Source organism: Vitis vinifera, chromosome 13, assembly GCF_030704535.1.
Source record: "Vitis vinifera cultivar Pinot Noir 40024 chromosome 13, ASM3070453v1".
NCBI classification, from domain to species: domain Eukaryota; kingdom Viridiplantae; phylum Streptophyta; class Magnoliopsida; order Vitales; family Vitaceae; genus Vitis; species Vitis vinifera.
This window is the reverse complement of record NC_081817.1, coordinates 26,873,286-27,009,038: the sequence shown is the minus strand read 5'-3', so window position 1 is coordinate 27,009,038 and position 135,753 is coordinate 26,873,286. Positions and strand designations below refer to the sequence as shown.

The following is a 135,753-nucleotide window of genomic DNA, read 5'->3' as shown; positions in this document are numbered from 1 at the left end:
AGATTAGACACCTCTTATAAATCAAATTCTTCATTTGCAAATAAAGTTTTTTTAACGGTTTAAAAGATTCTACAATAAGCAAAGCCTTGTATAGTTAATTTCAAAAAATACATTGAGAATATATTAGGACTTACTTGATTGTGGAAGTACTAGGGACTATTTTATTTTATTCTTTTAAATGCTAAAATTACTATTTTATTATAAAAGTAAGATAAATCCCTTTTCTACCCATTATTGAATTTTCTTTGTGGATTCTTAATCCTAAAAAGACTTCGAGACATTTGTTGTACTAATAGAAGCTTTAATATAATCAAAGATAGTTCAATAATATAAATATAAAATGATTTACACAAATGTATATGATATTTTAATGCAATTCAGTACTTACGTCTATGGATAAGAGAGAATCTTTTTATTATATTATTGGTTCCCAAAATATCTCATATTTCTCATTCCTTGTATCCACACGACCATAAGTCCCCTCACTCCACATTTCCACTCTTTGTATCCACACTTTGAACCACGAGCCCCTCGCTCCGTCGAGTGTCTTGTATTATTCTCCACATCTTTATCCACCTTTAGTCTCTACAAGCTTATTTCCATATCATGAGATTTCCTTCTTATAACTTAAAATATTTATAAAGATATTTCTAATAACTTTTCTTATTTTATAAAAAAAATATAATATAACTTATGAAATAATTTATACGGAAAGATTTCTTTCTCTCACATGCTACTAGTATTGTGATATTCCAAATTCACTAGTATATACATTATTCCTGTCATATGGCAACTAAGGAAGGAAAAATATTAATTTTTATATGAAAGTGGATCATACTTTAATCATCTAAAACGGTGGATTTTCTCGCCTAATCTTTTGGATTATTCTGCAAGTGGATTCTCATTCCCTTACCTAATGTTTTAACTAATATTTAAGTGACCGGCTATAAATAAAAACATAAATACATAAGCCAACTCAATTGGCTAATTTTATAGGTTACATGACATAGGTAATGAAAGACACCTCTTCTTTTGTTCCTTAGTTACCTAATCTTTGAGGGTTGATTTTTTTTCTATTTTTTTCTTAAATCAGTAATGATCTCGTTACCCTTCCCACAATTAATGTGATATCCTACAAAAAGTTCTTTATATTATAATTGTATGAGCTCCTTTTAATTATGTAAACATATTTTTATTTTTATTTTTATTTTTTATTTTAATGGATAATATTTTGTACGATTAAGAGTAAAGTTTTACAATTAAAGAAAAGAAAAAATTTAATAAATTTAATTTAGGTGGCATACCTTCACATTGATAAAGAAAATGAAAATCAACTCTCGGACTCAATGGTTGTTTTCTTTTTTGTTTACTTAATATAAGTAGCACCGGATATTTGGAGTAGGTATAAAAAGGTGTAATTTGACAATTTTTTTGAGGGAAAGTTGATTTATACTTAAACCAAAATCAAATCAACATTTTAGTGATGAAAAAAAGTAAACATTAGATATTTGATATTTATAATTAAATATCAGAAAATTACAAGTAATAAAGTATCATGGTTTTCAAAACCATAAAAAAAAAAAAAAAAAAAAAAAAAAAACCCTTCAAAATCAGTCATTTTTATAAATCTTTCAAAAAGAAATAAAATTAGGAAAAATTTATTTTCATTTTCACCATCCAATGAACTACAAATACCTCCTAAAATTAGGTTAATCCCTTTTCCACTGAATTTTCTAGCATAGATTCTTAATCCTAAAAAAAAAAAAAAAAGGAATTAGGGATAAAATAATATTGAAAATTTTATTCTCGGAAAAACCAATATCTAGTTTGATGAAGATTTTGATTTTGTTTTCTCACATAATATTATGATTTATCTTCATTCCCACTCAATATTATGATATGCCAAATACACCCATATGACATTCCAATGATTGTCAAGTGGCAACCAAGATAGGAAAAATGTTAATTGTTGTATGAAAGTGGATCGTATTTTAATGATCTAAATGGGTGGATTTTCTTACCTAATATTTTGGATTGTTGTTCAAGTGGATTCCGATTCTGATTCCCTTACCTAATGTTTTAAATTGTGGCCGGCCATAAATAAAAACATAAATACATAGGCCAAATCAATTGGCTAATTTTATAGGTTACATGACATAGGCAATGAAAGACACCTCTTTTTTTGTTCCTTAGTTACCTAATCTTTGAGGGGTGACTTATTATTTTTTTTTATTAGTATACGTCAATCTTATCGCCCTAACTCATAAATAATGTAATATACTATATGGGATTAGGGAAAGTATAAGCTCATAGTAATTGTCTAAACATGTTTTTGTAGGTTTCGAACAAAAAATATTTCATTGATTAAGAGGGAATCATACAATTAAAGAAAGAAAAAATTGAACAAAAGTGAATTTTAGGTACCTGATTTGTACATTGGTAAAGAAAATGAGAATCACAATGGTAAAAAATGGTTGTTTCCCTTTTTGTCTATTTTACATGGGTAGCACTAAATATTTTATTAATATGATTTAGTAGAGGTTTATTTAGAATAGGCATAAAGAGGTGTGATTCAAGAAACGAGTATGGTCGCACCAAATCCACCTTTTAGTGATGAAAAAATTAAACCAAACCAAACTTGATAAAAGTTTAGTTTAGATGATTAATACATTGGATGCAAGTTAATTTAGATTTCAAGTCTAATTTGATTTTAAGAATAATTGAAATTAATTTGGATTTGAAATTCAAATTATATTTAAAAATTTTAGTCGAAAATGTAATTGATGCATTTAAAAATTAATTTAATCATAATCTAAGAATAATAACTTATTTTGGTAAAGCTTTGTAAAAAAAAGAAAAAAACATCAAATATTGAATAATTATATATAAGTTTGATTGTCATTTTAGTTAAGTTTTTATAATTGAAAATCTACCAACAAAATGAATTTTCAAAATTCATCAATTAAATCAATCTTTATAATTGTTGAAAATTGAACAAAATTGATCAGTTATTGTTCCATTGAATTGATTTCGCCGATTTTTTGTTTTTATGGGTTAAGAAAAGTAAACAAGTAGAAGTAAAAAGAAGAAAGCAAAAAATTGAAAGGACAAAATCTTAGAAGGATACAAGTCTTATGCAGTTAAAAAGCATAGCTTATTCTAATAAGAAAGGTTAAAAATGGTCTATCCCTTTTGCATTGAGAAGGAAAACAAATCCTTGAAATGAAGTTGAGACTTCTCTAATTTAGTAGCTGTTGAGGAAGGTACAACCAAAGAGATGTTTGAGAAGTCAGTTTAGTTTAGCTTCTTGATTTAATATGATTTATTTTAGTTATTAACATTTGGTTTAGGATAAAATAAAATATTCATATTTTTTATATTATTACTATTATTTTATATAAAAAAATATAATGAATTGAAAAACTTATTAGTTGTTTGAAAATGAATTTGAAAATTGTTTTCAAAAAATAGTTTTTGAAAACAATTTTATAATGTTTTTTTGAACAAAAGTTTGTTTGAAAAATTAACATTTTTTTAAATTCTTTTTTTATATTTTTAAAAATAAAATTTATGTGTAATGTTTTATTTTCAATTATTATTTTTTAAAGCGGTCCTTATAAAATAACTAAAAATAACTAAAATATGTTTTCAAAAGTCACTTTACTTTCCTTTTTTAAGAACAAAAAAATTGTTTTATGTTTTGTAATTATCAAACATATTTTTTCCCTTTTTATTCTTGAAAACAAAAAAGACAATTGACAAATAGATCCTATTCTACTTTAATGTTAATCCCTTCCTCTAAGGTTTGAGTTAGAATATAACATAATTTTATATGTAAATGATATCGTTTTTCTTTTGTTTATTTACAATATTACCCTATCTTGATGGAGATGAACAATTTGCTAGTTAGAATATTACTCTACTATAAGATTTGCTCCAAATATTACTAGTCCAAAACCATATACTTGGATTTTTTATTTTATTTTTTTTATTTTTTATTTACCTTGAAGAGTCATTTTATTTGGAGCAAACCTTATAATAATAAGAGGGCTTCAATCTACATAAATGGATTTTCTCAAGCAATCTTTTGGATGATTCTGCAAGTGGATTTAGAGTCCCATATCTTATGTTCTAAATAGTCTTTAAGTGGTTGGCCATAAATAAAAACCCAAGTACACAACCCAAATTAATTGGCTACTTTTTTTTTATTTGTTGCATGGAATGGGAAATGAAAGGCACCTTTTCTTTTGTTAGTTAGTTACCTACCTAGTCTTTGAGAGGCCAATTTTATTGAGTTTAAGACCAAAATAATATATTTGTAAAAAAAAATGATAAGAATAGTATCCATTTGAAAATATTTGTCAAAGTAGTCTTCTTTATCCACGTAAGCAATCCACATGGATTTTAAGTGTAAAAAACCACCGTTGGTGACTGTGGTTTTAGAACTTACAAAAATTTCTTTAAAACCATAGTTACAAACTGTGGTTTTACAATTTCTCTTAGAACCACAGTTACTAACTGCGGTTTTAAAAGAAGTTTCCTTAAAACCACAGTTACAAACTGTGGTTTTACAATTTCCCTTAAAACCACAGTTACTAACTGTGGTTTTACAATTATTTTTAATCCGTCCCCATTTTAATGGTGTTATAATTTTAATATTATTTTTAAAATATTTTTTTTATCAAAACAACCATAAAACCACAGTTACTAACTGTGGTTTTACTAACAGTGTTGTAATTTTAATATTATTTTTAAAATAATTTTTATCAAAATAACCATAAAACCACAGTTAGTAACTGTGGTTTTACAATTATTTTCAATCTGCATCTATTTTAATGGTGTTGTAATTTTAATATTATTTTTAAAATATTTTTTTATCAAAATACCCATAAAACCACCGTTAGTAACTGTGGTTTTACAATTATTTTCAATCCGCATCTATTTTAATGGTGTTGTAATTTTAATATTATTTTTAAAATATTTTTTTTATCAAAATTATAATTGTGTTGTAATTTTCACAAATATTTTTAAGGAAACTCATATATAAAAAAGTATGGGATTTTAGAACTTTGCTTTTCACAAATTTTTTTGTTACGACTCTTTTAAAAATATATATATATATATATATATATATATATATATATATATATATATATATATATATATATATATATATATATATATTATCTTTATTTTTTCATATTTTCCTTGAAAATTTGAGAAAATAATTTGGTCTACATGCATTCCCATAAAAAATTTATATATTTATAGGAAATAAAATATTTATTTGTTTTACAAATATTTTCACATATGAACTAAAGAAAATTATTTATTCATATTATTTTTAAATTTTAAAATAACTAAAGAAATTGTTTATATTATTTTAAAATTTTATATTTTCATATGAAAATTAATGCCAATGATTATGATTTTAGGTTATTTATTATTAAGTATGATTTGAACTTATGTCTTGGTTAAAATGTATAATTTTTTAATTATATGAAAGAAAAATAGGTAATGGTTGTAATAATTTATTTAGTTAGAATTTCTTTCATTTAGACTTTAGGATGCATTTCAGTTTTATTTGTTTAAATTATCAAGGAAACATGTGAATAACATAACATCACTAATTTGAATTATAACACCATTAGTAAAACCACAGTTAGTAATTGTGGTTTTATGGTTGTTTTGATAAAAAAAAATATTTTAAAAATAATATTAAAATTATAACACCATTAAAATGGGGACGAATTAAAAATAATTGTAAAATCACAGTTAGTAACTGTGGTTTTAAGGGAAATTGTAAAACCATTGTTTGTAACTGTGGTTTTAAGGAAATTTCTTTTAAAACCGCAGTTAGTAACTGTGGTTTTAAGGAAATTTTTGTAAGTTCTAAAACCACAGTCACCAACGGTGGTTTTTTACACTTAAAATCCATGTGGATGCTTACGTAGATAAAGAAGACTATTTTGACAAATATTTTCAAATGGATACTATTCTTATCATTTTTTTTACAAATATATTATTTTGGTCTTAAACTCAATTTTATTAGTGACCTTGAAATCAACACCGATCTTGTCGGCCATAATTGAGGGAAGAAAAGGCCAAAAACAAGTCAATTTAGGTGGCTGGTCTTTTTATCAATGAAGAAAGTGAAAAAAAAATCTTTTCTTTTACCAAATAAAAAAAAAAGAAAAAAAAGAAAATTGTGTTTTGGGTGCGGATGGGCCCAAAAATTAACATTTGATCCTCAAATCACCCATATTTAAGCCCAATGATATGAGATAGTAATTGACAAAAATACCCACTTGACTCATTTTTGTCTTTAGTCTACTATTTGTCACTCTTCTTTCTTATTTAACCATTTTTGAATTTTTCATTTTTTTAAAACTCTTTTATAAATAATTGAAAAATTACATTATTTTTTATTTTTAAATTATAAATAAACAAAAATTATATTAATGATTCAAATACTATTTTGGAAAATACTTTCTAAAAAAATATTAATTTAAATAAATAAAAATTGTCTTTTACATTTATTTTTATCGTTTACATTTTAGAAGTAAATAATTTAATGATTAAAATACCATTTAAAATAAAGATATTCACTATTTTAATTTTTTTTATACTAAAAAGTATTTTAAAGTTTTTTTTTACTATTATAAAATAAAAAGTTCAATTTTTTTTTAATCTTCTTCCTTTCTTATTTTAATAACTTTTTGAAATGACTTATAGTAATAAGTTATATGAAATGCTATAAATTTGTTTATTAAGGATTTTTTTTTTTATGATTTGAATTAATTGAAAATTACTAAAATAAGAAAAAGAAAAATAAAGAAAGGGGATGAATTGAGAGTTTTTATTTTAAGTACTCAATTAAAATATTTTCATATGACCTAATTTTAGAAGTGAATTATATCAATACATAGTAGAGATTGATTTTTTTTTTATATATATATATATAAAAGGGTTGAAAGTTATATTTACTTGTTTTAGATGAAAACAAGTAACTAAAAATTATATAGATTATATTTGAGTTTGGTTTTAAAATATTTTTCTAGTTTTTATTTTTATTTATTTTTGTTTTCTATATTGTCTCTTTTTGAAAATAAGTTTAAGTTATGAAAAATATGAAATTTGTGTCATTGTACAAGGGTATTACACTAATTGTACAAGGGAAATGTGCTAAGTGTACAAGGGTGTACAAAGCTCCTGATAGGTTTTGTACGATTTTTAAACAGCTTGAATTTGATATTAAGACGATTATTGATAGTTTTTTTTTTTTTTTTTTTTATCAAACTATTTCATTAAGACATTCCCTATAAAAATTAACACATAAGAAATAAAATTTTGAGTTATTTGAGTTATTGTACAAGGGTATTATACTAACTGTATAAGACAAATTTACTAATTGTACAAGAGTGTACACGACTACTTTTTGTTAAGGATTTCAAGTGATTTTGAAAAACTTTCCTATTTTTTTCCACTCAGATTTTCCCCCCACTCAAATTCTCTCACTCAAGAATTGTTTCGAATTTTATTTTTAAATTTCATCATCAAAATTTTGTAATTGTATATTTTGTTTTTATAGTTTTAGCAATGTTCTTTCTTTTCACTATTTTTTTTGTGAAATTTTATCCAAATTAATCTATATTTAAAATTATAATCATATTTATCAAAATTTTTACTAAGATTATCTTTAATTCTTTTAATATATTTATACTCATTTATTTAAAAAATGAAAAACTTTTTTTTTTTTTTTTTGTAAACATGTTCTATTGTCTTTCAAGTAAAAAATTAGATAAGTTTAAAAGTCAATAAATAAAAAAATTAAATACCGCTTTCAATAATTTTTAGATAAAATTTTATATAATATATTTTATTTGAAACTTAATTTTTAAAGTTTAACTAAAAAATTGTATTGATAATTTTCTTGTTGTAGGTCAAAATACTTTGCATTAGTCTATCTAGATAAGAAAAATTATTAATATAATATTAGAACTTCATATCTTAGTTATTTTTTTTCAACAAATTTATCTTTTTAAAATTTTTAAAATAAAAACATTAAAAATTAAAAAGCTAAAAAGATATATATATATATTCTCCAAACCCATATTGCTGAATTTGTCTGCATTATGCTTAATTTTAACAGAACCAGTTTCTATAAGGACTGCTTCATAAAATTCTCTTGTTTTTAAAATATCACCAGAGGGATAATGAAAATTTTCTTGAAAAGCTTTTGCAACAATTTCTCTGGGGTTTTCAGAGAAAAATTCTCTTTCAATAACCAAAAGAGGTTGATTTAAATCATTTTGCCAATATCTTGATTTTGTTGAAAGAGGTGTGGGGTTGGCAGCCACCACAATTTGCTTGTTTGAAAAAGAGGAGCTTGATGCTAATTCCTTTTGAGAGGGATTAACCTTAATGACTTGCTTGAAGGTCTGAGACCCTGAAATGGCTGGATACTGAGTGACCTTGACTGGATTAGCTGGATCGGAATGATCATAGTACAAGGTCATCATCTTGTTAAGCATAGGTTTAGAAGAATGAAGCCTTGCTTCTTCTTCTTCAACTTGTTGGCTCCATAGCATTTTATGGGGAGAAGGAGCTTGACTGGGTTGGGTTTTCTGGCTAGGAGCTTGGGTATTCTTTTTAGGGGCCATGGTCTCGTGAACCCTGCAAATTTCATGAGTTGAGTGATTAGGAATGAAACTTTCTCCTTTAATAAACTTGATTTGAAAATTAGGGTTTAAAATAATCCAATCAATTAAATTATACTTAAAAACTATATACTTAATTGTTTTCTCAGATGTGAAAACAACTTTTAAAATTCCTTGGTTCAAAATATCAGTTTGAAATTTTGAAATGCATAAAGGAATGCTTAAAATATCATTTATAATGAGATTATGAATGAATTGGGTACCTAATATCTTAGGTGGATCATCTATTCTAACAAGATTAATTTCTTGATCACAAAGAGTGACGTTTTCAACAGGATTAGCAAATTCAAAAAGAATTTCCTTATCAAAAAGCTTTGTTCTTATACCTTGGTTATCTACCCATAAGGGATAAATAGAGCTTAAGAAGGGTATTCCTAGAAGGGCTTTTTCCTTAAGATCCTTAACAAGGATAAATGTTTGCTTAATACAGATGTCATGGTTACGGATATGAACATCTGTTAATTTATACTTAATGGCAAGTCTTTTGCCATTGGCTCCAAATAGAGACTGACTAGTCTCTTCGCATAAAGGAATAGGTACAAGACCTTCTTGAAGACAATTTTTAGCTGCTCTTGAATCAATCAAAGCAATCCAGTCAAGGCCACTCAGTATCCAACCATTTCAGGGTCTCAGACCTTCAAGCAAGTCATTAAGGCTAATCCCTCTCAAAAGGAATTAGCATCAAGCTCCTCTTTTTCAAACAAGCAAATTGTGGTGGCTACCAACCCCACACCTCTTTCAACAAAATCAAGATATTGGCAAAATGATTTAAATCAACCTCTTTTGGTTATTGAAAGAGAATTTTTCTCTGAAAACCCCAGAGAAATTGCTGCAAAAGCTTTTCAAGAAAATTTTCATTATCTCTCTGGTGATATTTTAAAAACAAGAGAATTTTATGAAGCAGTCCTTACAGAAACTGGTTCTGTTAAAATTAAGCATAATGCAGACAAATTCAGCAATATGGGTTTGGCATTCTCCACCTGCCATATCTATAAAATTCTTACTGTCAAGCAATGGGGAGGAAATCCTAATCTTTCAAGGGAATTTTCTGAACCATCAAAGCCAAGGTTTTTTAATTATTGGGATTATCAGAGAGCATGGTTTAATGTTTTTCTGATCCAGAATAGGGACTTCCATTATTCATGGATATTCTATTTTCCATCTAAGAATCAGCTTTCCTCTTTCCCATTTTGGTTCTACAGTTGGTGGAATTATTATGGTTCGACTATTAAGATTCTTCCTAAGCCCATCCTGGATGGCTTTGAGCTATTCAGAAGTTCTTTTGATATCCCTAGGAAACTTTCAGCTTTTCCCCCTTCACTATTCTTCTTCAGCAAATTTGGCCTTGCTTGGATAGTCCAGTGGGACTATATAATCATTATAGATGAATCAGCAGCCTTTCCATCTCTGGGAAGGACCTTTAAAACTAAATGGTGGGATGCCTTAAAAAATGATGCATCTATTGATATAGTTAAGCAGTATTTCCTCCAGAACCCCACACAAGTCTCAGCCAGTGATGATATGTCTCAGTTCCTCCTTAAAAAGCAACAGTTACAAGCCATGCTCGCAGCAGCCAAGACCCCTCAAGATTTCCAGAAAATCCTTGAAGAGGGAAGCTCAAGTTTCTCCCAAGAAAATTCTTATGCAGAATCTGATGATTCAACAAGCTACCTTCCAGACAATGGTGATGACTGTGAAGGAATCCTTCCTCCAATAAGAAGATCTAAGTAATCATCAGCCTTTTGTCTTCCATCAAGAGTATTTTACAAGCTTTGCAGTTTCTGTTCCAAAAGGAGCAAGCATGTGTCTACACAGTATAAAGCAACTTGCCAGAAGTCTTCTCAGCCGAAAGAGGGTTTTTCGGTATAAAAGTGAATCTTATTATTCACTATTCACTATTCAAGCACGGGTCTACTGTTCATGGTTACTATTCAAGATTCCTTTTTGCCTATTTAAGGAGGCAAGGTCCTCATTTGTAAGAACACTTAAATTTTCTCTCCTAAGCTTATGCTCTCCCTTCTCTCTTCTTTCTCTCTCATCATGTAAGCCCTTCAAGCTTTCAAGCTTTCTTCAAGCTTTCCTACCCCTGTCCATTGTTAGATATTTCTCCTTATGTATAATATAAGTATGTTTTGATTACCTCCTATATGGATGGTTTTTTAAGTTTTGTTTTTCATTTTATGTTCTTGTACCGCCTACATGGTCGGTTTTAATTAAGCTTTGTTTTTAATTTTATGTTTTCATTTTATACCGCCTACATGGTCGGTTTTAAGCTTATTATGAACTAACAAGTTTTTTGGTTCCTTCTCTTTAAATTTCTTTGTTGGATATCTTTTGTATTTTCTAACCCTCTTCTTTGTTTTGAATCATGGCATAATTTATGTTTTCATTGCATATGACCTTGTCCTGGGTGTCTATGGTATCAGAGCCATGTGGGAGGGAAGTTGGGTCTTGTTTTGGGTGTTCTTGGCCTATCCTAGGATAGGTAGCAGTGTGCCTGGGAGCGCGAGCCCTGCCGGTTGAGCCGTTGTTAGCCGTGGATAGGCGTTTGTTAGGCTGTAAGAGGGTTGGGGTGACGTCTCATAAGGTCTGTCAATCTGCTATTAGGCTCTAGATCAAAAACCCTAAAATGAGTTCAATTTTCAGAACCATGTCTAGGAGATCCAGTGATTCTCAAGATACTGTTGTAAACAGTGAACAGATCAATTATCCTAAGATCCAAAATGATTTAGATGATTGGAAGTTACCCAAGGTGTCTAATCAAGAAATTTATAAGAAAGGAACCTTTAAGTTCTTCACAGATTATACCATTAAGACCTCTAAAATGTCAGTCAACTTAGAACAAGACGACCAAGTCATAAGACTTTTAGATAACAGATCCATTGATAAGCATAAGAGAGATGGCTATAATTTCATACACTTTGGTATGATTCAAGTAGTAGCTAAGCCTTTGACAAGATTAGGTTTAAACACCTCTATTGTCATGTGTTTAAGGGATAATAGGCATCTCGAATATCGAGATTCTATTATAGGCGCAGTCCAAGCTGGACTGAATGATGACCCAGTCTATTTCCAATGCTATCCTAACTTCACAGTTAGAATAAGAGATGCAGACATCTTAGATTCCGTTGTCTTGCATATTAAGACCCATGGCTTTATATATAATAAAGTGAAGTGATAGTTTTTAAATTTTTTTAAAATATGGTTAATGTAGAAAATATAAAAAATAATTAAAAATAAGAGAAAAATATAGATGAAAGGGTATATAAATTTAAAATAAAAAATGAAAATTAAACTAAAAGATAAATACAAAAAGATAAAAAAATATTTGGATGAAAAATCCCAAAATTTTTATCATTGCTTTTAATAAGAGCAAAAAAATTTAATATCTTTAAAAATGAAAAATAAAAAAATATTATTGCTTTTTATTTGACATAAAATAGAAATATATATTCAAAATAAAAAGGAAAAAAAAAAGTTAGAAATGAGTAATATTTAATAGGGAATAGAAAAGGAAAACAAACACAAAAAAAATTAAAATTCACACTCACTTGTAGGCATATAAGGGATAAGGGTATTTTAGGAATTAATGAAAGACAATATCCTTCATCTTAATTTTCATACTTTGTTTGGATCTTGGGCTTAAATATGGATGGTTGGAGGACCAAATGTTAATTTTTGGGCCCAGTTGAGCCTAAAACACAATTCTCCCATAAAAAAAAAACTCTAGGGTTTTACTTTATAAATATTCCAACATGTGGCATGATGGTCACATACACCTACAATTCCATATTGTTGTGATCTTGCCAAAAAAAATCTCTATATTCTAAAACCAAATCCTTATCCAAAAAGAGCTAGTTAATCATGTTCTACCACATTGTTGCGGTGATTCCTCATCCATGACATGGTACGTCACATTATTAGTCAAACCTAATAGTTACCACAATCTTCGCTTCCAAATCCTTTTAATCTATGTCATTCATTTCTTTTAGTTGCTTTCTACATAATGTCTTTATCACATCTTGCTATACTAGCAAATCCTTACCCCTCCTAAGTCATAGATCGAAATTCCTAGATCCATCGAGCTTTACTATGTCAAACTTCACAGAAGAAATCCTACACATCGAAACCTGGTGCTCTGATACCAATTGTTGTAATTCTTGTAGCAATTTCTAGTGAAGAAATTTTTAAAAATAAAAGAAAAATATATAGATTTAACGTGATTCGACAAAATGTCTACGTCCACGGGAATAGGGTTAAAGATTTTCACTACTCTAAAATTAGGGTTACAAGAAAAGGTATTTATATTAATCCTCGGATATTAAAAACAATATCATCACACTACTCTTAATTGCTAACATCACCTCCAAGGCTCCAACACTAGCATTAGGGCCACTTCCGCAATGCTAGCATCCATTCTTAATTTGTATTTATACAATTCAACTTGGAATTTCAGAACATTGACCACACCAACACAAAATTACAAACACCAATACCTGGCACTGGTCGTAGCAGGACAATCAACACCACGAGGTTTGGGTCCCTAGGAGAGTTCTAAGGGCTTGGCTATGGAAGGTTCCTCAATTATTAAAAATAAAAAAACAAAATGAATTTCTAAATGATTTGTTGACAATAAGAGGTAGCTTTACTCAGTCACTCGTGATAAACACAATGAACAACAAATCCAGAAACCATGAATGATATAGGCAAAACTTGCTTGTGTTTTACATTAAGAATTCAGTGGATGACCCTCAATACTCCAGCAATGTCTCAAGTCAACATCATCAGACAAATAATATTTCACCTGTTTTGAGTGTGGTTTGATATGCCTTTTTCTCAAGTTCTACAAGTAATCTGGTCCTCACGTTTTTGAACTCCAAATTTTCTATAAATTCTCTTCCATATTCATTCTCAGCAACCACCTTCCTCTGGACTATTGGATCACTTGTCTGATAGAACAGCAGGTTGTAACCCATATACATATGAAAGCCCTGTTTTTATACTTCTTCATGATTGGCTTTCCACCCATCTGATAGAACTCTAGGATAGGCATACAATATGCAATGACCTGTTTGGGAATTGGGATTTCACAGGGGACATATATAGAAAAGCACTCCAGCTTTGGGGTTGTGACTAGCTTCCAAAAGCATGATCTACAAGACAGAACTGAAATGTGAACTTCTTTAACTATCAAGTAAGAATCCTAGAGACTAATGAGAAATGATTAACACTAAAATGTACATGCAGAGGACAGATATTACTTACTTCTTCACATTTTGAGGTATTACATCGTGATCCTTCCAAGTTTACATGAAAACATCAAAACACGACCTTCATTTAGCTTCAGTGACTTTCATGTGTCTGTATGAAGCAAGCCAGCACTCAGTGATTTACGTTACTTCAACTGTGAACTGAATATAAATATATATGGCAAGAGACAAATGATTAGATTAAAAAAAAGAGGAGGAAGGCGACATTCTAATCAGATAAATTTCTTTACACTGCCGGTTTCAGCTTCAAAAAAGTGTAAAAAACAGAGGGAAACATAAATGGCTCCAAACAGGCAGAACATTCTGAATCATTACCCCTCCTCTCACCCACTATAAACCTCATCTTTAAGATAACTTAGGGTTTGATTGAGGACCCCATGGAATCTTCAGCTTTGTTCTAAAAACTGAAACAAGCCCATTTTACTCACAATGGTCAAAATGAGGCTACTTTAGTTGCAAATAGAAGATCATTTTAGAGATATAAGATCTGACATGCTTTCATTTAAAATAATTTTACACTGGTATGCCAAGATGACATATTTTTTTTATCTCCCACAATCCAGGGTATGAACATGTTCCCTGGGAGGGTCTAACATATTGGTAAACTCAGGTAAAAGGGGAAGAAAATCATTCAAGAATGAATCACAAATACACTCAAACAAATATAAATGAGGGAATAAAACTCCGATCAGCACATCAGTTTTGTTGGCAGAAGCAAAGAACAAGTTGTAGTAATCTACTTTCATCACAAAATACTTAGTTTAGGAAAGATAGACCAACACCACAGATTTTTCATGCCATTGCTTGAAAAATGTTACCTTCTCAGGCTGTCAAAAATGGAAGTAGATTTCAGTCTCGATTCATCATCTTCAGTAAAAAATGCGCAAGCTCGTGTCTATCCATCATTCACAGAAACCCCAAAAAGCAACCTGCCCTGAGTAATGACTTTTACTTCTCAGCATAAGCCACCTGTAGAGGTCGATGAAAAAATCTTAGTCTAACATGATCGCTATGGAAAGCAGGGTCCCATTTATTTATTACCGTAAATGCTATCAGCTTCTGAAAGCTAGCAACAGTGACTGAAGGAGGGAATGTTCCTGGATTATGTTTTGTTTCACCAAAGGATCACTTAAGCTTTAGGTCAGAAGAATTTGCTACCATAAGGATACCTCTTAATCTACCCTAAATCGGAAGAAACTAGAAAAAGAAATCATCTGAACCTTTCAGTGATTGATCTCCAAACCAACACCAAAGTGGTTCCTTGGCCTTCATCACCCTATCATATTTCCAGCATATGTCTGTAAACAAAAAGAAATGTTTGGGATATTGGTACACTGGGTTCAAGGATTTAAAGAGAAACTTATGCATTCCAACATAAACCACCAGATTCCTAACATTTGGGGTCTGCAGAACACTAAAGATCCATAATTTCACATAGAAAAGGATTTGAAATTTTTTTCAAATGAAATTGCACAATACTTTTTGTTAAAATCTTTCTAAAAACAAAATATTGAGGAAAAAGAAAAAAGATAAAGGTTCTCCAATGATATGCAAGAGATCAAGTCTGAAAGTGTACCAAATTGACAGGGGAAATCACCCATTCACCAGGAATGATACTACCAGCTTACTAAAAGCATTTTGTATTACAAGAAGGAAATGCTTCTCACCCCTGCATGTGAAGCCAGGTCAGGTTACTGGTGCTTCAATGGATTTTGTGAGAGATCAAGGACAACCAGTTTGGACAGCACTAAGAGCTCCAATGGTATTTGGCTGGAGAATCTGGAAGATTAGTGGTTTAGACTTCTTAGACTCAAAAGCTGGACAACTCCAGATGGGATCTTAGAGTAACTGAAATCATTATAAGAGAGATCAAGCCCTTGAAGATGCACAAGATGGAAGAGGGTGCTGCTGCAGTTGATAGAACCATAGAGACAGCTGCTGGCAAGGTTAAGGCCAATCACATGGTCAGTGTCCTTGTCACACTCTCAGCAATCACAACCTTTGCCTTCACATTTCCAAGCTGCAACTTTTGGATAAGCAGAAGGATCATCAGAAGCATGCTGACCAGTCAGAAAGCCCTGGTTGAACTTGAGCAAGACAGAGCTCTGATTATTATAACATAATGGCTGTGTAGAAGAGGAAGACTTTGTCACCATCAGATGAAAACACGAGAGTGAAATCAGTGACTGCATCAGCATCAAGAAATACAAAGATGAGACCATAATCTAGAATTACCTGCTGTAGAATTCTTGGATAACAAAGAACTTGTGAGTGGTGAGGTTTCTTAGCCAGAATTCATCTTTTGCAAGGTGTTGGCTTAATTTGATTCAAGCTCTCCCTTCCAAGTCTTCCACAAGTTGAAGAACATGTCAATGAAAGGACAAAGAATTAGATGGATCTTAACAACCATGAAGCCTTTTTTGATAGTAAAGAACTATTTATACTTTCATTATTCTGCATGAAGTACCCCTTTTTCAACACCAAACACCAGTGTAGAGTTTTTAAGTGCCAAACGTCAAGAAACATACAAAAGAATTTTTGCCCCTGCATCTACTTGAAATCAAATGAAATGCAAATATAGCTATTGAAAACTTATAATGGAAGTCATAAAATCTTCCTCATGCATGTGTAATGAGAAAAAGTAAATGCCATCAGAACACATTATACAAATGAAGAAGCTTTAAAAAGGTAAGAATGATCATAGCTCATTGTATCTCAAGATGCAGATTTCGTTTCTTCAGAATCACATGAGATGGTAATTTGTGAGCCAGCAAGACTCCTGCAACTTTGAATTATTTAAGTGTGCTGTATAATTCAAACCAGAAAATTATCTACAGATATAACAAAGAGGTAGAAATTTGATGCTTACATTAACTGAGGAAAAGACCAAGAAGAAGAACAATTAGAGAAAAGGCTAATCCTGACTTATTGTAAGAAGGAATGTAATTAAAAACCCCAAGAAAAACAAGTTACAAAGAGAAATATCCAATTCCAAATAAAGATGCAGTGCAATCAAGAGAACAAAGAAAAAAGTGATATCTAACCATTTGTATTCTTTATCACTCACTTGAACAACCTGTAAGTTGAACAAAGATCATGTTGATAAATGGAAAATTATAAAGACATGGTAGAATCCTGTGATGGAAAAATGTGAAGTCATAGGTTTAAAAGCATTAAGAACACGGCCTATGTTGATAAATGCACATCTATGAATACGTAAGGAAAAAAAAAGGCAGAATTTTATACAGAGATATATGGAAAAAGAAAGCTTATTGAGGACAATGCAATTGAGATGCACAATTTGCATTATCTTCTCCTTCACACCCTACATGCACGAAATGGAATTCCTTTAAAATGAACATTTTGAAACTAATTCTTAAGAACATAAAAGTTACTTATAATGAATGGGCGTACTTGATTCTAATAGAAAGGGAATTAATAGCCTATGTGTGTTGTGTAGATATGCAATCTAATGACAGGCATGGATAGCAACCAGTCATTGTTGAAGGAGAATGTTTTCCATTGGATGAGTTTCAACTGTGGAAGACATGTGAGACAATTCAATTAAACAAATGAAACAAGTAATTGTGGCAGATTGAAGAAAAATACCAAGCATTTATATATAGTGGTGGTCTCTGCGTTCATTTTGCTGCAATCCCAACTTCTTATTGCTCAAGGATCAATTTGCCATCAATTTTCACACAGGGGATGTGGGCAAACTTGAGCCAATGTTCCCCTTTCTCTTTGGAGAACCTTTGAATTAGGAGTGGGCAGTCTCTTATATACAGTTCTGAAAGCATGTCAGCCAGCCCATCCCTTGGTATAAACGACTGGAGCTTAGGACATTGGAAGACATATAGCTTTCTAAGAGAGGTGAGCGTTTGGAGAGACAGGAAGGCCAAGGATTCCAGATTCTGGAAACTTGAAATGCAAAGCTCAACTAGAGTAGTAGGAAGAAGAAACAAGTGGTGGTGGTGATGATTAGAAAAGGAGGTGGCTTCCTGAAATATGCCACCAATAGTAAGAGTTCTAAGAGAGGTCAACCTGGCAAGGCCCCATTCTGATAAGGGCACTTTGATATTCTGACAATTAGTGATCTGAAGTGATGCAAGAGAAGTGAGGTTTCGCAATAGATGAGGCTGCAAGTCCAGATTCTCACATTTTTCAATCCGAACATCTTTGAGGTTGTAGAAGCAATCTGGTATGATTTTAAGATTAGGGACTCTCGAGATGAACAACTCTTCAAGTGCATTATTATTACAGTGAAACATCTCCTCTGAAATTGGCTGCAACTGTGCACAATTATCCATCGTAATAGATTTACGGGTAGAGGGAAACTTGCCAGTAGAAAAGGATGCGAGAGATGAACCTTGAAAGATATCCAAGATTTGAAGACCGCAATTGGTTGTGTTGTTGGAATGGTGATGCACTATTCCTTCTGGTAGAGACTGATAGACCACAACTGCACCAGCAACAGAACTCAACAAAACCAAGATCACTCAAGAACTGTGCAAGTAGTTGGGAATCTGGTAATGTAGTTTGAACTGTGCAAGTAGGAGTTTGGTAACGTAGTTTGTTACAGTAGAAAATATAAATAGCAGAGTAGAGAACCTCTCCATGACATGTAATTTCTTCCTCTTAATATACAGAAACTAGATTTTCATCTTCCTGATACAAACTTTCAGAGACTAGCTTTTTACAGCCCACTATCCTTTTGGAAAACCAATGAGAGATGGACAACTCTTTATAATTAACTATTCAAGGGAACACACATCGATGTCTTCTGGAAGAGACACTAGATTTTCACAATGGATATGAATAGTCGCCTAAGGGTGGTGGGTAACCGCCCTTGTGGAAAGCAAATAAGAGATGGACACTCCTCTATCTCCAAGTATTCAAGGTGACACACGTTGTTGCTGCTGTTTCTCATCATCATCCTATCAAGTAGACTACTTAGACTTTCACAATTAGAAATAGCAAGACCTCTAAGCATTATAACTTGCTCGATGATCAACTCTGCAAGAGATGTATTATAACTTGCTCTTCCTCCTCTCCAAAGGATACAAGTCGTTTACAACCCAATATTCGAAGACCAGAGAGGTTTCCTATTCCCAAACCATCCTTCCACAAACATTGCAACTGACCAGAATTGTCAATTTCTGGAAGTTCAAGCCTCAGCAGGGACGGCATAAACTCCGGCTGAAGTCTGGAAAGCCCTGATATTAAGCTCCCCTCAGTAGCATAATGAGAAATTCATGGTTGTAAATTGTGGCGTCATTTCTGGGCAATAATAGATATTGAGCTCTTCAAGAGAAGGCAAGTATGTTGGAAGTGGAACCATCATTTCTGGACAATTCTCAATACTGAGCTTTACTAGAGAAGTTGGGTGTGTGGGTGATTTCTTAATCAATCTTGGACAATTTTTTATCTCCAACAGACGGAGGCGAGAAAATGACTTTGTTGACCAACACCAGTCTTCCCATTCCTTCATGTCCTCAAACCACAAAGACTCTAAGCATTGGAAAGGCTTAGCATGAAGAGAAACTTGGCCCTCAAACTCCAGCCCCACACTTTTCACTCCATCCATTCTTTTGATGACTAACTTCTTGAGGAAGGGTAGTTGCCCAACCGAAGGTACTGATATGCATCTTATACAACCAATAAGACTTAACTCCACCAATTTAATGTAAGAGGGATCACATATCCAGTTGGGGAATTGCCGACCACCGTAACCTTCAATATTGAGTTTCTTCAAACTAGTATGAGGTTGTAGAGAGAGAAGGACTTCCATTTCAGCGTCTTCATCATGTGAACCATCCAATTCTTTACTCCAAATCATACTCAACCTTTCAACATTGAGCTTAGCTTTTAGATTGGCATCTCTAGCATCTTGAACATCCACAACATTTTCCAATTTTGAAATACATATCTCCCCCCGCAGATGTGACAAATCCTTCAACTCCTTTATTCCCAAAAATTCTCTTTTGGACACAATAAAATCAGACAATGTTTGCAATTTCTTTAATTTGCCTATTTGCTGTGGCATCTCTTGCAATGAACAACTAACAACATTGAGATGTCTAAGGCTAATTAAATTTGGTAAGATGCTCACAATTGGATAGTATCAATGTTTGTAAATAATAGAGGTTGGTCACTGAATCTGGCAATAATTTGATTTGGGTGAAAGACAAATTCAAATAACGCAGATGTTTTAATCCACCAATAGAATCTGGTAGCTCAAATATCATACATTCACTCAAAGAGAGGACTCTTAACTGTCGAGATTTTGGCACCAAATGATCTCACACCAAACTAGTTACAAAAGATTCTGTAAACGTACCATGAATTGGTAGAGCCACAAATGTCCGTAAATGTTCAAACTCTTGAAAGGCTTCAAATTTCTTGAACACATCGAATTTTCCAAGAATGAACGATGAATGACGAGTCTCTTTAGAAATTGTGGATTGTCGATTACTTTCCAAGTTATCTTCCAAACAAAAGCATATTTCACCAAAGCAAACTGCGCGAGCGTTCTTTCCCACCCCACCCATTCCAATAATGGAAATGAAGCCGACATCGTTTTCATAGGGCTCAACCTTGCCCAGCAAATCGAGGATCACTTTTTTATCCTCTTCCGTGCCATAAACCCCAGGTTCGTACGCTATAGGTGTAGTGGGTGGCGACCTTTGCCAAGCGGAAGTAGCTGCTGCTGCTGTCACCTTCTCTAGGCCAAGTCCAGCTTTTCTGGCCGAAATATCTTGTAATGTGCTGGTGATATCTCTAATCTTGGATCCCGTCTCGACATTACGCACCACATGAGTTGGATTGAAACTAGTACAGCAACTAGGAATGAACTTGCGTACTTTGGTTGTGCTGGCTTCTTCAGCTTCCGCTCCCATCAGCTTTCTCCTCGTCAATTCGTAAGCAAACTCGTCCAAGATATCCTCCGTGTCATATCCCAAAACCGTCATATCAAACAGCCATGATTTGACAGCCTCCTGTGTGATCTGCTTCTTCTCCGCGTCGTTGATCTCTTGCCGGATGCTCTGCAACTGCTTCTCCCATTTCTTGAGGTCGGTGTGGACATGCTCCTGCCGTGCGAGCTTAATCAGATCAGAGCAACGCAACTTGTCAAACAACGAGCCAAAGGCAGCGGAAAGAAGAGCCTCTCCAACAACTGCCATGGTGTTCAGCAAAGGCAAACAAAGAGCAGAGAGTAGAGAAGGGAGGATGGAAATTGTGTGGTGTGAAGACTTCAGCAATCCGAAGTAAACGGGTCAACACGCGTAGGATTCCAAGGTCGTCATGGCCACGGCTCAAGTAAAAGCAAAGCATGCCATTCATGACAGCTCTTCATAATTATTGGAGCGCCGCACTAAGATGCTGTTTGGATGGTTTATTTATTTATTTATTTTTATTTTATAAATATTAAACACATTTAATACTTGTGAATTGTGATTTTCATTATTGATGATTTTCTGAATAGATTTCTGTAATTTTAAATGTTGATAATTTAAGAAATAATATTATTAGCTTAATATTAACTTTTATTTTAAAATTTTGTTTTAAAGCATTTAAAATAAAAAGCTAAGTAACCCTTTCAATATATTTTCTATTTTTTAAAAAATTACTTTAAAAAATTATTAAGATAAGAGAAAATAAAAAAATACACATTAATTTTTTAAACCCTTTTTAAGAGAATTAATTTTTTATTGCAATTCTTAAAAAAAATTATTGTATTTTATATAAAAAAATTTATTCTTTTTTAATTTTAAAAAAATAAACAACAGTAAACTATTCTTATATTTTTTTAAAAAAAATTTATTTCAAACTTTAAAAATGAACCTAAAAAAAATAATTAAACGCAACCAAACGATGTGAGTTTTTCTTTTAATTTCTTCTTTTTAACTTACAACCAAACAAAATTATAGAGCACGTGAATATGAATTTCCAATTGAAGGTAAATGATTTGTTGGCAATAAGAGCAATGTCTCAAGTCAACATCATCAGACAAATAATATTTCACCTGTTTTGAGTGTGGTTGATATGTCCTTTTCTCAAGTTCTACAGGTAATCTGGTCCTCAAGTTTTTGAACTTCAAAATTTCTATAAATGCTCTTCTTCCATATTCATTCTCAACAGCCACCTTCCTCTGGACTATTGGACCACTTGTCTGACAGAACAGCAGCTTGTAACCCATATACATATGAAAGCCTTGTTTTTATATTTCTTCATGATTTGCTTTCCATCCATCTGATAGAACTCTAGGATAGGCATACAATATACAATGCCCTGTTTGGGAATTGGGATTTCACCAGGGACATATATAGATGAAGCACTCCAGCTTTTGGGTTGTGACTAGCTTCCAAAACCATGATCCACAAGACACAACTGAAATGTGAACCTTTTTAACTATCGAGTAAGAATGCCAGATGCTAATGAGAAATGATCGACACTACAATGTGACCCTTCCAAGTTTATGAGAAAACACAACCTCTGTGCAGCATGCAAGCACCCAGTGATTTGCATTACTTCAACCATGAACCTCACATATTTTTTATGCAATTGCTTGAAAATGGTAACTTCGCAGGTTTCAAAAAGGGAAGTAGATTCCAGTCTCCAGTCATCACCTTCGGTCTAAAATGCTCGAGTTTAGGTCCATCCATCCCACACAGAAACCCTGAAAACGAACCTCCCCAGAGTAATGTCTTTTACTTCTCTGCATAAGCCACCTGTAGAGGTTGATGAATTAAATCTTAGTCTAACATGGTCACTATGGAAGCAGGGTACCATTTATTTATTACTGTAAAAATTGCTGTCAGCTTCCTGAAAGCTAACAACAGTGACTGAAAGAGGGAATGTTCCTGGATTATGTTTGTTTCACCAAAGGATCGCTTAAGCTTTAGGTCAGAAGAATTTGCTACCATAAGGATACCTCTTAATCTACCCTAAATCAGATGAAACTAGAAAAAGAAATCATCCCAACCTTTTAGTGATTGATATCCAAATCCACACCAAAGTGGTTCCTTGGTCATCATCACCCTATCATATTTCTAGCATAAGTCTGTTAACAAAGAGAATGTTTGAAAAACTGGTACACTGGGTTCAAGGATTTGAAGAGAAATTATGTATTCCAACATAAACCACCTTATTCCTATTATTAGGGGTCTGCAGAGGATTTAAAAAAAAAAATCAAATGAAATTGCAAGATACTTTTAGTTAAAATCTTTCTAAAAACAAAATATTGAGGAAGAACAAAAAAATATTAAGGTTCTCCAATGACATGCAAGAGTGATTGAGTCTGAAAGTGCACCAAATTGACAGGGGAAATCACCATTCACCAGGAATGCTACAACCAGCTTGTATTGCAACAAGGAAATGCTTCTCACCCCTGTATCTGAAGCCAGGTCAGGTTACTGGTGCTTCAATGGATTTTGTGAGAGATCATGGACAGCCAGTTTGGACAGTTCTAAGTAAGAGCTTCAATGGGATTTGGCCGGAGCATCTGGAAAAGGGGTGGTGTAGACTTCTTAGACTCAAAAGCTGGACAACTCCAGAAGTGATATAGAGTAATTGAAATCATTATCAGAGAGATCAAGCCCTTGAAGATGCCCAAGGCGGAAGAAGGTGCTACTGAAGTTGATAGAACCAAGAGACGGCTGCTGCCAAGGTTAAGGCTGATCACATGGCCAGTGTCCTTGTCACACTCTCCGACATCCCATGAGCAGCAGTACCTACCATCTCCTTCAGATTTCCAAGCTGCAGCATTTGGATAAGCAGAAGGATCATCAGAAGCATGCTGACCAATCAGAAAGCTCTGCTTGAACTCAAGCAAGACAGAGCTCTGATTATTATCACATAATGGCTGTGTAGAAGAGGAAGAGTTGGTAACCATCAGATGAAAACATGAGAGTGAAATCGGTGAGTGCATCAGCTTCAAGAGATACAAAGATGAGACATAATCTCGAATTACCTGCTGTAGAATTCCTGGATGAGAAAGAGCTTGTAAGTGGTGAGGTTTCTTAGCCAGAATTCGTCTTTTGCAAGGAGTTGGCTTAATTTGATTCAAGCTTTCCCTCCCACGTCTTCCACAAATTGAAGAACATGTCAAGAAAAGGACAAAGAATTAGATGGATCTTAACAACCATGAAGCTTTTTTTTATGGTAAAGAACTATTTATACTTTCATTATTCTGCAATGAAGTACCCCTTTTTCAACACCAAACACCATTGTAGAGTTTTAAGTGGCAAACGTCAAGACACATGCAAAAGAATTTCACCCCTGAATCTCCTTGAAATAAAATGAAATGCAACAATAGTTATTGAAAACTTATAATGGAAGTCAAAAAATCTTCCACATGTATATCTAATGAGAAAAAGGAAATGCCATCAGAACAAGGAAATGCCATCAGAACATATGATACAAATGAAGAAGGCTTTAAATATGTAAGAATGATCATAGCTCATTGTATCCCAAGTTGCAGATTTCCTTTCTTGGGAATCCAAATGAGATGGTAAGTTGTGAGCCAGCAAGACTTCTGCAACTTTGAATTATTTAAGTGTGCTTTACAATTCAAACCAGAAAATTATCCACAGACATAACAAAGAGGTAGAAATTTGATGCTTACACTAACTGAGGAGGAGACCAAGGAGAAGAACAATTATCCTTTCCTTCTTCAATTGCTGCAACAGCATAGTCGAATCTTGCACTTAAAGAGCACATAATTTTCTCTACTATTTGTTGATCATCAAGCTTTTCACCATTAACCTGTATTTGGTTAACAATGGTTTGTACCTAATCAAAGTAATCTGAGATAGATTTAGAGTCATTCATGCAAAGAGACTCAAATTCACCCCTTAATGTTTGCAACTTTGTTAAAAATAAAATTTTATTACATTTCACTTTTCAACATAATAACAAGCCTATTTACAATAAACTAATTATACTTGTATTAGGACTTCAATTTCTATTAGACCCAAGTCCTGATTAACATAAGAAACTTAAATAAATAACAATTCCTAATATTTCTCAAATTCCTAAAATTCTTCTAATTTGACTTTAAGTCAGATTATAATTTCAACAAAGGGAGATTGTGATAGTTCAACTGCAACGCACCAAGAATCTCACATTCCGCGCTTGACAAATCCCACATTTAGCTATTCAATACGCTTTCCCATTCGGCTTCCCTTTGCTTTGAGCGTAATCGACCAGCAAGCTCTTTTGCTACTAGTGGCAATCCACCACATTTGGCAACAATTTTCCTACCAATGGACTCCAGGTTCGGATGATCATTGATATTTCTATGTTCAAATGCATGCTTCTCAAACACAGACCAACAATCGTCTTCGGATAAATGGTTTAGTTCATGAACATTCTTGGCAGCTCCCATCATCAATGCAACATTTTTATTGCATGTTGTAACTATGACTTTGCTTCCTTTTGCCACTACACTCAAAGGAGCCCGCAAACGATCCCAATTACAATAATTTTCGTTCCACACGTCATCTAGAATGAGTAAAAGAGTTTTCCCTGCTAACGTGTCTGTCAATTTCCTTTGAACTTGTTGGAAGTCCAAAGACCCACTTGCATCAGAATTTAACACCGAATTGAGAATTGCCTTTGTTATATTCTCCAGATCAAACACATCAGTCACACAAACCCACGCTTTTAGTTCAAAATTTTTGGCCAAATCATCATTGTAAACCAGCCGTGCGAGCGTAGTCTTGCCCACCCCGCCCAAGCCAACAATGGAAATAACGCTGACATTGTTTTCATTGGGCTCAACCTTGCGCAGCAAATCAAGAACCAGTGTTTTATCTTCATCCCTGCCATAAACGTCAGGTTCGTATGCTATAGGTGTAGTGGGTGGTGGCCTTTGCCAAGCGGAAGTAGCTGCTGCTCCTCTTAATTTTTCCAGGCCAAGTCCAGCTTTTCTAGCTGAAATATCTTGTAATCTGCTGGTGATCTCTCCAATTTTGGGCCCCATCTTAACATTACGCACCACATGAGTTGGATTGAAACAAGTACAGAAACTAGGAATGAACCTGCTCACCTTGCTTGTGCTGGCTTCTTCAGCTTCCGCCCCCATCAGCTCCTTCTCATGATCAATTCGAAAGCAAACTCGTCCAAGATGTCCTCCATGTCATACGCCAAATGAAAGAGGTTTTGTGCTGTGAAAGCTTCAGCAATCAGAGAGTAAAGGGGGAAACGCGTAGCATTCCGATGGCCGCCATGGCACACGGCTGAATAAAAAGAAGAGCAGGGCGTCCGTGACTGCCTCCACAATTATCGAAGCTCCGCACTAATGTGCCGTTTGGATGGTTTTTTTAATTTTATAAATTCTAAACACATGGGTTGTTCTTTGGTACCCACTCTTTATTTCGGGTTACCACCCACATTTCACCCCTATAATAAAATGACACGTATAAAATGCATGTCATTATAAAATTTACAAAAACTTATTAAACCCAAAAAAAGTAACCTATTGATGTTCATACATATCCAAATATTAAGACTTTTTTTTTCATAATTTATTATTAAATATCAAATATAATTTGTTATTTAATGAACTACCTAACTCTATCTAAAAAAATCTTATCAACTACCCTTATAATCTCATTATTCATATATACAAAAAAGTATTATCTAATTTAATATGAAAATTAAATACTACCATATTACAAAATATGTGGGATGTGTTTTGATAAATCAAATTTGGAAGAAAATTTAAAATTTGTATTCTATGAAGAAGATGAAGGATTTCAAGTGACTACAAGTGTCAAAGGTAATATTTAATAATTTTTTATTTAAATATAAATTTTGTAGGTAGAAATATTATGTTAAATACCGAATATACAATGATTTATAAAATTTAAATTTTAGCATTTTTATGAGTTTATTATTAATCAAATTAAGATAATTTAATCTTTTTTATAGTATTTTTATATCATTTCTTTGTGTGTTCATAGATTAAATTTAAAGATGAAGTTTTATATATCTTGAGGAAGATGATTATAAGTGTTAAAAGGTAATATTTGATTTTTTTTTTCATTTAAATATAAATGTTGTAGGTAGAAATGTCATGTTAAATGACATTTAATTATGTAATGATTTATAACATTTAGATTTTTGAATTTTTTTATGAGTTATTATTAATCAATTTGACACAATTTAGTCATTTGTTATGAAATCGTCATCAATATTTTTATGTTATTATTTTGTGCATTCATAGATTAAATTTGAAGATGAAGTTTTATATATCTTGAAGAAGGAAAACAATAATTTTTGTCTCTTGAAAAGATATTATATGAAGGATTCCAATTGATTACAAGTATTAAAGTTAAAATTTGATTTTTTTTTATTTAAATATAAATTTTGTAGGTGGAAATGTCATGTTAAAGAGGGTATAAACAATGTGAGAAGAATGACAAACAATGTGAAAAGAGGGTACGAATAATGTAAAAAAAAATGTACAAATATTGTGAGAGAGGATACGAACATTGTGATAGGGTGTACGAACAATGTGAGATGGGGTACAAAAAATTGTTAGAGATGGTACGAACAATGTGAGAAATGGTACAAAAATTATGAGAAAATGTACAAACAATGTGAGATGGGGTACAAACATTGTGAGAAAGGGTACAAATATTATGAGAGAGTACGAATTTTGTGAGATGTAGTATGAACTTTGTGAGAAGGGATACGAACTTTTTGAGAGGGGATACAAACATTATGAGAGATGGTACGAACATTGTGATATGTGGTACGAACATTGTGAAATGTGATACAACATTTGTGATAGTGGTGTACGAACTTTATGAGATGGGGTACAAACTTTAAGAGATATGGTACGAACTTTGTGAGAGATGGTACGAACATTATGAGATGATGTACAAACAATGTAAGATGGGGTACGAACATTGTGAGAGGGGTACGAACATTGTGAGAAGGGGTGCGAACTTTGTGAGATGGGGTATAAACTTTGTGAGATGGGGTACAAACTTTGTGAGATAGGGTACGAACTTTATGAGAAATTGTATGAACATTGTGAGATGAGGTACGAACAATGTGAGGGGGTACAAACATTATGAGATGGGGTACGAACATTGTAAGAAGGGGTACAAAACATTGTGAAAAGTAGTATGAAGAATATGAGGATTTCTCACATTCTTCAATCATCACATTCTTCATACCCTTCCTCACATTCTTCGTACTTTTCCAATTTTTTAATGTTTTAATTTTTTAAAATTTTTTTTAGGATAATTTTCATCATTTCTAAGCTTAATTAGTATTGATAGACAATATTATTGTATTTTTAAGTGGAAAAATCGAAAATTTGTCAAATTTCAAGAGTATAAAGAATGTGAGAAATGGTATGAAAAATGTGAGGAAGGGTACGAAAAATGTGAGAATTTCCTACATTCTTTGTACCCTTCCTCACATTCTTCGTACCATCTCCAAATTTTTAATGCTTTAATTTTTTTAATTTCTTTTAAGGGTAATTTTCATTATTTCTAAGCTTAATTAGTATCAATAAACAATATTATTGTATTTCCATATGGAAAAAAAAAATTGAAAAGTTTGAAAATTTGTAACATTTTCGAGGGTAAAGAGAATGTGATAGAGGGTGCTAAGAATGTGAGGATTCCTCACATTCTTTGTACCATTCCTTACATTATTCGTACCTTCTACAATTACTTAGTGTTTTAATTTTTTAATTATTTTTGAAAATAATTTCCATCATTTCTAAGCTTGATTAGTATCAATAAACAATATTATTTGTATTTTTAAGTGGAAAAAAAATTCTAAAATTTGTTAAATTTCAGTATACGGAGAATGTGAGGTAAGGTATGAAGAATGTGAGGATTGCTCACATTATTTGTACCCTCTACGATTACTTAGTGTTTTAAATTTTTTATTTTTTTAAAAATAATTTTCATCATTTCTAAGCTTAATTGGTATCAATAAACAATATTATTGTGAAGAAGGGTACAGAGAATCTAAAGATTCCTCATAATCTTCATACATTTTCTCACATTTTTCGTATCCTTCCTAATTTTTTAGTGTTTTAATTTTCTAAATTTTTTTAAGGATAATTTACCTCATTTCCAATTTTTAATTTTTTTAATTTTTTTTTGTAACAATTCTATCAATAATAACTTAAAATAATATTATTAAACTATGTTATTGTCATTTCAAGTTAAAAAGTAAATCTAAAATTTTAAAAATATAAATAATTTAGGGTACGAAAAATATGATAAATACTAATGTTTTTAGAACTAGACCGGTCATCGAACCGAAAAAGTTACCGGTTCACGGTTCACTGATTGGATTGGCGGTCGAACCAGTATATATATATATATATATATATATTATTAAAATTATAAATAAATAAATAAAAATAATAAATTATATCTAAAATTTAATAATATCTATTGATTTTTTTTATAAAGTTTTTCTTATTGTCAATAACCCAATATTTTCAATAATTTCAATAAATTAAAATTTCAATGTGAAATAAATAAAATAAAAATGAAAATTTTTAATATATATATATATATATATATATATATATATATATATATATATATATATATATATATATATATATTAATTATTAAAATTAAAAATAAATAAATAAAAATAATAAATTCTATCTAAATTTTATCATCAACAACCCAATATTTTCAATAATTTCAATAAATTAAAATTTCAATGTGAAATAAATAAAATAAAAATGAAAAATTTAAATATTAAAGCTATCATTACAATTATAATCTACAAAAAAATTAAGAAATTAAATATTAAGATATTAAATATAAAACATAAAAATTAAATTTTTAAAAACAAAAATGGAAGGAAGGCAAGATTGGAAGGGGGGGGCTTTACAGCGCAGGGAGGTGGGGGGGTTTACATCCGGGAGGGAGGGAGGTTACAGCCTGTCGGAGAGGGTTTACAGCTGGGGTTCCAGCGGTAGGGGGTGGCTTGCCAACTCGCAACAGCGTGACGGGGAAAATGCGACTCAAGCGACGGTGATCTTGCAAAGGCCGGTGGAGGGAGACTTTGCACGATGAAACGACCAACAATGGGAGCCTATCGCGGCGTGTTGGGGGCGGGCTGCAGCTGCAGTTTAGAAAGGGAGGGTTTGGAGAATGAGGCTTTATATCCTCCAAAACGACGTTGTTTTGATGTCAAAAGCATTAATACTGATTCACCGGTCGGACCACCGGTTCAACCGGACCGATCCTGGTTCAATCGGTTCAATCCTGGTTCAATCTATTTCCAGTCTAATTAACCAAACCGGTTCGGAACCGTGACCGGCTATTGTTTGAACCAGCCAGTCCGATCTCATTTTTAAAACCATGATAAATACATGTTTGGTACTTTAATCACATTTTTCATATTGATTTTTAGTTTTCAAATTTTTGAAATTACAAATTTATTTTCTAAAATACTATCATTAGTAACTCAAAAGAGTATTAGTAATTTATTTTATTGTAATTTAAATTTAAAAACCTTAAATTCAAAAAATGTAAAATTTTGAGAGTACGGATAAAATTAGGATGATGTAATTACCTAAGCTTTACATATGATTATCTAAATGTCGAATTTTACTGAAAATACTTATTTCATATTAAGATATTATCATATTCATTTTTATGTTGAATTTAAATGTTTAATAATTTGTTAAAAATAAAATAATGTAATCATGATATATGATGATTTTTTTATTAATAAATACGTTTTCAAATTTTATATCAATTTTATTTTTATTTTTTTCCAATTCTATTTTTATCTCAATATTTATCTCAGATTTATTTTATTTAAATCCAAAATTGTTGAGAATAAAGGAAGAAATTAAAGGAGACGGTGGAAGGCCACAACCGGTTCTTCCCTTAACCGGTTAAGTGGAATTTTTATTTCAAATTTAAAATGGATGACCAAGATGTAATCTTGGACATCCAATGGCTTAAAAACTTTTGGGTACGATACCATAGGAAGTACCCTAGAATTTTCCCTTAACACATTTAATATTTGTGATTTTTATTATTAATGATTTTCTGAATAGATTTCAGTACTTTTAAATGTTGATAAGTTGAGAAAATAATATTATTAGCTTAATATTAATTTTTATTTTAAAATATTGTTTTCAAGGAATTAAAATAAAAAGCTAAGAATTTATTTGGACGTGTGGTTTAAAAGCAGTTTTCTATTTTAAAAAATAGAAAGCTGTTTTTTAAATTTTCTAATAATGTTTGTTAATTGTTCTCTAAAAGTAATTTTTAAAAATAAAGTAAAATAAAAAATAATTTTAAAAAAAATTGTTTTCTCAATTTTTAAAAATAAAAAGAAAAAATGACCCAATTAACCATGTTTTCTTAAATTTGTTTTTAAATACAAGTTTAGGCCATTTAATATATTTTCTATTTTTAAAAAATTATAAATATCTATATAGAAGTAGAACACTTTATATTTATATAAATTTGTCTTATATTTTTTAAAAATTACTTTTAAAAATATTAAAATATGAAAAAATACAAAAATAAACCTTAATTTTTTAATACTATTAATTTTTTAAATATAATTTTCTAAAAATTCTTGTATCTTATATAATTTTTTTTACTTTTTAATTTAAAAATAAAAAATAGTAAATTATTGTAAAACAAAGTGAGAGAAGAAAAAAAAAAAAAAATAGAATGCACAAGATAACTCTCTACAATTTCATTAGGGGTCTCTCCCTTTTATAAAGAGTTATAAAAGATATTTATGGATGATCATCCACAAGTTACCACAGTAGTATAGAATCTCATATTTTATAATATAAATGTATTTAAACAATACTAAATTATTCTTACATCTTTTTAAAAAAAATTATATAAAAATTTAAAATAAACCTGAAAACAAATTTAATCGCAACCAAACAATACGAGTTTTTCTTTCAATTTCTTCTTTTTAACTTACAACCAAACAAAATTATAGAGCACAAGAATATGAATTTCCGATTGAAGGTAAATGATTTGTTGAGAATAAGAGGTAGCTTTGTGATAAATACAATGAACAACAAATCCAGCAACCATGAATGATATAGGCAAGACTTGCTTGTGTTTTACATTAGGAATTCAGTGAATGATCCTCAATACTCCACCCATGTCTCAAGTCAACATCATCAGACAAATAATATTTCACTTGTTTTGAGTGTGGTTTGATATGCCCTTTTCTCAAGTTCGACAGGTAATCTGGTCCTCAAGTTTTTGAACTTCAAATTTTCTATAAATGCTCTCTTCCATATTCATTCTCAGCAACTACCTTCCTCTTGACTATTGGATCGCTTGTCCCACAGAACAGCAGGTTGCAACCCATATACATAAGACAGCCTTGTTTTTATATTTCTTCATGATTGGCTTTCCATCCATCTGATAGAACTCTAGGATAGGCATACAATATACAATGCCCTGTTTGGGAATTGGGAGTTCACAGGGGACATATATAGATGAAGCACTCCAGCTTTGGGGTTGTGACTAGCTTCCAAAAGCATGATCTACAAGACACAACTGAAATGCGAACTTCTTTAACTATCAAGTAAGAATCCTAGATACTAATGAGAAATGATTAACACTAAAATGTACATGCAGAGGACAGATATTACTTACTTCTTGACATTTTGAGGTATTACATCGTGATCCTTCCAAGTTTACATGAAAACATCAAAACACGACCTTCATTTAGCTTCAGTGACTTGCATGTATCTGTGTGAAGCAAGCTAGCAATCAGTGATTTACATTACTTCAACTGTGAACTGAATAAAAATATATATGACAAGACACAAATGATTAGATTAAGAAAACCGAGGGAAACATAAATGGCTCCAAACAGGCAGAACATTCTGAAATCATTACCCCTCCTCTCACCTACTATAAACCTCATCTTTAAGAAAACTTAGGGTTTGATTGAGGACTCCATGGAATGAAATTATGAAGGTTCCTTCAGCTTTGTTCTAAAAACTGAAACAAGCCCATTTTACTCACAATGTTCGAAATGAGGCTACTTTAGTTGCAAATAGAAGATCATTTTAGGGATATAAGATCTGACATGCTTTCATTTAAATATTTTTATTTATTATTATTGTCCACAATCTAGTGTATGAACATGTTCCCTAGGAGAGTCTAACATATTGGTAAACTCAGGTAAAAGGGGAAGAAAATCATTCAAGAATGAATCACAAACACACTCAAACAATTATGAAGGAATAAAAAAAAAATCCTCAACTCCAATCCAGCACATCAGTTTTGTTGGCAGAAACAAAGAACAAGTTGTAGTAACCTACTTCCATCACAAAATATTTAATTTAGGAAAGATGGACCAACACCACAGATTGTTTATGCCATTGCTTGAAAAATGTTACCTTCCCGGGTTGTCAAAAATGGAAGTAGATTCCAGTCTCAATTCATCATCTTCAGTAAAAAATGCTCAGGTTCAGGAAAAGGAACCTGCCCTGAGTAATGACTTTTACTTCTCAGCAAAAGCCACCTGTAGAGGTCAAATAAAAAAAATCCTACTCTAACATGATCACTACGGAAAGCAGGGTACCATTTATTTATTACTACTGTAAATGCTGTCAGCATCCTGAAAGCTAGCAACAGTGACTGAAGGAGGGAATGTTCCTGGATTATGTTTTGTTTCACCAAAGGATCGCTTAAGCTTTAGGTCAGAAGAATTTGCAACCATAAGGATACCTCTTAATCTACCTAAATCAGAAGAAACTAGAAAAGAAATCATCTGAACCTTTCACTGATTGATCTCCAAATCAACACCACAGTGGTTCCTTGGCCTTCATCACCCTATCATATTTCCAGCATATATCTGTCAACAAAAAGAAATGTCTGAGATATTGATACACTGGGTTCAAGGATTTAGAGAGAAAAACGTGTATTCCAACATAAACCACCATATTCCTAATATCAGGGGTCTGCACAGAGGAGGATTTGAAAATTTTTTCAAATGAAATTGCACAATACTTTTAGTTAAAATCTTTCTAAAGACAATATTGAGGAAAAAGAAAAAAGACAAAGGTTCTCCAATGATATGCAAGAGATCAAGTCTGAAAGTGTACCAATTTGACAGGGGAAATCACCATTCACCAGGAATGATACAACCAACCTCCCAAAAGCATTTTGTATTACAAGAAGGAAATGCTTCTCACCCCTGCATGTGAAGCCAGGTCAGGTTACTGGCGCTTCAATGGATTTTGTGAGAGATCGAGGACAACCAGTTTGGACAGCACTAAGAGCTCCAGACGAGTGGTTTAGATTTCTTGACTAAAAAGCTGGACAACTCCAGATGGGATCTTAGAGTAACTGAAATCATTATCAGAAAGATCAAGCCCTTGAAGATGCACAAGGTGGAAGAGGTGCTGCTGGAGTTGATAGAACCACAGAGACGGCTGCTGCCAAGGTTAAGGCCAATCACATGACCAGTGTCATTGTCACACTCTACCAAATCCATGAGCAGCAATCACTACCTTCGCCTTCACATTTTCAAGCTGCAACTTTTTGATAAGCAGAAGGATAATCAGAAGCATGTTGATCAATCAGAAAGCTTCGCTTGAACTCAAGCAAGACAGATATCACGAGCCTAGAGTTCCAACGCAGCGGCATGGCCCATGCGGCAACCCCATGGGCAAGAATCAAAGGGGATCAGCCTGCACACCATGCATTTCAATCCCACTATGCTGACTGGTTTCGTCCTGCCATGGACTCATCAGGGGAACGGCTCCAACTCCCGACCAGTTTGTGTAGGAGATGGCTAAGGTCTTCTTCATTGTCAAGTCTTTAACTAGCGACAAGCTCCCCAAACATAACTGGGTCGGCCTGCCTGAACTTTGAAGAAGCATTCCAACATCACATACACGCCCTTTCCCTGGAGCAATTCCCATTACATTCAGCTCAAACAAGTCAACATAGTATTCTTGATCAGCACCTTCACTACGGTAACAAACACCAAACAAACAGTCAGTGACACAAAGCTCTGATTATTATTACATAATGGCTGCATAGAGGAGGAAGAGTTGTCACCATCAGATGAAAACACGAGAGTGAAATCAGTGAGCGCATCAGCATGAAGAAATACAAATATGAGACCATAATCTCAAATTACCTGCTGTAGAAGTCTTGGATAAGAAAGAACTTGTGAGTAGTGAGGTTTCTTAGCCAGAATTCATCTTTTGCAAGGTGTTGGCTTAATTTAATTCAAGCTCCCCCTTCCAAGTCTTCCACAAGTTGAAGAACATATCAATAAAAGGACAAAGAATTAGATGGATCTTAACAACCATGAAGCTTTTTTTTTATGGTAAAGAACTATTTATACTTTCATTATCTGCATGAAGTAACCCTTTTTAAACACCAAACACCAGTGTAGAGTTTTAAGTGCCAAATGTCAAGAAACAGGCAAAATAATTTTCACCCCTGCATCTACTTGAAATAAATAAAATGCAAATATAGTTATTGAAACCTTATAATGGAAGTCATAAAATCTTCCTCATGCATGTGTAATGAGAAAAAGTAAATGCCATCAGAACATATGATACAAATGAAGAAGCTTTAAAAATGTAAGAATGATCATAGCTCATTGTATCTTAAGTTGCAGATTTCCTTTCTTCCAAATCCACATGAGATGGTAATTAGTGAGCCAGCAAGACTTCTGCAACTTTGAATTATTTAAGTGTATTGTACAATTCAAACCAGAAAATTATCTACAGATATAACAAAGACGTAGAAATTTGAGGCCTGCATTAACTGAGGAGAAGACCAAGAAGAAGAACAATTATTTTTTAGAAATGGCCAATCCTGAATTATTGTAAAAAGGAATGTAATTAAAAACCCCACGAAAAACAAGTTACAAATAGAAATATCCGATTCCAAATAAAGATGCAGTGCAATCAAGAGGACAAAGAAAAAAGTGATATCTAACAATCTGCATTCTTTATCACTCATTTGAAAAACCTGTGAGTTGAAAAAAGATCATGTTGATAAATGAAAAATTATAAAGACATGGTAGAATCCCGTGATGGAAAAATGTGAAGTCATAGGTTTAAAAGCATTAAGAACACAGCCTATGTTGATAAATGCACATCTATGAGTACGTAAGGAAAAAAAAAGGCAGAACTTTATATAGAGATATATGGGAAAAGAAAGCTTATTGAGGACAATGCAATTGAAATGCACAAAGTCAAAAAAGATCATAAATGAAATACAGTATACTCACGTTAACTGGCTGACCTGTGGTTAGAGAATTGGATTCCATTTGCATTATCTTCTCCTTCACACCCTACATGCACGAAATGGAATTCCTTTAAAATGAACATTTTGAAACTAATTCTTAAGAAGAAAAAAGTTATGTATAATGAATGGGCGTACTTGATTCTAATAGAAAGGGAATTGATAGCCTATGCGTGTTGCGTAGATATGCAATCTAACGACAGGCATGTCATGAGGCCCCAGATAAAGTTCTGACTCAAACAACTACAAAAGCTTTCAAGAAAGTTTTATCTGCAATTTTTTTGCTAACATTGACTCCAGTTTCTGCAACAAAAAATCATAATGTGATTAAGGGTGATGGATCATTCATCTCTATGATAGGGTGATAAAGGCAGACCATATAGTCTTGTTACAACTAGTGTCTTCATGAATTGTTCCCTTACCTTTTTGATTAAATCTGTTCTTGTTGTTGTTGTTTTGTCAATGAGATACTGACTTTTTAACCTTCATAACCATCAAGCATGAGACTTTATAGCATGGATGACAAACCAGTCATTGGTGAAGGAGATTTTTTTCCATTGGATGAGTTTCAACTGTGGAAGACATGCAAGACAATTCAATTAAACAAATAAATTTGGAACAATAAATTAAACAAATGACAAAAGGAATTGTGGCAGATTGAAGAAAAATACCAAGCACTTACATATAGTGGTGGTCTCTGCGTTCATTTTGCTGCAATCTCAACTTCTTATTGCTCAAGGATCAATTTGCCATCTATTTTCACACAGGGGATGTGGGCAATCTTGGGCCAATCTTCCCCTTTCTCTTTTGAGCACCTTTGAATTAGGAGTGGGCAGTCTCTTATATACAGTTCTGAAAGCATGTCAGGCAGCCCTTCCTTTGGTATAAACGACTGGAGCTTAGGACATTGGAAGACACCTAGCTTTCTAAGAGAGGTGAGCGTTTGGAGAGACAGGAAGGCCAAGGATTCCAGATTCTGGAAACTTGAAATGCAAACCTCAACTAGAGTAGTAGGAAGAAGAAAAAAGTGGTGGTGGTGATTAGAAAAGGAGGTGGCTTCCAGAAATATGCCACCAATGGTAAGAGTTCTAAGAGAGGTCAATCTGGCAAGGCCCCACTCTGATAAGGGCACTTTGATATTCTCACAATTAGTGATCTGAAGTGATGCAAGAGAAGTGAGGTTTCGCAATAGATGAGGCTGCAAATCCAGATTCTCACATTTTTCAATCCGGAGATCTTTGAGGTTGTAGAGGCAATCTGGTATGGTTTTGAGATTAGGAAGTCTCAAGATGGACAACTCTTCAAGTGCATTATTATTACAGTGAAACATCTCCTCTGAAATTGGCTGCAACTGTGCACAATTATCCATCATAATAGATTTACAGGTAGAGGGAAACTTGCCAGTAGGAAAGGATGCAAGAGATGAACCTTCCAAGATATCCAAGATTTGAAGACCACAATTGGTTGTATTGTTGGAATGGTGATGCATTATTCCTTCTGGTAGGGACTCTAGCTTTTCACACTCTCCTATCCAAAGCTTCTTGAGAGTGGGGGGTAGCTTACCTTTTGGAAAACCAATGAGAGATGGACACCTCTCTATAATTAACTGTTCAAGGGCACACGCATTGATTTCTTCTGGAAGAGACTCTAGTTTTTCACAATTGGATATGAGTAGTCGCCTAAGGGTGGTGGGTAACCGCCCTTGTGGAAAGTAAATAAGAGATGGACACTCCTCTATCTCCAAGTATTCAAGGTGACACACGTTGTTGCTGCTGTTTCTCATCATCATCCTATCAGGTAGACTACTTAGACTTTCACAATTAGAAATAGCAAGACCTCTAAGCATGAGTGGGAAACCCTTCTCTGGAAATGACACCAGTTTTGGGCAATCCTCGATGATCAACTCTGCAAGAGATGTATAGCTTTGTAATCCACGTGGAAGCTTCTCCAACTTATCACACTTACGTATTTCCAAATGCTGAAGATTGTAAGGCAGCCCTTGCTCTTCCTCCTCCTCCTCTCCCAAGGACACAAGTTGGTCACAACTCAATATTTGAAGACGAGAGAGGTTTCCTAATCCCAACCCATCCAGCCACAAACATTGCAACTGACCAGAATTGTCAATTTCTAGAAGTTCAAGCCTCGGAAGGGACTGCATAAACTCTGGCTGAAGTCTGGAAAGCTGTGATATTCCACTAACTTCCAAATAAATATGTGAGGTGATGCCAATTGCACTTCTACTTGCTCCCCTCAGTGGCATAAGGGGAAATTCATGGTTGTCAAATTGTGGCGTCATTTCTGGGCAATAATAAATATTGAGCTCTTCAAGAGAAGGCAAGTCTGTTGGAAGTGGAACCATCATTTCTGGGCAATTCTCAATACTAAGCTTGACTAGAGAAGTTAGGTGTGTGGGTAATTTCTTAATCAATCTTGGACAATTTTTTATCTCCAACTGATGGAGGCAAGAAAATGACTTTTTTGACCAACACCACTCTTCCCATTCCATCATATCCTCAAACCACAAAGACTCTAAGCATTGGAAAGGCTTAGCATGAAGAGAAACTTGGCCCTCAAACTCCAGCCCCACACTTTTCACTCCATCCATTCTTTTGATGACTAACTTCTTGAGGAAGGGTAGTTGCCCAACCGAAGGTACTGATATGCATCTTATACAACCAATAAGACTTAACTCCACCAATTTAATGTAAGAGGGATCACATATCCAGTTGGGGAATTGCCGACCACCGTAACCTTCAATATTGAGTTTCTTCAAACTAGTATGAGGTTGTAGAGAGAGAAGGACTTCCATTTCAGCATCTTCATCATGCGAACCATCCAATTCTTTACTCCAAATCATACTCAACCTTTCAACATTGAGCTTAGCTTTTAGATTGGCATCTCTAGCATCTTGAACATCCACAACATTTTCCAATTTTGAAATACATATCTCCCCCCGCAGATGTGACAAATCCTTCAACTCCTTTATTCCCAAAAATCCTCTTTTGGACACAATAAAATCAGACAATGTTTGCAATTTCTTTAATTTGCCTATTTGCTGTGGCATGTCTTGCAATGAACATCCAACAACATTGAGATGTCTAAGGCTAATTAAATTTCCGATCTTGGAAGGCAACCTTGTAAGATGCTTACAATTGGATAGTATCAATGTTTGTAAATTATAGAGGTTGGTCACTGAATCTGGCAATAATTTGATTTGGGTGAAAGACAAATTCAAATAACGCAGATGTTTTAATCCACCAATAGAATCTGGTAGCTCAAATATCATATATTCACTCAAAGAGAGGACTCTTAACTGTCGAAATTTTGGCACCAAACGATCACACACCAAACTAGTTACAAAAGATTTTGTAAACGTACCATGAATTGGTAAAGCCACAAATGTTCGTAAATGTTCAAACTCTTGAAAGGCTTCAAATTTCTTGAACACGTCGAATTTTCCACGAATGAATGATGAATGACGAGTCTCTTTAGAAATTGTGGATCGATGATTACTTTCCAAGTTATCTTCCAAACAAAAGCTTATTTCACCAGAAGCAACTCGAGCGAGATCACAGATAAGATCATGCATCACAAAACGGGATTCATCATTACCTGATGATTGAAAAAATGACCTTGACAATAATTCACAAAAATAGTTGTCTCCTAGATCTTCCATTGTCTGGCTGTCAGCGTTTGGTTGCTGAATTAAACCTTCAGCCATCCACAGGAGGACCAAAGTTTTTGAGTCGTACTCATAGTCCTTGGGGAAGATTGCACAGTATGCAAAACACCCCTTCAAATATGAAGGGAGATAGTGATAGCTCAACCGCAACGCAGGAAGAATCTCACATTCCGCGCTTGAAAAATCCCAAATTTTGCTATTCAATACTCTTTCCCATTCTTCTTCCCTATGTTTAGAGCGTAAGAGACCACCAAGGGCTTTTGCTGCTAGGGGCAATCCCCCACACTTGCCAACAATTTTCCTCCCAATGGACACCAAGTTTGGATGATCTTCCATATTTCTATGTTCACATGCATGCTTCTCAAACACAGACCAACAAGCGTCTTCTGACAAGGGGTTTAGTTCATGAAGATTCTCGGCAGCTCCCATCATCAATGCAACATTTTTATTGCGTGTTGTAACTATGACTTTGCTTCCTTTTGCCACTACACTAAAAGGAGCCCGCAAACGATCCCAATTACAATAATTTTCGTTCCACACGTCGTCTAGAATGAGAAAAAGAGTTTTCCCTGCTAACGTGTCTGTCAATTTCCTTTGAACTTGTTGGAAGTCCAAAGACCCACTTGCATCAGAATTTAACACCGAATTGAGAATTGCTTTTGTTATTTTCTCCACATCAAAATCCTCAGTCACACAAACCCATGCTCTTAGTTCAAAATTTTTGGCCAAATCATCATTGTAAACAAGCCGTGCGAGCGTTGTCTTGCCCAGCCCGCCCATGCCAACAATGGAAATGAGGCCAACATTGTTTTCATTGGGCTCAACCTTGCGCAGCATATCAAGAACCAGTGTTTTATCTTCATCCCTGCCATAAACGTCAGGTTCGTATGCCATAGGTGTAGTGGGTGGTGGCCTTTGCCAAGCGGAAGTAGCTGCTGCTCCTCTCAATTTTTCCAGGCCAAATCTAGCTTTTCTAGCTGAAATATCTTGTAACCTGCTGGTGATCTGTCTAATCTTGGACCCCGTCTTGACATTACGCACCACATGAGTTGGATTGAAACTAGTACAGCAACTAGAAACGAACCTGCGTATTTTGCTTGTGCTGGCTTCGTCAGCTTCCGCCCCCATCAGCTTTCTTCTCATCACTTCGTAAGCAAACTCGTCCAAGATGTCCTCCATGTCATACGCCAAATCCCTCAGATCGAACAGCCATGATTTGACAGCCTCCTGTGTGATCTGCTTTTCCTCCGCGTCGTTGAGCTCTTCCCGGATGCTCTGCAACTCCTTCTCCCATTTCTTGAGCTCGGTGTGGACATCCTCATGCCGTGCGAACTTCATCAGATCAGAGGAAGCCAACTTGTCAAACAGGAATTCAATGACAGTGGAAAGAAGAGCGTCTCCAATAATGTCCATGGTGTTCTGCAAAGGAAAACAAAGAGCAAAAGGTAAGAAGGGAAGATGGAACCAAGTGAAAGTGGTTCTGCGGTGGGGAAGGCTTCAGCAGAGGGTAAAGGCATCGAAACCCGTTGGGATCCAGTAAAGGCATCATTCAAGGCAAGCCTTGAACTCTACGCTAAGGTCTCGTTTGGCTTGTTTTTACCTTTTTATGGTATTAATTCTAATATTCTTTTTAGGGAATTTATGTTTACATCCGTTCAATTTTTCTTCATCTATCTTAATAATAATAATTTCTTTTGGGACAAAAATATCCTTATCGAAATAACCAAACTACGGAGATGTGCACACATTCATTCCCCACCCCCTTAAAAGTCGAATATTTTTACTCTTGCAATCTTTTTAGGAAATATTTTTATTAAAAATTTTCAATTATTACAAAAGCTTTTACCTTTCATGTTAAAAATATTATAAATATTTTTTAAAATTAATATCAAACATAGTTTTTACTTAAAATATTTTTAATAAAATGTTTCTTTGAAAAACATTATAAATGATTTTTGATATTATAAATAATTTTAAAAATATTTTATAAATTTTATCAAATACTTAATTTTTATTAAAAATAATTTTGAAATAATGTTTTTTAAAAACACTCTCAAATGCACTTCAAGATTTAACAAGATTTAATATTTATTGTCCAACCATCAAAATATAGTCCAACCTTCCTAGTCTAGATCACTCCTTGGCACATTAAGTTGAAGTATTTATGTGATATGGGAATGGCTTTTCCAGCTTCAAACACAACGAAATGAGGGTTTTTTTTTTTTCATTTTTCTTACATTTTCTTTTTATAACTTTTCACTTTTAAATTATTTCTAAATTCTTCCTAATCATTTTTTAATTATTTTTATAAGTTTTTTTTTATCAAAATTTACATAAAGGATAAGCCTAAAAAACATTTTTTTTCTTAGGGTATTTTGTTAAGAAGAAAAAGATTAAAAGAGAAAAAAAATAAAAGAAAATAAAATAAAAGTTGAATGTGGAAGAAAAGAATGAGAATATTTTAGGTACTTCAAAAATTTGTAAATTGATGTATTGATAAGGCTAGTTATTACTTTTTTTTTGTTTTTTTCCTTTCCTTGGTACTCTCCATCCAACCATGGCTCTGATGGTTCCTTTGCCACCCACTGTTTTATTAGTAAAGTAGCATTGTGCCACCAACTTGAATTGGTGTATGCTAAGGACCAGTGATGAAAAAATCGGAAGAATCTCACATTCCGTGCTTGACAAATCTCTCATTTTGCTATTCAACACTTTTTTACACTTGGCTTCGCTTTGCTTAGAGCGTAAGAGACCACCACACCCTTTTGCAGCTAGCGGCAATCCACCACATTTGCCAACAATTTTCCTACCAATGGACACCAGGTTCAGATGATCATTGATATTTCTATGTTCAAATGCATGCTTCCCAAACATAGACCAACAAGCACATATATTCAGATAAAGGGTTTAGTTCATGAACATTCCAGAGAGCTCCCATCATCAATGCAACATTTTTATTACGTGTTGTAACTATGACTTTGCTTCCTTTTGCCACTACACTAAAAGGAGCCTGCAAACGATCCCAATTACAATAATTTTCGTTCCACACGTCATCTAGAATGAGTAAAAGAGTTTTTCCTACTAACGTGTCTGTCAATTTTTTTTTGAACTTGTTGGAAGTCCAAATGTTGATATGGGGTCAACTAGAGTTAGATCTTCCTTTTGTTGTGCCACTCAAAGCCTCTACCTAGTGACAATGGACTGAGTGATGATGAGGATTAACCTTTAAAGAGGAGAGTGAATGGGCTAGCCCTTTATTCTTGCGTACATGGGTTTTGCTTGGGAGGGCCTTTTATAGTGCTTAGGATGGAACCACTGTAGTGTTGTGTTGGCGCTTTGACTTTTACTGCAATAATGGCTATCTTGTAGATGGTAGGGTAATCATTGCAATTTAAGGTGGATAGTTGGTGCCATCAGATGGTGTGTCCTGATATATTTGCTCATCACTTCAACCTGCTAATGTGTGATAATCTTCTGACACGGATGTGAAGATCAGGAAAAGTCCCATCATCCATACTTTTGTCAAGAGGAGAGAGTCGCAAGCTATACGGAAAACGTTGTCAACTTAGGAAGTCTAATGTTGCTCAGCTACCAGCCTATATGGCCCGGATGGGAAGCTCCGGATACTATGGTGACCATCCGTACAATACTGAGAGGAGTGCCACATGGACCATCATACGGACTGGCACGTGGGGAAGGCCCCCACAATGCCCCTTTTTAACACGAGTGTCTTTGTCCGACAGAGACGAACGGGTTTAAAAATACCCCCTGGAATTCCCCAATGTGTGTGGGACATGTGTCAATTAGGGATTTAAATGAGGGTTGTTTTTTATCGAGGGCGCTGTCAAGCGGCATGTCGCTTTGGTGCGCGTTCCCAGGCGACCTGCTTTTTGGGATCCCTAAGGTTTTGGTCCCCTATAAATAAGGGACTCCAGACCCCTTGGGGTACCTTTTTGGATGTTTCTGCCTTTGGAGCTCTTCTTCTTCCTTTCTTCTCCCGTATTTTCTTTGCTGCAACTTCAGCTGCCACCGTTTGTTCTGCACTCCGTCGCTTCGTCGCTCATCATTTCCGATGACTTTACTGTATTTCTTATCTTATTTTTGGTGAGCGTCATTTTATGCTTATACGCGCACATTTTAGACTATGGTAAGCCCATTCTTCTTCCTTCTTCTGGTTTCAATTTTTTGTTTATCGAGTTGGTTAGTTTGCTGCCTTGGAACTATTTTTGCAATTTTGGGGCTTTTTGGGTATGAAATGGACGTTGTGAGGTCCATAATGTAGGGCTTTTGAAGTTTTTATGGCGAAGACACTCACCATTTGGGGAATAAGTAGCGTTTGGTAGGGTTAAGGTTTGCTTTCTTTTTGTTGGTTCGTTGAGGGGTGTACATTGGCCTTTTGGCTTGGGGTCACTATGAGAGTATGGTTGAGCGAGATCTTGGTTAGGGTTTACCCTACAGGCTGGGCCAAGTGCTTCTCCTAAATGTGGATTTTAGGCTTGGGTAAGCTAGTTATTGTACATATGAGGCACTGTCTGTTGTCAGAAGGACTGGGCGACTATTTTATGACAATCGGTCGTTGTGCTATGTAGGTTTCTCACGACCCATTTCTTCATCATGTCATCAAGAGGGGATATGGCTTTTACCAATGGCTAGTAAGGGCCAGAAAGTTGTCCATACAAGAGCAGGTTCCGACCGTACTCATTCGGAAAAGCCTATTAAACTCCTTATTAAACGAGAGTTTCAAGAGCGTTTCTACATTCCGAACATCTATGCTTACTTAGTGGATGGAGCCCCTACATCTACTAAGAAAGAGTCTCTTAATGTCATCTTCTTTAGCAAGGAGCAATTCTAGTCTCAATTCATCATCTTCAGATTTTTTATGCCATTGCTTGAAAAATGTTACCTTCTCAAGTTGTTAAAAATGGAAGTAGATTATAGTCTCAATTCATCATTTTTAGTAAAAAAAAATGCTCAAGTTCAAGAAAAGCAACCTACCCTGAGTAACATGATCAGTATGGAAAGCAGGGTACCATTTATTTATTACTGTAAATGTTGTCAGCTTCCTAAAAGCTAGCAACAGTGACTGAATGAGGGAATGTTTCTAAATTATGTTTTGTTTCACCAAATGATCACTTAATCTTTAGGTTAGAAGAATTTGCCACCATAAGGATACCTCTTAATCTTACCTAAATAAGAAAAAACTAGAAAAAGAAATCATCTGAACCTTTTAGTGATTGATCTCCAAATCAACACCAAAGTGGTTCCTTGGCTTTCATCACCCTATCATATTTCTAGCATATATCTGTAAACAAAAAAAAATGTTTGAAATATTGGTACACTAGGTTCAAGGATTTAAAGAGAAAAACGTGTATTCAAACATAAACCACCATATTCCTAATATTAGGGGTCTACAGAACACTAAAGATCCATAGTTTTACAGAGAAGAGGATTTGAAAATTTTTTCAAATGAAATTGCACAATATTTTTAGTTAAAATCTTTCTAAAAACAAAATATTGAGGAAAAAAAAAAAGGTTCTTCAATGATATGCATAAGATCAAGTCTGAAAGTGTACCAAATTGGTAGGGGAAATCACCATTCACCAGGAACGATACAACCAACTTCCCAAAAGCATTTTATATTAAAAGAATGAAATGTTTCTCACCCCTGCATCTAAAGCCAGGTTAGGTTAATGGCGTTGTGCTTCAATGGATTTTGTGAGAGATCAAGGACAACCAGTTTGGACAGCACTAAAAGCTCCAATGGGATTTGGCTGGAGAATCTGGAAGACGAGCAGTTTAGACTTCTTAAACTCAAAAGCTGGACAATTCTAGATGGGATCTTAGAGGAACTGAAATCGTTATCAAATAGATCAAGCCCTTGAAGATGCACAAGGTGGAAGAGGTGCTACTAGAGTTGATAGAACCATAGAGATAGTTGTTGCCAAGGTTAAGGCCAATCACATGGGCAGTGTCCTTGTCACACTCTATGAAGATTTTAGGGGAAAAATGATCATCCATCCTATTGAATAAGCTGCAAATTACAAATAAAGATTTCTTCTAAGAGAATCTCAACACCCTAAAAAACTGGAACATGAAAATAAGAACAAAGATAACAACCTACTAAATATCTAATCTGATAAAACAAAGGCTATGAATAATTAAGGAAAATACCCAAAAGGGGGGGTGAATTGGGTTTTTCAAAATCTTTTTCCACACAACAATATATGCACAAAATAAATAAAGGAAAGAGATAAAGGTAGAGAATTCAAACTCAGATTTATAGTGGTTCGGCACTCCCTTGCCTACGTCCACTCTCCTCAATCTCCTAACCGAGTGAGGGTTACACTAGCTTGAAGCTACAATCAAGCTTTCAATCGTCTTACACTTGGATTCCGGCTCCAATGGGCTCTTACACAATCTCTTCAAGATTTGAACCACTTGAAGGCTTTCACACTCAATTTACACAAGGATGAAACTCTCAACCTAGCTTAAGGAAGGCTCAAGTACAAGAGAAAGCTAGGATGAATTGCAAGAGTGCACTAAGAATATGCAATTGATGGTTTAATGCACTAAGAAAGATGATGAGAGCTTTTTTGATCAAGAACAGGTAGGTAGGCTTTGAATGCAATTGTTCTCTTAGTCATAAATGAATAGGAGCTCTCAATTTATAGGTTTCTAAGCTCGGGAGACAAAAACAGCAGAAAGTAGCCTCGACCGGACGAGCAAAGGGTCGACCGGATCACTAGCCGTTGGAGCATTTAATGCATAGCAGGTTATCGTTGCCTCGACCGGACTTCGACCGGACCTCGACCAGACCTCGACCGGACAAAGGGTGAGGCTCGACCGGGAAGAGGAAGCTACTGGGAGAGAGAGAAAGTTTTTGTGTCTCCCTCGACCGGACCTCGACCGGACAAGGGAAACCGGTCGACCGGTTCCCCAACCGGTTGAGCCGGTTGGCCATAGCCTCGACCGGATGAGCCTTTTGGCCCTGAAAACCTATCCTTTTTTATTTCTTTCTTTTCCAATACTTAGGCAAGGTCTTTAGGAGAGTTAATATGTCAATTTTGAGTCAATTTGCCTAAGGTATATTTGATAAAACTCGGGTTTTAAAGAAAATCAAGTTTTAAAGAATAAACCGAGTTTTCTAAGATGCATGAAAATGTATGAACATCCTAAGTGCACTCATGCTATCATCTTACATTCATTTCCTATGATCACAAGTCTTCCAAATGGTCTTTATCCCGTATTCGTTTGGTCCTTGAGATTATACCTGAGATTCTTAACAATTTAAAGCAATTAGTCACTTAACCACGGTTTGTTATCATCAAAACCTGATTAGGAGAACCCTTGGGCTAACATAATCAATAGATTCTGATATTATTAAAAAATCTAAACTAAAAAACCTATCTTTTTTACACTCCCCCTGAAGTTGAAGCATAGATATCTATCATACCTAACTTGTTGATTAAATGCTCAAAATTAGGTCGAAGAAGTACCTTTGCCAAAATGCCAGCAGTTTGCTAAGTTGAAGGAACGAATAGGAAGCAAATGATGTCATCTTCAAGTTTCTCCTTTATGAAGTGTCGATCAATTCCACATGTTTGGTGCGGTCATGTTTGATAGGGTTATATGCAATGCTAATTGTTGTCATATTATCACACCATAACTTTATTGGATGTTTTGCTTCTTGTTGTAGCTCCTCCAAGACTCTTTTTAACCACAATAGTTCACAAACTCCATGTGTCATTACCCAAAACTCGACTTCAACACTACTTTGAGCTACCATGCTTTGCTTCTTACTTCTCCAAGTCACTAAATTTTCCCATAAAAAAGTACAGTACTCAAAGGTTGATCTTCCATTTGTTACTAATCCAGCCCAATCTACGTCTGTGAACACCTCAATATTTCTTTGTTCGCTTTTAAAAAAGAATAATCCTTTCCTTGGTGTATTTTTCAAGTACCTGAGAATTCAGTAAACTGCTTCAAGATGATCTTCATAAGGAGCATGCATAAATTGACTAACCACACTGACTGCAAAAGCGATGTCCAACCAACTATGTGACAAGTAAATCAACTTGCCTACCAATCTCTGATATCGAACAATATCTACTGAAGTTTCTTTGCCTTCTTCCCACAAATTCATGTTAAGATCCATTGGAGTATCAATAGGTCAACAACCACTCATTCCCGTTTCTTCTAAAAGATCCAATACATATTTCCATTGCCTTCTTAGAATGTGCAACTTCCATCCCGAGAAAATACTTCATTGAGCCCAAGTCCTTTAGTTCAAATTCTATTGCCAAGCAACTCTTCAATCTGTTCATTTCTATCACGTCATCTCCTGTTAGAATAATGTCATCAACGTAGACTATCAAAACTGCTACTTTTCCTCTCTATTGAAAACTTCATGAACATAGCATGGTCAATTTGGCCCTAAGTGTAACCTTGATTCTTTACTGACCTTGTGAACTTCACAAACTAGGTTCTCGAAGACTGTTTGAGCCCATATAAGGACTTTTTTTCTTTTAACTTGCACACCTTTGAGCCAAATTTATCTTCAAAACTTGAAGGATAATCCATGTAAACTTCTTCTTCTAGATCTCCGTTGAGAAAAACATTTTTTTTGTCTAATTATTGTAGTGGCCAATCCAAATTCACGGTTATTGAAAGGAGTACTCTTACTATGTTTAGCTTAGTCATCGGTGCAAATGTTTATGAGTAATCTATGCCATAGGTTTGAGTAAATCATTTGGTAACAAGTTGAGTTTTATATCTCTATAGTGACCCATTATAGTTGTATTTAACTGTGAACACCCACTTGCACAACTTCCTTCCATTCGGGAATAATTAGAGCATCCTGCACACTTTTAGAAATTTGTACACTATAAAGTTGTGAAGTGAATGCAGCAAATGAGGGAGATAACCACTTATATGACACAAAATTGGACAAAGGAGGTTTAGTACAAACCTAACACCTTTCCTATTGGCAATTGGAACACTCAGATCATGTTATGACACAGATGGGAAAATGGAAGTATGAAGATCATATTCGAAATAAGAGTTTTTATCTAACTCATGTCTTTTTAGATTATCTGTCCTCGGATTGGAGTCATGGCCTTCCAGTAAAGTGGAATCATCATTTTTTTGTGTCAGGTTCCTCCTTGAGTAAACAATCAATTCTTTACCTGCATTTGTATCAGTATTTATTTCTCTAGTGTTTTGAACATTTTTTTGCATGTTAGTAGCCTCCCCCTCACTTTCAATACCTAAAATATTAATTTCTAGACTTGGTTGTGGTTGTTCAATATTTTCAGCACCTAAATATTAATTTCCAGACTTGGTTGTGGTTGTTCAATATTTTCTAGAGGTGATCTACCAATTTCTAATGTAGGCCTTGGGTCTTGAGAAATATGTATCATATTCTTTCCACCACTCGTGCCTATCTCCTCATAGCCCGAGCCTAAACCCAAACCGGAACTTTCACCACAACTAGATCCATTGTCTAATTCTTCACTGTCTAACAACTCTAGAAAACTCATAGGATCCGAATCTTCACATGATCTCTCCCCCTGAAAATGAGCCTTATGGAAGAAAGATCTTATTTCAAAAAAGGTCACATCCATTGTAACATACATTTTTATGGAAATTGGGTTAAAACACTTATATCCTTTTTGTGTGGGAGAATACCCAACAAACACGCACTTTCTAGCCCTTGGATCAAGTTTTTCACAATTATGTTGATGAATGTGAACAAATGTAGTGCAACCAAAGATTTTTAGAGGTAAATCAGAGGAAATTCATGATGTGGGAAAAAAAAAAGTTTTGAAAACATCAAATGGAGTTTTAAATTTCAAAACTCATGTGGGCATCTTATTAATCAAATAAGTTGTTGCCAAAATTGCCTCTCCCCACAAATACTTAAGAATTTTTGTTGAAAACAATAACGATCCATCAACTTTTAAAAGATGTTTGTTTTTTTTTTTTTTTCAACTACTCCATTTTGTTGTGGTGTATCATTACAAGAGCTTTGATGTACGAAACCGTTTTCAAGAAAATATCTTCCTAGAATTTTTTTTAAAAAAACTCTTTCCCATTAGCACTTTTGAAAACCTTAACATTTCCTTGAAATTGTGTTTGAATCATCTTATGAAAGGCTTTGAAAACTTATTCTACTTTCGATTTGCCTTTTAATGGATGTACCCAACAAATTCTTGTGTGATCTGTAGACACCCTTCATTTTGTCCTTTTAGCATATATCTTTAAGTTCACTTCCAATGTTCTACAATGGTTCTTTAATGGCTCATTACTACTCGTGTAGCTTACCATTTCTGAGCCACTTTAGAAACTTTGGTTGAGGGGTTTATCTGGCCCCACATTCAGACCTTGGTTATCCTTCAAGTTTAGATTAAGTTTCACTTAGGTGCACTTTAGATTAGACTTAGTTAGGTCCACCTAGCCACCCTAAACTCATTAAGCACCCTCTAGGTCTATGTAGATACACATGGCCCATTAAGCACTACCTTAGGCCCGCTTAGACACTTCATTGGGCTTAACTTTTTATATAATCTTTTTATTATTATTGCATGCATTTGATGATCATATTTATTTTGTTTATTTACTTATTCTTATTATTATTGTTATTTTTATTTTATTTATTTATTTTATTATTATTTATCTTTTTTATTTTTATTTATTTATTTAATAGAAATTTGCTTGAATTGTTTAGACTTTAAAGATGTTTGCGGCCTCTTATTAAATGATGGAACTATATAATCTAGTCTCCTTTCTTTCTTTTTTTTCCTTTTAATCATCTTATATTTCACTATAACTCACATAATTTTCATTAGTTTCTTTTCTTTTCTTTTAAATTCCTTTCAATTTTATTTTATTCTGTTTTGCATGAGGAGAAAAATTGCATGAAATTTTTTATTATCGGGGAGATTATGAGCAAGGCAAAGGCATACATGCAACGATGAGGATTCGAGAAAGCCATCTGTAGAATATTTTCGTAAATCATTAGTTGGGAATTTATATCCATCTCTAGTGTGCGTCCCAGCATCACGTGACCACCATGTTTCGGTCCCAGAAGGCTTTAAGAGGTTGTAGACACATGCGTTTTGGAAGGGTACTACACAAGCATTTATAGGATGAGCAAGGTGACGTCACAAGAAACCATCATTTTTGGGTTTTGGAGTATTCTAGGAGATTGGGGAGGAAAGAACAAGAGGAGTTAAAGAAAAGTAAAAATGAAAAAATGAAAAAGGGTGGACGCATGGCAACACTATCAAGGATTCTCCATTTTATCACAGGTAGCTTGGGCAACGCTGCTTCAATGAGAGTTGCGACTACCGCCGACATTTCCTCCTCCTGCCTTCATGGAACCTCTCCCCGCCGAGTTTATCCTTGGCAAATACAAACTCAGCTGCCTTCTCGGCCGAGGCAGCTTCGCCAAGCTGTACCAGGCCCTTTCCATCACAGACGGTACCACCGCAACCGTCTCACTGAGGCAGCGACGCGCTGTTACTTCCAGCAACTAGTATTCACCCTCTTGTTCTGCCATCAGAACAGCGTGGCTCACCGCAACATGGAGCCGCGGAACCTTCCCCTAGACTAAGACGGTAACCTCAAGGTCTCTGACTTCAGGTTGTTCGCGCTTCCAGATCAACTTAAGAATAGCTTACTCCACACCGCTTGTGGCACACCTGAGTACACAACGCCGGAAGTCGTTTATCAAAAAAGCCATGACGACGCAAAGGCGGACGCGTGGCCTTACGGAGTTATACATTTCGTCTTTCTTTTCAAATTTCTCCCGTTTGATGATAATAATCTCGTGACAATGTACCAAAAAATCTATCGACGGGATTACCAGTTTCTACCTTGGATCTCGAGGCCGGCATGATCGATAATATCACAGTTGCTCGATCCGAATCCTAATAAAATGATGAGCATCGAAGCGCTGAGGAAATCTGCTTGGTTCAAGAAACCAATGCCGAAGGCAAAAGAAGAATCCATAGCCAGACATTCACCATGGGAAAAGAAGATGAATCTTTGTTCGTCGATCTTGGATAAGGCCCTGCAATGTCCAACCCGATCACTCCAATCCATGGCCGATGGTGCGATTACTAGGATTTGGACACTTACCAAATAGGACACAGGGTTGCATCCTTGAGGGAGTCTCTAAGTGAGCCATATATATGCACTTTCCATATATCCACGGGAATTAAAAAAAGAAACAGAGTATTCCATGGAAATGATAGGTTGCCATATAAATAAGAGAGGGACGAGAATAAAAAGTTGGAATATATTTTTTTCTTGGCAGAGAAAACACCTGAGAGGATTTTTTTTTTGGCAAAGAAAACACACAAGAACAATTTTGGGTTTTTTTGGAGATCAACACATGAGAGCAATTTTTAAAAAAAGGACACGCGCAGATTTTGAGAACAACAGAGGACTTCAGACAAGGATTCGGTTGCCACTTTGACTTATCAAGAGGATTTTTTTGAGTAACACGCACAAGAGCCATGCATCCGAGAGGGGCATCGGCGACACGAGCTAGGTAAGTTCCCGTTTTTTAAAATTTCGATATAATTTAGTTTTAATTTTATTTTTTGAATTTGGATGTGTTTTTGATTTTACTTCATTAACTTAATTAATTATGTTAGATAAAGTTCACTTTTAATTCGGTTTTAGTTTAGTTTTAATTTATTTTTTTATTTGGATATATTTGAGATTTTGATTTGTGAGTTTTATTAATCCTGTTAGATAAAGTACATATTTTTAATTTCAGTTTAATTTATTCTCTTAATTTAAGTGTGCTTGTGTTGTTAATTCCTTAGTTTAAATATTCCTAATAGATAAAGTTCATTTTTTTTTTAATCCAAAATTAGTTTCTTTTTAATTTGTCTGTTAGTTTAAACATATTTGTGATTTTAATTCATTACTTTAAATAATTTTGTCAGATAAAAATTATATTTTTCAATTCTGAATTAATTTAGTTTTAACCTACCTTTTTAGTTTGAATGTGTTTGTGGTTTTAATTCATTAGTTTAAATAATCTTGTGAAATAAAGTCTATATTTTTAAATTCGGGATTAGTTTAGTTTTAGTTTGAATGTGTTAGTGATTTTAGTTCATTAGTTTAAACAATTTTATTAAATAAAGTTTGCGTTTTTAATTCTTGTTAGTTTGGTTTTAATCTGTTTTTAGTTTAAATGCATCTGTTGATCTTAATTCTTTAGTTTATATGATAGTTTAAATAAAGTTTGTGTGTGTTTTTTTTTAATTCTAGTTAGTTTGGTTTTAATCTATTTTTAGTTTAAATGCGTTTGTTGATCTTAATCCTTTAGCTTATATGATAGTTTAAATAAAGTTTGTGTTTTTTTAATTTCAGTTAGTTTGGTTTTAATTCATTTTAGTTTAAATGTATTTGCTAATTTTAATTCATCGATTTAAATAATCTTATTAAATAGAGTTTAATTTCAATTTAGTTTGATCTTAATTTATTCTATAATTTTAATGCGTTCATGATTTTAATTCAATTGTTTGATTAACCTTCTTAGATAAATTTCATGTTTTTAATTTCAATTTTAGTTTAGTTTTAAATTGATGATTTATTTAATTATTCTAGTTTAAATATATTTGCAATTTCAATTTGATAGTTTAGCCAATCTTATTAAATGATGTTGATTTTGTTAATTCGAATTTAATCTAGTATTAATTATGTTTTAGTTTGAATGTATTTATGCGTTTCTGATTTCGTTAATTTTGATTCTAATCCATCTATATCCAATTTTGTAGTTGATTATAATTTTAGTTAATTAATTTAGTTAATCACGTGTTATTATTTTCATGTCTTATGTATGGAAATTTTAATTTTGATCCATCAATATCCAGTTTTAATGTTTTAAGAGTTTCAGTTAATTAATTTAGTCAATCACATGTTATTATTTTTCATATTTTGAGTATGACATATTTTGGCTTTGATCTATTAATATTTAGTTCAAATTTTTTAGGAGTTTTGGATAGTCAATCTAATTAATTGCATGTTATTGTTTTCATATTTTCAAGATTGCTAAATTTTGGTTTTTGATTTATCATATTTTGTTAGAATGTTAATTTACCTTAATTAATCCCACATTATTATCTCCACATGCTAAATTTGTTAACTTTAATCCTTGATTGGTTTTTCTTATCTTAATTCATGTGTTTCTTGAAATCTAGATGTTAGTCTTAGATAATATTTTGTTTGTTTGTTTGATTAGGAAGTCATAAGTTTGTTGTCATAATGATTGTTGGTCAAATCTTTTTTTGAAGGCCATTGGAAACCCATGAAGGTTGACCTTACTCTCACCAATTTAATTGGCATGATTGTCTAAATCTTCATTTTGTGATTTTCGTTTCCTTTTGTTTTGGTTGGCATTTTGTTTTCCATGTTTTGTTATTTTTAAAATTAATTTCTTTTATTTTAAAACAAAACACTTTTTCTCAAAAGATTCCTTTAAAAAAAAATCTATTTAAAAAGAAAATTCATTTAGAGTCTTTAGAATCAAAATCTCTTTTTTTCAAAATAATATGCAACCATATCTCGATCGGTTTGCATCATTTTCAGTTTTCAATGAAAATTTTGGTTTTGAACAAAACATGAATCAATGCTTGTGGTCCCAAATAAATGGGATAATTCTAGGCTAAATTCGTGTATATCAATTGGGGAATTGGTGAAACCCCTACATAAGAAAATCTTTTCAAAACTTATTTTTGCTACCATCCTTGCTATTTGTTGTAAATATATCTATCTATTTTTTAGGAATTGTATACAAAATGTGTGTGACGATTGATGATTTAATATACTTTGATCATTTTTTTTTTCTATACTAATCAGATAAGCGTGTTAGGATTTCTTATTTTATTATTTATTATCTAACCCCTCGCCCCCCATGCCCTAAGAAAGCGAATTACGAGTTATCTATGCTATCTAGGTATGCTCCCTAACACCTATTTTCTGAATTCTGTAAATATGATTGTCATTGTGAACTATGTCTATGTTTGATAGTGCTTAAATGTCTTGATATCTGTTTCATAGTTTGATTATTTCTGATAAAGTGCATATTGGGTGATATATTATTCAAACTAATCATTGATGTTTTATAATAGCGCTTAAAAAGTGGTCCAGGTACGCACCTTAAATGTTCTTTTGAAATCACCTAGCTCACTTAGGTATCCATAATTAATCAATTAATTGTCACATTCCCCTTAACTTAGTCAGTAGAGACCTTTATAAGGCTTAGAGAGGTGCTATCTCATAGAGGTACCTTCCCAATAAGTAACCTAATCTCCAGACCTAGACTCGGATTTTTTAAAAACACATTTTTCCAAAAAAACTATGGAGTCATTTTTTAGGGTTTTATTTCTTATTTTATTTTCCCTTTAAAATAAAATAAAATAAGTGGCACTCCAACTTTTTCTAAAACTAAATTTTTTATTTAATAAAAAACGAGTCTCGTCGATTGAGTGAGAACACACATGAAAAATGCAGGTCCACAGATCATCATTAAATGTAACAAACCATCTCTTACCCGTAATAGTATTAATCCTAAATTGCCCCCAAACATCACTATGAATAATTGAAAATGGTTTAGTGGGTTTGAAGGTTGTAATGGGAACGATGCACAATGATGTTTTGATAATTCACAAATTTCACATTGAAACAAAGATGGATCTTTATTCTTAAACAAACTTGGAATCAAATATTTCAAATACTAAAAGTTGGGATGACCTAATCTAAAATGTCATAACACGATTTCATTGTCAAGAGAAATAGATATCAACTCAAAACAAGTACGTTGTGATTGTTTTCTCAAAACAAGATTTGTAACATGAAGGATGTTGTGAAGAGTTAATGAGGAAGAAATAGTTCTTGACCCTTTTCCTGCTGTGGTCGATAGAGGACCATTGGCTATTTTTATTTTTCTATTTCCTGTACAGGGAGTATAAGACGAAAACAATTTTGATGAACCTATCATATAATTCGATGCACCTGAATTTATGATCCATGGGGAACTGGAATTGACACAAGTAAGTGCAGTGGAATAAGAGTTACCTTTCTAGGCCAATGAACATGAAGGAAACTTATTTGGGATCGAAGGAATTTGCAGAATTGCTCTAGTTGTTTCTTAGTGAGAGAAAAAATTTCTAAGGAAGTTTATGTCCCTTGGTCATCACTGTTAACTTGAAATGCACGTTCTTCATTGCTGGATTTTTTATCCACATTTTATGGCTTGCCATGTGTCTTCCAGCAAGTCTCCTTTGTGTGCCAGGCTCGTTTGCAGTAGTCACACCATGGTTTTTCTAACCACTTATTATTTTGCTTATATCCTTCAAGGATAAAAGTATTGGTAATCATGAATATATATATATTCCAAAATATCTGTTAATATATCCTCGATATATCTGATATATCTATAAAATTGAAGTACCGATACATATTTGATATATATAAACGTCATAAAAATGTAATTAAAAGTATAATTGACATTTTAAAGTTGTTTTATTAAATAATTTAATATATGTATAATATGATTTATCATATTTGATAATAATATTGAATGAATCGATAAAAAAATATGAATTTTATAAGTGTACATTTATTATTAAATTACATCAAATATTATTTCATAATAATATTGTGATATTTAATTATAATATGTCTAATTTTAAAATATATTTAATATTAAAATTATAATCTATTTAATTCAATTGTATTAAATGATATAAAATAAATTATAATATATATACAATTTTTTAATATTTAATTAATTTATTAATGATATTAAAAACACTATGAAGAAAATTATTATGATAATTTTTATATTTTTGATAATCAATTAAAAGAAATTTTTGCATTTAATTATAAAATAGTTATAATTAATTTGTTCTCTAGAATATTCTTTTAATATTTTGTTTATATGATGACTTTGAATATATATGTTTGGTGTAATATATTTAACAAGAAGCAAACTTGCCCCGGTGGTAAGCAAATTGCAAATTGCAAGGCATTTTTGAGGGAGCACTGTAGCTGGTTGGTAATGCAGCGTGTTTGACCACATTGTAGCGCATATATCGATAAATATCGATGATTTTCGACAATTTTCCTCAAAATTTCGTCGAAATGATATTTTCCCACATAATATCGTTTCCATAATCTCCTATACACAATATATCAGCAATATATAAAGAAAATTTCATCCGTGGTCTCCTTCATGTTCGAATCTTCTAGAAGCAAGAGTAGAACTTTCAGATTCAGTTGTATGCTTTTGATCAGCATCTTTGAGCATCACTCTCCGTTGAGCTTCTTCTCGCCTAACTTTAGAAAACACTTCATGAATATTTGGCAAGGGTTTCCTCCCAAGAATTCGTTCCCTGACCTCGTCCATTCTTTGTTAAGTCCAGCAAGAAAAACATATGCTCTGTCATTTTCCTCTCTTCACGTGTCTTATCACTAGTACAATCCCATTGGTCATCATAGCACAAATCCAATTCTTGCCAAAGAGTCAAAATCCCATTGTAATACTCCGTCACATCTCGATCTCGTTGCTTCAATTGCCACAACTTTGTTTTCAATTCAAATATCTGAGACGAGTTTTCCAAATCCGAGCATGTTTCTCGAATTGCATCCCATACATCTTTGGCAGTTGGAAGAAACATAAATGGTTTTCCATTGAGTTTATTAACCCGGCTATGATCATAGAATTTTCGGACCTCCATGGTTTGAATTTGGGATCTCTTTCTGCTGGTTTTGTCACTTCACCAGTGAGATAGCCAATTTTGCCTTTGCCATCTATCACTAGCTTCATCGATTGCGCCCACTCTACATTATTCTTGCCATTGAATCTGTGAACAGTTATCTGAAAAGTGTTGGAATTTTCATAATTGTTGAATAAGACAGCAGGGCCACTCTACACTTCCTCTGTCGTTTCCTTGGTTGAGTTGGTGGGTCTAGTTGCACCGGTCATGGCTGTATTGACCATTAAGAAACCCTAGCTGAGAGTCGTAGCTCTGAAGAAAATGATCATCCAACCTATTGAATAAGCTGTAGATTACAAGTCAAATAAAGATCTCTTCCAAGAGAATCTCAACACCCTAACAAATAGGAACAGAGATAACAACCTACTAAATATCTAATCAACAAATTATGATTTTATTAAAAAATCTAAACTAAAAAACCTCTATCACTACCTTCGCCTTCACATTTCCAAGCTGCAACTTTTCGATAAGCAGAAGGATCATCAGAAGCATGCTGATCAATCAGAAAGCTCTGCTTGAACTCAAGGAAGACAGAGCTCTGACTATTATCACATAATGGTTGCATAGAAGAAGAAGAGTGTGTCACCATCAGATTAAAACATGAGAGTGAAAACAGTGAGTGCATCACCATGAACAAATACAAATATGAGACCATAATCTCGAATTACCTGCTGTAAAATTATTGGATAAGAAAGAACTTGAGAGTAGTGGGGTTTCTTAGCCAGAATTCATCTTTTGCAAGGTGTTGGCTTAATTTGATTCAAGCTCTCCCTTCCAAGTCTTCCACAAGTTGAAGAACATGTCAATAAAAGGACAAAGAATTAGATGGATCTTAACAACCATGAAGCATTTTTTTATGGTAAAGAACTATTTATACTTTCATTATCTGCATGAAGTACCCCTTTTTAAACACCAAACACCAGAGTAGAGTTTTAAGTGCAAAACATCAACAAACATGCAAAAGAATTTTCACCCCTCCATCTACTTGAAATAAAAAGAAATGCAAATATAGTTATTCAAAACTTATAATGGAAATCATAAAATCTTCCTCATGCATGTGTAATGAGAAAAAGTAAATGCCATCAGAACATACGATACAAATGAAGAAGCTTTAAAAATGTAAGAATGATCATAGCTCATTGTATCTCAAGTTGCAGATTTCCTTTCTTCAAAATCCACATGAGATGGTAATTTGTGAGCCAGCAAGACTTCTGCAACTTTGAATTATTTAGGTGTGCTGTACAATTCAAACCAGAAAATTATCTACAGATATAACAAAGGTAGAAATTTGATGCTTGCATTAACTGAGGAGAAGACCAAGAAGCAGAACAATTATTTTTGAGAAAAGGCCAATCCTGACTTATTGTAACAAGGAATGTAATTAAAAACCCCAAGAAAAACAAGTTACAAATAGGAATATCCAATTCCAAATAAAGATGCAGTGCAATCAAGAGGACAAAGAAAAGACTGATATCTAACCATTTGTATTCTTTATCACTCACTTGAAAAACCTGTAAGTTGAACAAAGATCATGTTGATAAATGGAAAATTATAAAGACATGGTAGAATCCTGTGATGGAAAAATGTGAAGTCATAGGTTTAAAAGCATTAAGAACACAGCTTATGTTGATAAATGCACATCTATGAATACGTAAGGAAAAAAAAGGCAGAATTTTATACAGAGATATATGGAAAAAGGAAGCTTATTGAGGACAATGCAATTCAGATGCACAAAGTCAAAAAAGATCATGAATGAAATAGAGTATACTCACTTTAACTGGCTGACCCTGTGGTTAGAGAATTGGATTCCATTTGCATTATCTTCTCCTTCACACCCTACATGCACGAAATGGAATTCCTTTAAAATGAACATTTTGAAACTAATTCTTAAGAACAAAAAAGTTACTTATAATGAATGGGCGTACTTGATTCTAATAGAAAGGGAATTAATAGCCTATGTGTGTTGCGTAGATATGCAATCTAACAACAGGCATGTCATGAGGCCCCAGATAAAGTTCTGACTCGTACAACTACAAAAGCTTCCAAGTAAGTTTTATCTGCAATTTTTTTTGCTAAAATTGACTCCAGTTTCTGCAACAAAAAATCATAATTTGATTAAGGGTGATGGATCACTCATCTCTATGATAGGGTGATTAAGGCAGAGCATATAGTCCTGTTACCATTGGTGTCTTCATGAATTGTTCCCTTACCTTTTTAATTAAATCTGTTCTTCTTCTTCTTCTTGTTCTTCGGTCAATGAAATACTGAATTTTTAACCTTCATAACCATCAAGCATGAGACTTTATAGCATGGATGGCAAACCAGTCATTGGTGAAGGAGAATTTTTGCCATTGGATGAGTTTCAACTGTGCAAGATACGTGAGACAATTCAATTAAACAAATAAACTTGGAATAATAAATTAAACAAATGACACAAGGAATTGTGGCAGATTGAAGAAAAATACCAAGCATTTACATATAGTGGTAGTCTCTGCGTGCATTTTGCTGCAATCTCAACTTCTTATTGCTCAAGGATCAATTTGCCATCTATTTTCACACAGGGGATGTGGGCAATCTTGGGCCAATCTTCCCCTTTCTCTTTGGAGCACCTTTGAATTAGGAGCGGGCAGTCTCTTATATACAGTTCTGAAAGCATGTCAGGCAGCCCTTCCCTTGGTATAAACGACTGGAGCTTAGGACATTGGAAGACATCTAGCTTTCTAAGAGAGGTGAGCATTTGGAGAGACAGGAAGGCCAAGGATTCCAGATTCTGGAAATTTGAAATGGAAAGCTCAACTAGAGTAGTAGGAAGAAGAAACAAGTGGTGGTGGTGATTAGGAAAGGAGGTGGCTTCCAGAAATATGCCACCAATGGTAAGAGTTCTAAGAGAGGTCAATCTAGCAAGTCCCCATTCTGATAAGGGCACTTTGATAGTCTCACAATTAGTGATCTGAAGTGATGAAAGAGAAGTGAGGTTTCGCAATAGATGAGGCTGCAAGTCCAGATTCTCGCATTTTTCAATCCGAAGATCTTTGAGGTTGTAGAGGCAATCCGGTATGGTTTTGAGATTAGGGTGTCCCGAGATGGACAACTTTTCAAGTGCATTATTATTACAGTGAAACATCTCCTCTGAAATTGGCTGCATCTGTGCACAATTATCGATCGTAATAGATTTAAGGGTAGAGGGAAACTTGCCAGTAGGAAAGGATGTGAGAGATGAACATTGCGAGATATCCAAGATTTGAAGTCCACCATTGGTTGTGTTGTTGGAATGGTGATGCATTATTCCCTCTGGTAGAGACTGTAGCTTTTCACACCCCCATATCCAAAGCTTCTTGAGAGTGGGAGGTAGCTTACCTGGAAAACCAGTAAGAGATGGACACCTCTTCATAATTAACTGTTCAATGGCACACACATCGATGTCTTCTGGAAGAGACACTAGCTTTTCACAATCGGATATGAATAGTCGCCTAAGGGTGGTGGGTAACTGCCCTTTTGGAAAGCAAATAAGAGATGGACACTCCTCTATCTCCAAGTATTCAAGGTGACACATGTTGTTGCTGCTGTTTCTCATCATCATCCCATCAGGTAGACTACTTAGACTTTCACAATTAGAAATAGCAAGACCTCTAAGCATGAGCGGGAAACCCTTCTCTGGAAATGACACCAGTTTTGGGCAATCCTCGATGATCAACTCTGCAAGAGATGTATAGCTTTGTAATCCATGTGGAAGCTTCTCCAACTTATCACACTTACGTATTTCCAAATGCTGAAGATTGTAAGGCAGCCCTTGCACTTCCTCCTCCTCCCCTCCCAAGGATACAAGTTGGTCACTACTCAATATTCGAAGACGAGAGAGGTTTCCTAATCCCAACCCATCCAGCCACAAACATTGCAACTGACCAGAATTGTCAATTTCTAGAAGTTCAAGCCTCGGCAGGGACTGCATAAACTCCGGCTGAAGTCTGGAAAGCTGTGATATTCCACTAACATCCAAATAAATATGTGAGGTGATGTCAATTGCGCTTCTACTCGCTTCCCTCAGTGGCATAATGAAAAATTCATGATTCTCAAATTGTGGCATCATTTCTGGGCAATAATAAATATTGAGCTCTTTAAGAGAAGGCAAGTGTGTTGGTCGTCGAACCATAATTTCTGGGCAATTCCCAATATTGAGCTTTACTAGAGAAGTTAGGTGAGTGGGTAATTTCTTAATCAATCTTGGACAATTTTTTATCTCCAATTGATGGAGGCAAGAAAATGACTCTTTTGACCAACACCACTCTTCCCATTCCATCATATCCTCAAACCACAAAGACTCTAAGCATTGGAAAGGCTTAGCATGAAGAGAAACTTGGCCCTCAAACTCCAGCCCCACACTTTTCACTCCATCCATTCTTTTGATGACTAACTTCTTGAGGAAGGGTAGTTGCCCAACCGAAGGTACTGATATGCATCTTATACAACCAATAAGACTTAACTCCACCAATTTAATGTAAGAGGGATCACATATCCAGTTGGGGAATTGCCGACCACCGTAACCTTCAATATTGAGTTTCTTCAAACTAGTATGAGGTTGTAGAGAGAGAAGGACTTCCATTTCAGCGTCTTCATCATGTGAACCATCCAATTCTTTACTCCAAATCATACTCAACCTTTCAACATTGAGCTTAGCTTTTAGATTGGCATCTCTAGCATCTTGAACATCCACAACATTTTCCAATTTTGAAATACATATCTCCCCCCGCAGATGTGACAAATCCTTCAACTCCTTTATTCCCAAAAATCCTCTTTTGGACACAATAAAATCAGACAATGTTTGCAATTTCTTTAATTTGCCTATTTGCTGTGGCATGTCTTGCAATGAACATCCAACAACATTGAGATGTCTAAGGCTAATTAAATTTCCGATGTTGGAAGGCAACCTTGTAAGATGCTTACAATTGGATAGTATCAATGTTTGTAAATTATAGAGATTGGTCACTGAATCTGGCAATAATTTGATTTGGGTGAAAGACAAATTCAAATAACGCAGATGTTTTAATCCACCAATAGAATCTGGTAGCTCAAAAATCATATATTCACTCAAAGAGAGGACTCTTAACTGTCGAAATTTTGGCACCAAATGATCACACACCAAACTAGTTACAAAAGATTCTGTAAACGTACCTTGAATTGGTAAAGCCACAAATGTTCTTAAATGTTCTAACCCTTGAAAGGCTTCAAATTTCTTGAACGCATCGAATTTTCCACGAATAAATGATGAATGACGAGTCTCTTTAGAAATTGTGGATTGTCGATTACTATCCAAGGTATCCTCCAAACAAAAGCATATTTCACCAGAAGCAACTCGAGCTAGATCACAGATAAGATCATGCATCACAAATCGGAATTCATCCGTGCCTGATGATTGAAAAAATGACCTTGACAATAATTCACAAAAATAGTCGTCTCCTAGATCTTCCATTGTCAGGTTATCAGCGTTTGGTTCCTGAATTAAACCTTCAGCCATCCAGAGGAGGACCAAAGTTTTTGAGTTGAACTCAAAGTCCTTGGGGAACATTGCACAGTATGCAAAACACCTCTTCAAATATGAAGGGACATAGTGATAGCTCAATCGCAACGCAGGAAGAATCTCACATTCCGTGCTTGACAAATCCCAAATTTTGCTATTTGACACTCTTTCCCATTCTTCTTCCCTCTGTTTAGAGCGTAAGAGACCACCAAGGGATTTTGCTGCTAGGGGCAATCCCCCACACTTGCCAACAATTTTCCTACCAATGGACACCAAGTTGGGATTATCTTCCATATTTCTATGTTCAAATGCATGCTTCTCAAACACAGACCAACAAGCATCTTCTGATAAGGGGTTTAGTTCATGAAGATTCTCGGCAGCTCCCATCATCAATGCAACATTTTTATTGCGTGTTGTAACTATGAGTTTGCTTCCTTTTGCCCCTACACTCAAAGGGGCACGCAATCGATCCCAATTACCAAAATTTTCGTTCCACACATCGTCGAGAATGATTAAAAACTTCCTTTCTGTCAAGGCATCTCTCAATTTCTTTTGAACTTGTTGGAAGTCCAACGAACCGCTTGCATCAGAATTTTCCACCGAGTTGAGAAATGCTCTTGTTATATTCTCCACATCGAACACATCAGACACACAAACCCACGCTTTTAGATCAAATTTTTTCGCCATTTCATCGTTGTAAACCAGCCGTGCGAGCGTTGTCTTGCCCACCCCGCCCATGCCAACAATGGAGATCACGCCAACATTGTTTTCATAGGGCTCAACCTTGCCCAGCAAATCAAGGATCACCTTTTTATCCTCATCCCTGCCATAAACCCCAGGTTCGTATGCTATAGGTGTAGTGGGTGGCAACCTTCGCCAAGCAGAAGTAGCTGCTCCTGTCACCTTTTCTAGGCCAAGTCCAACTTTTCTGGCCGAAATATCTCGTAATCTGCTGGTGATTTTCCTAATCTTGGGCCCCATCTTGACATTACGCACAACATGAGTTGTATTGAAACTAGTAAAGCAAGTAGGAATGAACTTGCGTATCTTGCTTGAGCTGGCTTCGTCAGCTTCCGCCCCCATCGGCTTTCTTCTCATCAATTCGTAGGCAAACTCGTCCAAGATGTCCTCCATATCATACGCCACAACCCTGAGATCGAACAGCCATGATTTGACAGCCTCCTGTGTGATCTGCTTTTCCTCCGCGTCGTTGAGCTCTTTCTGGATGCTCTGCAATTCCTTCTTCCATTTCTTGAGCTCGTTGTGGACATCCTCCTGCCGTGCGAACTTAATCAGATCAGAAGAAACCAACTCGTTAAAGAGCAAGCCAACGGCAGCGGAAATAAGAGCATCTCCAACAACTTCCATGGTGTTCTGCAAAGGCAAACAAAGAGCAAATAGTAGAGAAGGGAAGATGGAAAACAAGTGAAAGTGGTTCTGCGGTGGGATGGCTTCAGCTGAAAGTAAAGGTATCGAAACGCCTAGAGTTCCAACAGCTTCCATGGTAGCCTTCAAATGTCATAGCTTTTCCCTTTTAAGGAAATTGATTCTTGACTTCTATCTTAAAAATAATTTCTGTTGGGAATAACCCTGTGGAGAAATACGCACATCCATTTCCCACCCCCTTAAACCTCCAACATTTTTACTCCTACAACAACTAAGAAGTGTTTACCAATGATTTCACCAAATATTTTTATCCCTTCTAATACTTAATAATAAAAATTTTCATTTCTTACAAAGTGGCTTTTTATCTTTCAATTACAAATACTCATTCTTCCAATACATATATAATATTTTTATTAAAAATATTTTTAATAAAATGGTTTGTTAGGAAATATTATAAATAATTTTTTAATATTATGAATAATTTTAAAAATATTTCATAAATCTTATCAAATATTTAATTATTTTTAAAATAATATTTTTGAAAAATACTATCAAATGAACTTTATGATTAATATTTGTACAGTGTCAAACCTTCCTAGTCTAGACCACTTTTTAGTATCTAGTAAATTGGGTCAGAGTATTTGCGTCATGCGGCTCTCCAGCTGAAACACACAATAAATTCTTCCAAATCATTTTTCAATTATTTTTACATGTTTTTTTTTTTTTTTTTGTTATTAAAATTTACTTAAAGAATAAGCCTCAAAGACGAAAAAAAAAAAGATGGATATGGAAGAAAAGAATAAAAAGGGTATTTTAAGTATATTAGAAATTGTAAAGGATGTACCGATAAGGTTTGATTTTATTATTTTTTTTCTTTCTTTAGTAATCTCCAACCAAACGTAGCCTTAATTTGGCAGACATCAATTTGATGCATGGGGTATTAGGAATTCCTTTGTCACGCACCGCTTTTATTGGTAAAGTAGCATTGTGCCACCAACTTGAATTGGTGATGCTATGGACGCATGACCTACATTACCAACCCTTTCTTGTCCATACTAAACTAATGAAAACCATTAGGACTTGAGATTTGAGAATTTATTGGGAGTTTGAGACTAGAGGTCATTTAAAATGTTGGAAAGACATTTTTGCATGGTATTAGAATCTATTAGTCATTCATTTTATATCGAGATTTTATTTTATTATACACTTTAAAGACTTAGTGGTGTTTTATTTTTTTATTGAATAAAAAAAATTAAAATATCTAATTTTTTGTATTCAATTAAAAATAACTTGTTGATATCTATCAATATAATTAAATTGAATTTATTATCACAAACACTATTTTAGTTCATCAGTTTGATATTATCAAATCAATAAAATGATTTTTTTTCTTTTGATTTAGTCAATGATGAGAACCATTTTATTATTTTAAATTCCAAAAAATTAAAAATATTAAGGAAAGAGTGATTAGTGTGTTCTCAAAACCCTTTTTTTGAAATATTTTTCAAAAAACTAGTCAATTTTTAAATGGAGGTTAGACTTTTAGAAAAACCTCCAAGGAAACGACCTTCCCACAACTACAAGCATCCCTAAAACTCCCTTACAAAATCTGTGGGGTACAGTACGGAGAAATGAGGTTGGAACCAATGAAACTCTTTGAACCCTTTAGAGAACCTTCCAGGAAAAGACCTGCCCACAAGCATCCCTAAAACTCCCTTACAAGATCTGTGGGGTACACACTACAGAGAAATGAGGTTGGAATCAATGAAACTCTTTGAACCCTAAACCTCTTTATAATCCTACAATCAATTACAGACTATTTCTAATGTTTCTTACAAAAAAGGGAATGGCATAAAATACAAGGCATATATAGAGATACATTGAGTCCAGCATTACAAGAACACATTCAGACATGTACCCACACAAGGCATTCTGCTAAATTTCTGGTCAGAGAATAGCGGGTAGAGGCTTTCTACATACAGACACTCTATATCCAAAGAAGGTTCTACCAATGAAATTTGATGGTTCAATCGTATCACCATCATACCTCTCTCAAACTAGTGTCATAGCAGGCTATTTTTTGACATAAATATGAAGGGTTTAGACCTTGGAGACAGATCAGACATCTTATACAGCAGTAGCAGCAGCAAAAGAACTGATTATGTCTTTCAACTCAAATATCCTCACACACCCAAAAGGCAGAAGACTTCTTTTCCTTTATTTTTTGAAAGGAAGGAGGTGCCAGCAAGTAGTGTGAAAACCATACTGCAAGTACTCTGTGTCACTTCTCAATAAGCTCTATAACAGACCCACTCTAGTACTCACTACTCAATAAGCTCCCTCCTGTTGGATCATCTGTCATCATTTTCATTTTCTAACCGTGGCATTGTCAGTGATAAAACCCTTCAGTTAATCATACAAGCAACTGAAAAGAATGCTTTTTATGTTGCATTCAATCCATTTTATTTTAAATTTATGATTTGTATCATGTTTTTTAAATTGGATTTAAAATTTAGTGTTTTTATTGACTTTTTTTTTTTCCTCTGTACAAGGAATTGAACTTGGAACCTCCCCCATTCCCACCCCATGCCACCCTAGGCAGGCTGCATGTTCAACAGTCTGCATGTGTGCAATTTAAACAGCTATCTTCCTTGATTTCCTTTCAACATGCAAATTTCAGGAGAATATAGACTTGATAAAGAAATGAAGCACACAAGGATATGAAATGATCCTTTCAATAAACAAAGCTGTTCTTTAAATCTATATCAAGCTAACCTAAGTTACTTTGCAGAACAATTGTGACAACCTTCATCTGATATTTTTGGTCCCTACTCAAACTTAGTTGATCAAAGGTATGTATTAAATTGCTCTTGCCCTATGATTTTGATTTTCAAAGGTGTTTCATCCAATGTTTTATAATTTACCTCTAACCTGTATAATGCATACAATATTAAAGTTTTAACTCAGGTTAGGGAACCAAGCCATGCATAAAACATTACAACAAAGAACAAACCAACTTAAATCAAGCAGAGTCTCCAAAGCTTCATTGAAAGGCAAAAGGGGGTTAAATAAACAGCTAATATTAGGAGGGGTTAAACAAAATGAAAAAATGCAAATAACTGCACTATCACAACGACTGTTAATATAAAAAAGGAATAACAGACTAGGAAGCAAGGAAACACCCCCCCCCCCCAGTTGACAGTTGTTCTTAGCTCGACTTCCTGCTTTTTACAAAGTTGTAAGAGACAAACAACTAGGAACTTCTATAAATGAACCTTTCTCATTGGGTAGTCACACTCTTTGCAAGATTCCGAGGTTGGTCGACGTTGTAACCACGTAGGACAGTAAGATGATATGCCAACAACTGCACCGAAAGAAAATATTGACAAGGAATAAGTGACAACTTAATTTTGTTTAAAACCTAACTGTAGAAGATAACTCCAGCTTTTGGAAATAAAGGTGACAAATACATTTCATCTATATCTCCTTTGAATGCACATGCATATAACAAGAACTTCATATTGAACTTGAACTTAAAACTGTCTCAATCACAATCAAAGTTTTGTGACTCAACCAACTAGTAAATATTCTATCAAGGTGCTGATCCAGAACCACAATTCGAGACACTGTTTATATTTTTAGTCTAGGAAAAATGAAAATTCTAAAATGCCACCATTAAACCACAAGCAAGATATTCATGCATTTAAGTCTTTCTACAAGTTGCTATTATCTCTTTTATCTATCAAAACAGGAATTTCTTTCATGGAGTTGCCAAATTAAAGTACGAGAAGACATGAAAAAATGCTAGGGTGCAAAATCCTAGATAGAAAAATGTATTAACTATTTTAAATTTGAATTCCCACATTCCAAATAAAACATGAAAGAGTCAAGTGACATTTCAACAAGACCATGTATCTTTATAAATTGACCAGTATTTACTTAGTATTGCACAAATGTGGAAAGATACAGCATATATATTCAATGAGGTAGTATCAAAATACCTGCAGTGGAACCACATTAATTACAGGCTGAAGACAGTCCTCAACCTGTGGAACCTCAATAACTCGGCAAGATCCACCAGGACACACAGCTGCTGAATCTCCTTTCGAACACATCATTATCAAGCGACCTTTGCGAGCATGAAGTTGCTGGATAACTGACTGCTGCTTGCTGTCAGCATTAGAAAATGTCAATACAAAGCAAGAAGAATGTCAAACAACTTATTAAGTCTTTCAATAAAAAAATAAAAAATAACTAACCTGAAGCAAGCATCACGGGTAGCAATAACAACAATTGGAAGATTTTCATCAACTAGAGCCAAAGGACCATGTTTCATTTCACCTGCAATTATTCCTTCACTGTGCATAAGTGCCACTTCCTTTACTTTCAAAGCACCCTCAAGAGCTGTTGCGTAGTTGTAACCTCTTCCAAACACAAGAAGGGACTGCTCAGCAATCAATAGTTTTGCAAGATCCTTCATTTCCTGGTCAAGCTTCAAAACCTCTCTGACTTTATCTGAAGAAAAAACACATAGTAAGTTCAACTATTTAGTAACATTGGAACTGGTTTTGTGCATGTTCCTCATTTAGCCAACTGAAGGACTTAGAACCCTGGAATACATGAGAAAAGGCAACCGAAACATACTTGGCAAGTCAAATAAACCGTCTATTATAGACTCTCTCCTTCCTAGACTAGAACTTGTGTCATCTCCAATTGCCAGAGCTAACATAGCCATTACTACTATTTGACTTGTGTAGGCCTGTTTATAAAAACAATAACAAGATAAAACTCAAAATAGAAGACATTAAAAAAAATACAACAGAAAAAAAGAAAAGGATAACAAAAGAAAAAAAGGAATATCTTTACCTTGGTACTTGCTACACCTATTTCACAGCCAGCATTTATGTGAACACCACAGTGTGTATTCCTTGCTATAGCACTACCAACAGTATTCGTTATACCAACACATAGTGCACCATTTTCTAAAGCATATTCCAAAGCGTGTAAAGTATCTGCAGTTTCACCAGACTGACTAACAAAAACTGCTGTATCTTCTCTGTATATTGGCCCCTGCCTATCCAACAGATCACTAGCAACTTCCATTGTAACAGGAATACCTATGTTTTCCAGATCAGGGGGAAAAATCAGTACAAGAAAATGTCAAATCTGCAGAACCCAACAGTCATTCAGTAATTACCTGAAAGTTCTTCCAAAATGGGTCTTGCAGCTAAAGCAGCATTATAACTTGTGCCACAACCAATAAAAACAATTCTCCTGCTTCTCCTAATAGTTTTCAGGTGATCCTTCAGCCCACCCAAAAGAACAGTCTTGGATTTCGACGAACCTCCACGTATAAGCCTTCCCCGCATCGTTGTTGTTAAAGACTCAGGTTGTTCATGGATCTCTTTCTGCATATAATGCTCATAACTTCCTTTATTTATTTGCTCAACCTCCATCTCAAGAATGGATAATGCACGTTGCACAGAAGAAGGTCTAGAAAGAGCACCGCTATGTTTTCCCTTGGAATTGTCAAACTTGAGGATTGACACACATCCATCCTGAAGCAATCACTATCAAGAATTAGTGGAGTTTAATATTAACAAATACATATAAATTTTTAACTTTTGGAAACAAAAAGCCAGTTTAACCAGGAAAAAGGAAATTGGGATCAACAATGTAGTAGGTATATGCACCTTATTTAGTAGAATGACTCTTAAGAGATCTAACAAATATCTTGCATCTTCTCAGATGTAGACTTACCAAAAAAAAAAATCTTCCCAGATGTAGACATCAAATTCACACTCTTACTTGATTTACTCAAGCTAACAGAGTTCAAAAATTAATAAACTATTGCTTTTGGCAATAACATTAGTATCTTCTGCTTTCAATAGTATCTTCCGTCTCCTTTTAAACATCTATTTCATTTGGCAAGAGAAGCAATTGGGTGTAATGCTGATGAATCCCAGATAGACCGGCCAAAGGCTTTCTTTGGTATAACTTTAGTGTACAAAATTCTACTGCACCTTGGAACACATCATTAGGAATTTTATTTTATTTTTTTCCTCTGTTTATTCACTGTGGTAGATGGATTCCCCCCATCCCCCTCTCCATTCCCAACCTCTTGCCAAATGAGCCAGAGTTCACCATTTAGATTATTTGGTCCTGGCTAAGAAATATCATCCCTATTCTCAACAAGGTCGATAGAACATGAAAACACTTTTATGACTGACCTCATTCTTTGATATAATAAAATCATAAAGCAACTTGAATGGACTATAGATTTCTCAACCTTTTCCCATTCTTGTTAGAAACTTTGGCAAAGCCTGAACTAGAGATTCTAACATAAGCATGCAATTTGGGTTGCAAACTGTAACAAAAGAGGACTTATCTTAGTCACTTCTTCATGCAACAACTTTGGATCTTTTGGTACTGGCAGAATATAGGCCTCCTCGCTTGATTGCTCATCAGAAACAAAATTATTCTCTGATCTTCCCACAATATTATTTTTTATTCCATCATGTCCAAAGGGAAACACGACTTATAGGGTTGAGTAACCATTATGACCAACAACTTTCACAAGAAAATATGATGGAAACCACATATGTAATAGCATATGAAACCTAAAGGTGATGTCGTTCGAATAAAATGGAATGGATGATATTACTAGTTTCATTAATTACCATTGTTGTATTCAGGACTACCTAGTGTTGTCGAAGGAAAAAGGCATAGCGAAGGTGGTAGAACCCTATTTTGCCCAAGGCAGAAGCCCACAAATAAGTGATAGCCTAATTGCTTTCATTATACTAAAGAAAGCCTAACGTGAAAGGCAAATCATCTTCCTCATATGGAAGGATCTTCACCATTCTTCCCATTAGCCAGCCATTACTTTCGCTAACATCTCCCAATGAGGTGGGATAAATAAGATCACACCTATCAGACCATGCTTTAAGAGCATGATTATATTAACTAAATAAATAAATAAAAGTCAAGTTTTCCATTGACCTTTTGGTCCTACTTTAGTATGCTTTCCAGGGGGGAAAACTTCATCACCTCAACCTCAGAGAGGTGCTTACCACACTATCTCGACACCTTGCTGGGGGCTGCAGATCTTCAAAAAGCTATCAAGATTCACTCACCTTGCCTGGTTGCTTACACAACTAAGCAACCTGGGAAGCCCTCTCTGATAACAACTACTGCTGCCAACATTCTATTTTTAGTGTCACTATCAATTACATTCTAACAACCTTTCAGCTATAGTATGATTCTAAAATTTCACCACAACAGAAAACCTACTGACCAAACACCATTCTTAAATCAAATCTTCAAACTTGACTTTTGATACCAAAATTGAAATGATATCATTTAAAACCCTAGGCTATAACTACAAGGATAGAACCCCCCATTTTGGACTCAAAATTACTAAAACTAAATAAACCTAAACCAACTAAAGTCGTAACAAACCAAATCTTTTACTTTTTAACATCCCAATGATGGAAAAGAAACAAACAAAGAACACATCTCACTTATTATACTAATTAAACCCAAACTTTGGCTTCTTTAAAAGTAAAAAGAGGATATATAAGAATCTTCCAATTTCTATGCCCACCTCTTTGGCAAGATAAGTAATCGAGCATAGTGCAGGTGTATCTAAGATGCATAAATATCTTAGGTGTTGTATCCATGCATGCCTTCACAAGATGCCCCATTTACATCACACTTTCTTTGGAACCGAGAGAGCCTTTTCATGCAAAAATATCTTCTGTGAATCAAGATGGATTAACAGTCTCTAACTTTTGATGCAAGCATAAGTACGTAAGCACATGTGCATATACTCACACACACACAATAGATAGAGTTATGTACATGTAAGTAATGCTTCTTAAGATCTTCAGACATGTCAATATCTCCATCAATAAGTCCTAGTAGTAACAATAACTTTGTCAACATTGATACTAAGACTTCAGAAAGTATTTATCAACATATTAGATAATCATCAACATACTAAGAAAAAGGTCGGTACACCCCACCCAGGGAAATTTCAGTACTATAAACCGGCCACACAAGGACATGATGGATCTCAGCTTCAAATCCAGGCCCAAGGTTGTCATAGTTCTTGGAAAAGATTGGTTCTGGTCAAACATGCCTTAGCCACTCAGCCAGAAACACATCCATATGATTTAAGGAACTTAGCAGACCTGAATCCTCAATTGCAATCCAGCATTAACAGTTTGGTAAACATATGCGACTATAGATATTTTCATTATATATATGTGTGTGTGTGTGTGTGTGTGTGTGTGTGTGCATATATAGGCTATAGAAAATTGATTGAGTAGCAATCAATTTTATTGATGAGGGCCTTGAGGCCTGACTTAAGTGGCAAAGGGATGGGAAGGGTCTGTAGGAGGTTCTAGGTTTAAGTCCCAATGGGGACAAAAATTTACCTATAGGAAAAAAATAAATAAATAAATAAATAATAATAATATATTGATTAGTAGCAGTAGATAACACAAAATAAACAAAATTTGAAGTGAAGATAAAGAATAAAAGATCTCAGTCTCGCAAGTTTCTATTCAACTCCTATGTTCAGAGTTACCAAAAGGAATCATTTAAGATGAGAGTGCTGCTCCCTTCAGATGAATCCACCATTGAGTTCTCAGAGCTCAGCTTTGCATCCCTCTTGTTTCTTCCGCATTGATTCCAAATCCTTTGAGGTGAGGATTGTCTGGTCAAAGAGTAAGGGTGAGGTGCAGATAGTGGAGAAAGGTAAAGGCTTCCGAAGATGGATCAAGGCAAGTAGAGGAGTGGTGGTGTGGATTCTGAAGTCGATTGAAGCATGCTGCAAGTGGAGAGGGAAAAAACCATTCATGGGAGATGTGAATGATCGTGGTAGGAGGTTTAGAATAGAAATGAGGCAAAATGATGCTGGACGTTACCTCTTGTTTTCGGTCCTTTCAGAAGATGACAGGAGATATTTCATTATTATACCAGAGGGATTTGACCTCTTGGGTTGGGACTTATTCAGAAGCAAGCTGAAGGAGCTAGCCAGAGTTGGTGATGGCTCTAAACATGGAGCAGAGGACTATGGTACCTATGGTGGAAGGAATGAAACTTCTCTTGTAAGACCCGGGTTAAGTTATGTAGATGCGTTCAAGAGGAAGGCTAAAGAAAGAAGTGAAGGAGTTTGGGTTGAAGTAGGGAACGAGGCTTACACTTCTAAATTGAAAGATCTCAGACGATGTTTGGTGGGAAGATGGAATGCCGAGAATGAGGCAGTTCCCGACTTAAGGGTGGTGGAGATTTGGGCAAACACCCATTGGAGTTTCAGTGGTCAAGTGAGTGTAGCCTCCTTAAGTGAGTCCTTGCTTCTTTTTGAATTTTCTAAAGTAGGAGATGCTCAAAAAGTGTTGGAGGAGGGGAGTCGGTGCCTTAATGGTGTCCAATTATCTTTAGATTGGTGGGCTCCAACTGTGGGGTGCTCTAGGAGGGAACTCCAGAGGGATGTATCTTGGGTGAGAATCCCAAGGTTGCCGCTTCAGTTTTGGAGTATGGAGTTCTTCAAAAGGGTGGGGGATGCTTGTGGGGGATTTGTAGATGTGGATGAAGAGACCAAAAAATCTAGTTACAGGAAAGGGGCTAGAATCCTTGTTAAGAACAATGGAAAGGAGGTGCCTGGAAGTTTAGAGGTAATAGCGGGATTAGCTTCGTTCTCTATCCCGTTATGGTGGGAGGACTCGGTGTGGTTCTCGGCTTTTCAGGTGGCGAATAGGTTAAAGATTCAAAGGGAAGGTGAACCAAAGAACAGGGCCTCCTTCCAACAAGAGGAAGGGGGGTGTGAGCCACGCAAGATGATGCGCGTGAAAGGGATGTGCTATGGAGAAGGAGACTCTGATGCAGCCGTAGGTGATGGAGTCTCTGAATGGGGGCTCCGGATTCCCGAGGAAAAGGCTAGGATAGTAGGCGGTGAAGACCCTGTTTCTATCCAAGATGCAATCTTAGGGCTCCCTGCCTCTACGTCGGGGGAGTTCAAGACGAAGCGTCAGAGGCCTAGCTTGGTTGGGGAGAGCTCAGAGAAGAAGGCGACCCCGCTAGACCAAGGCAACAGGGAATCGACTCTGAAAAGTCAATCGCCAGGTATGTTCCCTAGATCGAATGCCTTTGGGGGGGTGTCCGGGGAGTCCTTTGGCTTTTCTTCTCCTTCTACTTCGGGAATGGGGAACTCTGTGGAGTATCCAGTGGCATGGCAGTCTGAGGTGACGTGTGACGAGCCTTTGGAGGCTAAGATGCCGCTGAGGGTGATACTCAAGGATGGTCGTTCCTTCACCCTGCCAGAAGGGGTTACCCCTAAGTCTCGGGGTAAAGAGCTTCAGACACCACCTCTTCACATAGTCGCAGCAGGAGAAGGGGAAAAGATCAAATCCCCTTGGGTGAATAAGAAATTTCTGGGATTTTGTAAGAAGGTGGGGGTCTCGATTGAAGGCTTTGAAGAAGACATTTTGAGAATCCTTAAGGAGATTGAGAATAAAAGGGGTGTTATTAGGAAGTCTAATGATAGCAAGAGAGGAACAGTGTCAGCGTCAAGAAAGGAAAGGGAGCTGAAGAAGTTGGTCAGTACTATTAATTATGATGGGTTGGCTGGAAGAGAGGCAGAGGAAGGGGAGTTGGAAGGCAAATTACATTGGTTCCTTATGAAGCTTAAAATAATGTCTTGGAACGTTAGAGGGTTGCATGACCCTGATAGAAGAATGGTTATTAAGTCGATGGTGAGAAAATACAAACCAGACTTGGTGTGTTTTCAGGAGACAAAAATGAAGGAGATGTTTGATAGGATTGTAAGAAGCTTGGGGATTGGTAGAAACTTGGGGTGGGTTTCCTTAGATGCAAGGGGCTCGGCAGGTGGGGTGCTAGTGATGTGGGATAAGAAAGTTTTGGAAGGATTGGAGGCTAAAGTGGGCTCTTTTTCTATTTCTTGCATTTTTAAAAACTACGAGGAGGGTTTTGTGTGGGTCTTCTCTGGTTTATATGGACCGTGTAACGGTAAGGAGAGGAGGGAGCTATGGGAGGAGCTAGCTGCTGTCAAGGGGCTGTGGGGTGATCCGTGGTGTATAGCAGGGGATTTCAATGCAATGAGGTTTCCAGTTGAAGAGAGTAATGGAAGACAGATGTCAACCACGATGAAGGATTTTTCAGGCTTTATAGAGGAGTTTGAATTAGTTGATCCTCCCCTGGGAGGTGGAACTTTCACTTGGAGTGGAGGGGAAGGAGGGTCCCTAAAGGCTCGGTTAGACCGCTTTCTATTTTCAGGAGATTGGGAGGAAGTTCTTCTTCCAAGACCCGTTTCTAACCACTAGCCGATCTTGTTAGATTGTGGAGGGATGAGAACAGGTAAAAGCCCGTTTAGGTTTGAAAATATGTGGCTAAGGGTGGAAGGTTTCATGGACAACGTTAAAGATTGGTGGCAGTCCTATAGTTTTAAGGGGAAACCTAGCTTCGTGCTTGCAAAGAAGCTTCAGGCTTTGAAATATGATTTGAAGAGGTGGAATAAAGAGGCTTTTGGCAATGTGACAGCTAGGAAGGATGCTGCCTTGGAGGATCTAAACTCATGGGACCGTTTAGAAAGGTGTGGTCCTATTTTTGAGGAAGATAGATATAGCCAACGGATAGCTAGAGATGAATTCAGCCACTGTGACATCCTTGAAGAAATATCTTGGAGGCAGAAGTCAAGGGCTCTTTGGCTAAAGGAGGGAGATAGTAACACTAAGTTTTTTCACCGTATGGCCAATGCAAGGAGGAGGGGAAATTTTATCAGCAGCCTGATTGTTAGGGGTGTTCGGCTAAGTAAAGAGGAGGAGCTTAGAGAAGGGATTGGGTCTTATTTTAAATCCTTGTTTGAGGAACCTCGGGTGAGAAGACCAGATGTGGAGTCAAGTCTATTTAAAACGCTTGATGCTTTGGATAATGAGACTTTGGAGGGGCATTTTTCGGAAGAGGAGGTTTACAAAGCTATCTCAGAGTTGGGGGGAGATAAGGCTCCAAGGCCGGATGGTTTTACGTTGGCATTCTGGAAGTTTTGTTGGCCGTTCGTGGGAGGGGAAGTGATGCAGGTCTTTGAGGAGTTCCATGTGCAGAATAATGTTTTTCGCAGCCATAATGCAACTTTTTTAGTGCTTATCCCGAAGAAAGGAGGAGCTAGTGATGTGCAGGATTTTAGACTCATCAGCCTATTGGGGAGTCTTTATAAAATTATTGTCAAAGTCCTGGCAAATAGGTCGAAAAGAGTTATGGGAAAACTAGTTTCATACAGTCAGAACGCTTTTGTGGAAGGAAGGCAGATATTAGATGCGGTTTTGGTAGCTAATGAGGCGATAGACTCAAGGAAGCGAAGCGCCGATGCGGGTTTAGTGTGCAAGTTGGACATTGAAAAGGCTTATGATCACGTTAATTGGAAGTTCCTTCTTTCAGTCTTGGAGAAAATGAGGTTTGGGCCCAAGTGGCGTAGTTGGATACTTTTCTGCATATCAACTGTGAGGATGGCAGTTTTGGTGAATGGCACTCCCACAGAGTTTTTTTCAACTTATAGAGGCCTAAGGCAAGGAGACCCACTCTCTCCTTATCTATTTGTGCTAATTATGGAAGCTTTTAGTAGTTTAATCTCTAAAGCTGAGGAGAAAGGTTTCATTAGAGGATTCAGGGTAATGGGGAGAAATGGAGAAGGGGCTTCGGTTTCCCATCTCTTATTCGCCGACGACACTCTTCTTTTTTGCGAGGATAATAGGAACCAGTTGGTTTTTTAGAAGTGGGTTGTTATTTGTTTTGAAGTGGTCTCAGGCCTAAAAATAAATTTGAAGAAAAGTGAAATTATCCCAGTTGGGGGAGTGGAGGATGTGGACAGAGCCGTTGCAGTTTTTGGGTGTAAAGTAGGGAATTTCCCTACTACTTATCTAGGCTTACCTCTTGGAGCCCCTCATAATTCTTGTAGAGTGTGGGATGGGGTAGAGGAAAGATTCAAGAGAAAATTGGCTACATGGAAAAAACAATACCTGTCTAAGGGAGGTCATCTTACCCTCATCAAAAGCACCCTCTCAAATCTCCCCATCTATTTTATGTGACTTTTTGTAATCCCAAGGAAAGTGAGAATTAGATTGGAGAAAATTCAAAAGGAGTTCTTGTGGGGAGATGTGGAGGGGAGAAGAAGGATCCACTTGGTAAGATGGACAGCTATTTGCAAAGATAAGAAGTATGGAGGTTTGGGGTTAAGGCACTTGAAGGAATTCAATTATGCTTTACTTGGAAAATGGCTTTGGAGATTTTCTTTAGAAAGGGAGAGTTTTTGGAGGAAAGTCATTGTTGGTAAATTTGGAAAGGGGGAAAGGGGTTAGACCACTAGAGAGGTAAGGGAGTCCTATGGGATGAGCCTTTGGAAAGACATTAGAAAGGGTTGAGAGGAGTTCTTCCTCAGAACTAGTATTTGTATTGGAAATGGTAGATGTACCAGATTTTGGTGGGACTATTGGATTGGAGAGTCTAAGCTGAAAGAGCTCTTTCCTTTGCTCTTCAGAATTGCTTCCCATAATTCAGCTCTAGTGGCTGATCTTTGGGGGAGATAAGGAGATGGTGGCGGGGGATGGGAGGTGCACTTTAGAAGACCCTTTCATGATTGGGAATTGGGGGAGGTGAGTCGTTTTCTAATTCACATCTCTGCAATAAAGGTCCAAGAAGGGGAGGACTCTTTAATTTGGAAGATTGAGAGGAAAGGAAAGTTCAGTGTTAAATCTTATTATCGGTCCTTGAAGGTGGAGAACAGCCCCTTATTTCCAGCAAAGGAGGTATGGGGTTCGCATGCCCCTTTAAGAACTCGTTTTTTTGCTTGGGAAGCGGTGTGGGGTAAAATTTCTACCGTTGATATGTTAATGAGGAGGGGTTGGTCTATGGTCAACAGATGCGTTCTTTGTAAAGAGAATGAGGAATCGGCGGATCATATTCTAATTCATTGTGGTAAGACAAGGGAGCTTTGGACTATGGTGCTCTCTTCTTTTGGGGTGGTGTGGGTGTTCCCGAATTCAGTGAGAAATTTGCTTCTTGAATGGAAAATTAAGGGCCTAGAAAAGAAGAAGAGTGTAGTTTGGAAAATGGCGCCTATCTGTTTGTTTTGGTGTATTTGGGGAGAGCGGAATAGAAGAATGTTTCAAGAAGAAGAGAAGTCAGATATGAGTTTGAAGAATCTCTTCCTTCGGGCTCTTCTTAAATGGTCTCAACAATTTATGGACGTGGACTATTTCTCTTTTATGAATTTGTTGGGTGGTTGACTTGTTGGTCTTATTTGGCTTTTCTAGGTTTTTGTTTCCTCCTTTGTTGCCTTGGGTGAGGCCTTCTTTGTATACTGCCGGTGTACTTAGGGAACGCCCCCTGTTTTGGCGTGTTCTAATATGATTTCTTCTCTTGGTTTATCAAAAAAAAGATGAGATTCAAACATCAATAAACAAGTAATAGCTGCATTGAGTCACTAGTCGAGCACCAAAAGAAGCACTTTTTTGGAAGATAATAGGAATAACTTAATCCAGAAGATCGATCAAACATAGGAAAATATACATAAGGTCATCAATCTTCAGAAAGATAATGATGCACACTAGGCCAACAGAAGTACAACTAGAGCTTGGAACTTGCAGGTTATGAAGCCAAAGAAGGGAAGTACCTTAAGATGAACCACTTCACCATCCTCAATCACCAAAACTTGTTTTGTGTGTTCAACTACAGCATTGGCGTCGCTGGATAAGAAGAACTCTTTGGGCTTGCCATCCTTTGAAAGGAATTTAGCATCATGAAATGAGGCTTCAACACCGAAATCTTCAGTTAGTTCCTACCAAACAGTGGTTAAACATGAAATGATCAGGTTATAATTCAAAAGAAGTTCCCAATGATAGCACTGTGTGGTAAAAAATAATCTTTTCAATTATGAAAACGATAATCACTGAATCAACATGATGTAGAAGAATTTCAAGCCTTCAAATGAATACTCAGATTCCATCTATGTGCAATCCAGTAAGCCAGTTAGCTCTACAATGTATACATCAGGAAATAAAACAGTCACACACGGTAACTTTTTTTCCTTCACAGATAATTCCACTTTCTTCCTTCATATATGTGTGGGTGTGCAATAAATTCACATGAGTTCCACTTTAGGTAGTTCCAAAACCCACTAAAAAATCACAAAGTTGTCTCACAGTACCCATCTTCCTGGTCAAGCAAATAGGGAGTCCTAATAGAGTAAATGTTTCAGCAATTTTCAGCAAGATATCCACAGCTTATTCTGCACAGATATGAGCAAACCAAGTAAAACAACCCTGGAACATTATGGGGCATGCATTTGAACCTGAATACACTCCCCAATTCCACAAGATTTCTTCCAATACCATTTTTTTTATTGGAAGATCTTTTGCAATACTCAGAGGGCAGAAAAGCAACTTGGATTCAATAACTTAGAATTTATCAAGAAAGTTTAAAAGAAAACAAGAAATGAAATCTTATTTGATTAATATACAGCCACATTTATGTAATTATACATGAATACTTCTTACTAACTGGTGCTCACATTGGATTTGTGTCTCAAAAAAAAGTGCTCACATTGGATGAACAATTACTATTCAAGTGACATCACCAAGAACATCTTTCATATTATCTAGAAATTCCCTCATAACGAACCATGCTCATTACTAGGCTACCATAAAAGCCAACAAGTTGGTGCAATATGAAGTGGTTTACTTTCAAATGGAAGTCTTAAGTGTTACACATCACAGCAAGCATAGAAAACATCATACACACACGAACTTAATAAATAATAAATAGCCAATAATTACATTAATAATTTTCTTTCTTCTACTTGAATGATAGCCCGTCTATCTTGTACATTGTATTCATTTACCAACGAATTGTTGTTTCCATTATATATAGGCATGCATTATCATTTCTACAGCAATTCAATTAAATTCAACTACTTCGAAATCTGAAACAATTGGCATAAGTGAATGCAAATGTAATTCTATAACTACATTAGGTTGACATTTTTTAAACCAAGCCTCATAACAAAGAGTGGCTCATAACAAAAAGTGGAGCAACCAATGCCAATATAAGACAAAATTTTGCTTCAGTGATATATTGTTCAAATATAACTTACTTTGACCCCAAGAAGCAATGGACTACCACGTTTGCAGGCAATCAATTCATTTGGATAATGCCGACTTTTGAAAATGAGAGCATAGGCTCCTTCAAGATGCCGCATAACTTCAAGGACAACTTGACTAAATGTGACAGTCTGGTCACCTGCAACATAAAAGGTAACAACTCTCCTCATATTCTAAATTGTAATTGAGATTTTATATGAAATGGAAAAGACGCTTTAAAGAGAAACATCACTACTGTAATAAAAGGCACATAGCCACTCATAAAAGAAATCAAACCTGAACGCCATAAGTGCTAAGGCCCTGTTCCTCAAAAGAATCATGATGCTTCTCTTTCAAAATTAAACAGAATCTCTTTCATATTGTTGAAAAAATGCTAAAGGACACCCAAAATTGCTTAAAAGGAGGCAGATCCAATATGCCACTTACGCCCCAATACATGAAAACTCATACTACATAAATATATAGACATGCCTATATAAATACATGTACAAGATATATATATATATATATATATATATATGCATGTATATGGGAATGCATGCAGGTATATATGCATATATTTAATTACTACATGAAAATTCAAGTGGTCATCACATGTCTATCATTCAAAAGACACCTCCAATTTTCTTTTACTAGCTATATATGATGCAATATAGAAGAAAATTAATCATTGTAACAATCAAGTGATAACTATCCAAAAAGTCTTAGGCCTTGAGTCCCTAAATGATTTTATCTTCAGGTCCACTATGATTTAATCAATTTTTACTATTTATACCTCTGCTTTTTCATGCACATAAGTTTTATTTTTATTCTTAATGAATAGAGTATGTTTCTCTTTCTTTAATGAAATGTCTGTTTCATGTAAAAGAAAATGGTCAATAAAGAAAATTCATATTAAAAAGAAAAAAGGGCCATAGAACATACAAAGAACTAATTTAATGTAATGTATTTCAACCATCTCAACTGAGATATTTGTTGCCTAAACCATTTTTTAAAATTTATCTAAAATTATCAAATTGGGCCAAGTTTTAGCACATTCAATCTAATAAACAGGATCCTCCATCGATAGGTTTAGATCCTTCTCTTTTAAGTTAATATAAAATCTTTTCATTGACAACTGTACGACAAGTATAGTTACCTCTTCATGTTAGCATGTCCTCGAATTTTTATTTATTTATTTATTTATTTATTTTAAAGGAATTGAAGTTGAAATTTTTGCTGAACTCTGTAGATTTTTTGGGTAGTGAAAAGCTTTCTAGAATTCTTAGACCAATTGGCCTTAGCTTAAGGCTCATGGAAGGTGGTGTTTTTTTTTCTTCTTTTTTTTCCTTTTCCTTTTTTTGTCTATTGGGTAATCCTTGTGGACTCCTGCATGCCAGGGTTTCACCTCCTTTATTAGGAACTTGCCATTATTTTTGTCTATAAAAGAATAACAGTGTGTCAAAGAAAGTGCTCATGCAGGTCCTCAATCAAATGCTATCTACATAAGCATCAGAAAATAGAATCAGACAGTGAATCCAATGATCCCATTTGATGGTTTAATTACCAAAATTAGAGTTGTTTTAATATATTATCAAGCATTTTCAATTATAAAAGAATTTAATCATAATTAAAAGGTATAATGATGTCCAAAGAATTGAGAGACCATTACATAAAACCAAATTTTAATTTCCATTAAATGACATGCAGGATTTAACTAAACCTTAAGAAACCATATGAAAACAATTTACAAGGTGATTAAGAAAGCTTTTTCAACAAAAGTGATTTTTGGTTAAATTTAGCCAATTAACCAATGAGTGTGTGTCTAATTATATCTACAATCTACTAGGTATTTTAGAGAATCATAGGGTCTATTTGGAAATGTTTTCAAAAATAGTTCTCAAAAGTACAATTTTTGAGAATAAGTTTCAAAAACAGTTCTCTGGTGATTTCAAGAACAAATGCCTCTTTGGGAACTTTGAATGTTTTCAACCTGCTTTTTTGCCAAACGTGTTTTTGAGTCTATAAAACAGTTCCCAAATAGGCTAATTAATTTTTTAATAAAAAAAAATATATATTAAAACACCAACGTGGCTGAATTTAAGCACATGGGATGCGTACAGAGAGGTTTACCACGTTAAGCATTGATATTTCTCTACTTAAGCATTTCAAGATTGCAGTCAAATCACTTTCCAATTGACACATCACAATGAATGTTATTCAATTAAACAATATACCACATGCACATAGCACATGTCCTAACAATAAACATGTATGCGTGTGCATGTGTAACCACAGATACTCCATCACTAAACATAACATAATATGATAAGCTTTAAGTCAAGATTCCATGGCATCCAGCAAAACCAATGGATTTAAATAAATCTCAAGATATGAAATGATTGGTAATTACGTGCCAATTTCTGATGCTTGAATTTTAATCCCAGTAGTAAATAACATCATAAAGGCAATTAACTTCAACTCACAGAAATTACCTTCTTCATTTGCTTTGTCAAAAACAAATTTCGCAAGCTTTGGAATTACTTCAGTGTCAGTTTCAGATTCAAAAGTGAATCCATGTCGAACTAGAGTTTCCTTTAATACCTGAAAATGGACATGAAAACCATGTCAGTACATGCTCAGACACCAAAACAAGTAAAAAAAAACCCTCACATAAAAAGATGTCTTAGGGCCAAGAACAAAGAAGAAAACAAAATCCAAATTGATGAAGGTTCAAAGAAACTCTGTATGAAACTAGAACCAGACCAGACATTGACCTGGTTGTGTGGTGGGGTTACCCACCAAGTCAATCAGTCAGACTCCCTAATAATTATGATTATGAATATAAAAGTATGAATACATGTAAAACTTTAAAATTAGACAAAAATGACCATATAAATAAAGAGAAAGGGCCTTAAAAAAATTCAACATCTTCAATAGAATTAATAATAAGTTCCAAACAAACAAGCATTTCTTATTTTTTCTTTTTGACAAGAAACAACAATTTCATTGTGATGAAAACAAAAATGCGTTTCTGAAGGAGTTCAAAGCTTCTCTTTGATCCTCCATCAAGAAAAGCCAACAAGAATCCATTTTCCATGCATGTCATGAAAGATGTCAAGGAAAAACCCATAAGAAGCCAACTAAACAGAGATCCTGCTTCAATATCAGGAATTATCATTTTCGATTGGAATGAGCAACCCACAGTATTGGTTTGGGGTCATAAATGATCCAAGTTTTACTACAAATAGATCAGCCCATTGAAACACCTTGCACACAAAAATGTATGATTTGCTAAATAATCTTATCTTCATATTTATTCTCAAGGGTTGAGCTCAAGTTTCAATCCGGTATGTGGTATGTACTACGCATAAAACTAAAAAACCAAAAAAGAAAAAAAATGAAACAGTTTTTTTTTTCCTTTTTTTTTTTTTTTTTTTTGGGACTAGAACCTCAAAACTCCCACAAATCCACCCCAAACTTTGACCACTTTAATATATATTTTACATGCTAGACAGAAAATATGTATACCACTAGGGGTGAGGAGTATCTGATCAATTTTTAGAACATGTTTTGTGAATTAAAAAATTGAATTCCAATAACAAACAAAAAGAGAATGAGTTTGGTAGGAAAAGAAAACTTAAGCAAACCTCATAATTAGTAACAACACCATTATGAACAACTAAGAATTCATTTCCAGGGCCAGAGGTTTGAGGATGACTATTCCTTGGAGCAGGCTCCCCATGGGTCGCCCACCGAGTGTGTGCTATTCCAGCATGTACAAAAAATGACTCCTCCAAATTTAGATCAGTTTCAGCAACCTCTGAGAACACCAAATCCACCATTAATTAAACCAACAGTCATGCCTGGTAAGCAAAGTGTAAATATAGAATCAAATTTCAAGCAATATGGTTAAAGAGTGATATGGATGCATTGGAAGCATGAATTATCTGTCTATAGTAATGGCTCCAAATAGGTATAGATGATAGCACAATCCAACTATTCAATTTCTACAAGACTTATGCATACACACTTAAATCTATAACATTGCTACAGCCCTTAATGGCCCTTGTACTGAATATTGGAAATTAACCCTAAAATTCTACTTACAACTTGTAAAGAAAAGGAAAAACAGTAAACTAATAAATTTAGACATCCACTAAACAGGAAATAAACAACGTCTATGTTTGAGGAAGCAGCCAATTGTCCAACTTCCTCCCTCTCTTCCTGCAACCACACCCCTGTGTGCAGTGCATGCTACAATTGATAATCATGTTTGATGTAGCATATTCATCAAACACATTAAAATTTGTAAATTGATCTATAATCCAGATTCCAGCTTTGAATGCCATGACAAATTTATATATCGGTCAAGCAAGATTTGGAAAAAATATATTGTTCTGAAGCCTCAGCCACCATAAAATAAAGAGACATTCACCAAGGGTGAGCCTGGGATTCCACGAGAAAAATTAAGTGTTCCATTGTGCTGTATACAGAGCTTTGTCAAATCCACCCCATCCATACTGCAATTTCAACTGGTCATCCCAAAGACCTACATTTCCTTTTGCTGTAATGTGATTTAGCGCATGCATGGTTTTGCATGCTTAATTCGCCAGGCATAAACCGTTAAAACAATATAAACCCACCTATATCCAGTACTTATCCGAATGATAAAAAGAAAACGACCCCAAATTCAACACAATAAACCCTAACACTCTGTTTGGCAGCTGAGAATACCAAGGAAAAAAGAACTAAGTAAAAAATGATTAAACGTCTCGTGTTTTAAGCCATGTTACATCCCAAAAATCCCTCAAAGTTTAAGGTTTTTTCGGATGAACAGAGGTTTTAATTGTCTCAGTTTCCCAATTGATTAAACACCTAAAATCCTAATTCCATTTCCTTTTTCAGCAATTCTCCCATTTCCTCGATAACCAAACACATAAAACTCCGATTCCTTCCCTCCTCTCACCAATTCCCCTGCTCTCTCCAGAACCAAACACAACCAAAAACCAAAAACCAAAAAAATCCGACCAAACCAACGCATGATCAGAACCCCTAACCTTCGTAGACGGACTTGACGAGAGATTCGATGTTGCCTTCCTGGCGGAAAACGAGGGGTGTGGAAGAGAGAGTGTCTGCATCAAGAGAAAGTGAAGAATCAATTGAGATTCCGGCGGAATCGTAGCCTCTGTACTCCAAACGCCTCAAGCCATTGAAGAGGACTTCGAGAATGTAGCGCCTCTCTCTGTTGACGCTGTAGTTCAAGTAGGCGAATATTCCACACATTCTCTTCCAATTGGCCCGGCTGCTGTGCTCTCATGCAAGTTGGAGATCCGATAGTCGTGGATTTGCAGCCAGAAACAGATATATATAGAGAGAGGGATCGAGTTGAAAAATCTTAAGAGAGAGAGAGAGAGGAAGGAAGGCGAGAGGAAGAAGAAAGAGTTGACCCTTGACTCGGTAGGTTTGCTCTGAGGCTGACACCTCAGTGCGGTGACAGTTCACGATCGCTGCGCGCCACGGCTGAGGGGTCTGATCGTAATTTCGCTGGGAGTAACCGTAAAGAACGAACTGGAGACGACGTGAAGTTTTGGTAATGTGGCGGTGGAGTGTTCCTCTATGTCGTGGTGCAGCAGAGATGGGTGATCGGTCTAGTGAATTAGTGCCACGTGGAGACAGCGCTGAGACCATGGCTTTCACCTGTCTGATTGAGGGGTATTATGGTCATTTTCCAAGGGATTTGGTTTGGTGTGATATCTTATCCTTAAATATAAAATCACGATTTTTAAAAAATTTTATATTTTTAAACATGTGATTTCCATTTCCTTTAAATTATCGATGATGTCATGACAAGAATCCGTTTTATTATCTTATTTATTTATAATTAAATTTAACTTCCATAATTCATTCCAATGTCAACTTTTCTTAATTTAATATAGAATGGAAATAAAATAAAAGCAAAATTTTTGCAAATATATGACACGTGGAGTCATTAATATATCAATGGTTCCACGTGCCCATAAGCAACAAGTTAGTTATTTAAAAATAAATAAAATGACTCTATTACTAACAAAAAAAAAAAAAAAACTTATCTTTTAAAGTTGTTTGTAGGAATTTTTTGTATGATTAAAGTCTATTTGATAATAATTTTAAAAAATATTTTTAGTTTAAAAAGTATTTTTTTTTTTAAATAATAGTTATTTGGTAAAATTTAAAAATAATTTTTAAAATTTTTAAAAATTACTTTTAATATTAAAAATTTACATATAATTTTTTGAAGAAATATTTGATAATTAATTCTTATGTGTGTTATATTGATTTTAAGTAGCAAAATTTAGCATTTTAACATTTAAAAATTTTTAACTTTCAAACATTAAAAATATTGAAAATGTTTTCTAAAATTACTCTCAGACGATTAGTTTATATTAAAAACACTTTAAGGAAAAACATTATCAAACATATTCTAAGTTATTTTATTTAGATTATTTATATTGTTTAAAAAATAAATAAATTCAAAATTTAAAACAAGTAATAAAATTAATTTGAAAAAAATGGGAAAATATCAAAATGTCATATTCTAAATCAGATAAGGAAAAAGCCTTTTTACCTTTTATATTTAAAATCTAAATAAATTTTAATGTTTTAAAATCAATTCAAACAAAAAGTTAATTTATAGGTTTGGGTTAATACAAATTTTAAAAGTTAGGATTTATTTGGTAATATTATTGAAAATAATTTTATTTTTTAAATTAATTGTTAAAATTGATTAAATACTCCCTATGTTTATGAATTTATTCATTCCTATGCTTTTATTTGAAGAATCACTCATTTTTTTACATAAATATCCTTAACTATTTCAAGTATTTTCAATATGTTTAAAAAGAAATGGTTATTTTTACAATAAAAGAATAAGGGCATTTTTGTCAAAATAAGACCAAAAAAATAATGAAGGGTTAAATTTCCAAAATTGGGTTTTCAATGACCTTTTTGTTGATAACCCCTTTTTTTGGGGTTATTTGATTAAAAGGTCATTAAAAACCCAAATTTAAAATTTTAGTCTATCATATATATATATATATATAATTTTGATAAAAATGCTCTTATTTTTTTATTATAAAAAATAATCATTTCTTTTAAAACTACATGTAAATACTTGTAAGGACATAGGGTATTTATGTCAAAGTAGGTTATTTTTTTTAGTAAAAATATGAGAAAGGTTAGATTCATAAATATAATGATTATTTTATTTATTTTAATCAATCAATTCTATTTTCTTTAGAATAAAAATAGTGTTGTAATTTTAAAAATATATATTTAATAAATTTTTGACTAAAAATAGATTTTTTAAATTTTTTTATAAAAATAATTTTGAGATATTTTTAAATATTTTTTTATAAAGTATTTTAAAAATTAAATAAAATATAAAAGTTTATGTTGTTTTAAACAATACCTTTATGAAATATGTTCATAAATTATTCTTAATATTTGAGTTTCATTATTTGCAAAAACAATTGAGAGGTGTTTTGAAAAATTATTATTATTATTTTGATAGGTAAGAAAATATCTCATATAAAAAGAGGTGCCAAAAAAGCAACTCAAGGTATACAATACCTATACACCGATCGCCAAAACGGCCAAAAAAGAAGAAAAACACCCAACTGGCTCAACAAACAACTTTAGTTAGAACCCAACCAATCAATAATACTAACTATAGTTAAAGGGCAATCAACTATAAATAACTTGGCCTTTGACCAAAGAGAAAGAACGAAAGAGTATTTGAGTCTCTAGATTAAAAATACATCATTTTTGAAGGTCAATCTATTTCTCGCCTTTCAAACTGTCTAAAAAAATGTAAAGACGAGCTGCTTTCCACACTTTCTTGCGCTTTTTACCCACAAAAGAACCATGCCAACTAAGGAAAGTCTCTCTAACTGATGAAGGCAGCACTCATGACACCCTAAACAAATTAAAGAGCAAATCCCATAAGACCCTTGTTTTTTAACAATGTAGAAGAAGATAGTCTATGATCTCCTCTTTCTCAAGGCACATAAAACATCTATTTGCCAAGATCCATCCTCTTTTCTGAATAAGATTCAAGGTTAAGGTTTTGCCCCACGTAGCCTCCCACACAAAAAAAACTAATTTTGGGTTGCACCCACACATTCCAAATGCAATTAAAAGGAAACAAAGAAAGGCAACCCACTTTTAGAGCAAGGTATAAGGACTTGACGAAGAACTTTCCACTATTTGTTTCGGTCCAAAACACCATGTCATCCACATCTCCATGCACTCTCTTCTCATGAAGCCGCTCCAAGAATCTTTTCATTTCCTTCACCTCCCAATCATTGAAGGCTCTTGAAAAACATAGATTCCAACCCCCCTACTCCCCTCAACCAAGGGGTCCCAAATATTTGCCACCCACGCTTCCTTATCAACAGACAAAGCAAACAAAGAAGGGAAAGACACACACAAAGGGGAATCCCTACACCATCTATCCCTCCAAAATCTCACCCTTCGCCTATTACCTACAATGAATAAAATCCTAGAGCCCACAAAATCCGAGTCCATCCTCATTCCTTTCCAAAACCCTATACCATGCACCTCTCTCACTTCCTAAGAACACCATCCATCTCTATCTTCCCCATACTTCCCTCTAATCACTTGATTCCACAAGGCATCTCTCTCATTTGCGAAATGCCAATTCCATTTACAAATAAGAGCCTTATTGAGATTGGATAAACATTTGACCCCCAAACCCCCTCTCTCTTTAGTTAAGCACACCAACTCCCATCTTACTAAATGTCGCTTTCACTCCAAATTACCACCTCCCCAAAGCAAATCCCTTTGAATTTGCTCTAGTCTTTGTCTAACTGAGCTTGGCAAGCGCAATAAGGACATAAAATAAATGGGTAAATTCGACAAAGTGCTTCGGATTAGAGTTGCCCTCCCTCTCTTGGATATGTATTGTCTCTTCCACATAGCTAACCTTCTATGGAACCATTCTTCTACTCCATCCCACACTATCACTGACTTAAACAAAGCACCCAAAGGAAGACCCAAATAAAGGGACGAGAGACTACCCACTCTACAACCAAATCCAAATCAAGATCATCAATATTCTCCACCCTACTTACTGGAATTAGTTCACTCTTTTCCAAGCTTATTCTCAACCCTGACACTACCTCAAACCACATAAGTAACCAACTAAGATAGGTCAGATGATTTTGAGAAGCTTGGCAGAACACCAAGGTATCATCAACAAACAACAAATGGGAAATCTAAGCCCTTTTTACACTCCTGCCCTTCACCCTACAACCCGACAGAAAACCTCCATTCACAGCTCTTTAAAAAAAAAACTAAAAACCTCCATAGCAATCACAAATAAATAAGGTGACAGTGGATCACCCTGCCTCAAACCCCTTGAGCTTTGAAAGACCATTAACCAATATAGAGAAGCTTGCAATGGAAATGCACCACTTGATCCACCCAATCCATTTCTCCCCAAAACCCTTTTTCTGTATAATTGTGAGAAGAAAAAACCAATGCACATTGTCGTATGTCTTCTCTATGTCAAGTTTGCACAAAATACCAATCTCATTATTCTTCAGGACCAAATCAATTGTTTCATTAGCTATCAGCACTGCATCTAGGATTTGTCTTCCCTCCACAAAAGTCCCTTGATTCTTATAGACCACATTTTTAACCACTTTTTTTAGCCTATTGGCTAAAACCTTGGCCAGCCACTTGTACAGACTTCCTAACAAACTTATAGGCCTAAAATCCTTTAAATCTTCAACCCCCTTTTTTTGGGGATTAAAATCAGAAAAGTTGCATTTAGACTTTTAACAAATTTACCGTGTTCATAGAATTCCCTGAAAAAATTCATCACATCATCCTTCACACAAGTCCCAAGAAAACTACCAGAAAGCCATAGAGAAACCATCAGGCCCCGGAGCTTTATCCCCACTACAACCCAGTAGTGCACTAAGCACTTTTTTTTTTTCCGTGAACGACATCTCCAAAGCACAAGCATCTAGATTCTCCAAAGTCTCACATTGCAACCTGGATAAAGAAGGACGTCAGTCCCCTAGGTTGGGCAGTAAAGACCGAAAAACATCGACTAGCCCTTCCTTGATTTCATTCTCCTCCGAAATCCAAACACCATTAATCCTAATTTTGTCCACATTATTCATTCTTTTGTGAGCATTGGCCATCTTGTGAAAGAAGCCCGTATTTCTGTCACCCTCTTTCAACCATACTTCCCTAGAATTTTGCATCTAAGTAATCTTTTCAAGCAAAACCCATTTTTTATAATCTTTCATTGTTTTTTTTCTAGCTTCCAACTCTTCCAAAGACAGTCTGCTAGTCTTCTCCTTTACATCCCAAAATTCCACCTGATCTAGAGCCAGATCCTTTATGAATTCAACCCTGCTAAAAATATCATTGCTCCACTTCTTCAATTTAGACTTCAAGACCTTTAATTTTTTCTCCAAAATAAAACTTGAAGGGCCACTAAAGTTGTCTCCCTCCCACCAAGACTTCATAAGATCCTTAAAACCCTCCACTTTTAGCCACATATTCTCAAATCTAAAAAGGGAGGGGTTTTTCTCTCAAACCTCCTCATGGTCAAACACAGGTCTCGGGAGGATACATTGCCTCGATTCGCTAAAACGACAGTCCTACTCCTCATTTACCAAAAAACGATCTAGCCTTAACAATGACTGATTGTTCACCCCTCCACTCCAAGTAAAAGGAACCCCAAGCAATGACAAACCCTTTAACTTTAAGTCTTCTATTACTTCTGAGAACCTTCTCATGTCTGAATTCAAACTTCCTCCCCTATTGTGCTCTTCAGGGCTTAAAATGGAATTAAAATCCCCAGCAACACACCAAGGCCCATTCCAAAGACCCTTTATGGTCCCCAGCTCACCCCAGAAACACTATCTATCCCTTCTCAGGGTTGGGCCATAAACCCTTGTAAATGTCCAAATGAAGTCATCCTCACAATTCTTAAAATGACAAGAGATTGAGAACACTCCCTTTTCTAAGTCAACCAACTCCAACACCCTATTATCTCATAAAACCACTATACCTCTAGCAACACCCTTTGAATCCACAACTCCCTAATCTAAAAATCTCTCTACTCCTAAACTACGAACAAGACCCCTTGACATTTCCTGGATCTTGGTTTCCTGTAAGCAAACCAAATCCACCTTATTTATCTTTATCAAGGCTTTGATCACTTTCCTCTTATCAATGTTATTAGCCATTCTTACATTCTAGGAAAGCAAACGAATTTTCATTTAGACCTGAAAAAACAACCCCCCCCCCTTCCCTCCCCCCTCCCCCTTTTCTCTTCCTCCTTCTCCAAAATAATTCATAGTACATTTCAACTTCTCAACTCCCTTTCAAACTTTGACGTCTCCAATTTTTCATTTTCCTACCATTCAACTTCCTCTTTTGATCTTTCATCATTTTCAGTAAAATCAAAATCTTCCATTCAAAACTCTCCGTCGGCATTCCTAAACAGCGACTAAACTTAGCCAAGCAACTAGAATACCAGCTCGAACCACCCGCTTCGTCCCTTTCCTCCACTATCTCTTGTATTGCCCTTTTAGAAACATCCTTTATCACCTCTTCAACAGCCTTATGAGCCTTACCCGATAAACCAGAAACCTCCGCCTCCTTTCCATCCACCAAAATCACCTTTAAAGGGCCCAAACCTGCTACTTTAACTGCTTCTGAAGCACAACCCCGTTTGAGTCCCTCATCAGTGATGACAATTGCCCCATCCCGCCCAGAAGGAGTAGAAAAATAAGAGAAATCCCGTTTCCCCAAATATTAAAGAGAACAAGGATGATAATCTGTGTCCTTGGAGGCCTCCTCTATCAAAGCTTCGTCGATGATCTCTGCATGATTTGGCGCCAGTGGAGGTAACCCCATTTGGATGCCAAAATCATCCTCGTCTGGCCTCCCATAGTTAGCTTCTCAAAGGCCCCCACGAACCTTAACCCCTTTTAAGGCTTTAACAGAGGATCGACCCACCAACGTTGGATCTTTTAAAGACTCAGTCATGGGTCGATCCACTTCCAATGGGTCTTTTGAAGCGTTGTTGGTTTGGCCCTCCTCAAGCCAGTTAGGCCTCCTTTCCACATCCAACTCCAATACCTGGCCTAAAAAACTACTACCTTGGGATAAAGGCCCTTCAGCTGAGATCTGATCTCAATCAGAATACACCCTTCCTCTAACCGCTTCGTTATCTGCCCCTCTTGTCGACACAAAGTCAAAGGTAGCAGCCTCCCTGTCTTTTCTGCAGCAAGCTTCTCCAACTTTGCATGTCACAACCACCTTTGTAGATTGCCAATGAGTCTGTACTTGTTCCACATTACAATCGGCGCGTGAACCACTCTCTCCATCATCCCTAACCTCATGCTCCTTTCCCATCCCATTTTTGAACCCCCAGAGCAACTTCCAACACCCTTGGTTGCACCTCCCACCACAATTGAATAGCAAAACAAGAAGAGTCAACTACCACCTGCAAAGAGCTTGGCCACTCTAATCCCTCAAATTTCACTAATATTCTAGCCCATTAAAGCTCCTTAAAAGCAGCAGTGTCTTCATCCACTGCAACAAACCCCCCCACGACCTTCCCTAATCTTTCTAAACACTTCTTGACTCCAAAAAGTGCAACAGTAAACCCACTACTCTCACCCAAGCTTTCTTAACTTGCTCACAATTTTGAGAACACCCTACTTTTGCGTCCTACATTTCCAAGTACAGAAACGATTCCTTAAAACAACAAAGCCCTCTTAATAACACTTTTTCTACCTCTGCTTTATTCTCAAACTCGATCAGTATGAAAGGGTCCCCTAGCCTCGCAAACTTCACTCTTCCTTTAAGGTTCCAATGAGATCTTCCCCAACTGCCCAAAGCAGACAAGTTTGGAGCCGACACAAGAGACTCTCCCCATTTCCTAACCAGACACCGGTTTAACAACTCCCTTCCGCTTAGCCCATTTTTTTCCCCTAGTTGTAGCCACGCTGCTTTCCCTAATCTTCTCGCTCTTGATTTCACCGCATCAACATAGGAATTTTCCGGCTTCCCCTTAGAAGCCCCAACTCTACTTTCTGTCCTAAAGAAATCAAAGACTCTCCTAGGCTCATTACATATCAATACTCTAAGAGAGCAGAGCTTTTCAGCTAACAAGGCCCAACCTTCCAAAATGCCTTTCTCCTTCGGGAACACTAAATAATACTTCTTTGCTTCCATGTCAACCACAGAGCACCATAAGAACCTGTCTGCCTCATTTGCACGACGTACCAATTTAAACTTCCTACCTCCATCCTCCCAACTTTTAACAAACCTCTTAGTAGACTCACCTCTACAACAAGCCTCCACTCCTTCCAGTAGACAACACAAACTAAGGCTCCCAAACCTGATCCACGATGTAAAACCTCTACTTCTTTCCATAATGATCCCCTTAAGTTTCTCCCCAAACACATCCGCAGAGATTTCAAAGGACTTAGAGTCCATCGCAAACCAACTTCTGCCTCATCTCATCTCATCTCTCTCCAGGATTTTCCTATACTTGAAAAATTATTTTTAAAAACTGTTTTTGGAAAACAACCCTTAGGGTATGTTTGACAATTGTTTTTTAAAACAGTTTTCCATTTTTCAGAACAAAAAAACTAAAAAAAAACACGTTTGGCAACCAGAAACTATTTTTTATTTTTTGTTCTGAAAATGAGAAAACAAAGTGTTTTTAGAAAACATTTGTTAGTTGTTTTTAATTGTTTTTTTGAGATTTATTTTAAAAAATATTATACAAATATATATAATGATAAAAAGTAAAGTTGTAAACATAAAAATTATTTTTAAAAATATTAAAAACAAGTTAAAAATATTTTAGGTTACTAAACAAAATTTTGTTTTACAAAACATCATACACAAATTTTCAAAAACTATTCTTAAAAGCTATTTTTCAAAAAAATAGTTGCCAAATAGGGATTAGTATTTATTTTTTTTAAAAACATCTAAAAATCAAATTTTCTTTTATACGATGAAGAGTGTATTTGGTGGTAATTCTAAAAAATGCTTTTAACCATTTTAGAACTTAAATGATAAAAAATTTCAAGTATTAAAAATTAGAAATACTTCTTAAAATAACTACTCCAACATTGGATGGTGACCATGGATGAGGGCATTTCAATTCCTTACTCGTCAAAAGAGGAAGCATGTTAGTTTCATGGTAGGTTACTAACAGCCCAATCTTCAAATTGAAGCCCAAGGCCACTCAATCTCACGGCCCGACTGACTAAGCCCAAATCTCCAAAGCGAGCCAGCACAAAACAGCAGAAACCCTAGAAAACCAGAGAGAAGCAAAAACCCTAGTGAACCGGAGAGATGACGCAAAAATCCAATCTTTTCAAAGGCCAACCGAAGAGGAAGGTAATCGCTCCCAATCGCCATGGAAAGCCCTGCCAAACTCGCAAAGGTTTCTCTCCCACTCTCCCACTCTCCCACAGTTTCTATCTCTATGTGTGGATGTGTCTGTTCTTGTTTTTTTTACTCTGGTTTTTACAGGTAAGAGAGTGGTGAAGCCTTCGAAGGTCACAAAGGAGATGGACGCTGATAGGGTGAGTGCAATTTCCATGTTTCTCTGCTTTAGCTTTGTTTTATATTTATTTGTTGAGTAACTAGTTTCTAACTGTGCTTTAAAACGCTAAAGCTTCTGGTATGTAGAGGCTTGATATCGTGGATGAGTTAAGTGTTTGTTGCTGTACGGATTTTTATCAAATTGTGGCATTCATTCTGTGGAGTTTGGATAATTGTGTGGGATTTGTATTGTTTATTGTAGATAGGTAGTGCTTTAATTGAACTTGTTGGGTTTGTGTTTCATAAAATTTTGAGAGGTTTGATTGAAAGGAAGTGATTTTTCTTGCAATTTCATGCTGGGCTTGGTTGAAATGGTGCATCTCTCTTTGTTTTGTGTTGTGTCTATTGATCCAAAAATGATGTCTTGAGATGTTCCATTGTTTCTGTAGTTGTCAAAACACTTTGACAATCTGGGTCATGTCTCTCCAGTCAAATTTGATAATTGTACTAGAACAAGGAATTTAGAGTTTACTGAATAACACACCAAGGCAATGTCTAGTAATTCATGTCAAGGACCTGCTGTTTTAAAAGTAAGACCTATTGGTAGGATCTTTGAATACTTCATGATGCTTGTCATAGGTTAGTAATCACTGGCTCGAGAATGTGCAGTTAGAAGCTCTGGCTGTTAAAATATTATTCTAATAGTTGATGTTAAAGTTCTTTGGTGGATGAGGCTAGCCTTGTGAATGGTGGGTTGTCATGCTTGAGGGGAACTAGAGTAGGAGGAGAGGAAACTTGGGGTAGAATGGTAGCAATGGACCCCAGTTCAGTGTATTTAAGAGGATTGCTAATGATTCTTATGAGTGAACATAGGTTCTTCCAGCTGTGTTGACTCTTTCATTGTAACAACTTGGGGTGTTATAGCAAACGAGGGATGACAAATCCTTGATGTGGTGCGCTTGTAGCAAATGAGGTTGTTGATTCCATATTGGAAAATAATGCTTGTGAATGTAGTGTAAGCTCAACGTTGAAAAGTCATGATCATGTGAATTGGGGTTTCTTGTTGGCGATTTTTGGTAAGATGGGTTTCAGGCAGAAATGACTAGACTAGATTAAAAGGTGCATTTCTAGAACTAGTTTCCCTATTCTAGTAAATGGTGCATTTCTACAGCTCGTTTTTTCTGTTCTAATAAATGATTTTCCTTCACACTTCTTTTGAAGCTCTTAGGGGTCGAGACAAGGGGATCCCCTATCTCCCTACTTATGTGTTATTGCAATGGAGGTCCTCAGTAGTTTGCTCATGAGAGCTTGGGAAGGAGGTTTCCTCTCAAGGTTCAAGGTGAGGGGAAGAGGGGGTGATGAGGAGGAAATATTTCATCTTCTCTTTGTTGATGACACGATTGTTTTTTGTGATGCTTCTTAGGATCATGCCACTAATTTATGTTGGCTACTCGTATGGTTTGAATCCATTTTGGGGTTGAAAATAAACCTTCAAAAAGTTAGTTCATTCCAGTTGACTGGGTGGATAACATGGAGAAGTTGGCTTCTAAGATTGGTTGAAGGGTAGGGGAGCTACCAACTTCTTACTTAGGGCTTCCTTAGAGGCTTCTTACAAATTAGAGGCAATGTGGGATGGGGTTGAGGGGCGGTTTCGAAAAAGGCTTTCAATATGAAAGATGCAATACATCTCAAAAGTGGGAAAGCTTATGCTGATTCATAGCACATTATTTTTGCCTATTTACTATATGTCTTTATTCAATATTTTGAGAAATGCCAAATTGAGTCTAGGAAAGATCTAGAGGGATTTCCTTTGGGAGGAGGAGCCATAGAGAATAAAACACACTTAGTGAAGTGGTTGATTGTTTGTAAGGCCAAGTCGAAAGGGGTTTGGTGTTCTTGTAAGGTAAGAGACACTTATGGAGTCTGCTTATGGGAAGCTATAAGAAAAGAATGAGATCTCTTCATTTGTAGAGTCTCCTTTTATATGGGTAATGAGAGAAGAGTGAAAATTTGGAAGGACAAGTAGTGTGGTGAGGAACCTCTATTTATTGCCTTTCTATCATTGTTTGCTTTAGTGGAGTCGAAAGAGGCATAAGTGGAGGATTTATGGGAGCGGAGTGGGGGGGGACATTGGAATTTTTGTTTTGCAAGGAGTTTGAATGATTAGGAGCTGGATATTGTGGAGTGTTTTCTATCTAGACTCCAAGGAAAGTCAGTGAATAGTGAGGAGGATAGAGTAGTATATAGGGGCGGCAGCAAAGGTGGATTTTCTGTGAAAGCCCTTGATTATGTTCTGAAGCAAGAAAATACCCACTTTAGCGAACTGCCAACTCTAACAATGGGCCCAAGCCCTCAAACAAATATTGATGATGGGAGCAGCCCCAAGTCTGCATAGGGTTCTGCCAAGTGTTGCTTCTAACATGGGAAAGAATCACAGCATCTGAATGTAGTGCCTCAGGTATCTTAAAGGGTCTTTAGGGGATTACCCTGGTAAATGTCTCGGGGTAGGATTCAGTTAATAGGCTTCCAAGTGAGACTTTGGGCATTTGCCTAAAGAGTTGGCATTCCAGTCAACAATAGTGATCTTGGTCCAGGATCGTTTGGGTTGCTGGCAAATGCATCACTAAGATACAAATCAACAGTTGAGTGGACACTTCATACCCATGTCCACTAAATGTTGCACATGCCAATTCAATGAACAGATGATTTTGTAAGTTTGTGAAAAGAGCATAGTTATATCAATACAAACACTTACCTTTTATGCTTAGATCTTCATGTATGCTTACTTTCTGGAAATTGTCTTTCTTTAAGCTTCCTTTATTTGTTAGGTCTAGTTGTCCAACCCTTTGAAGATTCCATTAATTGAGTTAGTAACTTACTCGTGTTAGCTTGGTCTTCACCCAAAAGTATTGAATATATGACATTTGTGCATTCTTCCTTTAATGTCCGTGCATTTACAAGCTTCAAAGAGTGCATAAGAAACCATTGAGATTGGATGGGATGTTGTCTCTAATCTGCAAACTTGGATAATCCAATTTCAATGTAAATTTGGACTTGATTATCAGGAAGCAGTGTTACTTAAGAGAGAAAGGAAGGTGGATGGTAGTTAATGTATGTTGCTCTTTGTCATAAGCTGTGCAGTGGTGGAACATTCACCTATTGTTTTTTTATGGACAGTGTGAATCATAATTGAACAAGACATACACTCACCTTCTTAACTGGAGGTGACAGCTCAATTTTTCATTCACTTTTCCCTAATGGAAACTATATCCTTGACCTTATGATGCTTTACTTGGCTATGTTCCAAAATGATTTGGTATGATGTGGTAGGCTTGCAGCTAACCTTGTTTTTTAGCAATATTTGCCAAATTATACCATGATATGCTTATTACTCAAGAACAACTTTTTATTAAAACCAATAAAACTAAATGGGTGGACTTATTCTCCCTTTCAGAATATCTATTGGAAGTTGTTTCTACCAAGTCTGCCTAGTGTAAAGAGAATAATTATTGCTGTTGTTGGTACTATTTGAAGCTACTTCTATGCCATGAATTTCTTCTAAATCAATGATCTCCATGACAAACAAATGGATCATTACAAATATGGTTTGTTTACATTAATGATGGCTTTTTCCTCCATGTTTGGTGAATCCAGGAGGTGAGCAAGTTCATAAACCACTGCAATGAGGTGAAAGCAGCCACTGTTGCCAACAAGGAAGGTGGTCAACTAAGTATTGTAAAAACCCCATCAGAGCCTTCTAATGCTGCAAAGAAGTAGACACCGATACTACAAAATTGGGGCTATTAAGTGCAACAGATCAGAGGAAACACCGTGTAAAATTGGCATTGGCCTGATTGTGGGTTTCTTTATATATAAAACATATATTTTTATTCATTTGGTCTTTTCTTTTAGTTCTTTGTTTCCCTTCTTTGGTTTGTGGCAGAGTGGAAGTTTGGGCTGTCTTTTCCTTGAACTTTCTCATGTTGTAACTCATAGCAAGTTGAAGGAATGTAAACTTTAAAGTTTTGAGAGAATGATTGATGGTCACAATTGAAATGGTTCAATACAATTCTAACAGCTGACTGGACTTGAGATTATGATGGTTGGAAGATTTCATTTGGAAGGTGTTTGAATGCAGCAATCCCTCATTCAAGAGTCTAAAACCAGCAAAATTGCATGATAACAACTCTGCTTCTTAACCAGGTTCAGTTCTGAACCCTAGTGGTTGCTGGGAATAGATGTGAAGACATGAAGTAACTCTTAAAGTTGGAATAGGCCCACACCCTGCTTAATAAGGCTCTGACAGTGGGCATCTGCCTCACCAGGCCTTGTGTGCAGTTCTACCACAACTTGCAAGTTTTTTGTAAGTATGTGGCTGCAGAGGCTAAGGCTCTTGCGGTCCTTAAATTTTCTCAGATTTCCCATGGTTTGAGATGGTCACTGATCCCTGCCTTTTTTGTCCTATATGAAAGTTTTGGTTGGAATTGTCTGGAAACTGTTGATTACATTGTGGGTTTGGTTAATGTACTGAATGATATTTTTTGGGTACCATATTGAAAGGGCACCATCAATTAGGTGATGCCACAATGAATTTGAAGGCTTCATGCTTTTTAATCTCATTTATTCCATTTTATTGCAAAAATTCAATCATTTGGATGTAGAGTTAGAGGTTTGGTGCAAAATAGCCCTGTTATAAAAAAACCGTAATCACCAAATACAACTTTATTTTTGAATTGAAGCTTTCGATTGCCAAAATTAAAACCTTAATTACCAAATCCGACCTTAATTTTGAATTAAAATATTGATTTATGCTATCTACATGGCAAAAAAAACTATATTACATATAAGTTTATGAATGATACCATACCTTTGGCCCAAAATTCTATAGAGTTTGGATGGGTACATTTATTTTTTATATCTTAACATTTTCCTTCCTATGTTAAAGAATTTGAGTCAAGTTTATAATATTTTCCTTTCTATGTCAATGAGTTTGAGTGGAGCTTACATAGGAAAAAGCATGTTGGTTCTCGAGGAAAAAAAAAGGGGGAGAAAAATTTCTTTATAAATATCTTGTGAGAAAATAATAATAATAATAATAATAATTTTCAAAATGTAACTTTTCATGTGTCACGTAAAGTAGATTGATTACTAAAAGAGGTTTGGTAGTAGGCTAAAGACCAACATTACAATTTGGTACATTTCAATAATAATAATTGTAAAGGCTACAAAGAGACGCCTGCCTTGACCAGGACCCATCAAAAGCAGTGTCCAGACTCCAAACGCATCATTCCTTCTCTTTCTGATAATAAACTAAAATTTTAAAATTTTTATAAAATCGTAATATAAATATTTATTTTATATGATAATTGGGACAACATGAGCTGGCAGCCAGTCACCAAAGAATGTGAAAGGGAGTGTAGTGATGATGTGGTGGGCCCCTCAGTTGGTCACGTTTTTTTTCTGACATCACTAATTGCCAAGCCAACGAGTATTACTATTTGTCAAAAGCTTCGCACGTGACACTATTTTAACGGCTCTATTTCCGACGTGCTCTATTTGGATTTTTACTTTATAATTTTTTTGTCAGAAAATTATTTTAGTGGGTGGACGGGATTCTCTCCTTTCAGATGGCGGATATGGCTTCTTTTACGTGCTTCTAGTAATTACCATGCGAATTAAATCCAAATTAGAAAAATCTACTAAATGGAAGAGGTACGATGTTCAAACTTTATCATCAATTTCATTTCAAATAGGCAACATTTTTATCATATTTTATTCTTAGTATACTTTTTTTTTTTTTTTTACTTTTTATGTCTTAATCACAACTTTGAACTGTCAAACCCTTTTTTTTTTTTTTTTTTTTACGTACATTTAAATAATATAGAAGATATTTTGGTAACACAGCATTTCTCATTAAAATATTTTTAATGAATTATTTTTTATGAAAGTGTTTTTACAAAAATCAGCAGATGATTTTAGGAAGCATTTTTATATTTTTAACACTTGAAAACTTTTATCATTTAAATATTAAAAAGATTAAAAACATTTTTAAGAATCATTATCAAACACACATAAAAAACATTATAAATGAATTTTCAAATTTATAAGAATGTTTCCTAAATTTTGCTAAATACCTAATTTTTTTTTAGAAAAATGTTATTTAAAATAATTGTAAACATCGCATTTAATAGTGTTTATTATCAAAGTGTTTTTAGTAGAAGTGTTTTTTTTACAAGTATGTTTAAGAGAATCACTTCTTAAATGTTTATCTAAAAAACACTATAAGTGTTTTTTCAACATTAAAAGTGATTTTTTAGATTTTTAAAAGTGTTTTATAAGAGAGTTATTTGATTAAAATGATAATTGAGAACCAAATTTTGAAAATCTAATCCTTCATCTTTTTTTCACTTCATTCTGACAAAAAATATCTTTATTCTTTTCTTATAAAAATAACAATTTCTTTTAAAACTTAAGTGTAAATACTTGAAATGGTTAAGGACAATTATGTAAAAAATGAGTTACTTTTCAAACAAAAACATGAAAAATGTTAAATTCATAAATACGAGAATTATTTTATTTTTTTAACCAATTAATTCTTTATAAAATTTGTCAAACACCTATTTTTTTTTTTTCAAAAATATTTCCTAAAATCATTATCAAACTATTTCTAAGTTACTTTTTGAAAGAGTTTTTAAAACTTTCAAAGCATGATTTAAAAATTAAACATAATTTTGAAGAGTATTTGATTTTTTTTTATAGTAGGATTGTAATTTGGATGGATTAGAGGTGTTATTAATTCTCAACTTACCAAGTTATCAAAGAAAAACTCGATAATAAAGTTTGATAATAAATAAAATATTTATTTAAAGTTATGAAATATAAATTATATTATATAATAAGATTATAAAAGCTATTTCTCAAAGCTATTAAATATACTATTAATTACTAATTTAATATAAATTACAATTCAAACTCAAATTCCAAAAATTTAAAAATCAAACAATAATGATAAACTTATTAATATAGTGCAATTATAAAAAGTAAAGATTAAAGTTTTTCATTATTTTTTTATATTTTTCATATTTTAAATAATATATATATGTTCAAATTTCCTTGCATTATTTTCACCTTCAACTTATGTCACCCCTAATATATCTATATTTTAAAGAAATAAAGAAATTTTAAAATTTTAAATTAATTTTTATTTATTTTTAAAATTAAAAAAATATTATAATTAAATTTATCTTCAATAAAAATATTTTTGAGATGTTATTTCTGATTTACTTTCAGTTCTTGTGGGTGCAGAATATTTAAAGATTGGGTTGAAAAAGTGAAAAACAACATCACAGTTTTAGTAACTAGATGTGAATATTCATTCATTCACACAAGAGGGCCAAAATTCATTTCTCTTATCCTGTTTGCTATCTTGTGTTGCATTCTATTTGGGACCTCATGATTCATGAATGCTTCATAAATGAGGTAAGAATGAATGTTTTTCAACCTTCCAAAATGAAGAGTTTGGTGTGTCATTTATGGGGTGGATGTTTCATTTTGGAGTGTTATCCACAAACATCTGTTGTGGGTTGGTTCATTTTCCTAGGGCTCCATGATGGTGAAGTGATTTTGAAAAGGGGTTTAAAAATGCTTCCACTTAAAACTCTTTCGGATTCTCATTTTAATATAAATTTACTTTAATGAAGTTCCTGATGTAATATGGTGTCTGCTTTTAAAAGACTAGACATATCTCAACTAGACATATCTCAAATGTCTGTAACTAAATGATCGAATATCTCACTTATGTAATAACCCTTTTCTAATTATGTAGATATTGTTCATTCCAAATCTAATTAATATTTCATTACTTTAAAATGTGTTTACAAAGTTAAGAAGAACTCTTATGTTATATATATATAGAGTTATGAACTTTCCCCTCTATTTGATATAAAATATTATAAACAGTCAATGCAAACACAATGCTCTCATTGTGCTGTAAGGCTAAACAAACTCTTACATAGGTCAATAACTAACTTTGATATTATTTGTAATGACCTACTCTCAATAACAAACCCTCGCACTAGGGTTGAGAATATTATCCATTCTAAACTCAAAGAGGTTCTTATGACTTTAAAACGTGTTTATAATGTTAAGAGAAGGTCATACATATATATAGCGTCAAAAACTTTATCCGCATGTAGGATATCACAAGTTATGTTTGACCTTTTAAGATTACACATCTCATTTATTTGTGGGCTTTCAAGGCAGGACAACATATGTCAGAAATTTTATTTTATTTTTCATGATTTTTACTTTTAAATTACACTTATATCCTTACTAATTGTTTTTCAACTATTTCACAATAATTTTTTAAAATAAAAAATTATATATGAATAAACCCTAAAAGATTTTCACATACCATGTTATATGGATTCAAATAAAATACAAAAAGAAAAAAAAATAGTTATAAACATAACTACAATAGTCTTGATATCAAATAAATTACAAACAAGATGATTTATACCTAGGGTTTGTGGTTGGGAAGATTAGGCAATCCAATCCAGCTCAATACGAACATATTTAATAAATTAAATTTTATATTATATTATTTAACTATTTATATTTAAATTTTAATTAATTTTAAAATTTTAAGTAATAATCAAATAATTTATCTTATATGAAAATAAATAAATAAATAAATAAATTTTTTATCTATTAAAATTAAATATTTATCTTAAACCAAATAATAATAATAATTATTATTATAAATATCCCTTAATGTTAGAAATATGAAAGAATAGTACCTATTAAATTTACCCCTCACGGTAACTTTTAATTTACCATTGGGAAAAGGGTACTTTTGACCTTTTCCATCCTTATAATGATATCGCTCCTTTGTAGGACAGGCAGGAGGGTGCCTGATACGGCCTGCGAAGTAAAGATGATAAGGTGATGAAGTGGGGTGTATCTATCCTTTTCTTCCATAAACCCATCACATCAGTACACGTCATCGTCCGGATCATCAAGCATGCTTTAATCCCAGCCGCCCAATTTCCAATCACATTTCCTTGCCCACGTGTTCATCTGGTCCACCTCTGATTCATTCGTATCATGAGCCCCTGTGTGCCGTACTTACACACCTAAGCATCCCCAAATTTAAATTTTTGTCAGAATTTTCTACCATTTAAACTTTAAAGTTTTATCCGTTGGAGAGGAGAAGAAGTATAAAAATATTTGAAATGTTTTCTAGGATGGCGTGGCAACACGCGCCTCAAAGAGCGTGGAAATGAGAAGAACCGGTGCGTCATAGACGTATATGTCCGAGACGTTGAGGTCAAATCTAAGGGGCCAAGTGAAACAACAAACCAGTAACGTCACCACTAACTCAGCTTCAAATCCAACGTTACCGCAGCCGCCGCCGCCGTCGTCTCTGGCCATCGGAAAACCTCCTCTGCGATGGGTGCTTTAGAGCCTGTAAGACGCAGCAACCCCTTCTTCTTCCAGGCCTTTATTTTGCTCCAAATTTGTGAAAATTTCAGAGGTTTTGCTGTGGTTTTCACAGGTGGAGGAGAGAGAAAACTCGGAAAAGGATGGTGAAGAGAGAGCTGAAGAAGAGAAGGAGAAGAGAGAAGATGAGGAGCATAAAGATTTGGAGAAAGGTGAAGAGGGTTTTGAAGAGCAAGTGGGAAGAGGCACTCCACAGCCGCAGGGGGATTTTCATGTATCCATGTTGCAGAGATTGAACCCCTCAAACCCCTTGAGGGTTGCCATCCCTGGTGTCACCAGGGCAACCACTCCATCTCCTGCTCAGCCTCGCTCCACCTCCACTCCAACCCCACAAGTAAGAACCAGAGAAAAACCTCCAATTTTTCTTTTTCTTTTTTATTTTCATGTTGTTGGGTTGAATTTTTCTGGGTTTTGCTGTCATTTTCTTTGTGTCCAAACAGCAAACAATCACAACTCTGAATTCAACGGCTTACACCAACAGAATATCCCTATTTCTATTCCTGCTCCACGCGGTTCTTGCTGTTGGTCTTGTTTGTTTCCTTATATTCAAGGGAATTCAAGGGCTATTAGAACCAGGCCAGGTTCAAAGGAAAGAGAGGAAGCTGTTAAAGTATTTTTTGCCTCAAGTAGAAGCTGCTTCTCTTCTTAGCATTACTCTCGCATTTGCATGGCAAAAGGCAGTGAGAACATGGCCCAAATTCATGATTCATTTCATTCTGTGGAGCACATTTTTGATGTCCTTGTCCGCTGGAATTCTCCTGATTTGTTTTCAAATGCCCTCCACAGATGGGGTTGGTGTTTGTTTTATACTATTTGCAATAGGCAATGGGTTGTATGCTTGTTGGGTCACACACAGAATCAAGTTTTGCAGCAAGATTTTTATCAAATCGCTCGAACCCGCATCGAAATTCCCTGATCTGAATCAGCCCACTTACTGGATGCTTGGGGTCGGGTTCATGTGGATGTCACTATGGATTTTAGCTGTAATGGGAGCCTCGAATTTCCACTTCCCTCCATTGATCATAATTGTATTAGTACTGAGCTTGGCTTGGACTGCAGAAGTGATGAGGAATGTTGCCAATTTAACAGTTAGTAGGGTAATTGCTTTGTATTATCTCAGAGGAATGCAATGTAATACAAAGTTTTGCTTCCAAAGAGCCCTGTCTCGGAATCTTGGCAGCGCTTGTCTGGGGTCAACCTTTGTGCCTGCAATTGAAGCTTTGAGAATTGTCGCCAGGGGACTCAATTTGCTTGAGGGAGAAGATGAGTTCATGTTCTCTTGCGCCCATTGCTGTCTCCATATCATGGAGTCCATCTTCAGATATGGCAATGGCTGGGCCTATGTACAGGTATCACAACTGATCTGCCATTAGAACCTGCAAATTTCTTTTGCTCACATTGCATTTCATTTATCAATTTTGTAGAACATGGGGCAACTTTTTTTATCAGTGGCTCATAGCCCTTACATGGACTCCCTTCTGTCTATTGCTATTGAAAAATATGGGCTTATGCCATGGCTGCATTGTCCTGGGATCCCAAAACTCTTATTGCATCGCCTCAAAATTCTATGAATTTTTTTTTTTTTGAAAAAAAAACAAAAATGAATTAGAAACAAAACTACCATATCAAGAGTAAATAACCTGATTTGATTCTTGAATTCTTCATCAAATGATTTCTTGGTTCCAAATTGGCAATGTGGTCAGTCTTGGGTTGCTTAATACACTTGTCTACTTATCAATTGTATAGACCCCTTTCATTGTGAAATGGAATTGAATTATGTATAAAATAAATGTTATAGATAGCTGCATATGGGAAAGGTTTTGTGAAGGCATCACAAGACACTTGGGAGCTCTTTGAAAAGAGAGGAAAGGAAATGGAAGCCATCGTTGATTCTGACATAACCAGTGCCATATGTTTCCTCGCTGGCGTCTGCAGCGGCTCAATGTGTACCATTGTTGTGGCTGCTTGGACTTTCTCTGTGCATGAAGGCTTCACCGCCACCCTCTCCCTCCTTGCATTTTTCGTAGGATATCTCATGGTGGGTTGTCCATTAGTCCTAACCTAACCCGATTTATTTTATTTAATTGTTTATCCATTCATACAGATCATGGGCTCAACTTGAGTATATCTTATTTACCAGGCGAGGATTGCCATGGCACTACCACATGCCTGTGTGAGCTGCTACTATGTGTGCTATGCAGAAAACCCTGACAACCGGCTGTTTGATAAAACAATACCCGATCGTCTGAACTTGATAAAATCTGGTCGCGATGTGGTTGTGCCTACGCCTAGAGTCCCACGGCACCTCCCAGCATAGCTAGTAAGCGAAAGGCTCTAATTTTGTAAGTGTACAAATCTTGTAATTCGGTATTGTTTGGCCATACTATCTAGATGTACAATAACACTTAGGTTGCCCTCAACCAGGACCCAGGGCTCAACCCGGGCCCTGCCCTTGGTGGTGGTAGTGATGATAATGATTTGGACCATGAAAGTTAAGATCAAAGTGGGGATAATTTTTCAGATTGGGAGGAATGAGTGAAACCCCAGTGAGATTCCAACCAAGCAAAGCTGCAAAGACCAAAGACAAAGTGTCTTTAGGTCTTGTCCTTTGTATTATATCCCTTGCTCTACCTTTTGGGATATCCTGTCCTGACTCCTAATAACTCCCACCATTAATTTGATCATTTCTTTTTAGTATCAGTCATGAATAAACCTAAACCCATCATTACTTTACATAACACTATAAGAGTGATCTTCTTGTAAAAATACCCATGATTTCTGATTGAATTTTTTCTTCTATATCTCAGTTATGGATTCAAAAAAGATGTGATTGCAGTCACTGTCTAGATGTTGTATAGAGTTGGAAAGCCATTTTCAATAGTGGAAGGCAATAGCAGACCAGAAAATAACAGAGGAAAAAAAAAGGGAGAAAAGAGAGTAGAAACTAAAATGATAAGGATGTTTCGTTTGGTGCCATTTCATTGCTCCTTTGCCCTTTGCTTTAAAATAGAGAAAGAAAGCCCTTTTGTAAAGTAGCTGAAAATGGACCTCTTTTATACATCATGTCACTTTCAAGAATTAAGATATCAGCATCAACTATTGATGCATTGTTGGAAAGCATTGAAATCTACCAACAATTTGGTGAAAAATACCAATAAAACATGAAAAATCATATTGATATATCCTTGTTTAAAATCTCACTTCAACATGTGTAAAATAAATTTGATTGAATATAAAAAAATGTTGAAATATTATCTGCATGACATGTGGAAAGTAAGAATATAATTGAAGTACAAAAAAAATATGACAACAATCTAAGGGTCATAAATGTGATTAAAGTATAAAAAATATGATCGAATATGAAAAATTAATAAGGATAAAAAAAATGTGATCAACTAAACTCAAATGGTGTTTTTCTTAATATAGGATTTGGTAAGATATCACAGTACATAAGGTCTTAATATGTCTACATCAAAAGAATCTTTCTATTATATCATATAAAATATTATAAAGGATAAGATTTGATACAATTATTGAGTTTCTGAAACGGGTATCTCTTATTTTTTTCTCGGATCTTTCATTCTTTCTCGTATCTCATATGCATAATCTTTATAATTTTATCTCAATCACATGACTTCTTTACAACAGTTCATTGTGGAAAGATTTTATATTTAAGGGTGGGAGTTTTAAAAAAGAAAAATAGCATAAAAGAAGTATTATTTAGGCACTATAGAAGGGGTCCACCTACTGGCCAAAATGGAATAAGGTTGAGGTGATCGAGAGGAAAAGGACTTTTCATCTTTTGTTGGTGAATGGTGGTAATGCAAGTGGCCACTAGACATTCTCGTGGAGACATCTAGGCTTTGTATGGTTGATAAGCTTTTTTGGTTTGCTCCAAATTTTTTACTTGTCATGACTCATGAATCATGTTCACATTTGGTGGCCCCAATTAAATCAAATCAAACCTCTATTATATGGTTACTTGGTATGCAAGTTCTCTCACCACACCTTCCCAGCTGCTGATGAGACACTTTCTCGTCAATAATTTAGGTCTTGGGTTTAAATATAATAATAATAATAATTTTTTAAGTATAATAATTTTTAAAATAGTTTAAAACAAATTACAGCTTATTTCAAATTTTAAACATATACGTTACACCAATATATATATATATTTTAAATAAAGATGGAAAACAATTGTTTTAAATCCTATCTTTGTTGTGATATGGTAAAATGATGTGATACCACCTAAAAAGTATTATCATAATACCAAAAAAATGATATAATTAAAGTAGGAATATATATATTTTGAAGATTTGATGTAAATATATTTGAAAAAAAATTATGTTTTAGACTTAGTTGATCCCAAAAATTAAGATATAAATTTACTATTTAAGCCCAACACCTAGAAGAAATGTGAAAATTGAGAAGAATGATATGAAGTTTTTATCTTTTAAAAAATGACCTTTATTGATTATGAAAAAAAAAACATTAATTTAAATTTTATTTCTTTTGCAAACCTCAATAAAATTTAATATAATTTAGGGATTTCGAAAAAAAATACACTTTTCTAAAAAATTAAAAATAAATTATTATTATTTAAAAATCAAACATCTTGAAAAATATATATTTTTAAAATTGTGTATATAAAAAATAGCTGAAAATATGTCAAATTTTTTTTTTCAATGATATATTTTTATAATATATTTTTTTTAAAAATAGTTTTCTAAAAATAATAATTTTTTTCAGAATAATTATTAAAAAAAATTAAGATAAAAAAGTTTCTTAAATATTATGGTAGAAAATAGTTTTGAAGGGTATATTGATTTTTTCATATTTTATATCATTTCCATCACTTACAACTTTTATAAACCAAATCTTAATTTTTGAGTCCAAAAGATAATTCTCCTGATATATTTAATCATTAATAGTTTCAAATTTCGTTGGTTGTCCCTATAAAATATATTTTATTTATAAAATTTATTTTTTAGAAATGTTTTAGCTAGAATTATTTTAGGTAAATATATTTAATAATTTTGTAAAAAATAAATTTTATAAACTTTTATTTACATGAAATGGATGTGAATGAAATTAAGCTAATTAAAATAATTATAATAAGGGTTTTTTCAGATCCAATTTTGTCTTAAATATAATCAACCCTTCCAAGAATCTCAGCCCTCAAGAAATTCAAAAAGGAAATGGATGGGGATGCCCCCACCCACTTGTTGAATAAAAAAATAAAATAAAATCTCAAAATAATTAAATATTCGTAACAATAATATCCATCCAGCGCACATGAGATCCTTCTAGTATTGGTAGGTTATACGTGTCACTTTTGAATTCCGTATCAGCATTTGCATCATCCTCCTTTCCATTTTCCGAAAAGAGATTCTACCATTTTTAGTAGACTTAAATGTTGTCTGGTCTAAAAAGGTGCCTTGACAAAACGTGGACTACAATCCAATCTCCATATACCAACAAAATACATCAATACATTGGAGATCCTCTTCTATCCTTTGTTATCCTTCTGAATATTTTGTTACAATTGTAGACATTCTTGTTGGTCATGAGTTCATGGGTGGAAGATTGAATCAGGATTATGTATGCATATTCTTTTAGGCTTCCACCGACCATGTGCACCGACGGACATTGAAAACTGTTTCTGACCCTCAAATAGAGCGATGCAAATATTCTTGAATTTGTATCGTGCAAGTCACCTAAGGGCAGGTACACAAGAAATTGACCTTTGGGCTATGCCCAAGTCAATATCTTCGAGCAGTTCGCCATGGAGTAGAGGCGGTTTGTAGCCTGGTCAATTAAGGCTGGCCTTGTTTTTAATCTGCCAGCTACATTTTTAATGGAAACTGAACTTGGATATGAGGGAATTCTGAAAAGAACTTTCCATAGCGAAATAGTTTTATATTTCACATGAACTATTACAAAGGTGCCGAATTGGACTGTTTGGCTGGCTGGAAAACAATGCAAGAAACCATGTGTCAACAAGTTCGAAGCTGACAACATTTCAAAGCTTGAACCCCCAGATATTACCTTTTTGTGCACTGAAGATAGGCCTGTGATTTAGAATTTGCATCTTACCGGTTGAAGCATGGAGCAGAACAAAGGGAAAGAACTGACAATGACAAGTTTCTACCCCAAAGATTAGAGGCAATCTAAGGGCCATTTTATATGCCGTAGTTGACTGGAAATTGCTTTCCCAATCAGACTTCTTTTTTCCAATGTATCCCTAGCCCTATACTTGTAAAAAAACTATAAAAATTCTACTCACAAGAACGACTTTTGGCTTCTCAATTCACATTCATTTCTGGGTTTTTTCCTCCACTTCATCCTCTTGTCATGACCGATGTACAGACATTCAAGCCATAACTTCCAAGTCTACACCAAGGTACACTTAAAAAGGAACTGATCCCACAGGGGTCAGCTGACGGTAGCACCAGCCCACAAGGAAGGTTATCAAATGAGAACAGCTAACCTGCATACACCACGAGAAATCCACTTCTCTGGACAGAGAAATGACCTTGTTTAAAGCTAAAAACCTTATGAAGAAACAAGAATGACAAAATCAGTGGCATTTTTGTTGAAACTAAATAATATTCACCATGATTGGAGCTTCGAATTTAAGAAATCAATGTTTCTGGCTAACCCAAAATGAAGATCCTTTGTCCAACAAATACTTCCACAAATCAAGTTAACAATGGGAAGCCAACAGCTATTACATGCAAGGGCTGATCAAGCATACATAGAGATCAGCTGAAGGTTTACAAAAAAGGACAACCATGGCATGTATCAGATTGAGTGATAAAGAGACGAGTGTGATGAACCCTTCAGATATATCAGCCTGGTGATAATTCAAGAGAGACCAAAGATGAAATGAAACAAATATATACATATATATTTCTTTTTTTGATGAGAAACAATAGTATAGTAGATTAAGTTAAGTAAAAATAAGTACAAAGAAGGATGAGAAATCCTCCAAAAAGTACACAAAAAGAAAGCAAAAACCTCAAAATTCAAGAATCTATACAACTATAAGCTTCTGCAAACTATGTACCATGTGAGAATATACAAAAAATAATCTATCATTACTAGCCCACACCCTTGGAACTACACACCAACATCCGATCAAGTTGGATCAAATTAAGTGGAATACCCTTAAAAGTTGTGGTGCAAGATGTCCAAAAGGAGGCTAAGAAATGAATTATGTCTCATAGACCCTTTGAAGTTCTCACCTTGTCCAAAAAATCCTAGCAATTCTTTCCTGCCACACAACCCACATTAGAGCAAGACAAGCAAACTGCCACAACACCTTGCCTCTACTGGTATTTCCCAATCCTTTATATGAAATAATTATCATGTCACAAATACTTTTAGGAGGAACCCAATCCAAATGAACCAAGCTGAATAGTCTATGCCAAAGCCCCAAACTCAATGAGCAATGCAAGAAGATATGATCTACTGTTTCACCACTCTCCATACACAACAAACAAACATCAGGACTGAGGGCTTTGTAGGATCTTCTTAGTTGTAACATGTCATTGTTCAAATATTATCATAATCATCATAATCCCTATCATTGTCATCACCACAAAGCCCTTTGTGGTAAGTCCAAATGAAGAAATAAGGAACACCATAGTATAGCCAGCCTATAAAAAAAAGGTCAATCTAGATGATCTAAGCTTCCTCTATTGAAAAAAATTGTCAAAAATTAGAACAAAAGATGCTAAAATAGATAGCTAAGCAAGAAACCAAGTCTTAGTTCAAGCAACTGTATTGGGGATCAATACCATTAATCATGTATGAAGCATGAAAGAAATTAGTAGTTCTTAACTACAACACATCATATCTTTCACACAAAGGTTATGTAACCAAAGACTTCCAATCACACTTTGATGTCAATCAAAAATTCAGATATTTGTTGCATTCACAACAATTAGGTTCAAAAGAAACTCCTTTAACAACTAAAGTAATTTCAGTTACATCACCATCTTATACTTTTATGGTTAATAATCCACTTCCAATAGGCTTGTACAAGAGATTAATTTTTGTGTGTGGGCTCTTGGAAGAAATTGTGACTACTGAGATAAGTTGATGACTGGCAGTTTAATCCAAGTTAACTCTTTCTTTTATGATAAGCAAACAGAAAATTAATTATAAATACCCTAAAAAAAATAGGGTAGACCTAATGTATCCCTTTTTTAGGATACACGGAGGGTATATAAGAGGCACCTACAAAAATGAAAACAAAATAAAAATCATCAAGCCATTACAGCCCATCTCCAACCCGCTATTCAAACTTTAGGCTATCTAAGGAGTCCAACAATGGATGATTCTCCATTCCTAGCGGTGCTGTAGACCACTTTGAAAGGGACTTGACAAGGTTTTCCTAAATTTTTTTATCAGGAAGCTCTTCCTAATTAAAACTCCCACCATTGCACTCTCTTGATATGCACCGAAACAAGCAAATGGGAGCCCCACACCATACTTTTCTCCTCCTCTTATCTATTCTCTGAGACATCCATCCTAGTAGGATATCTTTCAATGACTCATGAAATACCAACTGCAGTACAAAAATTGCTAAAATCGTGTCCCTTAATTTGTTGGTTCTATCACAATATATTGTAGTTTGCTGCTTCCTCACCCACTTTACAAAGATTGCATCAATTCACCATTAGTTCTCTTCTCTGCATAAGGAGATCAATTATTAGGATCTTTCCTTATACAGCCTACCAAGCACCCAAAAAAAAAAAAAAAAAAAAAAAAGAAAGAAAGGAAAAAGACATGTCCACAAAGGAGGTGCTGGTACCCTAAATTTTGTTGGCAAATAATTGTAAATTATCATATGTAAGGAGTTAAAAAAGATTTTTAGAATCTCCCCTTCTTTTCCTCCCTTGGTGATAAATTGTCCTCCCTATAAACTTATAAGGAGGTGCACAGGATTTGAAAGAGTTTATACCTATTAGCCTGCTTGGTGGTCTGGATAAGCTTCTAGCTGAGGTTTTGAGGAAAGGCTAAAGAAGGTCATGGGAAAAGTGGTCTCCCAGTCCTACAATTCTTTTATAGAGGGAAAACAAATTTTAAATGTTATGCTTATTGCTAATAAGGCATTCATTAGGGGGATTTGTTTCTTGTTTTAGGGAGAAATTTTTTGGGGAGACTTTTGAAGCTTTAGAGAGATTATGGTTCTTCTCTTTCATTTTCCCATTAGCCAAACATATCTTGGTGAGTTGATTTCATGAAATTGAACGACAAGATCTTGCTTTTTTCGGAGGAGGAAAGATCAAAAGGCAAGATCTATGGAGATTTGGGAGAATTAAGCTTGAATTGAAGAGGAGATTCAATTGCAATCATTGGTTCAAGTTGAAGAGAAAACATTTATATTCTTCCCTTTTTCTTTTATTCTGTTTTTATTTTTTATTTTTATGATCCCTGTATCGAATCTGAATCAATATGAGCTCAAATTTTGAACTTAAATGAAATTATAAATTCTTGCTAGCAATTCTTTTGAAAAATGAAGTTTGGCTAGAGATGCATTAGGTGGATTAAATGGTACATATCTACAGTATAATTTTTTGTGCTAATCAATGGCATCCTTTCAAATGTTTAGGGTTTGAGCCAAAGGGATCATCTTTTTCCCTATTTATTTGAATTGGCAATATAGACCCCTAATTGTCTGTTGACAAGGGCTAGGGAGGGAGGTTTCTGTTGGAGCTTTAAGGTGAGTTGGAGGAGAGGGGGTGGAGTTGTTCCATATGTTATTTCCTTATGATCCTCATGTTTTTCTAAAGCTCCTCAAGACCAAATGGCTTCTTCTTCTTCTTTTACTTTAATTAATTAATTAATTTATAAATTGATTAATCATGTGGTTTGAAGGCATCCAAAGGCTGAAATGAACCTAGAGAAGAGTGAGTTAACCCTAATTTAGGGGGGTGGGGGGTTGCTAATGTGGAAGAGTTGGCTTTTGTTTTGGTTTGTAGGGTGGAGGAACTTCCATCTACTTACTTGGGTCTTCTCTTGGGTGCTTCCTTTAATTTAGTGCTAATTTGGGATAGGGTGGAAAAGATGTTTCATAAAACAATATCGATGTGGAAAGGGCACTATATTTCAAAAGGAGAGAGACTTACTCTGATTAGAAACACCTTAACTAGCTTACCTATCTACTTTATGTCCTTGCTTTGTAATTTGATGAAGGCTAGATTAAAGCTCGAGCAAATTCAAAGACCCTTGCTTACATAGGTCCTTCCTCTACGAAGGCATGACTTTGGAGAAAAAGGTGCATCTAGTGAAGTCGTTGATTGTATAGGAAAGGGGGCTAAGCATTAGATGCCTTTCTTCCTTTAGTAAGACCCTTCATGGGAAGTAGACTTAGAGATATGCATATGGAGAGAAGCATTATGAAAACAGGTTATTAATAGCAAGTATGATAAGGAAGAAAGGGGTTGACGTGTGTGAAGTGAGAGATGGGCGTGAGATTGGTTCATGAATCAATCCAAGTAACTCTTAGCTCTCATTGAAATTTGAAAATATTTTGCTCCTATACAAATCTTAGATTCCTTGAGAAAATTCTCTTCAAAAGCAAATATAAAATAAGATTCTCAAACTACACATTCACATTCACATAAAATTTCCTTTTCAGCATTCCACCCATATAATTCTTACCATTCCTTGAATCATATATTTATCCTGATTATAAGCCTAGCCTCAAAATTGTCTAATTGTTTCTTTGCATGCTTATTATACCTTTTGTGAAAAAGGGAGGAATTTGACACTGCTTGAACTCATAATAATAAACCCCTACTGATATACCAAGTAGATGGAACTTCGCACTCAATATTATCTCTTTACTGAACAGTCCTTCCCCACTGAATATGTCCTAGATATATAAAATCAGCAATTAACAACCTATGCCCATTCCATGACAATTCCAGAGAGACTCCTTCATAATGAATGACTTTTTTCCACTGAATTATAGAAACCACATATTCAAAGCATTGAAGCCTTTTTTTTTTTTTGATAAGTAAAGCAATTGTATTAAAAGCGCCAAAAAGTGCTTAAAGTATACACGATGTATACAAGGCCAAAAAAAAAGGAGGGATATACAAAAAACCAAGACCCTTGCTTCACTTATAGCCCAACCAATCTATGAAATCTAAAAGGGACAAAGAATTAGACTCAATATGTACCCTAATCCACTCCAAAAACATGTACATAAAAGAACATAAAATCATGTGGTCTATAAGTTCAGAATCTTCAAAAGCTCTTCAATTTCTCTCCTTCCATAAAGTCCAAAATAGACATAAAGATGCAACTTTCTAGGCCTTCTTCCTCTTCTTCCCAACAAAGGCTCCCCGCCAACTAGTGAGGGCATCCTTGATTGAGAACGGCATCACCCACCAAACATCAAATATAGCCAAAATAATTGGCTACAACATGCTTGCTTTAAGACAATGAATGAGAATGTGGTTTGTTGACTCCTCTTCACCCTTACACAAATAACATTTGTTTGGAAGGCTCCACCCCCTCCTTTTTAGCTGATCTAGAGTTAGAATTTTTTTTCTCAGATAGCTTCCTAAGCAAAGAAATTGACTTTCATTGGCACCCAAGGGTTCCACACCAAGCTTATGGGGAAACCCTTCAGATAACAACCTGCTAAGGAGTAGCAAGGTTTGATAGAAAAGCTTCCCCCCCTTTGCCAACCGCTAAACTATAGCATCCTCCATTCCTCCACTAATTATGTGCCCTTGCAACCTTCTAAGCAAACCTTCCACCTCACCTAACTCCCAATCATTTATCTGTCTAGAGGACACTGGGCTCTAACAACCCGTCTCCCCATGATGCTCCCACAACTAATCTACCCAAGCTTCTTTATCAATGGCAATTGAAAACAACTCTAGGAATGTCACAGCTAAAGGTTCCTCCCCATGCCACCTATCTTTCCAAAACTTCACCTTCTTGCCATCTCCCACTCTAAAGCCAATGTTGTCATAGATCCCCTTCCACCCACAACGAATAGCCTTCCAAAGATAGCCTTCTATCGAAATTCTAAAAATCATTCCCCCTCTTCCTCTCCATACTTCCCTACAACCACCTGTTTCCAAAAGCAATCATTCTCAAAAGCAAATCTTTAACACCACTTCCCAAGAAGAGCCTTATTTAGAAGAGATAACTTCTTCCCCCTTCCTTTTTTTCCAAGCCAACAATAGACCATCTTACAAGATGAGACCTTCTATAAAGCTCTCCTTCCCCCTATAAGAAATCCCTTTGAATCTTCTCCAATCTAAGACTCACCTTACGAGAGATCACAAATAAAAACATGAAATAGATAGACAAACTAGATAAAGTGCTCTTTAATAAACTTAGTCTCCCTCCTTTTGACAAGTACTACCTTTTCCACAAAGTAAGTCTTCTCTGAAATCTTTCCTCCACTACATCCCAAGCATGAATAGACTTGAAGGGGACTCCGAGGGGAAGACCCCAATAAGTGGAAGGTAAAGAACCCACTTTGCACCCCAACATGCTAGCCAAATCCTCTATATTAGTGATCTCTATAATTGGGATTAACTTGCTTTTGTCCAAATTGATTTTTAAGCCATTGATTGCCTCAAACCACATGAACGCCCAACTCAAGGCCTCTAATTGCTCCTTGTTTGAGTCACTGAAAATCAAAGTATCATTGACAAAAAGGAGATGAGACACCTCCTTTTCCACTAGCTAAGAAACCCTGAATGAAGCCTCCTTCCAAAGCTTCTTCAATATACTAGAAAGTGCCTCCCTATCTCAGACCTCTAGAACTAGCAAAGAAGCCAGTAGGAGTTCCATTAATTAGAATCAAATAGTGAACAAAGGAAATGCACCACCTCATCCAACTAACACACTTGGCCCCAAAGCCCATTTTTTCCATGACTACTAATAAGAACTTCCAATTCACATGGGCATAGGCCTTTTCAATGTCCAATTTGCAAATAACTCCCTTATTCGAACTCTTAAGCCTTGAATCTAAGGTTTCATTAGCAATGAGGACTACATCCAAGATTTGCCTACCCTCCATGCAAGCGTGTTGGGAATTTGACACAACTCTCCCAACCACTCTTTTCAACCTGTTAGCCATGCCTTTAGTTAGAAGCTTATAAAGGCTACCCACCAAGCTAATAGGTTGAAAGTCCCTCAAATCCTCTATACTCCCTTTCTTAGGAATGAGCACAATAAAAGTGGCATTCAGACTTCTCTTAAAGAGATCCAAATGATGAAATTCAGCAAAAAATATCATCACTTCGAACTTCACAATGTCCCAACAAAATTGCCAAAAGGCCATAGAGAGCCCGTCCGGCCTTGGCGCCTTATCCCTGCACAAATTGGAAAGGGTATCAATGATCTTTTATTCAGAAAAAGGATTCTCCAGTGCCCTTGCTTCTTCTCTGTCCAGAACCGAAAAGGGCAGCCCAATGATGCTTGGCTTCCACTCATCAATCTCTGACAAAACTCTATGGAAAGAGATTACCACCTCTTCCTTTACCACCTCTTCCCTTGTCAGCCTTCTTCCATTCACTTTGATGGCAGCCAAATAGTTCCTCCTCCTCTGAGCATTAGCCATCTTGTGGAAAAACCGAGAATTTTTGTCACCTTCTTTCAGCCACAGCTGCTGAGATTTCTGCCTCCATGAAATCTCTTCCATACTTGCCCACTTACTGAAATCCTCGACAGCCCTTCTTCTAGCCTCCGCCTCTTCAGGGGAAAGTCCCAAATCACTTTCTTTGGCATCCCAATAACCAATCTGAGAGAGGGCAGCCTCTTTATTAGAGAAAACATTCCCAAGAACCTCTCTGTTCCAGGTTTTGAGATCCTGCTTCAACGCCTTTAGCTTGCAGGCTAAGATGTGGCTAAAAGAGCCACTAAAAGTGTAGCCTGTCCACCATCTCCTCACCAGATCTTTGAACCCTTCCACTCTCAACCACATGTTCTCAAAACAAAAAGGGGGATTTACCACTCCTGATCCCCCCTATATTCAAATCATTGAAACCTGTCCCCAACAAACCACTAAATTCCTCATTTACAGTTACAAAAAAAAAAAGAAAAAAAAAAGCATATTCTACAATGCCAAAATTAGAATTGTAAACAGAAAACATTAAAGTAAGAAGGCTGGACCATTTTATATGATCATCAACAAGTTCTCTCTTTCTAAAGCAAGGTGCACAGTTCTTCTTTAGGAAGAAATTCTGTGTTAGCTAATTGTTTAAATGATGTTCACCGAGTCTTGTTCTCCACATCCTTCTACTCGCACCATTTTCTCATACTTGCACCCGAGCAAATATTTTCTTATATTCCATGCGTAAAACTACAGAACTCATACTATTGATAAAAACAGATCCCCAATAAAAAGCCATCACAAAACGCCAAACGAAAACGAATTCTACTTGATCATAAATAAGAATATTTAGCCACAAGGATCCAATTTAAACAACATAAAAAAGGGGCACATACCATTGTACAAACATGTTTATCAATCCATATCCATGAATTCTTAATCTGTTTTATGAGTAAATGACATATAGTTCCCAAACCACATCCCCAATGACTACAGCACTCAATTTACCTCCAAAATCACTCTGCTTTCGCCTCAGCCTTTGCCTCCCCCTTCGTCTCCACGAGCTTCGGTTCTCCACCGCAACATCCACCTCCGTGATGGTGGTGATGGTGATGATGATGATGATGGTGGTGGCCAACTTGCTTTCCTTTAAGCTGCTTCCTCATATCATACGCATCCTCACCATCCGCATAATATTTCGCCTCCACATCATGAATCTTATAGCCCAGGGTCTCCGTATACAAATTGAACGCTGCCCTATTACTCTTCCGCACATGTAGCGAGACGTACTCGGCCCCGAACACCTGCTCCATGGCGTTTTGCGCGGCAGTCATAAGCTTGGTGGCCAAGCCGAGTTTGCGGTGCGTCCGGAGCACGGCAAGGGAGGTGATGTGGCCGTGGCACTCGGAGCTTTCCTCCTCCATCTTAGCGAGCACGTAGCCGACGATGCGGCCGTTGTAATCTTCGGCGACGTAGAGGAGCTGTGGCCACGAGAGGATGTGGTAGAGGTAGTACTTCATCTGGTAGTTCTCTGGGAGGCAGAGGAGATTGCAAGCTTGCATTGCAAGGAGGTCGTCGATAGTCGCTTTGCGTATGCAAACCATTGTTGATCGTTGGTGGACTGAATCCTAGGATTTCGAGGGTTAGGGCTAGGGTTTGAGAAGCTGAGGAAGAGAAGCTTCGGAAATGGCTTCGGCTTTTGTAATCTGCAATTAGCTATACTGTGTTGGCACTGTGATTGGGCTTGGGCTTGGATTTGGGATTGGGCTTTCAAGGATCAACTTGTTTTGGGCTTGGGCTTTGGGTTGCCCGATGGGTTTGATTGGGATCCAATTGCAGGTAAATTCTACTTTACATTTTAGATTATTAATCAAATTAGTATTAACTATAATAATTTCTTCGATTTTCTTATAACAAGAATTGACTGACTTTCCATAGAATTTTTTTATAAGATCAATAAACATTTGTTTACATATTATTGAAAAAAAGGGTAAAACCTGTTTGGTAATGAAAAAGGGTTTGTTTGGTTTTGAAAGCAAGTTGCAAAAAAAAAATTAATTTTTTAGAACAATTCTTAATTATTTTCATCAACAAATTTAATTAAAACTATTATATTTCCGAATCAATTATTAATAACCGTTTTGAATAAAATATTTATCGTTTTTAAGTTAAAAACTTGTTATAGTTGTAACTTGTAAAGATAAAAAAGTTATTGTGAATGACAGTTTTCAAGAGGTTTAGGGTTTGTTTGATAACTATTTTCAAGAATAGTATTTTGTTCTCTAAAACAAAAAATTGAAAACATATGTTTGACAACAAATAATTATTTTTTTTTTTTCTGTTCTTAAAAGTAGAAAATAAGGTATTTAAAAAAAAATATTTTAATTGTTTTTTGTTGTTTTTATTTGTTTTTTGAGAATGGTTTTAAAAATAATTATATAAATATGTAGAATGATTAAAAATAAAACAATAAATATAAAAATAAAACATATTTAAAAATATTAAAAATAAGCTAAAGATATTTTAATGATTTTCTTCTACAAAATATTAGAAAACAATTTTCTATGACTATTCTCAAAAACTATTTTTTAAATCAATTTTTGAAAATAGTTACCAAGCACTTCACTTTTCCTCCTAAAACTTCCCTCATTTTTTAACATCTCAATACAAATGGACACAAATGACTTTATGTTTTGATTTTGATTTTGATTTTTTCCTTTCAAAACTCCAGTTTAAGCTTTTGAAATAATTTTCCCTAAGTATATATATTTTTTATAAATTCAAGGACATCTTAAATAATCTTTTACAAATTTAGAATGATTTATCCCTCAGTGTCATACTTGATTTTAATAGGTCTTGTGCAATTAATTTTCTTGTCCAATACTAACAACAAATGAAAAGATTGGAATATGTTTAGTAATGTTTCTATTTGAAATGATTTTAATGGAAATGTAAAAATGTTTGCTTTAGAAATATTTTTTGGGAGAATCACCTTTCGAATGCTTAAAGTGCATAAATGATTTTTCTACTCTATACGAATCCTCTCTAAACTTTACCAAACTTTTATTTTTTCCTAAAAAATATTTTATTTATTAGAAAATCAATATAACCAATCAGATTCTTAAAATGTATTTAAAAACATTTTTACTCAAAATAATTTTAATGAGTGTTTTTTTAAGAAATATTTTTAAGAGAATTACTTATCAAACACACTCTTTATAAAACAATATAGGTGATTTTTCAATACTATAATTGTTTTTTTTTTTTTAATTTTTAAAAGTGTTTTTTAAATTTTACTAAACACTAATGTCTTTTCAAAAATATTTTTTTAAACTAAAAACACTTCATAAAATAACTACTAAGAGTGCATTTGAGAGTGATTTTAAAAAACATTTTTAATACTTTTAATACTTAAATAACAAAAAATTTCAAGTGTTGAAAAGATTAGAAATGTTTTCTAAAATTACCACCAAACGTAATCTTATTAGCAAACTGAATGAGAAATTGATAATTATACGACAACAAACGGTACGTTTAAGCTTGTAAGGTTTGTTCCTTGTGGAATTTCCACATTCTGATATACTTGCCATTGTGTGTGGTCACCACCTTCTGCATTCCAACAGCCAAGCAGGTGATGGGAGGTCGACTGCTTTTAGGGATGCTGTCTATGAGTGTATCTTCTGTGATTCTCCTTCCTTTCTTCCTTTCGATGATGCTGTCGGTTTTCTGGGAGGAAGTTGGTGCTGGGCTATCATCCATGACACACCCTGAAACAACTTTACCTGTGTTCTGATCTAAAATGCGTAACACGCCGTCTATTCCACCGGCTACTAAAGTGTGGGTGTCACTGCAGAGGTGTTGCATGGAGTATATAACATTTGGGCTGATTCGGTTCTCCCATAGCGGTCTCATTGTCCTGGAAAATGAAACAGAACAATGTGGATCATTTACTTCTGTTGGGATTGATCATGAAACCGCAAGAATTGTCTGACAAGAAGGAATGCAGTTCAGAGAATGCAGGGAACTGGCAGATAAACATTCTATGATAGCTTTCTGATGAAAACATTCACTGCTAGCCATGTTGTGGGGATGGCATGTTGCTTTACTTAGAAAATGGGTTAGTTTTTACACTGAAGAACGAGGGAATTTCATCGGACAAAAAGGTATTTGCTTAGAATTTATGCTGTTGTAGGCTAGAAGGTATAAATCAAGCTGTGCCAGTGGTGGGCTCGGGATTCTATTGGGTGGGTGGGGGACAAACTATACACGATTGGAACTTGAAAGAGGGAAAAGGTTGAAATCATGAATATGTGACGGGCATATGCCCACGCTTTGCTCTGCCAATGTCTTACATCTTAACTGTAAGGTTAACTGTTTAACTGTTTGCTAATTTAGCCATGACTACTTCATATTGGAAAATGGATTTACCTAGTGTTCAGAAAATTGATGAAATGCATTTTTTTTTCACAGAAAATTAAAATAAGAACCAAAAAATAGGAAGTACACAATTAGATCTGACAGAGTTGAAATTCATGAAATATGGTATCCAAGTAGGATCCATAATGGCATACCTAAGGTCCCAACAAGATGCATATCCAGCAGTTGATCCAGAAAAGACTAGGTGAGAACGAGGGTTGAAGCACAAGGTTCTTATGCCTGTCAAGAGAAGACGAAATCATGTTTACAGTAATGTCATCCCCAAATTAAAATCCTTTTATAAGTTTAATGGACAGATCCAAAACAAATGAACTCCCCACAATGGCAGTTTCTTATTTTTTTAAAAAGTGCACTTGCTTAAAGGAAAAAAAGGTATTTGATTTTTGTTCTGTTTTTCTTTTTTAAACAGGAAGTTATCTTCACTTGTCACGTCCATATATGGCATGTAACCTGGAATAATATGTATAGAAAGGCAGGAAAGCTACGAGAAAACGAGGACATAGAATAGAATTGTCATCACCAATGTAAAATGAAGTTAATATGAGAAATGTACAAAAAGACCATAGCATAGCCACGTGAGATAATGCTCAAAATTTTCTAACAGAGTAAGCATAGAATACCACCTGTGGAATCAGTTGATCTTAGTTTAGCTATCCGCTGATCAGATGAAAGACCTGAAATTGTGATACTGCCGAGAGAGGAGCCACTAATAATACATTGATCATCACTTAAAGCTAAGCATCTTACTGGGCCAGAATGCATCCTGAAAATAGGAGATCGAAAACCAAATATTATATGACATTCATAGCATCACTAACATGTAACTGCTTTATATCCCCACCATATTTCAACAAGATTCATAAATAAGGCATAAAACTGATTTCTTGCTGCAATAGAGCCATGCAAAAAAGCAATGTTCTAACATATCAAAGTTACTTGAATAAGCTTAGCAAGTCACTTTCACTCACTTCAAAGTTGAAACTACTCATCCAACTAATAGGGGAAGTAAATAAAACACTGCATCTCAAGTGAGAAATGTGGTCTCGATAAGGATTGTTACCAACCATCTGACCCAGTAGAGTTAGTAACACTATGCCTTGAGTTGCTTCTAATTCCCAGTCACATCAATTGCCTCCACACACATTTACAAGTGATAAAGTACAGCTAGAACACGATTTGAATTCCAAAATAGCCTAAACCCACTACCATTTCCATCTAAATAGTTCAGACGAAATCCTGATATGTTTCTGAGCCAAGTGGAATCTTCTTTTTCCTCTCCATTTTCCTTTACTCGAAGGATGCTTACTTTGTGATGGTTTTCAAAGATCTTTCTTCCATAGGTCTTTTACTTTTTCACAGGGACAGTTCAAATTGTGGTTTATGGTTACCTAAGTGGATATAGGTGTTCTTATATTAGTTAGCTCCTGTTCTTTCTGTCAATGTTATTCTCAGAATGTGTTGCATGGTTTTCTCAGACAAAGGAAATGATAGTGGATTTGTTGGCATAGGACATCTAGTGTCTCACTGCATAGAGGGTGTATTTACCAGAATAAGGGCAAAGAAGCAAAAAAAATTGATTGGAAGTCAGCCATCACGACAGTGTACAATGTGGACACTGGTGAAACTAAATTAAACACCAAACTTCCAGCTCAACACATAGCAAAGCCCTAATCATGGATCACAACATTGCCACTGTTTTTGTCTTTGCCTTGGGTGATAGTTCTGGGATGGGGCTCCTCTGTTAGGGGCTATGGTTGGGTGTTTCTAGTGTACTTTCACTATTTTTTTTTTTTGACCAAAAGAAAAAACAACATAGCTTCATTCTCACATCATCACTAATGTAAAGAAGGAATTCAAAAGGAAGGACAACAGGTCCTTACACAATATACAGGAATAGAAAGATGGGAAAAGAGACTTTCTACTTTTCTGATGTGTTTTTCTTCTATGTAATTCTTCTATTTCTATTAGTTGGAAGGCTATACCCTTGTTTCTAAAAAAATTATTTAATTGAATATTTTAAGTAACTATAAATGAATTGTAAGCTTTATTGAAATTGTAAAATGTTAATGGTGGGTGAATTCGGTTCAATTCCTAAATTTTGATTCAAAGGATTTTTTTATATTTTCTTGATAGGTTCGATTCAAAGGAATGTTAACAATGCTTTGGACTTCAATCTAGGGAATATACTTGAAGCCTTAGATCACACAAGAGATCATTAAAGTTTGAGATTGACTCCATTATTTGAGAATTAAATTTTAAATTAAACACCAGTTAAAGAGACATGTTATCAACAAATGAATCAAATGAAAAATGTAGCTTCTTTGCTCAGCAGATGACTCAAGAATCTCAGCTACAAGTCCAAATACGTCCATAATAATACCTGCAGCTATCACTTTCAAGAATAAAAGAGTAACGGATTCAACCACAAACCTATATTCAGAAATTATTGTTTGATAGAGATATTAAAGAACAAGACATAGAAGAACCAAGCAATTTCTGGCAGTGTGTACCTAATGATTCGAGAACATTTCCTACTGTACATATCAAAGACTCGAGCTGTTCCATCCTCACACCCAACCACGGCCTCTGGATCTATATAGCTACAAGGAGAGAAAAATGTGAATGTGTTTTTCAGATAAAAAAAGCAAATATCATCTCACTGAAAAATCCTAAATGCTAATCAAATGAAATATATTTAAGGAGCAAGAAAAGTTTATGAACTCGATAGAAACAATCATAAATTGCATCTACATTTAATATGAATTGTTGCCATGCACGTGCAGGTTTGTGGAGTGAACACGCCCTATTAAACTGAAAGTTTTGATTGGTGCTATTTTTCACACACATATACACATTACACACACAAAAGAAAAGGGAAACATGTTCTGAGCCTTCATGACAATTATCTATAACAGATATTATGGTAAATAGGGTGTTAATTCATAATCTATATTAGTTCTCCCTCACTTTTGTTTTTTTTCCTTTTTTTGGAATTAATGACCATCGCACCACCACCATCTCAATGCAACTTCCCAGGACTGTATGACCTTCCCACTCCCCCAAACTCCAAACCCCATTTTCACTCACTGACATGACCACTGCATTACTGCAAACCAATAGATGCTAATTTATTTAGATAGTAAGGAATCTATTAGTAACACTTTCCTATATGTGCTTGCTTTGCAGGCTGATGAAAATGAAGGCTGCTGTACCAATGCATTCACCATCAAAGATGAAGTAATACACCTATTGTCCATATGAGCATAGAAAAGAACAGATAGCAACCATATTCAGAAATAGAAAGACCTGATACAAATAATAAACAACAGAATCTTGTGTAGGATATAGTTCAAAAGCAATCTACATTAAGATTAATACACTTCAAAGACAGCCAATAATCCTGCAAGGCTTTCTATCGGCACCTCTTATACAAAAGAAGAAAGTGCATATTCAGACAAGTCAAGTAAAATTCCTTAATTTTAACCCAGCAATGTATATCTTCAAAGATTTTGGCTTGCCTATGATGCTGACTGCATAGAAGGTTGTACAAGCTAATTTGGCTCACATTGATGTGCAACTAATTCTAAAGAAATATTAATAGCAATCAAGATACTGAAAAAATCTGTCCACGCACCGCATGCATAAACCCTTCATAAATGTGCCTTCACGTGAGGGAAAAATACTTCTTTTACCATTGCGCCTCCATGTGCATATACGAGTCCCTATCAAACCAACAATCTACAGGAAGAAGTTCAAAGAAATTAGCAGTTACAAGGAGAACAGGGCCTTTTATATTTTCATAAAATCAACCTTATCAATAAACCACAAAGCAACAGCATTTGATTCCTTCAATTTACCTTATTCTCATCAAAATCAAAATCAACTAGAGGAGCCAAATTTGGCAGGAAATGCTCTTCCAAACATTTGTAGCTTTCTAATGACCAGAGACGCACGGCCTAGCATAATTGCCATGAAAAGGTTAGCTGAATAAGGTGCATATTAAACCCAGCAGAGGCAGCAAATTTTATTTCCACAAAGCAATATGCACACACACATATATAGAGAGAGACAGAGAGAGAGATTTTGCTTTGCAAGATAAAATATAAGCAAATACCAGCTAAAAAGGCATCACCTGTGCACAAAAAAGCAAGGATTGCAGACGCTAAGAAGTGAAATGGCATGCTAATATAACCTTTTCAAAACATGGTAAGAACATATCTGAAGAGCTACAGATGAAAAAGAATCCGAACATATTGGCAAAGAGAAATATTTGCAGCCATTAAGAAGTGATATGGCACAAAGCTAAGGCCAATAACAGGCTGAGGTTGTCGGAACAAACATGATGACCAATTATGCATCACAAGAAAATATATTGTCCTTGCTTGATGGATATCATCAGCAGACCCTGAATGGTTGGGACATGGCTCTACAGTCAACTATTGGTACGGTAGTGTAATCTAACAGAAACATAGTAACAAAACAATATCTGATTGGCAAAGTGATCAACAAGTTAGCACCCATACTCCAGGTATTAGAGCAAGCAATTAGGATACAAAGGTCAATACTGCCCTTCTAATGGTCCACATTAGAAGATCACAGAGCACTTCTCAAGGTTCTTATTACCTACTTTTGTCCTTACCACATTTAATCCATCATCCAAACAAACAGTACTGACCAGTGACCAGTAGGACTTTATCATCTATAAGACACATACTCCAATTAGACAATCAAAATGTTCCTTTACAAGTTTTTGATGGATTCTGCCTTCAGATTTGAAAGCAAAATAGAGGAAATATTGAAGAATATTGAATTAGTATAACAAATGCAAGTGGGACACAATAGATTCTCACAACAGCATCTTGTGATGATGTAACCTTGAAGATTACTAAAATCTTTCATTTGACTGTGACGCACCTGGATCAGATTTAATGAGAGTATGATTCTCTATATGAATTATCATAGACATAAAGCCTTTAGGATCATAAAAGACGATTAGTGCTACTGTAGATTGCGCCCTAACTCAAGGTAGTCCTCACTTCAGAAGCAGGGGCACTTTTTTCTTTTGGGGGCAGTTTATACTCCACTACATGTAGCCTTATATGAAGACTCCCAATTTATTACAAATAGCCCCTTTTCGCTATTTCTGAAACAACTCTAGCTCTACTCTATGTAGCTCTTCAACTGACTTGAACCTGGGATACAGAACATGCTCTAACACCACATGTTACATAATCTTGACTAACATGCCAAAAAAAATCTTGACTGCCATCCCAAAAACCCCTTTGCAATAACTTTCTATATTTTCCAATTCTAAACTTGTTTGCCAATCTAATCAAGTAAAATTTTGTTGTATGAATGGAAAAGTCAAAATTGACTTGCAAATCAAATATAATCTTGAGAAAGCCCATGTGGTTTCATACCTTATCACCTACACCAGTAAGAATCAAGCCCATCTTCATTCGACACTGGCCAGCCCTAATAGGAAGCAAGATTAGAAAAATGATTCACACATGCAACCTGTAGATGTTACTTAAAAAATACAGTAAAACCTCTATTTTTTTATATATAAAAAAATGGCAATAAATAGTAATATTTTTTTAGAATCTGTGTAAAAATTGGCAGCAATTAATTAACTAGGCATGGAATATGGAACAATGAGGTAATTTATATTCGGATATTCATAAGAACTATGCCTATCAAGAAAAATATTTCCATTACTATTGCTAATGTTCCCAAGGAAAGGCATTCACACCTTATTTTACAGCAAAAGAATTAAGGATAGGATCTTGAAACACAAATTGCTTAAGCACTTATTTCCCAATGACAAAATTAAGAAAACAACAAAATAAATAGGAAAAGAGAGGAACAAATACTTTACCTGACTGAGTGACCTTTCCATTGTTCAATGTCAATGAGACCTTGTAAAGACAATCTATGATGCTCCATAGCTAGCTGCTCTATGCATACCTTCAGGGGTTTCTCTGAGCAATGAGATGTACTGGAAGGCCCTATGGAACCACCTTGTTGCTTGTGATATAAAATTTGTAATAACTTGGACTTATTGATGACTTTATTCCTATGGAGAAAAGAAGATTGTAATTTATTAGAACAGTTATAAGAACATCATAATTTAATTTCGATGAATGTTTCACAAATCCATATATTTTCTAATCGGCAATTAGTTATCTTCATTAGTATACTACTACATTGGATGAAATATAATCGGATTCAAATATTTGTTATTGATTCATGTCAAAAAGAAACAATTTGATTAGAGGGTTTATCATCATTATCATCAATCCATGTTATCATAACTATATTATGTGCCCAATACTTACAGAATATTGTGAATGAAATTATAAATTGAAACAAAAATAACTCATTTTCGGTAATCGACGGTAGGTTACAAACAACTATGTCGAACCCAAAAGGTTAAAAATCATTGCTCATACTTAATATAGCCTTGGACGAATAACCCATCAGGTTATTGCTCATTATTCTATCGTAGGTGAAACAGCTGGTGCACATTCCAATTATATCAGGACTAATTCCTACCCAGCATGAGTATCTTGAACAACACATAATTTATAGATTATAGAAGGACCAATAATCCATGTCACTGTTACTACAATGTAATGCTGATTTAGTGAATTTTTTGTAGTCATAATCAAATATTTTCTACTTTAAAATTACACAAAGCCCAATTTAGATTTGAAAGTCCCAATCATGTCACAGTACAAAGCCATAGATAAACTCCAGACAGAACACTAACTACATAGATAGACTCCCAAATGACTTAAATTAAATATAAGCTTTCCATTTTTCCTCCGGTTGGCAGCTGAAAAAACGTAGGAAAACAAACGATAACCAAAACTTCAAATTTCATATTTCTCATAACTGAGGAACTAAAGTGCAGACTGTATTTCTTACTACAGACCATTTTTTGGTTCGCTCAGACAAAAGTCAAAAATTAATTTACTTTTGGAATATAGAAAAATTTTCTTTTCGTGAATCTACTTCCTTCCTATGCTTTTCCTTTGATTTCTCGGAAACCAAACGGAGCAGACGAGAATTTAAAAATTTTAAAAACCAAAACGAGGATGCAAACAAAGTGTCACCAGGATTTGCAAACGGCGGAACAACGAACTAGGTCGAAGAGATCGAGAAGCACGAAAATCATGCAGAGAATATCGTGAGCGAGGCTTGTGGCTGGAACTCTTGAGCTCATCCTCTTCTGGGCCTGTGACTGGCCGTCCGCGGTGGTCCCGTCCATCCCTTCGTAGCCAGGGAGTTTTCCGGCGATAGATAGAACAAACGTGGGGCAGCGCTTCTCTTGAGACAATCCTAAAGTTTTTCAGAAAAGCGTACTTTGAAATTGGGGCGGGCAAAACTTTGGGCCTTGTTCTCCCTAGCCCAAATCACTAGTGTAGTCTGGACAGACTGGACTCAAGTTTACATAATTTTCTGAGTGGGCTTGTGCTCCCACAAGTGGACAGGACTAGAAAAGCCCAAAACAGTGGACAGAACAAAAAGGCCCAAAAAACAATACTTAGATTTATTTTTATTTTTTTTTAAATTTTAATATTTTCTAAGTAAGTTTCAAATATTCTCTTTATCTCCATATTATTCAAATACAATTATGATCCAGATGACATAAATTCAATAGAATATATAACTGTCTTAATGTTTTTATTTTTTCATATTACTTTATATATAAATTATATCAATTAGAGTCATAGAAATCTTCAAATTTATATCAATTACAAATTAATTTTTTTTAGTCATTTATAAAAAATGTAATAAAACTCTTAAAATCTAAATTATATAAATAAGTGCTTACCATACCATAATGATAGGAATATGAAATATTAGTTAAATAAATTATATATAGACTAAGGTGATGTTTATTTTCCAGTTGAATAAAAAAAGTCAAAATAAGATGGTATTTGTTTTTTGACTAAATAGAAAAAGACAAAATATTTGATTTTTTTTAATAAGGTAAAAGTAATAAATTGATATCAATCAAAATAACTAAATTGAAACTATTAATAATAAGTTAGTTTTCTTTAGTTATATTGGTTGAAATTAATAAATTACTTTTAGCTAAATAAAATAAGTCAAACATTTTAATTTTTTTTATTTAACTAAAAAACAAAAGTAAGGCGTTAATATTTTTTTATTCAATTAAAAGTAATTTATTGATATTAACCAATATAATTAATACTTGTTAGCAATGAGTTCATTTTATTTATGTTAATTGATATCAACAAGTTACTTTTAATTGATATCTATTTAATAAAAAAATAAACACTACTTAGACAATTGAAAATTTGAATGCTTCAATTCAAATAAGGTGTATTTAACAAATGGATTAGATAAAATCACAAAAATAATGACATGAATATTATTAATCCAAAAATTTTGTTTCATTTTTGAACAATAATTTACATGATGTCAATAGTTTGTACAACCTAGGTGTGTACTAACTTCCACAAAGGATCATTGGGGGAAATTATGGGTTTGTTTGATAACTATTTTTAAGAACAATTTTATGTTTTTTAGAATAAAAAATTGGAAAATACATTTGATAATCATAAACTATTTTCCATTTTCAGAAAAAATAAAATATGGTGTTTTCAGAAAACAACTTTTAATTGTTTTAAATTGTTTTTTGAAAGTTGTTTTAAAAAAATAGTTATATAAACATATATATAATGATTAAAAATAAAGTTATAAACATAAAAATTATTTTAAAATATATTTAAAAATACTAAAAATAGGTTAAAAACATTTTAAATTCCTAAACAAACTTTTGTTTTACAAAACGTTATAGAATAATTTTTATAAACGGTTATCAAAAACAATTTTTTTAGAACTGTTTTAAAAAACGGTTATCAAACAAGAACTATGCATCTAACAATCTAGTCAACGAATTTAGGTGAAAGTATTCAAAGGGCCGAAGCATTTGTACATTGTGTATCGGCATATGGGAAAGATCATTTGGCCAACAAAATGGGAGCCCCCCAGGAAGATCGATACTCGGCATAAATTGTCTAGCCGCCTACAGACTACGTAACCCGGGAAGACCTTGACTAAGCTTGAAGACTCAAGAGCATGGGAAAGCTTGGGGTTATCTTGTGTTGACCTTAAGAAAAAGGTTGTTGCCAGGACCACAAGAAAAGCTTTATCGACACAATAGATAAGGCTCGTTATATTCCATACATTTCAACCATCCTACAGTAGCCAACAAAATGAGAAATAGTTGAGCCCTATGAATAGACTAATCAATTAAAGCGTGGCCCACATATTTAAATAATTGTACCAATGGTAGTCCCCACCCAATAATGCATGGACAAGACAACGAGTGGGTAGAGTTATTTTAATCCTTCAATTTCAAAGTTTTTACCGGCTTCACTCTCGTTACCGCAAATAATGCCATAATTTTTTAAAACAATTCTGAAAACCGTTGTTTACAATAATTTTTTAATTTATTTTTCTATATTTATATAATTATTTTTTAAAATAATTCTAGAAAAAATAGTGAAAATAAGTAAATGATATTTTCTGAAAACATCGTATTTTCAATTTATAGGAATAATAAATTATTTTATCTTTCCTAATTATTTTTTATTTGTGTTTTATTTTTTATTTTTTTAGAGTAGAAAAGTGCTTTAAAACATAATTGCAAAAAATCAAATTGGTACTTTTTTTTATAAATATTTTTGGGAATAAAACACAAATAAATTTATAAAGTTGAAATATTGTTAACCTATTTTTAGTATTTTATAATTATTTTAAAAAATAGTTTTTATCTATATATATTTTGTAAAAAGAAAAATAAATTTATAAACTTGAAAATAAGATGATGAATTTTCTAGCCCATCTTTGCTGCTAAAGCCACCAGAAGCCTTATAGTATCATGCCTAGCCACTGGAGCAAAACTATTTGAAAAATCAACACCATACTAACCAATCTGGCCTTAAGTTTGTTTACAGAACCATCTGAGTTATATTTGATTCTGAAAACCCACTTAACTCCAATTATCTTTTGATTTTTGGGCCTATCAACCAGCTCCCAAGTTCCATTTTTATTTATCATTTTTAGCTTCTCCTCCATTGCAATTCTCCACCCATTTTCTTTAGTAGCTTCATCATAACATGTAGGCTCCTACAATGCTACATCGCATCTCTCAAATATTTCATCAAGTGACCTTGTTCCTCTTACTGGAACATCATCTAAGTTATCAACACCAACTTCATCTTCAGTTTCTACTGGAATTTGGGGTATGGTTACCCCAATTTGATCAACATCTTCAACTTCTATCTCATTTTTCTCCCAATTCCATATTGCTGCTTCATCAACTTTGATGTTCTTGCTAACCATTACTTTTTTTGTTTTCAAATTGAAAACTTTATAGCCCTTGGAGGTTGAGCTATATCCTAGGAAGATTCCCATCTCAGCTTTGTAGTCCAACTTGTCTCTTTTCACATCTGGCACATGAGTGTAACACAAACTCCCAAATACTTTCAAGTGCTCCACAACTGGTTTAACTCCATACCAAGCCTCAAATGGAGTTTTATTCTTCACAGCTTTGGTTGGAAGTCTGTTCAACAAATTCACAGCTGTGTTAATAGCTTTTGCCCAGAAATACTTGGGCATTTTCTTTTCAAATAGTAGACACCTTGTCATCTCCATAATGGTTCTATTCTTCCTCTCACTCACTCCATTTTGTTGAGGGGAGTAAGTGACAGTCTGATGTACAATTCCAGCTTCAACACAAAAACCTGTCAAACTTGTCAGATGTATATTCAGTCCCATTATCCGATCTTATTACCTTAATGCTGCAATTTGCTTGATTTTCCACAAAGGCCTTGAAATTCTGAAACACACTGACCACTTCTAATTTTTGTTTCATAAAGAAAACCTAACACATCCTTATTTTATCATCAATGAACAAGATGAAATACCTGCTTCCATTCAACGAAGGTGTCTTCATTGGTCCACACACATCAGTATGGATCAATTGCAACCTTTCTGAAGCTTTCCAGGCCTTGTTTACAGGAAACGACAATCTACTTTGCTTCCCAAATTGACAGACTTGACACACATTTTTTTCATCATAAATGATAGGTAGGGCCTTGTGTTAAGCCTTTCTGATGCAAGTGTTTAAGTGCAGTATAATGAAAATGGCCAAATCTCTTGTGCCACAACACAGGCTCATCAACAACAATGGTATAGACATGCAAATTAGTCTCTTTCCACTTAATTGGAAAGCTTTTATCTCTCATTTTTATAGTCATCAACTTACAACCAACATTATCAACAACAATGCAGGACATATGTTGAAAATGCAAAGAATAATTCTTCTCTAGCATTTGACCCACACTTAATAAGCTTTGACTAATTTTAGGCACAAACAACACATCTGAGATATATTTAATACCTGTTGGAGTCTCAATAGCAACAAATCCCTTGCCCTTGACATCAACCAAATCTCCATTTCTAATCTTCACTTTCGACTTATATGATTGATCCAACTCCCTGAAATAGCTCAATTGAGGAGTCATGTGGTTTGTACAACCACTGTCAATAAGCCAAGTTTCTATACAGATGCTTGTTGTATGACTTGTAACAATAAACAATTGCTCCTATTGCTGTTGATTTTCAACCATTTGTGTTTGTTGTCTTTGCTTCCCTTGCTAATCATTTTTATTCTTGAATACCTTCTCTACATGACCAAATTGCTTGCATGATCTGCATTGCACACTTGGCCTATACCAACAAAAATTCTCTGAATGACTCTGCCTATTGCAGTGAGGACATGAAGGATATCTCTTTTTGCCACCACTTTTCCTTCCTTGGTCCTCATTCTTCTCTTTATCTTTCTTCTCACCAAATTGCTTTTTCTATCCACCTTGAGAAGCTTTTCTTTTTTGCATTGCAAGAAAAGCCTCTTCATTGCTATCTTCCTATCTCATTGATCTCATTTGTTCTTAAGCTTGAAAAGCATGAACAAGCTCAACCAAAGAAATTTTGGTTAAATCCTTTGAGTCTTCAAGTGAAGAGATCTTAGACTCAAATCTTTCAAGCAAGCTCACTAGAACTTTCTCTACAACCCTTTGGTATGTTAGATCCTCACCAAGAAGCCAGATTTTGTTAACAACTTCCATAAGCCTGTCTACATATTCTTTGATGGACTCATTGTCTTTCATCCTCAAAACTTCAAATTTCCTCTTCAAATTTAGAATCTGGATTTGCCTAGTTCTGCCACTCCCCAAATACATCTCCTTGAACTTGTCCCACGCCTCTTTTGGTGTTTCGCAAGCCATAATCCTTGTGAAAATTGGTTTTGAGACAACAACATGGATGTAAGATAAAGTTCTTGGAGCTTTAGTTTCTTCTTCATCATGAGCCATGATTTGATTAAGGATTGGATTGTTTCCCAAAGGCTGTATTTGCCTTTCAATTTCAACCCACTGCAAACCAAGACCTCTTAGGTAAGCTTTCATCTTAACAACCCAAACTTGATAGTTTTCACCATTGAAAACTGGGGTTGAAAGAGTAGATGTATTGCTGGAAGCCATGAGGGTTTTTAGAGGAAGCCTTGCTGGTGGTTTTTTGTCACTCACAAGTCCTATTAAGATTTTTTTTGGTGCTCTGATAGCATGTGAACACACAATTTCATTCGTATGCTAACATATAAATATTACAATTTTAGGCACACTACTGTTGAGTCAGTGCCAAACCCAACTAACACATCTAGCTTTTTCAAAAACAAATTCCACAAAATACGGATCTTCACACCTTTACACCTAATTCTACTA

At 34.8% G+C, this 135,753-nt stretch overlaps 11 protein-coding genes across 39 annotated transcripts; 2 read left to right on the top strand and 9 right to left on the bottom strand.

Moving 5' to 3' along the window:
* Positions 1 to 13,392: 13,392 nt before the first annotated feature.
* LOC132254876 (putative disease resistance RPP13-like protein 1) lies at positions 13,393 to 21,290 on the bottom strand. 8 transcript variants are annotated; one of them, XR_009467384.1, is made up of 6 exons: positions 16,226 to 17,593; positions 15,658 to 16,116; positions 15,211 to 15,288; positions 14,809 to 14,959; positions 13,986 to 14,081; positions 13,393 to 13,873 (listed from the first exon to the last, which is right to left on the bottom strand). XR_009467384.1 is itself a non-coding variant. In XM_059741766.1 (3 exons), the coding sequence occupies exon 1, from the start codon at positions 21,172 to 21,174 to the stop codon at positions 20,293 to 20,295; it is 882 nt and encodes a 293-aa protein (XP_059597749.1). In that variant the 5' UTR covers positions 21,175 to 21,290; the 3' UTR covers positions 15,419 to 16,116; positions 16,226 to 16,337; positions 17,600 to 20,292. The 8 variants fall into 8 exon arrangements, 2 of the variants coding, with proteins under 2 accessions (XP_059597749.1, XP_059597748.1); XR_009467387.1 differs by having other exon boundaries at positions 13,986 to 14,131; positions 14,809 to 15,288; positions 16,226 to 17,315; positions 17,405 to 17,593; XR_009467386.1 differs by having other exon boundaries at positions 13,986 to 14,131; positions 14,809 to 15,288; positions 15,658 to 16,134.
* A 1,853-nt stretch (positions 21,291 to 23,143) lies between these two features.
* On the bottom strand, positions 23,144 to 24,850 carry LOC100251673 (receptor-like protein EIX2). 2 transcript variants are annotated; one of them, XM_059741764.1, is made up of 3 exons: positions 24,618 to 24,850; positions 23,964 to 24,075; positions 23,144 to 23,749 (listed from the first exon to the last, which is right to left on the bottom strand). In XM_059741764.1, the coding sequence occupies exons 1-3, from the start codon at positions 24,710 to 24,712 to the stop codon at positions 23,672 to 23,674; spliced, it is 285 nt and encodes a 94-aa protein (XP_059597747.1). In that variant the 5' UTR covers positions 24,713 to 24,850; the 3' UTR covers positions 23,144 to 23,671. The 2 variants fall into 2 exon arrangements, with proteins under 2 accessions (XP_059597747.1, XP_010659514.2); XM_010661212.3 differs by having other exon boundaries at positions 23,144 to 23,855; positions 24,618 to 24,841.
* Positions 24,851 to 24,865: 15 nt separating this feature from the next.
* Positions 24,866 to 26,333, bottom strand: LOC132252528 (putative disease resistance protein RGA3). Its single transcript, XM_059741763.1, has one exon. It carries the CDS (start codon positions 26,076 to 26,078, stop codon positions 25,143 to 25,145), a length of 936 nt encoding a protein of 311 aa, XP_059597746.1. The 5' UTR covers positions 26,079 to 26,333; the 3' UTR covers positions 24,866 to 25,142.
* Positions 26,334 to 31,985: 5,652 nt separating this feature from the next.
* LOC100261892 (putative disease resistance RPP13-like protein 1) lies at positions 31,986 to 41,492 on the bottom strand. Of its 11 annotated transcripts, none has more exons than XM_059741810.1 (9): positions 36,947 to 41,492; positions 36,687 to 36,836; positions 36,403 to 36,567; positions 36,251 to 36,313; positions 35,144 to 35,255; positions 34,101 to 34,971; positions 33,773 to 33,850; positions 32,641 to 32,736; positions 31,986 to 32,541 (listed from the first exon to the last, which is right to left on the bottom strand). In XM_059741810.1, exon 1 carries the CDS (start codon positions 41,357 to 41,359, stop codon positions 36,992 to 36,994), a length of 4,368 nt encoding a protein of 1,455 aa, XP_059597793.1. In that variant the 5' UTR covers positions 41,360 to 41,492; the 3' UTR covers positions 31,986 to 32,541; positions 32,641 to 32,736; positions 33,773 to 33,850; positions 34,101 to 34,971; positions 35,144 to 35,255; positions 36,251 to 36,313; positions 36,403 to 36,567; positions 36,687 to 36,836; positions 36,947 to 36,991. The 11 variants fall into 11 exon arrangements, with proteins under 11 accessions (XP_059597793.1, XP_019079868.1, XP_010659507.1 ...); XM_019224323.2 differs by having other exon boundaries at positions 33,393 to 33,850; positions 34,191 to 34,971; XM_010661205.3 differs by having other exon boundaries at positions 34,191 to 34,971.
* Positions 41,493 to 57,087: 15,595 nt separating this feature from the next.
* Positions 57,088 to 66,126, bottom strand: LOC100249889 (putative disease resistance RPP13-like protein 1). 7 transcript variants are annotated; one of them, XM_059741808.1, is made up of 7 exons: positions 60,210 to 66,126; positions 59,955 to 60,110; positions 59,670 to 59,835; positions 59,517 to 59,580; positions 58,413 to 58,524; positions 58,177 to 58,286; positions 57,088 to 58,030 (listed from the first exon to the last, which is right to left on the bottom strand). In XM_059741808.1, the coding sequence occupies exon 1, from the start codon at positions 64,760 to 64,762 to the stop codon at positions 60,266 to 60,268; it is 4,497 nt and encodes a 1,498-aa protein (XP_059597791.1). In that variant the 5' UTR covers positions 64,763 to 66,126; the 3' UTR covers positions 57,088 to 58,030; positions 58,177 to 58,286; positions 58,413 to 58,524; positions 59,517 to 59,580; positions 59,670 to 59,835; positions 59,955 to 60,110; positions 60,210 to 60,265. The 7 variants fall into 7 exon arrangements, with proteins under 7 accessions (XP_059597791.1, XP_059597792.1, XP_019079863.1 ...); XM_059741809.1 differs by having other exon boundaries at positions 57,088 to 58,018; XM_019224318.2 differs by having other exon boundaries at positions 57,088 to 58,286; positions 58,413 to 58,981.
* A 1,536-nt stretch (positions 66,127 to 67,662) lies between these two features.
* Positions 67,663 to 86,428, bottom strand: LOC100249999 (glutamine--fructose-6-phosphate aminotransferase [isomerizing] 1). The gene is made up of 11 exons (XM_003633518.4): positions 85,860 to 86,428; positions 84,450 to 84,622; positions 83,295 to 83,403; positions 80,814 to 80,959; positions 79,335 to 79,499; positions 69,843 to 70,203; positions 69,512 to 69,762; positions 69,290 to 69,404; positions 68,905 to 69,160; positions 68,647 to 68,815; positions 67,663 to 68,009 (listed from the first exon to the last, which is right to left on the bottom strand). Exons 1-11 carry the CDS (start codon positions 86,083 to 86,085, stop codon positions 67,926 to 67,928), a joined length of 2,055 nt encoding a protein of 684 aa, XP_003633566.1. The 5' UTR covers positions 86,086 to 86,428; the 3' UTR covers positions 67,663 to 67,925.
* Positions 86,429 to 95,008: 8,580 nt separating this feature from the next.
* On the top strand, positions 95,009 to 99,428 carry LOC100255155 (uncharacterized). The gene is made up of 3 exons (XM_002273773.4): positions 95,009 to 95,293; positions 95,383 to 95,435; positions 99,049 to 99,428. The coding sequence occupies exons 1-3, from the start codon at positions 95,203 to 95,205 to the stop codon at positions 99,169 to 99,171; spliced, it is 267 nt and encodes an 88-aa protein (XP_002273809.1). The 5' UTR covers positions 95,009 to 95,202; the 3' UTR covers positions 99,172 to 99,428.
* A 5,151-nt stretch (positions 99,429 to 104,579) lies between these two features.
* On the top strand, positions 104,580 to 108,075 carry LOC100260237 (protein PNS1). 2 transcript variants are annotated; one of them, XM_010661214.3, is made up of 6 exons: positions 104,580 to 104,862; positions 104,951 to 105,229; positions 105,336 to 106,244; positions 106,694 to 106,933; positions 107,036 to 107,237; positions 107,703 to 108,075. In XM_010661214.3, the coding sequence occupies exons 1-5, from the start codon at positions 104,845 to 104,847 to the stop codon at positions 107,210 to 107,212; spliced, it is 1,623 nt and encodes a 540-aa protein (XP_010659516.1). In that variant the 5' UTR covers positions 104,580 to 104,844; the 3' UTR covers positions 107,213 to 107,237; positions 107,703 to 108,075. The 2 variants fall into 2 exon arrangements, with proteins under 2 accessions (XP_010659516.1, XP_002273748.1); XM_002273712.4 differs by lacking the exon at positions 107,703 to 108,075 and having other exon boundaries at positions 107,036 to 107,415.
* Positions 108,076 to 111,467: 3,392 nt separating this feature from the next.
* Positions 111,468 to 120,398, bottom strand: LOC100265457 (N-alpha-acetyltransferase 11-like). Of its 4 annotated transcripts, none has more exons than XM_002273556.5 (2): positions 119,501 to 120,398; positions 111,468 to 111,751 (listed from the first exon to the last, which is right to left on the bottom strand). In XM_002273556.5, the coding sequence occupies exon 1, from the start codon at positions 120,094 to 120,096 to the stop codon at positions 119,509 to 119,511; it is 588 nt and encodes a 195-aa protein (XP_002273592.1). In that variant the 5' UTR covers positions 120,097 to 120,398; the 3' UTR covers positions 111,468 to 111,751; positions 119,501 to 119,508. The 4 variants fall into 4 exon arrangements, with proteins under 4 accessions (XP_002273592.1, XP_019080129.1, XP_019080131.1 ...); XM_019224584.2 differs by lacking the exon at positions 111,468 to 111,751 and adding an exon at positions 111,783 to 112,171; XM_019224586.2 differs by lacking the exon at positions 111,468 to 111,751 and adding an exon at positions 112,229 to 112,245.
* On the bottom strand, positions 118,286 to 118,864 carry LOC104881340 (uncharacterized). The gene has a single exon (XM_010661237.1). It carries the CDS (start codon positions 118,862 to 118,864, stop codon positions 118,286 to 118,288), a length of 579 nt encoding a protein of 192 aa, XP_010659539.1.
* Positions 120,399 to 121,943: 1,545 nt separating the features above from the next.
* On the bottom strand, positions 121,944 to 130,280 carry LOC100243045 (F-box/WD-40 repeat-containing protein At3g52030). The gene is made up of 9 exons (XM_010661215.2): positions 130,048 to 130,280; positions 128,808 to 129,005; positions 128,350 to 128,404; positions 126,787 to 126,885; positions 126,564 to 126,667; positions 125,440 to 125,529; positions 123,553 to 123,692; positions 123,064 to 123,148; positions 121,944 to 122,408 (listed from the first exon to the last, which is right to left on the bottom strand). Exons 1-9 carry the CDS (start codon positions 130,200 to 130,202, stop codon positions 122,027 to 122,029), a joined length of 1,308 nt encoding a protein of 435 aa, XP_010659517.1. The 5' UTR covers positions 130,203 to 130,280; the 3' UTR covers positions 121,944 to 122,026.
* Positions 130,281 to 135,753: the final 5,473 nt, after the last annotated feature.

Coding starts and splice junctions, on each gene's coding strand:
- LOC100255155 (XM_002273773.4), top strand. CDS start 95,203: ATGACGCAAAAATCCAATCTTTTCAAAGGCCAACCGAAGAGGAAGGTA. Junction 95,294..95,382: donor GCCCTGCCAAACTCGCAAAG/GTTTCTCTCCCA, acceptor TGGTTTTTACAG/GTAAGAGAGTGGTGAAGCCT. Junction 95,436..99,048: donor AGGAGATGGACGCTGATAGG/GTGAGTGCAATT, acceptor TGGTGAATCCAG/GAGGTGAGCAAGTTCATAAA.
- LOC104881340 (XM_010661237.1), bottom strand. CDS start 118,864: ATGTGGTTGAGAGTGGAAGGGTTCAAAGATCTGGTGAGGAGATGGTGG.
- LOC132252528 (XM_059741763.1), bottom strand. CDS start 26,078: ATGGGGGCGGAAGCTGAAGAAGCCAGCACAAGCAAGGTGAGCAGGTTC.
- LOC100261892 (XM_019224320.2), bottom strand. CDS start 41,359: ATGGACATTATTGGAGACGCTCTTCTTTCCACTGTCATTGAATTCCTG.
- LOC100251673 (XM_010661212.3), bottom strand. CDS start 24,712: ATGTGCTCTTTAAGTGCAAGATTCGACTATGCTGTTGCAGCAATTGAA. Junction 24,076..24,617: donor TGGTCTCCTCCTCAGTTAGT/GTAAGCATCAAA, acceptor AATTTGTGGAAG/ACGTGGGAGGGAAAGCTTGA. Junction 23,856..23,963: donor ATCCAGGAATTCTACAGCAG/GTAATTCGAGAT, acceptor TCTTCTACACAG/CCATTATGTGATAATAATCA.
- LOC100243045 (XM_010661215.2), bottom strand. CDS start 130,202: ATGGACGGGACCACCGCGGACGGCCAGTCACAGGCCCAGAAGAGGATG. Junction 123,693..125,439: donor AAATGTTCTCGAATCATTAG/GTACACACTGCC, acceptor TCCTATTTTCAG/GATGCATTCTGGCCCAGTAA. Junction 123,149..123,552: donor AAGATCAACTGATTCCACAG/GTGGTATTCTAT, acceptor TTCTCTTGACAG/GCATAAGAACCTTGTGCTTC.
- LOC100260237 (XM_010661214.3), top strand. Junction 106,245..106,693: donor ATGGCTGGGCCTATGTACAG/GTATCACAACTG, acceptor TAAATGTTATAG/ATAGCTGCATATGGGAAAGG. Junction 106,934..107,035: donor TTTTCGTAGGATATCTCATG/GTGGGTTGTCCA, acceptor CTTATTTACCAG/GCGAGGATTGCCATGGCACT.
- LOC100249889 (XM_019224318.2), bottom strand. CDS start 64,762: ATGGAAGCTGTTGGAACTCTAGGCGTTTCGATACCTTTACTTTCAGCT.
- LOC100265457 (XM_002273556.5), bottom strand. CDS start 120,096: ATGGTTTGCATACGCAAAGCGACTATCGACGACCTCCTTGCAATGCAA.
- LOC100249999 (XM_003633518.4), bottom strand. CDS start 86,085: ATGTGTGGAATATTCGCCTACTTGAACTACAGCGTCAACAGAGAGAGG. Junction 83,404..84,449: donor GTGTTGTTACTAATTATGAG/GTTTGCTTAAGT, acceptor GTCCATTTTCAG/GTATTAAAGGAAACTCTAGT. Junction 68,010..68,646: donor TTAATGTGGTTCCACTGCAG/GTATTTTGATAC, acceptor CTTTCGGTGCAG/TTGTTGGCATATCATCTTAC.
- LOC132254876 (XM_059741765.1), bottom strand. CDS start 21,174: ATGGCAGTTGTTGGAGAGGCTCTTCTTTCCGCTGCCTTTGGCTCGTTG.